The following is a 144,179-nucleotide window of genomic DNA, read 5'->3' on the forward strand; positions in this document are numbered from 1 at the left end:
CCCTCCCCTATGTGTTACCCAGGCCTTACCTTAGGGGTGACATATGTAGAAAAAGGGGAGTTTAAGGCTTGGAAAGTACTTTTAAATGCCAAGTTGAAGTGGCAGTGAAACTGCACACACAGACCTTGCAAGAGAAGGCCTGAGGCATGGTTAAGGGGCTACTTATGTGGGTGGCACAATTAATGCTGCAGGCCCATTGGTAGAATTTAATTTACCGGCACTAGGCACATGTAGTGCACTTTACTAGGGACTCACAAGTAAATTAAATATGCCATTTGAGTATGAGCCAATGTTACTATGTTTTCAGGGAGAGAGCACAAATGCACGTTAGCACTGGTTAGCAGTGGTAAAGTGTCTAGAGTCCTAAAGGCAGAAAAATAAGGTCAGAAAAAGAAGAGGAGGAAGACAAAAACGTTTTTGGGGTGACTCTTCAAAGAGGCCATTTCCAACAGCTTCAAAAACTATGAAGCTAATGACCCTAACTACCGCCATGAAGCGCTGTATTTTAAATACAGCGCTACCATGGTGGTATTAGGGGGCGCTAAGAGGTGCAAGAAAAGTGGCACTGCACTAGGTGCAGCACCACTTTTAATAAATCCGCCCCTTTGTGTCTCCTTTCTTTACAAAAAACATTTTTCAAATATGGGCAACATCATCCACCATAAAATGTTTTACAGATACACTCTTCTTCTTGTCATAAATAACTTTTTGTTTTGCTTGTGCAGTTTCAAAATTGTTCTGCACAGTGACATCCATATCCAGTAAGAATTAATACTGTTTAGCTACTTAGACATCCAATCTAGTTGAAACTCTGTAGAGGGTTTCATACCCCTCATCAATTCAAAAGGAGATACATGTGTTGTGGAGTGGGGTGTTGTCCTATAAAACCAAAGCATAGTCTTCACAGCTACTGGTATACTGGTATTGCACACTTATGATTATGAGGCCAAGTATATACTCCCCTAGTCTTCTTTTGAAGCACTCGACTAGGCCGTTGGTTTGAGGGTAAAAGAGTGAGCTCTTTAAATTATTAATACCCCTTTCTTGAAGAAATTCCTATACCTCCTTTGAAACAAATTGAACTCTATTGTCAGAGATCAATTCTTCACAAAATCCCTCTCATGTGAAAACTTCTCTTAAGTATCCAACACTGCCCTGATTCCCTAATACACTGTACCTCTGGCCATTTAAAATAATAATCAACTAGAACTAGGGCAAACCATGAATAATAGGGTGAAGAATTAAACAGTCCTATGAGATCAATGCCCAATTTCACCCAAGGCCCAGGAATTAAGCCAATGGGAGTCAAGGGAAAGGTAGATGTTTTCAAAACTTTATCACTGCTAGAACAAATTACACATTCATGAACCATAGAATCAATGTCCCTGTCCATCTGTGGCTACCACAAATATTAATGTACTCTGCTTTTGGTAAGTGTAGCTCCAAGTTGCCCTTCATGTGCCTTTTTCAATAGTGTGGGTTTCATATTTTGAAGAGGAACTAATTTGACTGACAAACAATATCAACCCACTTTCTAACAACAATTCATCAGATATTTTAAGATAAGTTTGAATAGAAGTTTCAACATACCTTTCCTTAGGCCAACCTCTAACAATGTATTTAGCTACAGCCTTTATAACATTGTCCTGTTCAGTCCCACTCTTACACTGCCCTACAGAAAAAGAGCTGGTATTACTAATTTCAAAAGCTGCCTTTTGCAGTCATCTAGATCTTCATCCTCATAGGCACTGACACCACTCTCTTTGATATCTGTAATTTGTGTATCAATGGGAAAACCTGACAGACAGTATGCTTATATTTTATTTCCACCTCAAATGTGTTCAGAATTGAATTAAAGTTGGAGTAGTTTATTGGACAGCCTGGCTATACAGAGAGTATTTTTCTTAATAGATGTTCCCCCTAATATATAAACCAGTGGTTTGTGATCTGTTTGAAGTGTAAATGTTGTACTGCACAAATAGCATCTACATTTTTTGATAGCCCACCAGCATGCCAAAAGTTCCTTTTCAATGACTGAATAGTGCAATTCAGCATTTCAAAGAACTCTTGATGCAAACCAAATGTGTTGTTCTTTATTGGCACTTCTTTGGGTCAAAACAGCCCCTAAGGCATGAGTGCTTGCATCAACTGTAAGAACACATGTTAACAATGAATCATAAGATTTTAATGCTTTAACTACAATAAGTTGTCTCTGTATCCATTCAAAAGCAGATTTGCTGCTATCATCCCAGACAAATTCTACATTCATTTTTAATAAGTTGGATATAGGTCTGACTGTTTATGCGTAATCCAGAATAAACCATGAATAGAATTCATTCAAACCAAGAAAAAATTTCACACCATCACAGTCACTGAGTAGAGGTGTTTGCAGAATACCACTCACCAATGCTGGTCTAGGTTGAGTAACTGTCCTGGAAATTGTATCACCAAGGTATTCTACAGATTCTGTTCACATTTTATGTGTTTCAAAATTTCACTTTGATTTTGGAATATACTCAAAGCTTTGTTCAACAAATAGTCATGGGTCTATCTGTCTTGAGTATATATTAAAACATCGTATTGGAAGATTGCAACATTCTCCATTTCTTTGAGAAGAGGTACCATGAGACATTGAAACACTAATGCAGCCGAGGCAAGGCCAAAAGACTTGCAACAGTATTGGAAAGTCCCTATTGGTGCTACAAATGTAGTGAGATGTCTAGATTCTAGATCCTATTCAACCTGATGGTAAGCGGCAGCCAAATCAAGTTTCGTAAAATTATTTGCCCCTACAACTGTAGCTAACATTTCAATGATTTTGGGGAGAGGGTGAGAATCTATCCAAATCTCTTTATTAAGGCTACGAAGATTGATAGACATTCTAGGTCCACCATTCAGTTTTTTAACTACAACCAATGGAGAGAACCAAATTGACGATTCAATAGGCTCAATTATCCCTCTTTTACATAGTACTGTAAGTTCTTTTTCCAAATCTTCTCTAACACTGAAATTTCATTTTGTGTTTCACAGGTCTTGCTTTTCTGTCTAAAACCTTTTGTTTATCCTAACTCTCTTGACACACTTTTGGAAAGTTGTTCAATATTTGTTTGACAAAACTGGAATCTCTTATGGCCAATACCAGGACATAGTACCATGTCAAACAAACCTTGATGGAACCAACCAAGAATGCTCAATCCTTCTATTGCAACATTGACCTTCACCTGGATGCATCTACCTTTGAATTCCAAGGTATCCAGCTAAATCTATTTTCCATCCTTCATAACAAACTGGAGCATGATCTGGCGCCAACAACTCCCTATCCTTCTAATCATGGCTATACATGCTCCAGAGTCCACCAAAAGACATAGGGGGTCATTACAACCTCGGCGGTCTTTTTACAAGACCGCCGAGGGGCCGCCGTGCTGAAGACCGCCAGTGGTGGTGGTTTTCCGCTCGGCGTATTATGAGTGTTGGCAGCTCTACGTCGTTTTTCCGACGGAGAGCCGCTAACAGCCATAGTGATGGGCGGCGGGGAAGTGGAGGTTGCTCCACTGCCACGCCAACAGAACACCGCCCAGCGAATCACGTCCTGTGATTCGCCGTGGCGGTGTTATGTTGGCGGTGTGGTGTCGGCGGAGCTGCCCCCATGGCTCCCGTCCCCTCCCAGGGGATCGACGGAACAGGTAAGTCGATCGTCCGTTAGGGGAGGGGGTGGGGGTGTGTTGTGTGTTGTGTGGGTGCATGGGGGTGTGCGTGGGTGTATGTAGAGGGGGGGTGTGAGTGCGTGTATGCGTGCGGGGGTGTTGCGTGTTTTGGGGATGAGTGCGTGTATGTCTGTATGGATGTGTGCATGTATGTTTGAATGTGGGTGTGCGTGTCTGACTGTGTGTGTGGATGTTGGCTTGTATGTCGGTGTGTGTGCGTGCATGTGTGTTGGTGGTGAATGCGTGCGTGTCGGGTGTGTATGTGTAAGGTAATGTCGGGGTGGGGAGGGGGGTCCTGCTGCCTTTGGTGGGTGGCAGGAGTGGTGGGGGTTTAGGGGAGGGAGTCGGGGTTGAGACCCCTATCAGTGCCAGGGAAGGAATTCCCTGGCACTGATAGTGCTTACCACCATGGATTTCATGGCGGTTCCTAACGCTGGAAATCCACGGCGGTAAGCCGGGTCAAAATACCGGCGGGGGTATTGTCACGACTGCTGGGCTGGAGACCCAGGTCTCCAGCCCAGCGGTTGTTTCCTCCCTGGCGGGCCGAACGGAGAAGCGGCGGATGACCATGGCGTTAAGCGCCATGGTCATAATCCTCAAAAAAAGACCGCCAGCCTGTTGGTGGTCTTACCGCCGCTTTAACACCGTCCGCCAGGGTTGTAATGACCCCCATAGTCCCATGACCCCCATAGTCCCTCATTATAACCCTGGCGGTCGGTGACCACCAGTGTTATAGTGGCAATAGTACCGCCAACAGGCTGGCGGTATACCACCATGGCAGTCCCGGCAGTCGTAATCCACCAGGGCAGCGCTGCCCCGGGGATTTCGATTCCCCTTACCGCCAGCCTGTCCATGGCGGTTGACACTACCATGGAAAAGCTGGCAGTAAGGGTACTCGGGGTGCCCCTGCGGGCCACTACACTTCCCATGCACTCGGCATGGGCAGTGCATGGGCCCCCAGGCATAGCCCCATTGCACATTTCGGGCAATGAAATGTGAGACAGGTGCTACTGCACCCGCTGCACATCAGTATTGCCACCGGCTCTATTACGAGCCAGCAGCAATGTTGATGTGACTTTTCCACTGGGCCAGCGGATGGTAACACTATTACCATCCGCTCACCCAGCGAAATAGGGAGCCAGACATACCACCAGCAATGGCGGTATTCTGGCTCCAGCAGCCTCTGCAGTCTTTAGGAAAGACTGCTAAGGTTGTAATAAGGGCCATAGATTCTTGTCACACACCAATATGTTAACAAAGGGGTCTATACAGTTTGAAGGACCTTCAGTCCTTACGATTCCAAACTTTGTCTCAGTTTTCCTGACTCCCTGACAATCTTTAGCAAAATGCCTGACTTTGCCACATGACCTACATACAACATTTTTTGCCTGCCACAATCATCCCCCTTTAACATGACTCGGATTTCCATACCTGAAACATATGTCTGTATGTTTAAGGATTCAACAGCGTTATCATCCAACTGTTTAATGGATTTTTTGACATTTCAATGCCCTTGGCTACCCTGATACTTTCTTCTAATGTGGGATTCCCTAAAGATAACAATTTGTGATGAATGCACCTGTCTGAACAATGACTAATAAATTGGTCATGCTCTAACTGATCATTGAAATTCTGAAAATCACATTCAGCAACTAGCTTCTCTAATGTAGTAATATATGTATCAACATCTTCTCCAGTCCTCTGAGCTCTTTTAAAGAATATTTGAAGCAACACCACTAAACTTGTTTGGACAACACAACCTCTTTGCCAGTTTTTATATTGTTTCTTGATATTCATCTAATTCATCCTCAACCTCTACCATCAATTCCGGAAGACGTTTGAATGCGGATCTGCTATCTAGTCCTAATGAGCGAAGTAAAAGGAATCTTTTCCCTTTCATGCCTGAACCTACTTGCCCCAATTGCCCCTAAATAGATTTCAAACCCATCTAACCACAGACACCATGGAATAGGGAGTTCCCCTGGAGTGTTAAGAAAAGGTGGTGGTGGATTAACTGCTTGCATTCTCATGATATTGAAAAGTAGGAAAGGAAATTGGTTTATAGAATACTACATTATAGTGTAGGTAATCTTGATATATGTTTGTCCCTACTTACTCATTCCCAGGAACATAGAGTTACTCTCGGGAGAAAAGCTCATTTACAACTGAACAACATTAGAAATGGAGATTCCATGTATTAGACAATTGGAATAAAAACAGTATTATTGTGAGAATGAGAGAAAAGTATGCCCAAAACCCTTAAAAGGTTACTGCTACACATCACACAACAATGTCTTGAAATAGTTCAAAGGTGTGTGCGTCACTGCACAGCTTCATAGTGTGATACAGTGCAACCGATTATAAAATAGTACAATACTGGGTTTTTAGCTGCAGCCCTCTGTGTATAATAGTAAGAAACAATGTGCATAGACGTATTTTGGCATGCACATCACAGCACTGCTGAAAAGTAAACAAATGCACTTCACTATGTAGGTCTGTGTGTCAGCATACTGGAACGAAAGCAAAGGCTTTTCATAAACTCATTTGCTGTAAAGGTGTGAGTGTGTGTGTGTCAATAAGCTGGGATGAAAGAAAATGCTTTTCATAGACTGGTGTGCACATCACTGTGCTGCCAATTGTACTCTCTGCACCTACTGCACTGTAACTCACTAACACCAATAAACTTGAATTATGCCACTGGTGTCCCACTATCTGGTTTGTGCATCACCACTCCAAACTCCTGCACTGTCACTCGCTCACACCATTAAACTTGAATTATGCCACTATTGTCCTACTATTGGAGGTCCGTGCGTCATCACACGGACCCTCAATACTGCATAAGCTGCGTAAAGGTGAACGGCATTAACAATTGCCATAGAATGAATGTCGATCTTAGTTTAATTATAAAGAAGGAAATCTTCTTGCACTGCCACAGGGTGATTTACCTCGTACCAAATGAGGCTAAGATAAGCATAAAGGTTTGTACTGAGCTTCCTTAGATGCAACATTTCATTAAACACAACCACACAAGTAGCGTTATTGCACTGAACTATATTTTCTTCCTGCTGCACAGGCAGAGAAGGTTGTCAAATCTTCTATCTACAGTTGGAATAGTCTTTATGGATTGTATTGTTGATGAATACTTCTGTGACAGACTTTTCCCTTTGCGGCACAATGCTATGCACCAATTGTATCAAAGATTTATCTGCTGAAAATGCAACACATGTGGGTTTTGTGTGAGATGATGAGTCGGTGCCAAACTTCTTATGTGTAATCACAGACAGTTGAGTGTTTGAAGAAGATTTATTTAAGTATCATCCCCTAGACTACCATTGTCACCAGCTCTTGGCTTTTCTCCAACCAGAGCCTTCTAAGAATGACATTGGGCTTGTGCTGGCAAAGCTGTCTATCCATGAGACATGACACTACACAGTGTTGACTGATCAGCTTTGAAATCTGAGGATCCTAAATACCTTTTGATAGACCCAGCATCCTTGGCATGGTTTCCCCAGACTTTTTGCTTTCTGCCCTCCTGTTTTTCCGTCTTCATTTTCTTATGGCTTTAGGATTCTGTGCATTTCACCACTGGTAACCAGCACTAAAATGCGGGTGCTCTATTCTCTAAAACATGTTGACATTGGCTTATTTGCAATTAGCATATTTATTTTACTTGTAAGTCCCTAGTAAAGTGCACTATGTGTGCCTAGGGCCTGTAAATTAAATGCTACTATTGGGCCTGCAGCACTGAATGTGCCACTCACTACTGTAGCCATGTAAGCATGTTTCAGGACTGCCACTGCAGAGTCTGTGTGCAGTTTTAACCTGCCCTTTCAACCTGGCAAGTACATCCACCTGCCAGGCCCAAACCGTCCATTTCCCTTCATATGTCACCTCTTAGGTAGGCCATGGTTAGCTATAAGGGCAGGGTGCAGTGTATTTAAAAAGGTGGTAAAACAATGAGGCAAATACCCTCTAACCATTATGACCAGGGTAATAAATGAAGTTACGTTAAAGGTCAATGCAAGGGGGAAGTAACCTAGACTTCTGCGAAGTATAAACGGTTTAGGAATTTTCTGTGTACCATAAATGTAATACAAAAAGACATTTATTACTTTATATATTACTTTTGATCATATTAATCTAGATGTTTTTCATGTAAATATCGGTTGAACATGTAATTTTGTTCGCGAAAGAGTATTATATTTTTACATTGGTCTCAGTAGCTGCTCCTAAAAAACAGTGAAAGTGCTGAAGTGCAGGTAAGTGAAGGTGATACATACAGTCTGTGCAGAGTGTGGTTTTGAGAAAGTTATGAACTTCGAGTGGCTCCTTCAATCCAGGAAGCCCTGAAGTTTCACAAAATGTCTTTGTATTTGTCTCATCCACTCCTTGGAGATATGTCGATGTTTCGACCCCGTAATAAGGTGAGTCAAGGAGGGATCATCATCAGGACAAAGATAATCTAATTGGTAGCACCTAAATTCCAGTGTAGGGAACCAATCTTGTTAACAGGGACATCTTCAGGATATGGAAGAGTCCCAAGGTCTGAGGATCTACGCTGGTCTGTGGTCGTAGTACCAAAGATCGCCAATGATCGCTAGTATCCGGTGCTCAGGTGACTTAGATGGTTGAATGGACTCAATGCGTGGGTTTGTTCAAACCATCCAAAGGCTGCAAATTACCAAAAAGCGCCAAACAATCAGGGGCTCGAATGATTTGTTAACTAGGGCTGGTATCCTCTGGATACATCGCGGACGCACCCGGGAGTTTCTCCAACCCGGGTTCATTGTTTTACCGGCCTGACTCATGCCCGTATGCTGACTGCTTCGGCACCTTCACTTACCTGCACTTCAGCACATTCACTGTTTTTTTAGAAGCACCTACTGAGACAAATGTAAAAATATAATACTCTTTTGCGAACAAAATTACATGTTCAACCGATATTTACATGAAAAACTTCTGGATTAATATGATCAAAAGTAATATATGAAGTAATACATTTCTTTTTGTATTACATTTATGGTACACAGAAAATTCCTAAACCGTTTATACTCCGCGGAAATCTAGGTTACTTCCCCCTTGCATTGACCTTTTTTTTTTAAGTTTCAAAAGTTTTATTAAGAATATATAAGGCGGTACATACAGCATATAAACAAACTGTTTAGCTTCCAAAACATTGTTTTTGTTAGTTTACCACAATTATTTCCATTGTAAGCATATACACATGTACTGTCAGGTAAATAAAAATTCCCAGTTGCATAGTTGAGTTGTGTACCCTTATTTTGAAGAAGAGTGGAAAACAGGTGGGGGGGCGGTAAGGGGAGGGGGAGCGAGGATAGGGTTGTGTAGGAGGGGTTGGTCTTGCTATAGGGGAGAGACAAAATAGTCATATGAAATGGGGAGGGGGAGAGAAGGGAAAGAAAGAGGGAGAAAGAGGAAGGGTAATCGCGGGGGAATGTAGAATGAAGAGACTCGAGGTAGGCAGGGGGTCTTTGTATCCTGAGACTAGCTTGTTCAGGCCTAAGAGTAGATCGTTCTCTACTTCTCCGTCTGTAGCAAGTTATTATCTAGGGGTAGATAATATGTATGATAGATATGGTAAGGTCGGTTAGAGAGTGTCTACGTCTTATATGAGTTGATTTCTCAGTCCTTGTTTGTGTTAGGAAGCGACTTGTATTACTATGTTGGGTAGTTCAGGGTCTCAGGCATGTGACAAAATTAGAGGCCTGTGGATTGATAGAGAGAGAGAAAAAAGAGAGAGAGAAGAGAGGATAGCGTAGCTAGGGAGAGAGAGAGGGGGCAGTAGGAGATTAAATGTGTTTCCGGAGTCTAGGATTCTCAGAGGGTGATTGGTAATCAATATTCCCTAATCATTGATCATTGAACATTGATCATCTGTTGGTCATCCACCAGCCGCTTCATGGTCTCTTCAAGAATGGGCGCCAGACCTCCTCAAATTTGTTCTGCTTGGTCCTGTAGGTTATAGATCACTCGTTCATGGGTAGCCGTTTGATACATGGCCGTCATCCATTCCATGGGTGTGGGGCAATGCTAGATCTCCAGTGCCGGAGTATGCATATTTTGGCCGTGGCTAGCGCCGTGTGGATTAATCGTTTATGTGCCCGCGATAGGGAGGGATACGGGCGAATGTCATGTAGAATGATAAATGCTGGTGGGGTCGGTTTTGGTATCTGTATGAAGTCCGATAAGGCGAGGCGTACCGCGTCCCATAGTGACTGTACCGTGGGGCAGTGGCATAAAATATGAAGTTGGTCGCAATATGGCTCTGTGCATCTCCAACAGTTCGCGTGAGGTATCAACCCTGCCCTGAAGAGTTTAACGGGGGTCCAGTACCATCCCTGAAGGATTTTAAATAGGCAAAATTTCAGGCGTGCTTCACGTACGCCCCTGTCGAGGGCTTCTAGTATGTCTGGCCATTCTTCGTCTGTGTAGGTTATCTCTAGTATGTCCTGCCACTTTAAGCGTAGTCGTTCAAGTAAAGGCTGAGAGTAAAGGTGGTTAGTTAATTCGGCATAGAGGCCAGCCAAGACGCCTTTTTGTCGGCCCCATTTCTGAAGATAGGTGACGATGGGTGAGGTTTTGAGCAGCCACGGGGGGGTTCCTAATGTTCTCCGCATACAGTGTTTGAGCTGTAGATATCGCCACTCCTGGTTACTTTGGATACCGAATTCTTCCTGGAGGGAGGCGAATGTGCGGAAGCTATCTCCATCTATTATGTGAGATATATTGTGGATACCTGCCTTGGACCATTGGGGCCATCTGAGAATAGTGCCTCCTATTTTAATGCTTTTATTCCCTGCTATGGGAGCCTGAGTATGCAGGGAGGGGTGTACTCCTAGTAGTCGATGGGCTCTGCACCACGCTGTGTTTGTAGCCTTGAGGATGGGGTTAGTTAAGGGAACGTGGTCGGCGTATGTTCCTCCCATCTCCGTATACTGTCCATATAGGAGTTTCTCTGTGATCACCCATTGCGGTGGATCGGCTATATCCGGAAGCGTATATATTAGCTGTGAGAGTTGTAGGGCCAGAGAGTATTGTTCTACCGAGGGTAGTCCTAATCCTCCGTAGAGCCGTCGTGCCAGTATTATTGCAGGTTTCAGTCTTGGGCGTGAGGAGCCCCAGACGAAGGCCCTTATGGATGCGTCTATTAATCGGAGTGAAGAAAGAGGTATCTGTAGGGGAAGCATGCCTAACACGTATGTGAAGCGTGGTAAGGTGACCATTCTGACCGCCTGTGTCCTGCCCCACATGGACAGGCCTAGTAGGGACCATTTGGCAAAGTCTTGTTTCATTTTAGATATAAGGGGGTCTATGTTGTCCCTGACCATATGTTCTAGACCTCTGTTAATAAACGTTCCTAAATATTTAAGGCGGGTCGGGGTCCATTTGAATTGAAGGCCATGTATCGCTGCCCTCGTCGTTATGCGGGATAATGGTAGTGCCTCACTTTTATCCCAGTTTACCCGATATCCGGATAGGGATGCAAAGTCTTCTATAGTAGAAAGTAGTGCTGGGAGCGAGGTTTCTAGATCGGACATTGTTAACAGAATGTCGTCTGCGTAGAGATATATTTTGGATATGCCCCCGGTGATATGGATCCCTTTTATTTGGTGAGAATTTCGTATGGTGGTAGCTAGGGGTTCCATGGCCAATAAAAATAGAAGTGGCGACAAGGGGCATCCCTGGCGTGTGCCCCTTCCGATAGGGAATGGGTCTGACATGATGCCCCCACAGTTAACCTGTGCTGTGGGGTGGTCATATAATAAACGTACTTTAGAGATAAATTGTTCCCCCAGGCCAAAATGCTTCATGGTTGTGAATAGGTAGGGCCACTCAATGCGGTCAAATGCTTTCTCCGCGTCTAGGGACAGGGCTAGGGCTTCGTCAGGTAATTGTATGGATTCTAACAGTGTATGGCAAAGAGTTCGCATATGATTTCTGGAGGTACAGCCTGGTACAAATCCTACTTGGGTATTGTGAATCAATGATGGTATCACCTTGCGGAGCCGCGCTGCTAGAACACTGGCTAGGAGTTTGACATCCCCATTCAAAAGGGAGATAGGACGGTAACTGCCGCAAAGAAGGGGGTCTCTCCCTGGCTTAGGCAAGATGACAATCGTGGCTTTATTGGATAGAGCGCCCAGGGAGCCTTCTTGACATGCTTCCGTCAGTGCTTCATGTACTGCGGTTATTGCCTCCTCCCCAGCCCATTTATAGAATTCCGCAGGGAATCCGTCCTCTCCTGGTGATTTATGGTAGGGGAGGCTTGTTATAACTTGGATTATCTCTTCTTTGCTTATGTTACCGTCCAAGAGGGCCCTGCCTGCCTCAGACAGATGGGGTAGATTGGCCGCGGCAAGGAATGTCTCCATTTGTGTTTGATCTGTCGTTGTTTCAGGAGTGTACAAATGTCGGTAGTACTTGGCGAACTCGTTTACAATGTCTTGTGGGCGAGTTATCACTGCTCCTGAAGAAGATGTTATGGCCGCAATGGCAGAGGCTGCCTCTCTTTGTCGGAGCTGCGCCGCTAGGAGGCGACCTGCTTTTTCCCCTTGTTCGTAATGGCGGCCTCGCAATTTTTGCAGTCCGTATTCCGCCTGAGATGTATAGAGTTCATTGTGTGCCATGCGGGCCTGTTCTAAGGCGTGTCGCAGCCTAGGGGATGGTTGGGCGGTATATTGTTTAGTGAGGTCCTGTATCGTGGTCTCTAAGGTGGTTTGGCGGGCTATTCTGTCTTTGTTGGCCAGTGCTGCATCTCGCATCATATTTCCTCTTAGGGTTGCTTTTGCTGCCGCCCATAGGATCCTTTTTGAGGATACAGTGCCTGAATTCTCGGCCATGTATGTGGTTACATGAGCTTTTAATTGTTCCTTCCCTTGTGGAGAGCGATATCTGTGTACAGCCAATCGCTATTGGTTTACGACCAGAGAAGGAGAGTCCCACCTGGATCCGGATTAGTATTGGGGAGTGATCTGAGAGCCCGCTGTCTAGGATACAGGTGTCTTGTATATGAGGGATTACAGTGTGTGATACTAAGAAATAATCCAGAGGCGATTGGGTGCCATGGACGGTGGATAAGAAAGTATATTCCTTATCTTTCGGGTGTTGTATTCTCCAGCAGTCCACCAGACCGACGTCAGTGGTCAGGTCTGTCAGAAGCGCTCTGTCGTGATTGTTACATACATCGACAGGGCCTGTCCTATCCATTATGGCGTCTTGGACGAGATTCCAGTCTCCCCCGATTATGTATCGAGTAGTTCTGATTTCTGTCAGGAGGCGATTTAGCTGTAGAAGGAATGGGCGTTTTGGGCCGGTTGGTGCGTAAACGGATCCCACGCATAAAACAGTGTCCCTTAGTTTTGATTTAGCAAATATATACCTTCCTTCCGTATCATTCCAGGTTTTAATGATAGTGACCGGGAGGGATTTACGCACTAGTATCGCCACTCCACATTTGCGGGGTCCATTACTTCCAGATTCCTGACTCGTTGGACGGCAGCTGAAGGCAACCCTCCCTACCCAATCCCGTTTAAGTTTACTGGATTCCAGAGTGTCAAGGTGAGTCTCTTGAATCAGAGCTATATCTGTTTTTTTGGATTGAAGATAGGACAGTATCTTTTTCCGCTTAACATAGCTCGTCATGCTGTGTACATTCCAAGAGAGTATGCCTAATGGTCGCGTCACTTGAGGGTGGGGCTTCGACATATTGGATAATTGTGAGTAGGTAAGCACCCTCGATCCGGGGTTGGTGTTGGTGGGGGGGGGAGGGAGGGTGGGAGATATTGACTTAGTAGTTAGAGTGGGAGTTGTGTTTCGATATGATACGGTGTTTTATTTTATTTTATTTTATACGGGGGTTAGTAGCTGGTGGAGGCCAAGGGAATCCTCTGGAGAAGAAAGAGAAGAGAGAGGAGAGGGTGAAGGAAGAGAGGCAATATAAGTAGGACGAGAGCCAGAGGAAGGGGAAATATGAGGGAGAAAGAAGGCAAGGAGAAATGAGAGGGAGAAGAAAAGAGGGAGAAGGGGGGGAAGGGATGGATGCGTATGCTGAAGTTGAGATTGAGAGTATAGCAAGAGAGCGTGCAATTTGGGGGAAGAAGTGGAGAAGGGTAGGGATGAGGGAGGTTAGGAGTCCAACCTCCTTCGTTCGTTAGGTCTGTAAACGGCGGGACCGATTTCTCTCTGAGCTCTCGTGCCGTCGGGCGGTCTCGATCGGGGGGGGCAAAGGGGGGAAACAGCAGACAGCCAGTTATCGATATGTCGGTGATAAGGAGGGGTGGGGGGGGGCACACAGCAGTGCTTATGTTTATGTATCGGGAAGTGGGTCTGTTCATCGGTGGTTAGTGGCTAGTGTATTAGTTATATAACTAAAGTGTATATTGGCAGAAGTAATGATCGGTTAATAACTATAGTACCTGAGCGGCACTGGAGAGGAGGGGGGGGTGTCGGGTGTTGATGGGGTATGGTGTTTAGGATGTTGTGCCTAGTACTTGATGTTGTGTGGTATCGTAGGGTGTTTAGGAGTTCATAAGATAGGGTCGTAAATTAAAGTAGGGACTGGGCAGACAGAAAGACCGAGACCGGCTGGCGAGGGGAGGGGGGGGCAGGGCAGAGGAGGGGGGGGAGAGAGCTCAAACAGAGTATTATAGTTCTCGCGTATGCATGGGTACATAAAGATACCAATATACAGTATAATATAATACTTCCTGAGCATTTCTTTTCAACTATAACACTGCCTCGTCTCGTCTTGCCTTACAACTGTTCAATGACATATTAGGTTGATCAACATAACATATCCTGGCATCTTATCACATTATCATGTTAGGAGCCATTATGCCAAACGTCTCTCTATTAATCGTAGGATAGGTAATGAGTATAGCTGAGCCCCGGGTTACGCGAGGATAGTGCGTATCTCATCCTATTACTAACTCCTTGCCGTGTATTATTACATCATAATACTGACCTACTAAGGTCTTACTTGATATGTGCCACCATCATAGTCTGTTGTTGATGATAGTTTAAGATAGTAATAATGATTAGGATGGGGGTAGGTACGAACATCTGGGGAAAAGAATAGCTAATAGTTTATAATTTACATTGTGATGTTATAATGTGGTGTGGAGTGGCAGTGTAGAATGTCATAATATTTCGCTTTGTTATGCGGTATTATGTTGTATTATGTCCTCGTGTTCTATTTTTTTTTTATTTATTTTTTTTCCCATTTTCTTATTGTAGAATAAGGTAAAGTCAAGTAGTGGGAGCTTTGATATGTTTCAGGTTATATCGTATTGTGTGTCCCTGTATTGGAATTAATTTATCTTTACGTGGTCTAGTACCATCCCTTGGGGTGATAATGGGGGCTAAACGGTTCTAATGTCGGCGCTGGTCGAGTGTGGTGTATATTAGGAAAGTTTCACATACTTTGTTGTTTACTACCATGAGATATTTTGTAGTGTGTGGAATATAAGGTAAGTTCCATGATAGTTAATTAGTGTTTATTTTTTGTTATCTGTTTAATGCCCCTGTTACCTTGTTACCTTGTTATAGGGTTATAGGGTTATAGGGTCGGGACCGGGCCCTTATTCAACATACAGTGAGTTGGTGAGGTTTGATCCCTGTTCTAGTAATCATCATCTGTTGTGTACTGAGGGCAAATAACAATTTACTGGTAGTTTTCCATTATAGGGCCTCGGCTCTAGTCATAAAGAGCAGGGATTTTTCATGTATCTGGTTTTAACATTGATACTAGCAGTCTTAGACAATTACAATAGTAATACACATATGATCTGGAAAGGTACTCATCCTTCCGCGGAGTCTATAGTTGTTATTTTCGACTCTCTGGCGATAGTCCCATAAGTCGTCTTGTCGCGTTACCTTCTCAAGAAGACCCAGTTGTAGGCTTTAAAGGGGAGCGGGATTTGTCTCTTTCCGATAGTTGGGTGTGGGTTACTACTGCGTGTAAAATCTGACCCCTGTCATCATATGATCTAGTTAGTCTCTCCATGTCTCTATCTCTATGACTGGCTCCGGTGTCGTGTAGAGCCGTCTTCACCTTTTCTATTCCCGGGTGGGGGGTTTCGGACCTATCACTGCCTCCTACAATGTCATGCTCACTGTCTGTGTTGTAAGAGTCCATAGGCTGGGATTGGAAAGAGTCAAGGAAGAGTCTCAATTCGTCGGGGTTATAAAAGTCCTTGGATACTCCATTTTTTGTAACCCACATTCTTGCAGGGTCAAAGAGACCGTATTTCATCTCTAGTTTGCGAAGCCGGGGTCGTAGGGCTAGGAAAGCCTTTCTACGTTTGTTGGTTTCCTTGGAGTAATCGGCGGTTTTTTGGATCTCGTGCTGGTCTATTCGGAAAGGGCCGTGGTTGCGTTCTACTTGGAGTATTTGTCGGGTTTGATTATGCCGCAGCAAGCATGCGATGATTGGGCGGGGCCTTGAGGAGTTGTCGGAGCGTTTTGGGCCTATCCTGTGTGCCCTTTGGAATTCTAGCGGCGGGTCAAAGTCCAATGAAATCATTTTTGGAAGAGTGGAGGTCAGAAAAGTCTGCATATCCGAGCCTTCTTCGTTTTCCGGGATCCCAAGTATGCGGATATTGTCTCTCCGGCTCCTGTCCTCCATGTCCGTTAGTTTGCTCCTGAGGTAGATGAAGTCTTGTTCTCGCACCTGAGACGTGTTGATCTGCGTCTCTAGTGATCCCATGCGTTGTTCTAGCCCTGTCACTCTAGATTGAAAGCCGGCAATGTCAGATCGCATGGATTTGGTTTCTAGTGTCAATGAAGTTATGGAGGCGTCCATCCCCTCTATGCGGCGGCTGACGGTGGTGATCTCTTGTAGTATCCTGTCCATAGTCGTGGATTGATCTTTATCGGGCATCGTGGTGGACTCGTTTAAAGGTGGCGATGTTTGAGGGTTTATCTTCGTGGGGGTTAGGCGTTTGTGTTGTAGCGCTTCTGAGAATAATAGTTGTCGTGCAGGCTTGCTGACAGGTTTATGGTTCGGTTTGTTGCCGGGCATCGCCTCAATTGTCTACAGAGTCTGACCACGTGGGGCCCGAGATTCCCTCCGTAGATTCCGATAAGGATATAGATGTTCGGTGGCTTACACTGGTGTCAGTCCACTCCCCTCTCCTGTATCTCTTGGCTCCCTCTGGCTCTCCTCATCTCCGGTGCCCCTTCAGTCGCTCACCCCTCTCGTCCCCTCGCCTCCACGTGCCTCCCGTCGTGCCCCTCTGCCCTCCTCAGTATTAGTTGTCTGGAGGGGGGGAGGAGAAAGTTTATTATCTCAGCGGGAGGGTTTTTGTTGTCCCTCTGTGATGGAAAAGAGGGGAGAAGTCGTGCCTCTGCCTCCGGCGATGCCGTTCTTATTTTGAAGAGATTCGATCCTACCTCTCTTTGGGTTTCTCTCCCGGCTGTCGAAGGGGCCGCACCCCTTTGCTGCGTCTTCCCGTCTCCCTGTGGGGGGGGGGGAAGGTCCACGGGTGTTTGTTGGCGTTGTAGGGAGATGGATGCGGGTCGTCACGGCTCCCGCAGTCCCTGCGGCCTGTTCAGCTTGCTCCTTGCCGCTACGGGCACGCCGTCCCCGGTCTTCCGAAGACGCGACTCCGCCCCTTTTTCCAGGCCTTATCGGCCTGGGGCGAGTCGCGAGTTTCCTGCCTTGCGTCCCGCTCCTACGGGGTCCCCGGACATGGTTCTGTGTCGCCGCTGTTGTAGGGGTGGAGGGGCACCGAACCCGGTGTGTTGTCCGGCTGTCTTCTCGCCCCCGTCGCCCCTCCGGGACCGCCTCGGCGCGGAGCTCTCGCTCTAAGCGGCCATCTTGTTTCGTGGCCCGGCCACGCCCCCTGCATTGACCTTTAATGTAACTATATTTAAAAAGGTGGACATGTATCTGTAAGTTTAACATGTTCTAGTAGTAAAAACTTTTGAAATTTGCTTCTCACTACAGCATGGCCTATCTCTCCCATAGGCTAACATTGGGGTTACTTTAAGCAACCTTTAACTTTAAGTGTAACTACCAAATGAGAAGATCGGTTTCTCTAGACACACAATTTAAAATTACAACTTATGGTGAAGTCAGATGTTAAATTTTACGTCTGAAAATGACACTTTTAGAAAGTTGGCATTTTCTTACTTTAACCATTCTGTGCCTCTGACTGTCTCTGACAAGTCGGGGAGGGGTGACAGCTGGGATTTGTGCATTCCGTCTAGAGAGTCATAGAAAAAGGGAGTTTGGGTGTGGCATTTGCATCCTGGTGGCCCATCACCAGGTTGATGGGCCTTTTTTGGCTAGATGGGAGGGAGGAGATGACACACCTGAATAGGTATGTGCCTCTCACCACGTAATGGGTTGCATAACCCCCGGTAGAATGTCTAGAGCTAGAGAAGAAAGGGCAGGTACCTTGTGCACTTCAAATGCCTCTTGTTGAAGTCTCCCCCCCTTCAAAGGCTCAACTGGGAATATGCACTGGATCCCAAAGCCCACCAAACCAAAACTTTCCTAGAGCCAAGGACATTCTGCCTGGAAGAAGAGCTGTTGTAGGAGGGACTGCTACTTTGCTACCTGCTTTCCTGTGTTGGCCTACAGTCTGCTTCTTTTTGCCTGGAAGTGAGAAGGACTGGGCCTGATCTCTACCTAAGTTTCTCCAAGGGTTTGCTGGCTTGCTCTGTGTTCTTGCATTCTCAGGGACCTCAAAGACTGTCTACAACTCTGCTCTTGCTGCTGTACTCTGCCATCTGTGGGTCATAACCTTACCAGAGATGCCAATCCAGTCCTGGGCTTCAGATGTGGGTTTAGCATCTGTTTTTTTGCAAGACTCAATGCATCTGAGCCAATGCTCTGCCCGGAACCAATGCACTGCCCTCCCACGCATTGCTGATTCGACAATGTTGTGGGATCCAAATGTGAGGTTCAACAATGATGCAGTGCTGATCTAAGGACATTGCTGTGCGGCTCGATGGTGACACACTTACCCAACAGTGTGGATCAGAACCGATTCATCGCCTTCGCATTGCTTTTTGATGTCAATGCGTGTTCCACCCAAGATACCCTTTAAATGTGCTCTGCGTGAGTCCTATAGCAGGCTTGCCCTCTATTGTAGTCGGCTTAAAGTTTGGATGTACTTCAGTTTAGCATGACCTCAAGTAACCTTTTAGTGCTATTGATGTCTAAGCACTATATTGTTGTTTATTCTTTAGAAATTCACATCTTGGGTTTTACTTATTAGATTTTTGATGTTTGTGTCTTGCTTTGCTCAGATAAATATCCTCTATTTTTCCAAACTGGTGTAGTGTCTTTTGTGGTGTTTTTCACTATGTTATTATATTAAGGTGAGGCACAAGTTCTTTACAGATTGCCTCTTAGGTTAAGCCTGACTACTCTGTGCCAAGCTACCTGGGGTTAACACAGGTTAATTTACGGTATGTATCTCACATACCCTGACTAGGATTATGGTCCCTACTTGAACAGGGTGCATACCTTTGCCAACTACAGACCCAATTTCTAACATTTGTGATCAGCGGTGAGGAATGTACTTTTGTTTGTGTAGTACCTTCTAGAAATTTGATGTACACTCCTATCCACATCTAGACCAATTTGAATCATATGTCTCTGATCCCTATTGGCACGTTTTTGTGTCTACTCTATCTGATTGCCATTTTTAATTTTTCCAAATGTCCCTGATTGGTGTCTTTGCTTTTCATTCTAAATCACATCTGTGATTGAAGGTCTCAAGACTGCACCCTCAAGCATAGAGTATTTGTTGTGCAAGTTGGAGAAGCACACATTGCAGCAACTCAAGAATTTTTGCAAGGGGATTTATGTTCTTAGAAGGAGCTTCACTAAGAAGGTGGAGCTGCAAAAGGCGTTGAGGCCCTGGTAGGAATCTATACACACAGCAAATTAGGCCATAGAGGAGGATGATATGGAGACAGAGGATAATGACGAGCTGACCAGGATGCATTGGAGAACCTGGGACTGCCTGTGGGATAGTGGGCAACTTGCCTGAGAGGAAAGACGGACTCCCCAGGGCAGAAAGCAGTGTGTCCTCTAAAGGCCTGACCCCAGAGGAGCTGGGGAACAGGAGAGAAGGGAATACACTTAAGTTATAACTTGACAAACTACAGGTGAAGGCAGAGCAAAACAAACAAGTCTTAGAGGAGAAAAGGCTAGCAATGGAGATGGAGGAATGTCAAAAGGAGTTGGCTATAGAGGAAAATAAATTGATGCGGGCTCAAAGTTGAGCCTGAGAGAGCTGGATATTAAGGCCAGAGAGCTGGAGTCCAGCAGTGATGGTGAGAGCAGTTCTTGTGTGCCCTCTGACAGGTGGGTCAACATGCCCAAGAGTCTGTTGTCTGGCTTTGTGGTAGCAGATGACATAGACAAATGGTTTGAGGCCTATGAATTTGCTTTACAGATGCAAAGGGTCTGTAAGGAGGATTGGGGAGCTAGTCTGTGGAGGCACATTCCCAGTGAGGGAGAGACAGGATGAGGTATCCTCCATGAAGGAGACCCTAATTAGGAAGTTTGGTTTGACTCCAGAGAGGTGCAGAAATGCAGGTACAGTGAAAAGCTATCCCAACAGACCTGGGTGGATTGTCTGGATTCATTTTTCAAGGCACTAGATGGTTGGGTGAACGGAAGAGAGAAAAAGTATTACCAGGGGGTTTACAATTTGCTAGCAACAGGGTACATGTTCAGTCTTCTTTTACAGATCTGCATCAACACCTTGTCAACAGTAAGCTCACTGACCACAGAGAGCTTACTAAGGTGGTAGACTGCAGGGTTAACACCTAGGTCCATAAGAAGGTATCTGGGTTGGATGACAAAAAGATGGGCCGGTCCTCACCAGAAGAAGAAGGTGGAGATAAAAAGAGCAAGGAGTTCTCTAAGGAGTCCTAAACTAGTTCTGTGGGACAGGGTACCCTCCCCCCTCTAAGAAGAAGAAGAAATGCTTTCCTGAGAACAAGTCTGCAGGGAAGGCTCAAGTTAAGTGCTATGACTGTCAGCAGGAAGGGCACTAGAAGGGAGATGCCAAGTGTCCCAAGCAGGTACAGCCCCCCACCAGTTGGCAGTTCCTGGGGTTGGCTAATGTAGCACTTGGAAAGGAGAATGCCGCAGATAGTTTTCGGGGAGTATAGAATTGACTTTAGTGTCCCTGGGAGATGGAGAGATAGTAGTAAGAACCCACATGCCTGACGATACTACAACTTACAGTCAGTGGGTATCCATCAATGGACAGGGGGTGGAGGCTCTGAGGGACACAGGAGCCAGCATGATTTCTGCCAGATGTCATCTGGTGTTTCAGAGCAGGTAGTCCTCAACACGTTCAACCAAGTTGTTGCTGCTAACAACCATGAGAGCCACAACTCAGAGCCTCTGGTTCCCTTTGAATGGGGGGGTCCCAGGTCTGCTGAAGGTTGCTGTGAGTCCATCTGTGCTTGTGGATTGTCTGCTGGGCAGTGACATAGAACACACCATCTGGAAGGATGTGGAGCTCAGGTCACACTTGGAGATGATGGAGTTGACTTAGTAGGTATTCCTGACCACATGGGTTGAGGCAATGTGACAGGGTGGTCAAGAGGACCTGGAGCCTCAAAGAATGGCCCAGGCAGATGCTGAAATAGGAAGGTCAATTGGGGTGGAAAACCTACTCCTGAAATTCCTATAGACTGGGAGGAGGCTAACCCTGAGGGGGCTGCCTCAGCACCTATCGGGAAGGGACTCCCACCAGGGATAAGTTCTGCTGAAAGCAGAGAGAGGCTGAGAACCAGCCACTTGGTGTCACCTCTGGCTCTCACCATATCTACTGGGAGAATTACCTCCTGTGTAGTGAGCCTAAGGCTTCTGAGCCTGATGCAACATCTGTGTTGGTTGTATCCGAGTGCTTCAGAGCCTTCCCACTGGGTCTGACTCAGGATGTGTCACTGGCAGATCATTTGTGGCAAAACAAGACCTTTGATGGGCTTGTCACCTACTTTTATTAGCTTCAAATGAGGAAGGTGTCAGATACATTCTGCAGATTCTGTCCTACCTGCCAGGTGAGTAGCAAGTCAGGGGTGTATTGCACCCCACCCCCCCGAAACCTTTTCCTGTTGTTAGCACTCATTTTAAGCGGGTTGCCACCAATATTGTGGAGCCTCTGGGTCCCAAGACAGCAATGGGCAGCAGATTTGTTTTGGACATGGTGGGCAATGCCACCCGGTAGATGGAAGTTATCCCTCTGAGGGCATTGATGGCGCTCGTCAAGGCACTAATGTTTTTTTTTTACCCAGGTGGATTTCCCGGAGGTGGTATCTGACCGGCATACCAACTTCATGTCCAACTACATTAAGGCCATGGGGAATGAGTGTGTGGTGACCTACAAGTTCACCACCCTTGACCAACCCGAAACCAATGGATTGGTTAAAAGGATCAACTGTACTCTTTTAAGGCATGATTATGGGTCTACATGAACCAATGAGGCTTAGGTGGGATGTCCTCCTGCCATGTCTTTTGTTTACCTACAAGGGGGTACTTAGCTTCAGCCATTTGAACTTCTATATGGTCACCCTGTGAGAGGACCTATCCGTTTGGTTAAGGAAGACTGGGAGCAAGCTCCCAAGAAGCCATCCCAGGATGTAGTTAGCTGCATGCTGACATTCCGCAACCAGACAGCCTGATCCAGAAGCTTGCACAGGAGAACCCAGATGCTAGCCAGGAGGCTAGGAAATGATGATATGACCAGAATATCACTCTAGTTCATTTTCAGCCTGGTCAAAAGGTGTGGGTAATAGAGCCAGTGCAGCCCAAGACCCTAAAAGACCATTGGTCTGGGTCTTATGTGGTGAAGGAGCACAAGAGTGTTATCACCTTCTTGGTGGACTTCAAGTCTCCCTGAAACCCTTTGAGGGACCTGCATGTGATTCGCCTCAAGCCCCACTTTGAGAGTTCTGCATTACCATGCTCTTGATAAGTGATGATGGGGTGGAAGCAGAGAGGAAACCTCTCTCTGACCTCCTATCTTTCATGGAGCAGGAGGGTCAGTTCAGGGTGTCAACCTCTCCCCTATACTGACCCTAGTTCAACAGAAAGACTGCCGCCAGTTGCTGTGGCAGTTTGTCTCTTTGTTCTTTCTCATCCAGGACTCACTACATGATGTACTCATGATATTAACACTGGGGACAGCACACCAGTAAAGAACAACATTTACAGCCTTTCAGATGAGGTGAGGACTAGTCTCAAGGAGAAGGTATCTAAGATGCTAGTATTAGGAGTCATTGACCCCCTAACAGCCCATGGTTCAGCCTAGTGGTGTTCCAAAGGCTGCCCCTCGAGGTGTCACACTTGAACTTAGATTTTGAAGGACTACTGTGGTCTCAATGCAGTCATCCGGACTTACGCACAACCCATCCCCAGAGCTGATGAGCTCATAGATTGGCTCGAAGCTGCCTTGTTCCTCAGCATATTTCACTTAACCTCTGGGTACTGGCAGATTACCTTGATCGAGAGGGCTAAAGAGAGGTCAGCATTCTCAACACCAAAATGGCACTTCCATCTCTGTCTCATACCTTTTGGTTTGAAGAAAGCCCCTGCTACCTTCCAGATGCTGGTAAATCAGGACCTGGGTTGGAGAGCTTCAATGATGCCTACTTAGATGACATTGCAGTCTTCACTCTAGCTGGGAGGACAACTTGAACCATCTTCAGAGAGTGCAGGGCTGACTATCAAGGTCAGTAAGTGCAGTGAAAGCAGGGTTCTGTGGTCTAATTAGGGCACCAAGTAGGGAGTAGCGAGGTGCAGCCTTTACAACCTTAAATTGACACCATTCTGGCTTTGGAACCCTTAAGATCCAGACAAAAGTGAAAGTCTTCTCAGGATACTACAGGAGACTCATCAAGGGATATGGCACTATTATCACCTCCTCTGACTTCCAGAAGCTGCGATGTCAGGTGATCTGGGCTGATGCTTGCCAGAAAGCCTTTGACACCCTGAAGGACGCCATGCACACAGCACACATGCTAAATATCTCCAATTTCTTCAGAGTTTGTTCTGCAGGTGAACACCTCAGGGCATGGCATAGGGGCTGTACTCTGACAGCTAAATGAAGAGTGTCTCAATCAGCCAAGTAGCCTTCATCACTAGAAGGCTACTGCCCAGGGAACAGAGGTGGAGCACAATTGAAAGGGAAACCTTTGCTGTAGTCTGGGAGCTTAAGAAGTTAAGGTCATACTTGTTTGCCACTCACATATGGGTACAGGCATACCACAAGTCCCTCAGATGGTTAATGCAGATGAGGGATTAGAATCCCAAAGTGCTGAAGTGATTCATCTCCCTACAGGGATTGGACATTATGGCAGAACACAACCCTGGAACAGACCACACCAATGCTGATGGTCTCTCCAGCTTCCTCTACCTTAGTGAAGAGAACTACCAAGTGGTTGGGTAGCTCTCTCCACTTTCAGCTGAGGGCACGTCAGACCTGGCATCCTTGGCGTGGTTTCCACTGAATTTTGGCCCTTCCGACCTTGTGTTTTGATGACTTCATTTTGGTGGCTTTAGGATTCTGTGCACTTTACCACTGCTAAAGTGCAGGTGCCCCCTAACCTAAATCATGTGGACATTGGTTTAACTACAATTGGCATATTTAATTTACTTGTAATTCCCTCATAAAGTGCATTATTTGTGCATAGGGTCTGTAAATTAAATGCTTCTACTGGGCCTGCAGCACTGATTGTGCAACCCACTACTTTAGCCCTCAGACTCAGACCTGCAACTGCGTAGCTTGTGTGTGCAGTTGTAAGCTGCCATTTTGACATGACAACAACATCCACTTTCTCTGCTTAGCTTGTGTGTGCAGTTGTAAGCTGCCATTTTGACATGACAAGAACATCCACTTTCTAGGCCCAAGCCTTTCTTTTTATTCCGTTTAAGTCATCTTTAAAGTAGGCCCTGGTTAGCCTTAAGGGCAGGGCACAGTGTATTTAAAAAGTTGGACATGTACTTTTAAATGTAACATGTCTTAGTCAACTACACAGCTTTTCTACACACATTTATGGAGCCTAGATTCTTCAGTCAGCCTTAGAATTATGGTATAACATGAGGAAAATGTGTGGGGTCAACTGCTATGCCCTGTTTGCCCTGATTTGGGATTCACCAGGTACCCTACTTTATTTGTAGGACAAACACAGCTTCCCCCTTAGGGAGGTGGGGTTGGTATGCTGGGGCTAGCTGTTATGACAGTCTCTGAATAGGCTGCAACTATTGGCATATGGGACAATGACAGCGGTCACTAGTGGAGCTTTCTCTAAGTACTAACATCTTGGATCTTGGTGGCTTACAACAATGGCTCTGGCATGTGATAAATGGGATTTTGAGGGACAAATGCAAAATGTAATCCATTAAAAAAGGAGGAGTCAATGTTGAAAGTGGATGACAAAAACACTAATAGCATTCAACAATTATGGAAGGACAACTGCAAGTGCTTGAGCAACCTGGCTTATGACAAGTATCCCTGAAACTTCTTTATTACTTGTTTATGTCTGATACCTTAGAGAAGAGTCATTTTTTTACCATTCATAGAATCTACTTGAAACCTGGCAGCATGCGCATGTTTGTGAGAGGCATAGTTCCAATCTGTAGGAGATGTGGCAACTTGAACCCTGATGATATTGATATATTTATGAACTGGCCAATGCTTACCAACTTTTGAGAAGAATTAAGAAGAACCGTTTCTAAGGTATTGGGTGAAACTCTAAAAGTAAGCTTGTAGCTGTTTTTTCTTTGGTATAGCTATTAAGTCAGTTAGACCTGGATGCCTTAGAGTGACCTTCAACCAAACATTTTGCCTACTTCACTCCGTTTTTGTGCTGAAATTCATTTTTGTTGGCCTTAGGACTCTATGCTCTTTATCACTGCTAACCAGTGCTAAAGTGTTTGTGTTCACTTTCTTAAACATGGTTTGATTGGCTTACATTTGATTGGGATATTTAATTTACTTATAAATCCCTTGCAGAGTGGTCTACAATATACCCAGCACCTGCAAATTAAATGCTAATAGTAGGATTGCAACATTTATTATGACCCCCACTTAATCCGCACGTTATAACATGTCTAAGGCCTACTATTGAATCTTCAATGCTATTTTAAATTAGCAGTTTCACTTGAAAATGTAACCCTCTTGCCAAGTCACAAACTCCTTTTTTATTGCATATATGTCACCCCAACGTTTGGCCCTAAATACCCCTTAGGGCAGGGTGCATTGTAATAAGGAGTTGACCAGTACTTGTAAGTGTTACATGTCCCATTAGAGAAAGACTCCTATATTTGTTTTTCACTACTGTAGGGCGTACCATAGGGTAGCAGTGGGTTGCCTTAATACATAAATATTAACTTTTGAGTAGGGCCAGTTATCGAGTTCATGTCTGGTATCTGTGAAACTGATTTTTATTTACAATTTTGAAAATGCCACTTTTAGAAAGTTAGCATTTTCCTGTCCTTAACCCTTTTTGCTTGCAGCCTGTTTGGGTCACATGACTAGATGTAACTGACAGACTTTGGGAATTCCTTTCCACAGTCACACAATATTGGGATTAGGTGTGCCTGAAAGGGCCCTCTGCTGGCAGGATGGGGGGCATAGCTGAGCAAAGCCCTTCTTGCAACTGAATAGGTTGTGATCTGCTCTTTTGCAAAGTACCTAACACCTCCACATTGTCACTGCAGCCAGTGTGGAGCCAGGCAGGAGAATCAGCAAATTCCAGCCACCTCAAAGACCTTTCTAAAAGCTTCTCACACCTTCCACATGAATGGCTCCAGTGTATAAAAAAATATGACCTTCATACCTACTCTTTAGTTCACTCCTGGACATGTGGAAGGACTCTCAGGAGACTGCCTGCTGCTGTGCACTGTAAAAAACTGCTTTGCTGCCTGAACCCTGCCCTGGACCTTCAGACATCTCAGGCCTGTTATTATGATCTGCATCTTATCCACAACCCAGGGCTACTAGAGTGACTCAAGGGTCTAATTTGCTGGACACATGTTCAAAGCCACTTGAACACAAAAAGCTCTCATCATCTTGAACAGGAACCTTGACTGAGTCTGAGTGACTCCTGAATCCTCAAGTGATGGCCCACCTATCCCGAACCATTGGATGTGGTACCAAAGGTGCCTAGATGGGCAAATTCCAAAATAGAGTTGTTTTGTGTCTGCTTTTCAGTGGTCCTTCACAAACAAGGATATCCAGCCACGTGGAACTGTACACAGCCCCATGCCTCATCCCACTGGAAACGTTCAACTTCTAAAATGGAGATTAAGTCAAAACTAGAAATCTGCTTTGACAAAAGGCTCCCTGATAGCGATACGTCCTCCTTGGAAACCACCTGCAGGCTTGCCCCGCTGAATTTTACGTTCACAGAATATTTGTTTCTCCTTTGTCCAAAGGTAAGCACTGTGTGGGCCCTAGCCCCATCTTGTATCTGAACTGTGCTTCACTGCAGTCCACTATATTTATCAGCTTTTACCCAGTCTTGCACAATTAGATGTAGATGTCCATGGTTGATGCTTTGATCTTTTTAAGCTCTAGTTTTTACTAAAACTTCAAATAATCATAATGTGAGTACTAGTGTTTGGAGTTTTGTCATTTTGGAGTTAAATCATTTACTAAAATGTACTCTGTTCTTTAAAATTGGTGTGGTTTCTTTCCTTTCTTTTGGTAGGCCCTAGGTAACCCATATGACAGGATGCTATGTAGGTAAAGGGCAGGGCATGTATATGTCTGTTTTATATGTCCTGGTAGTGGAAAACTCCAAAATTTGTTTTCCACTACTGTGGGGCCTGCCCCTTTCATAGGATAGCATTAGGACTATCCTCATATACTATTTGAGTGGTAGATTCTGATTAGGAAGGGGTATCCAGGTCATATTTAAGACTGCTGCCCTGCTGGTGCCCTGCTGCCCTCTGACTTTGCTGAGAAGTGCTCTCCAAGGACTTGGATTGAGCTCACCTCCTGTTTTCTGAAGTTTCAGGGCCAAAATGACTTCATCTCCTCAGGAAACTCCTTGTGCTCTGAAAATTGACGCACAGCCTGCTGGAAATGACGCACAGCAGTTTGGTGACCGAGAAATCACTGTGCAGCCGAGCAAGAACAATGTAGCCCAACTTCCCGAGTGAAGATTCAAAGCAGCACCTGTCATGCGACTGGAAGTACGACACACAGCCCTACTGGATCGACGCACAATCAAACCGGAACAACACAGCTCATTCCTCGAGTACTGCAACCACCTTTAATACATGTAAGACTGTTATATACAAGAGATATTTGTGCTGAGTGAAATAAAAAAATATGAATCAGAGAACATTAAACAAGTCATATATAAATAAATACACAAACAGACCCATATATGAGAATCTGAATTGGTATCTGTGAGACAACAGGGCTGATTGCAGAGGCCCCCTAACGTTTTGCCCCCATTTTCCACTTTTTGCTGGTGTTTTCCTGACTCTGATGGTGCCCTGGGTACTGCTAACCAGTGCCAGGGCCTGTGCTCTGTGTAAACTCAGTATGCAAATTAGGCTAATTATAATTGGCTAAGTCAACCTACCTATAGGTCCCTAGTATATGTAAGGGCATGTAGGTTTAGGGACCCCAGCATAGGTAGTGCACCCATAGGTGCACTGCTGAGGTACCCAGTGTCATTTTAAAGGCAGGCCTACCTTGCTCGCTGCTTTTAAATTAAAGTTATATGCAAATTCGACTTTGGAATTAAAAGTAGTTCCAAAGTCTTAAACTACCTTATTTTTACATATAAGTCACCCCTAAGGTGTGCCCTATGTGCCCGCTAGGGCTGGGTGCCATGTAACTATAAGCAGGGACCATATAAAAATAGTTTTATAAGCCCTGATGAGGTAAAACAGCCAAATTTGTTTTCCCTCATTGTAGTGAATGGCCTCCATAGGCTAGAATGGGGAGACTTTATTTTAATTTTTAAAGTCCCCTTAAGTAACAGATGACAAGAGTTTGGTATCAAATTAATTGTTATAATATATCCCACAACTTCCAGTTGTTGGATTTAATATACTTTGTTCAGGTAAAGAGTTTTAAACTTTACCTAAAAAGTTGCCAACTTCAGCCCTGCAGTGTTTTTGCTGATGTGCTCTGATTGGCTAGCCTCTGGCAGCCTGGCCAGGCTGCCTTGATGAGGTGTGAAGTGGCCTGGCTTCACACAAAGAGATGTGCCTGTGGGAGGAGATCTCCCCTCAGCAGATGGTGAGGCAGGAAGGGGAAGGGCTGCCAAACTGGTCTTCAAAGGCAGAGAAGGACATTTGGAGCAACCCAGCAACACCCCCACATCCTGCAAACCCAGACAGTTAGGTGCCCCCTTGATTAGATTAGGAGAGGGCAGGAGAGGGGTGTGTTTAGGATTTTTATCCACACTAGTGGGTGGGCTCAGCCAGATGTAACCTCCAAAAATCACTTTCAGCGATGATGGATTTTTGAGTAATGTTGCCTCCTCAGATAGATTTTTGCCACACTTCCCAGGAAGATGTCATCACAGGGGGAAGGGCCCTGCCCATGATTGGAGAACCAGGACCCCCCTGTTTTTTACCCAGGAGCAGGGATAAAACTGGCAGACCTGCACCCACACCCCAGTTCCCTACCAGATCCCTACCGGGAAGAACTACAGAAGAAGAAGGACTGCCCTGCTGGACCCCTGGCCTGCACCTGGACCCTGCCCTCTGAAGGACTGCACCAGCTGCACACTTGGGCTTCACCACAAGAAGGACTTTGCCTGGCTTCAACTGGTTCAAGGAGGGACTCACTGTTTGCTACAAGTGAAAAACTGCTAACCAGAGTCCACTGCACCAAGTCCTGAAGAAATCAACCAGCTGACCACTGTCCAGTGGCCAAAAAGGAGTTTGCACCAGGTGCATTCTTGGAGTTGTAGTCCACACCCCCAAGGATCATCTCAGAGCTTCTGGGACCTTGGGGTGAGCTGTGGACCGCAAAAGAACCATAAAGGAACATCTGGAAGAAGATCCAGAAGTTTGGAGAACTTTTTGGAAAAAAAAGCTCCATAGAGAGACCGACCCACCGCAGCAACTCTAGCCGGCTTGCCTCAACCGCGACCCAGCCTGATTTGCAGGTTCGTCCCGGTGAAAAAAATAACCAAAAAAGAGACTATGTCCGAACATAGGAAGTTGACCGGGACCTCCCAGCCAGCGTATTCGAGGAGAGCTCCAAGGACGTCGGATCAAGATCCAGGTTTGTCCCGGTAGAAGGATTTTCACCTTGAAAAAAACAACTAAGTCCGAAGGTAAAAATCTCCACCGAGGGCTCCCGCGACGCGTATCCGGAGAAGAGTTCCAGGTGGTTGGATTGGACTAGCAGGCTCGTCCTGCTGAAGAAAATCTTCAGAAAAATGACTAAGTCCGAAGGTAAACTTTTGACCGAGGCCTCCCGCATGCTGTAGCTGAGCTCCATCGCGGTCGGCCTTAAACTTTGACTTTGCCCCGGTCGAGGTGCGACCAGATGACTAGATTAGAGCTTTTTGTTTCTAGGCGCTAGATAATAATAATTCTTTAAAAATTCATATCTCCGGTTCCCCTTATCCGATTTTATTCGTTTTTGTGTCATTTTAAAGATAAAAATATAATCTATTTTTGCAAATTGGTTTTGGATTTTTAAACTGTTTCCTGTGTTTTGTTTAATTACTGTTTTGTGATATTTGAATGCTTTACACTCTGTCTCCTAAGTTAAGCCTTGACGCTCGTTGCCAAGCTCCCAAGGGTTGAGCTGGGTTTGATTTACTGAGACCTAACTGGACCTAAGTTGAGGTTAGTGGCCTATTGCTAAGTGAAGGTACTTACCTGCCCTTACCAATAACCCATTTTCCAACAGTATGTGATTATAAAATATGCATATATATATATATATATGTATATATATATATATATATATATTTATATATATATATATATTTATATATATATATATATATATATATATATATATATATATATATATATATATATATATATATGTTATGTGAATACATCGTTCAGATTTCAACAGGTCACTATATTTCTACATAATAAACCAAAATGTATTTATAGCTGTCTATAAGGATTCATGTAGAATAAGCTAAAGAGCTTTAGCATAAGCAAATTAAACCTACTATGTATCATCATCTTCACTTTTAGTACAAATACAAGTGCATTATATATTAAGCAAACATAAAAGCATATGTGAGGATTTGAGTGTACTATATATTATGGCTGTGGGGCCTTACCATGCAGTACACTCATAAACACCATCGTGGGTACAGTCAGATATGAATACTTAACCTTAAGCTCAAACCTGATTAGCTGTGACTTCAATCAGTAAGGTTTAGCATAGGAGCAATGTGCAAAACATTTAACAGCACCAAACAATGGAATTAGAAAGTCAGAGAACAAGAAAGAGATACAACATAATGTATAACAATAGAACATATTTATATGAATTTTTAGAGTGCTTGGTCTTCAGAATCCACTACTGGGTTCTGGAGATATGAATTTTTGAAGCATTAAATAACTTGTATATCAACTACAAACAGTCCTGCAACTTCAACACAAGTTGGGTGACCAATTCCGGTAGGATGGAGTTCTAGGAGGCCAGTAAGGATACTTTGGATAGTCACTTCACTGCCAGAGCATCTTTGAAGCAAATCCAAACTTTACAGGATACTCATCGTAGACAACAATGGAGTGGTCCTGTTGCTGAGGGATGCAGGCACCTGGTGCTCAAGAATGCTCCTGACGCTTTGCGGTTGACAGGGGTGAATTTGGTGAGCCCTCGGTCCACGGGAGAAGAGGGGTAGCTTTGCCCATGGATCTTGGGGTACTATGAAGTCCTCTTTGTAATGTTAGAAGGACTTGTGTGGCAGGCATTGGGTTTTTGCAACACAGTGGTCGGGCTTAAAATTGTTGTAAGGGGCTAGTATCTCTTGGTTGCCACAAATCTGTGAACAGACATCATCCATGGTCCAATAAACACAGGTGCAACGTTTGGTTATCTCGGATAAGAGTATTGAAGAGCCCCGCATTGGGTAATGGTAAAATTGCTGCAATGGCTAACAACTTGCCGATTTGGCCTCTTCCAGATTTGATGTCCCTGGTGATGTTCCAGGGGGCCAATCAACTGAACCTTGGAGTCACTGCTTCAATCTGGGACTCAACCTTTCCCTGAGCTGAACCTCTGGGCAGGGTCCAAACTTTACTAGCCCAAAGTGCAGAAGGTGCATTCATGTTGACATTGCAGCTTCTCCTTGTGATCTGTAACAGCTGTAAGATGGTCTTCCTTTTGTCCTCTCTCCAGATCCATGGTGTACAGAAATCTAATGTGGCAGGGGTGCCATTATATCCCAGGAAATTGCCACTAATGGACAAATCGTTGATAACTAATAGGCTACTAAGACCCTCTTCATAAGTGATGAAGTTTCTGTCTGGTTTGGCATCTGACTTTCTCTTTCAAAAATGGCACTACCCTTCCTTGGTCATCAGGAGCATAATAGCCCACCCCAGATGTATGGCTATCTAATGGCTAAATGCCCGCGGGAAGCCAGTTCTGACACTGTGTTTCTCTCTCTGTCTCTGTCTCCAATCTGTCTACATGAATGAAAGGAATCCTGCTTGGGAGTGTTAGCACCTTTGCCCTTCATAGTCAGCTTCCCCTTTGAAGCTCTCCTTTTGGGCTAACACCCAGAGAGGCCATCAGGGGGAAGGAGGTCACATCTCATTCTACAGCTACTGCCTTTGTTCTTGAGCCTGGGAGTTGTTTACACATCTCACCAAGCAGTCGCCAAGCCCTTTGTAAGATCTCTGGTCTCATTTAATGCCATGGTTAATTTGATCCCTTACATGACACACTTAGGTAATCCCATTCAGAAGTAAGCCGGGTTGGGGTGCCAAACAGGATCACTTTGTTAGACAATGGGGCTGCCAACTTTATCCAGAGTAAAACATCAATTTTGAAAGTGTTGCTACTTAGACATATGAAAAATGTGTGCCCTGCTTCACAAAATAAAGCTGCATGCCACAGGGCTCTGAAGGCCCTTCTTAGGGGAGACATATATATTGGTAAGGTTTAAGGTGGCTTTGCCATTAATGGTAATGGCAAAGTTGAGCTGCCAGTGTGACACTGCCTGTTCAGTCTGCAGTGGCAGTCTGGGGGCCATGTTTTCACTTTGTCACACACACACAGGGAGGCACAATCAGTGCTGCAGCCTATGGGGACACTCTACCTTACATGCCCTGGTTACCCTGGGTACCACATACTAGGGACTTATGAGTAAGTCAGTACTTGCTACTTGGGGGGCACCCAATTCATATACCTTTGTAAAGGGACTGAACACTGTCACTTAAGTCTGCACAGCAGGTTACAGTGCATCTTAGCAGTTAATAGTCTAAATGGGAGCAACAAGTCAGGTGTGTGTGTGTGGTGGGGGACATCTGCTAAAACACTGTTTCTTTACAACATTGTACATATTTAGCTTGCATTCTGTCAATTTGTATGCCTTACTTATACCTCATAAGGGAATCAAGTGTTACCATTTTCACCTTGTAATGCTCTCCTGTATCGTGTCACTTCCTCCCCCTTCCTCAGTCACCATCTCCAGCACCTACCTCCCCCCAATGCCCACCATGCACCACCTCTCTTCTCTCACTTATTATCATATCACAACAGGTGGTGCATGTGAATTCAATCCCCTCAGAATGGGGAATGTGTGTAATTGTCTACTCAGAACAAATGTGTCTACACTGCTAATCCAAATTTCTGTGATGATGAATTCATTATAAGTGTAGGTAGATGTGGAGCTACCAGCCAGAATCATTAATTCAATCATTTTGTATTCCATCATAACTGAGGACCTAATGGAGAGGACTAACGTTTTCAAAAGGCACTAATTCAAGAATTTCAAGATGTGTCTAAAAAGCCTGAAAGCCATGGGAGAACTTCATCAATCAGTGGTCAGAGTTGAAAGATGGTGTTAAGATGAGGCAAGAGTTCTACAGCTATTGCAGCTTTTGAAATATTTTTTAAACAGAAAGATGCAGTTAGTCCATGTACTCCTGAAAGTAAAAATGTCATCCTATGCTGCTGACCAGATAATTTATTTTGTTAAAAATGATGATTTTAGCTAAGATACCTATCATATACAACATCTGAGGGAGTTTAATGCAATTTCTTTCAAAGTCCTGACAGAATTACCATATTTTACCAATGTAGAGAGGTATTTAGTGCTATGATTTTATAGGAACTATACAAATGTTCAGGCCCTATGGGGTTATTCTAGTAAAGTACAGATCCTCTAGAACCAAAATGGGGTGGAACTTAAATGTTATAATTTGTCCTCCTTTATGGTTTAACTTACATGCGAATTAACAAGTTAAATTTGACTAAGTGTCACAAATATCTGTTGTTTTAAGAACAACAGCAAGTTTCTTGGGGGAGAAAATACTTTTTTTGTGCACCCAAATACAGTTTGAGTTGTTCTTTGCAAATTTTCCCCCTAGAACTACAGTTACTCCAAATGTTTTGGAAGTTACATTGCAGGTTTTTGCAGCATGGCAAAATGGGTATGAATATCCACAAACCTAAATATATATGTTTATTGTATGCATTAGGTATAGTGACTCCACATAACAGACCCCTTTTGCACTTCAAACACTAAGGGCCTTAAACGACCTTGACGGAGGGGTTTCCTCGATCATAAATGTGGAGGATATCCTCCCCGCCGTATTATATTGCATTATATTCAATGGAGATCATAATACGGCGGTCAGGAAATCTGTCACATTGGTGATGGAAGAAACTCCTCCTGTCAAGGTCTTAATAAGGTCCCAAATGTATTTTGGTGGAAAAGGGACATGATATTTTACCCTGTCAAAGAAGTCAGCTACTGTATTATGATTCCAAGGGCTCTATATCAGTGAATCAAAATGTGTGCCCTTGATTCATTATTGGTTTTCTACCATGTGATCCTCAAACTTGTTTCCCTGTGGACACATTTGTTTCACTACCCCGCCTGTGAGAGGACGGTTCTGACCGTCTGGTCCGCCCTGAGATTTGCTTTTTGACCACCTAGTTTTTGACATTTTGCTGTGAGGGAGTCTCCTAGTCATGGACTCCCCCACAGTAAACTCATGGTAAAATGGACTGCGCATGTGACCACCGGGGGTGCTTTGCTAAGGAAAGGCTGCTGTGGTGCAGCAAGAAAGAGTAGGAGGCCCCAGGAATGGTTACACAAGATCATGTGTGCACACATGTGTGCACCCATGTAAGAGCTTCGTCGGGGAGGGTTCCTGGTGTGTGCAGCCTAAGAACTGTACTTAGGGAGCCAGGCACAGAAGGAACAGTGCAGAGTGGGTGGTGATCTGGAGTAGGCCTTATGAGATGGGTGTACACAGAGGAAAGATAGTCAGTTTGCTTACTGTATTTTTACTGTAGGGGCACACCAGTACATGTTAACATCAGTGTGCTAACTGTCTTTTCACTGTAGGGACACTCCATTCAATGTCAATGGGCAAGAGTGGCCTATTGCATAACTCAGGTCTGCTAGGGCCCAAAGAGGCCAAAGTAACACCAGTGTACACTGTAAGCTGTATGAAAAGAATACTGCAGTAGGTTACAAAAGCATAGCTGTACAACTTATGGGTCATCCAGGATTGTGTTCTTTCTCTTGCTCATCTAAGGATTAGGGACACTTACTGCTCTATCTAGCTGCCTGAGCCAATCAGCCAGTTGTCATGCTCTGCCAGTAAATGGGTGGAGAAGCCCTAAAAAGAATGTTAGGAAGGAGGGGTGGAGTTTCACAGCACATGTGGCCCAAGCTCCTGGATGACGCCATTTTGAAGTATCCCAGAAGACGGCAAAGAAGGAGGGGACAGGGGCAAGGAAGTGATGTGGCGCGTCTGGATTGGCCAGAGGTGCAGGCCTGCTGAACACTTCCACCAACAGGCCTGGCGCTGGCATAATGTGGCACAAGGGGTTACAAAGTGGCACAATGCATGCATTGTGCCACTTTGTAAATATGGCGTGTGGAAATGGCCTCCTTAACGCTACATTAGCATAAAACAAATGATGCTAGTGTGGTACATGGAGGTGCAAAGGGCTTGTAAATATACCCCTAACTTGCTAGAAACACAATAAATACGCCCCTTCAAAGTTGTACTTAAATACTCAATAAGGCAGTCTTTATACAGCCACTGTTTTTGCTTAAAACAATAATAAATTGCACTAGAAAGTAATTACCAAACCGCAAAAGTGTTCAGCCATGAAAGGGCAATCCCTTTATATAGGAGGCTGGCTCTCTATATAGTGTACAAAAATGATGTGCACTGGGGGAGAGTCCGAGCAACCCCACTTTGGTGTCCAGACCTATTAAGTAGACCAGTTAATGCTATATGTTTAGCAGTAGCTTGGTCAACCAGTTATCTTAATCTTGGAGATCTGCTGGGTATTTGTTGAACCCCTCTGTATCAATAAATGTGGACACACACACTCAAAAGAATAACTCAAGACCAACTTACAAAAATACATCAGATTTGTATGTAATTGTTAAAAGCACGATTATCAAAATTGGGTACTTTTTAAGTTCAGATTTTTCAAAATTTAGCAAAAATAGCCTTTTGTGCATAATCATGCACCATAGAACCCAAAGGAAAACACTTTAAAAATGCATATAAAATCAGTCAATGCTCTTACAAGTGTCATCTTCTGTTTATTTTGAGGTCATCAAGATGTCCTATAGGCCAGCCAGAGATGTTCGGATGGTTTCCGGTTCGAGCTAGAGCAGCTGCTGAAAGTCTTGGAGCTGGTGCGGAATGGAGAAGGGGACAACTTGGAAACAAACTGCACAGGTGGGCTTAAAGGTAAGTTTGGTGGGTCCCAGTGGAATTTAGAGGTTGCAAGGGGCTTGGGACCCCTAGAGCACAGTTGGTTTTCTGATGCAGGTGCCAGGGAAGTCGGGTGCGGTGCAGATAAGTTAGCTAAGGGTTGTGCCTCCTAGGGTCCTTGGAGCCAGGTTAACGTCAGTTCAGGGTAGATTACATGTCAACAGAGTAACTCTGTGTGGTGGTTCTTAGGTGTCCTGAAGTCCCTTGACTGGAGCTTGCGTCTGGTCCTCAGAGAGTCTGGAAGTGGACATTTCTACTGGGTATCTGACATTGGGGGTCAAGTGTCCCGGGCTATAGCACTTCTCAGCCATTGGAGATGACAGTTCCACCATACTTGACACATTGGCAGGGTTTGTCTTCCAGGTCCATCAGTTGAAATTTGGTCAGGCTGCTTGCCTGGTTCATTTGTCAGCAGCCCGTCAGTGAACTGGACGTCACTGCCTGCAGGGTGCAGGGCGTGATGCCTTCACTCAGAAGGAGGTTCTTTGGTGATTTTCAGAAGGTTGAAGGTCCTCTGGGGATTCTTAAGTCCATCCAATGTCCAGTCGACCCCTCAGCTGTGATTGTTGAGTCCTGGGTGCAACAAGCAGGGTTTGGCACCTTTTTCTTCTTGCAGACGGGCTTCTGTTCTCAAGCCTTGGGTCTTCTTTGTTGCTGGTCGTCTTGTGTTGTTGAATCTAATCTGCAGGGATGCCCACTAAATACTGCATTTAGGGGCATTAAAGTGAGTAACTGGTAATGGGCAGTGGGCCACTTACCTTAGGGTGACTACACCAACTATCTGACCACATCCTGTGGGAAGAGGTCACATCCCTAATCCTAGTTGGCTATTTCTTCTACCACCCAAGATGGAGGAAAATTAAATGGAATGGTGCAGGTGAGGGGTGGTCAGGCTGAGGGTAGTCTCTCTTCCTATTCTTTGTTAGCTTTCCTGCCATTCCTTCTCTCAGAAGTGGAGTCTGGGACAGAGGTGGCCATCTGTTGCTAGCCACATTATTTTCCAGGCAAAATGTGGGGGCTAACCATGCAAAAAGAGGTCCTTCCCCACACTTTACTGGTGAAATGCAAAGAGAATAAGGAAAAGTCTCTACAGATAGGGCTTACCCTGCAGACCACGCCCTGTTTATCCGAAGACTGTGTTGTTTAATAATATCAGCACAACACAGAAATCCCCAAAAGGGAGAGCAAGATATCTAGTAGCTTTATAGTAATCAGGAATATGACGCCTCTCTCCAAACAGTTTAGGAAAGGCGACTGCACATCAACAGGAGTCCGGCAAAGCCGGTACGATCAGTGTGATATCAGAAATGGAAGCTACTCACCAAAAGGAGCACTAAAATGTTGTTTTGCTCACAAACGCAATGCCCAGGAGCTGCTTACTGCTGAGGAACTTGAGTGTTCATCGAGTGTGAAGGAAAAAAAAAACCCGGGCTGCTTAGCTGGTAACAGGTAGGTCAGAGCTCCTGCTCTGATGAGAAGTGGAGAATAGAGCACAATTCCCCAAGGGTGGGGTTGCTTAAGTAGTGGGGCTGCTTAAGTAGCTCCTGGTATCACCGAAGAGCCTGCTCAAAACAGCTAGGAAGTGTAGGATATGCAAAAAGGAAACATTACCATTATCATTAAGGACACGAGTAGGCCTAACAAAATAACAAGCATTGGTACCTGTCTAAAAACAAGCATTGAAACCTGCAGAAATAACATTTCACACATTGCTTATAACAATAAGGAAACATTCATTGGTACTTGCAACATACAAATATTGGAAGCATGCAAATAATACATTGAACATCAATGCAGGGCATCTCAACCACCAACGAGCAGAATAGGTGATGTGCCTTTTATCTCAGCATGTGCCCCCTCTATGATAGCATGAGGCTGTCCAGAATATGGCACACAGCCTGTGTGCCCTAGCGTGTTCCCCACTAGTTTGCTGAAAGTAGGCCTCTTTGAAGTTTGTTAAGTTCCTGGGCACAGATAGTCATTTTGCCAGTAGAACAGAGGTAGAGCTATTCAGCTGCCAGGTGATAATTGGGCTTATGCAAAAGGGTATTGTGATGCTTTAGGTAGGGGAAAGGTAAAATTCTAAAGTACCTTTTCCAAAATGTTATTACAGATCTGACTTCACTAGTGAATTGGGCTCATCATAAATAATTAAAGAAGTCCAAGAATGAAATCGGTAGCTTCTTTTTAGCTGGAGATAACATTGTTACACTTAATATTGTATCCCAATGCTTTCCTATGGAGTAGCAAACACTGCTATGGTAAAAGTTGCTTTTAGGCCTTTTCACTGCAAGGACATGTTTAACATACATGTTCTTTTTTTAACCACCATACACCTGGACCTATGCACAGTGAGGCCCTCTTTTGGTTGACTGATTAATGTAAAAAAGAGATCTAGCCCCATCAAAAGTGGTTATTTTGATAGGGTGCTGCAGTTTGCATGTGACATCTAACTTACAAGTCTTAGGTACACTTTAAACAATATACATGGAACTTATAGGTAAGTTAAACATGCTAATACTGTCATGTTGAAAGGGGACACACAGGCACTGTACCACTGTTTAGCAGGGGTAAAGTGGACAGAGTTCAACAGCCATCAAAAACAATCAAGGACAAATTCCAGGGTAATACCACATAAAAACTGTAATTTCCAAAAATCTCCTTTATAGAATCAGCTTGTAATGGAAAGCAATATACTCTGCCTTCATGTATTGTCTTTTTATGATACCATCCTGCTGAATAGAGCCACTAGATGTCACTTCAGTAGTCTAATGTAAGCTTTGAAAATGGAGGCTTCCTTCAGTAGGATGGACAGCTGAGCTTTCTCTTGCCATGGCTGCCACAATGGATTTATTTTAGCACCGGTTTGAATCAGGTGGCTACTCAGATCATAAAGTGATAACAATGGGAACTTTTAACGTAGTGAATGTCTTTATTCATCAGCATACAACTGACTTCTCAATATCCCATAACTGTTAGAGACCACACCTTAACTTCTCCCTAATTGATTACGGCATTTCCTTCATAAGTCTGCCTCTATTCACAGGGTCTTAATGCTTACTGTTCTAAGACACTACAACAACTACAAATATCACTGCACGTGTTAGAAGGCGGGTCATTAGTTGTGTGACCTGCACATACAATGGGTCCGCACATGACCACCAATTGGAATCAAACACCCCATTGTAGCGCTTGTCTCTCAGAAGGTAGAGTTGCAGAGCAGTCCAAGACTTACTCAATGGAGGTGGTGTGGGCTAGTAATTCCCATTCACACAACCATCACACTCAATAAATGATTGTCCAGTCTGTGATTTTTTCTTTTGATAAAGTAAAGTACATCTACTACACACACTACTCCATACAATGCAACGATTTACAAGTATTAACAAATTGATGGAATTATCCTTGGTTGACATTGTGTAATCACTTATGTCTCCCTGTAGGGGAAATATAATCCACCAACCTACATGGCAAAACAATCCCTTGTATGCCAATGCAACATTTGCCTGTAAGGTAGAGTGAAAGCACCAAAATCTGACAACTAAGCACATCTACTGAGTGGTTGTCAGTCTCATTACACAAATCAGCATTGCAAGAACACACAGAGACATATTTAAATACTTCAAACAGTAAATACTACTTTTGGATTACTGTTAGATTATTGTTAGATTATTTCTTGATGACTCTGGTATAACACTATACACTTGATTAATCTGGTGCAATACTATCCTACAACCCTAGAGAATACAGTCACACAAGCCAAGAACAAAAGTTTCAAGATGCTGGTGCTTAACATTTGGTTGTTATCCTTGGGGCGTTATATTTCCTTCATCCCTAGGGTGGGGACATAAATGTTGCGCTGTTCCTGCCGCTCCCCCTGACATTGTGCACTTGGTTGGTGATGACCCCATCTTCCTTCGGCCACCAGGAGCGGAGCACATTATTTAGACTTGGGCCTTACAAGGCCTATGGCACAGATACATAACAAACGAGCTGCTCTCCTACTGAGCCGGGGAGAGACGCTTCACGTTTTTCTGTAATTTTTCCTTTCTTGTGTCCTTGCGCCAAATTACTGGGTATCCTGGGTGGAGGGCAGCTAAAGAAGCCCACCCCTGGCTGCTCTCATGGTTGGGGGGTGTCCTGTCCCACCCGGACAGCCCCATCAGATGAATGGTGTTGGAGAGCGACTCGGGAAGCCCACCCCCGACCGCTCCAGCCAGCTCCCGGCACGGCCTGCACCTCCAGGTGCAGCTGTAGAATCCAGTCTTTCCTCTGGTGTCTGCCTGCTCCTGCAGGCAGATGTGTACTGATGCATCAGCCGGCGGGCTGCCTGGGGGAGTGAGATGGCACACCTCCACCTCCTCTGCCGCATCGGGCCCTGGGATAGGGTACGGGACTCCCCAAACCACTACTGGGAGCGCAACAGCGCTTCCTGCCTTTGACCTCTTTGTGGGGCCCCAGGATGAGGTCCAGGACCCCTCTGGCTTTGTCTTCTAGTGGGGCCCCAGGATGGGGTCTGGGCCCCAGAGTCACCTTCAGAAATAGCACCACAGTGGCAAACTACCCTGTCCCCTGTCTTTTCTTCTTTGTGGGGCCCCAGGATGGGGTTTGGGGCCCCTTTCTGCCATTTTCACAGGGAGCGTGATGGTGCTCCCTGTCTTCCTCTTCAGTGGGGCCCCAGGATTGGGTCGCAGAGCCCCACATGCTTTCTCGCTCACTCAGAAGCAGGTCAAAGGTCACAGACATTTTCCTTGGGATATCTGGGGCCCCCAAGGGCAGATTTGGATGGTTCTGGTGTAGTTTTACTCCTGGTGACGAGTCCTTGCCACCAGGAGCACTCTCCTTAGGCTTACTGGCCTGGAATGGTCACAGATTTTAGGGAGCCAGTCTTTCCTTTGGTTATCCTCCTTTTCTTCTGAGCAGCTTGCTCTCCTTGCGCCAGTGCTGTCTTTCCTCCAACTAGGCATCAGCGGAAGTAAAGGGGCCAGCTTACCTGGCCCTGTCCTATTCCTCATGGGCCTGAAGTCCTTCATGGGTAGAGTCCCAGCCCCAGGAGGCAGTCAGGGGGTTCTTCTTTCCAGTTGTCCATGAGGCCCATCTGCAGTCTCAGTGTCCAGCAAGGAAGCACAGCCAAGAGAGAGAGCTCTCCCCTGTGCAGGACCCTTTATGTGGGGGCCCATATTTACAAGCTTTCACGGCTCCATTTTCAGCATCATTTTTAATGCCTGTCAGACAGGCATTAAATTGATGCTGCCGTTGCTTTCAGTGGGCCTCCTTTGACATTCGAGGATTAGCACCATCATTTTTGGTGCTAATCCTGCAAAGTGCCACTGTTTCATCCATATTACTGACGCTATTGTCCTAACATGTGTCATGGTAAGTCATATTGTAAATACAGTGCACGCATGGTGTAGTTAAGGGGACGCAGAGCGACTCAAGAAAAGTGGCGCATCCGGATTGATTTGCCACTTTCTTGTAATTATGCCCCTTAGTTTCTTTGCCAGATGTCATTGCAAAGGTTGTGAGAATTAATTATGTGAAACCACTTTCAGTGTGTGAATGAACATGTTTATTGTTGCATGAGAAGAGATCTTGTGTGGTTGATAATCTTACACAAGGCATATTTGGATCCATTTATATATTATATATTTGCATTCATAGTCTGATGAAAGACTAAAGAATGTATTGTTTTATATTGTAAAACTAACTTTTACTTTTCCGATCTCCTTTCCTGCCACCCCCTTCCCAAAACCCTTCCCCTTGCCTGGCCTCTCTAAACCTCAGTGCATCAAGAGGAGGTTGTGTTATTGCTGCCTGGAGGTGGGTTTTAAATCTCATTGTGCAGATCCCAAGGAAGATGGTGACTGTTACACGTACTGTGTCACAGGAAAATGTTATCTGACACCTGGGTAGTGTCCTTCTTTTGGTCCCCACCAGCCAGATAGGTTTCAATCCCAGAAGGAGAAGAACTGCCCTCAGTGCTGGTTTAGAGTGACCAAACAGGAGGGGTTGCATTTTTTCTTGGTCACACAAGGGCTCTGAACAAGAGAGAGGGGTTTCACAATCTTGGACTAGTCAGACATGGGCACTGTGGGGTTATTTGCAGTAGGTCACACAGGAAGTGCTGCAAACATGGATAGGGTTACCACTGTGAGCTTTTAGCCTATTGGTTACAAAAGGGCCAGAAGTCAATCCTCTGACAGTCTGGTGCCAGACATAAGTATGACAACCACAGTACTCTCCTCAGTCTAGTTTCTGGAACAATAGAATATTGGAAGAAGACTAGACCGTCTGCCTGTGACCCAGGTAGAGCCTAGAAGACTGTACCTGCTCTTGGCACAGACCCCTGTGTTGATGTTATTTTCATGGTTAAGATGTGTTGTGTTTCTGTTCCATACAGTATATACTGAGTCTGTTCTCTTACTGTACTTATACTTTCTGCTGTTCATGATGTGTATTTTATATTTCATGCATCTGCTGCATGTGATTCTAACATGTAAAGCTTATAAACAAAAACTGCAAAAAAAAAGACTTTCTCTTTCTTGTACCAAGGACTAAGAAGTAAACTCCAAGTGTCATAATGCTGACCTCCTGTTCAGGCTGAAATTATATCGCAAGCTACAAGAGGCCTTTTCTGCAACTGCCCAGTTAATCACTTCCAATTTGTCCTGCCTTGGACATTGTTGCTGGCCTCATTTGAAGTAAGTCTTGACACCCAGGTGCTGTCCCCGATGTCCTAGAGCCTTGGCTGGTGTCAAATTGTAGTCCTCCTAACATTTTTTTAAAGCTGGGACTTTCAAACATTTTAGCTTCCAAGACCTTTTGCTGACCTGCACCGACCTGCCCAGTTGATACAACAAAGGTTCATTGTCACTGGGTCAAAGATTCAGGTTGCTCCCATTCAGAGCTTTTTCCCCACCAGCAAATCTGATTCAGCAGACCTCAATTAGAAGGTATCTGGCCTTGAGAAGCTCTTTCCAGCAACTTATCAGCAATAGTTGATGAATCCACAGGTTTAAACTTCGATTCAACACGGAATGCAAAGGTACCCAACAGTAAAATATCTAAATAAGCTGATCCTGGTGTCCAATTGGCACTTAAATCTTTTTGACACCCTTTTCACATTTAAAATTTAAAAATTCATAACTCTGGCCTACCTTGTTGGATTTCTGTTGTAGTGGTGTCATTTTATTTACTACAATTTACTGTTACTGAAATGGTTTGGGATTTTTGGTGTTACATTTCGATTTTACTACTATTTTGGAAGAGCACACATATATTGCCTTTACTTTAAGTCTGTCTGCTCTGTGCCATAGCTACCAGTTGGTTGAGTGCAGGTTAATTCAGTGACTTTAAAGATTCACCCTGACATGGGATATGGTTATTACTTGAGGTGGGTACTCACCCCCTTTGAGTAATATCCCAGTTTCTTACAAGATTTAGAAGTCACACATAAGCATGAGGTATCGAAAGACCTGTAAACAGATGGTAAACAGAGGTTTTTTGAGAGGATGAAAATGACTGATTGAATGTAGGAAAAACCAACCAATCCTTGTCTACAGATTTCAATGAATAGAAAGGATTATTTTCTTGGATCTCCATATACTTTAGCTACTATTATAAATAATTTTAAAAGTTAAGGCAATTATCTGGAAATTAACACAGTCCATGGCTGAAAGCCAGCGGAGACTACTAAAGGACAGATTGACATGTTCCCATTGATACAGACCTGTCAGTACCCATAGAGCAAAATGTTGCATATTTGGATGAGGGACAGAATATATGTTTTGACTACCAAAATACAGGATACCACATTAGTTGACAAGTGATACCACTGTGGCTCTTGCAATGGCTACCCCACTTCAGACATGTAAAGTCTCATATTTGCCAGCAGTTGTATTTTAAAAATACCAGTCTAAATCAAGCCAATGGCAGAGTCCCCCATTGTCCTCCAAATACAATTCACTCTAGGATGAATTTTGCTTGGTCTGGAAAGAACACTGCTAGTTTGAGATGTGAGAATGTCAGCCACCATTAATGGCATAGAAGAGGAACAACCAGTATTGTCCTCATTAGATTTGAGCAGTAACATGACAAAAACATTTCTCATTCGAGATGTACAATTCTAATCATAAATGTCTACTCATAGACAACAAGAAGATGGAGAACCTCATGACCTCCATTTTATTATACAACTCTTCCCTCTGATGACTAGGTAAAGAAGTCTCACCTTTGGTTTCTCATTAAAGGTGCACCTGATTGAACTGAAGGTAATTGTTTTTGATATTGAAGTCCAAAACTTATCATCTTGCCAGACAATAGTATAGGATCCTCTAGGAATTGCTCACTCTTTTCATTTGGTAGCTCAGCATTGGACTGTTGTAACTCTGAGCAGAATGCTGCACACTCTGAAATGCATTTTATTGTTACATGAGTGCAAATATATAGTTCGGAAACTAGCAGGCTCATCTTGTCACAGTTAGGATACACAAATGGGAACTAAAATCTGCATCACTTATGGGGAGTATAAATTACTGACTTCTGGAGTCTTCTCTGGATGAATTACAGGAATTACATCTCACATGCATTGACAGAATTTCCTTACAAAAAAGCCAAACGTGAAATTTAAAATGCATTTATGTGCACAAAACTTATAGTTTTATTACTAATCAATTAATTCAGCCGGTCCACACTTTGATCATTTTTGCTACTGCTTTTGTAAAAAAGTACTATATTTAGTAGGTGTCTCATAACTATACGTCTTACCGATTGTGCTATGAATTCTTGAAAAGGGCCACACCAGTCTGTGTGGTCAATAGAATGCAGGGGCAACTTAGCACCTATTGTAAGAAGTATTCTCTGCTACCCTTGTAACCACATGAACCAGATCCTATGGTGAGACTAATTAACTGCCAAGTACCTATATTTTGGAGTATAAATTCAGGGGTCAGTGAGACTGAACAAGCAAGGATTCATCTTGCTTTGTTTTTCAAGTAAAAGGTCATAGAAAGATCTTTAAATAGTAAACATTAATGTATATTGTATATTCATTTCTTTTTGTTTAGTAAGGGCTAAGAAATATGATGGGAGGAAGGCTTATCACTCATAGCTTACTGGGTCCTCAAAACCCTCCCATTTACACCTAATGCAACTCAAATAAGGAAAGTCTGTCAGCCTCTATGGAGTGCCAGTGCTGTGCAACCTGGTATCAGACTTCAAGAAGAACACACTATCTAATGACAACACAATGATGAACTACATTTCATAGAAGTCCCTGAACTCTGACATTATTTTGACTTAGTGATGGTCATCTTGAGTTATAAGGCATGTCTGCCTTTGTTTCTTATGGTGTATCTTTACTACGTAATCATGATACAATGTTCCTGCAGCCAGGAGATTGCTACTTGATTAACAAATTCTGCTCAAAAACAACGGTTTCCATTGGAGGTTCCTGGCAAACATTAGAAGTAGTCTGAGCAAAGAGGTATTCTGAAAATTAAGTTAAGCTGAAAAGACAAAACGTAAACTATATTTTTGAGCATTTGATTTTAGGTTGTGCTAAGGACTTAAAGAATTGTTTTATTTGGAGCTTGAAGTCTATTTCTGTGATGGAGCAGGAAGGATTCTAATATCAGGGTATGATACACACTCTGGGCTCCATTTGCAAAGCTAAAATTAGCCTTTTGGTCTAAACTTAGAACAAAAGTCTAAGTTTATGACTTTGGGAATTCACAAAGGGCATTAATGAGTTCTATCGTTAGGTCTTCACACATAGCATAGATCCCTTGATGTGTGGGTTCTTTTTTATTGTTCATTACTACTCGGATATACCTGGCAGTGACAGTCACTAAAAAGTGACATCTAACCTTCCACTGTAAATAAGGCTGACAGTCAGTTGGCTTACTTCCGATGTCAACTACTCTGCCGGCACCTGAAAGAAGTTTTACATTGGTGTAAAATTTGTGGATTTCCTGACTCAAAATCAGGTGGACAGACCTTGGGTTTGGGGAACAGGGTACTCTGTCACATTGCAATGGAATAGCTGTCTCTCAAACTCTGAATCAGCCCCGTAAACACACCTAATGCAAATCAGAACTGTCCCTGCTCCTCATGGCAACAGTTCATCTGAGATCTTGGTCACCTCACAATTTCACCATGTGACCCATTGCCTTTTTAGCTTGGGAAATTTGAGATTGGCATCCTCCAAATCTCACTGACTAAGCTACCACCTTGTGTTTTTAGGAACTAAGTTTTTATTCCTGGAAGATGTTCATTAACATGTTCACTAAGCTATTTCATTTACACAGGTATATTCTTTAGCAATTTTGAGCAATTTACATTGCAAATGTGCAACATAATGTCAATTTTTATGCCATTATTCCATGTCACATAAATTAGGTTTTGTTCAGGTAGAAACCTGAATGTGGAAGCTTGTGAACAATGAGAAGGAGCCGAACAAGAGAGGACATTGTTTTAACACTGGGCACTGATAAATCAAAGATTTATTTCCAGTTAACTTTTTACCTGAATGGACTGTTCAGGAAAGTTTTTTTTTTAAATGCATCCCTTTATGTAATCATTTAGGGCCAGATGTAGGAAATCCATGAATTGCGACTCGCAAATTGCGAGTCAGAGAGACTCGCAATTTGCAAGTCACAATTTAGGATGCAGAACGGTGTCTCAGACACCTTCTGCGACTCGCTATGGGGTAGCAAAGACCCACCTCATCAATATTCATGAGGTGGGTCGCATTTTGCGATCCCATAGCGAGTCCCTGCACTAACATGGATGGTGGCTTGCTGTAGTCAGCAGACCTCCATGTCTGTGAATGCTTTTTCAATAAAGCAGTTTTTTTTTCATTTTGCAGCCCATTTTCCTTAAAGGATAACGAGTTGCAAAATGAAAAAAAAAAAAAAAAACATTTGTTTTTGTTTTTTTCAGAGTAGGCCCACTGCCTGCTCTGAAAAAATATTTATATCGACATTCAAAAAGGGGGAGGGGTCCCATGGAGACCCCTTCCCTTTTGCGAATGTGTTACCACCAGTGTGACACTGGTGGTAACTGCGAGTTGGTTTGCGACCGCATTCGCGGTCACAAAGCAACTCTGAATTGCGATGCGAGTCGCAAATAGGAAGGGAACACCCCTTCCTATTTGCGAGTCGCATTCCCAAATTGTGAGTCGGTACCGACTCGCAATTTGGGAATGTGCATCGCGTGAGGCCGTTTGCATGGCTCAAACTGCATTTTTCGCAGTTTGCGCCATGCAAACGTCGTGCTACATCTGGCCCTTAGTTTTTACAGGGAAAGGGACCTGGATAGTGAAGCTACTCCACACACAGTATCAGATTCCACATCCTGTCTTTATGACCCCTATTTGTTAAACCCTTGATCATATTGGATTTGAGTTCTGGAGGGTAACCATCACTCATCCTTTGTCTCAAGAAAGAATGATTGGCAGTGAGGAAGTTGAGCCAGTGATTGTTCACACTGAGTGAGGCAAGAGCCAAGTGCAGACAACTTCATTTCAGCCTGGTATGTACCTTCAACCCCTACGACAGTTACACCTCACGTTAAGCAAAAACAAACACAGGCAAGCTCCTCAACAACCTCTGTTTTTTTCTGTATAAGGATGTTCTTCTCCCAGGTTTGGGACTACTTTATACTTGGGAACCAGGTGTCAGGGCAGAAGTAACCATAGAGGGGAAGATAGGGATGTACAACATGTCACAGGAATGAAGCATTAAAAGTGCAATTGTGTGAACAGTCACATTGAGTGCAAATGATCTGAACACTGTTATAGCTAACAAATAGAAACCTGGAACAGTCTGTAGTGAATAAATCAGGACAATGTTGTCATATCACCAATATCTGGAAAATGAGAAGCCATAGGTGACAGTAAGTTGAGATGCAAAGGAAGTGAATGCCATCATGCCACAGGCACACAGATAAATCAGTAGTAAGAGTAATGGTCAGTTGCATTGTCTCGCCTGTTTGTCATTGGAAGTATTGTTGTGTTACTGATGTTCTGTTGTCCACATCCTCATCCTCTGCCTCCTCATCCTCACTGTCCTCAGGGTCCGAGCTGCCACAGTCTCATCTCCAGTTCCTCCTCCTGCAGAAAAGGAACATGTAGTCTGAGGGCCAGGTTGTGCACCATGCAGCATGCCACTACTATCTGGCAGACCTTTCCAGGTGAGTAGCACAGGGATCCACCTGTCAGATTGAAGCACATGAACCTGGTCACCAGGAGGCCGAAGGTCTGCTTGATTATTCTTCTGGTTCGCCCATGTGCCTCATTATAACGGTCCTCCAACGTTGTTTGGGTAGCCAGAGTCTCCTGTAAGTATTGAGGGACAACATTTAGCCTTACACAATACTATGGGGAGAACACCTGAAGGTACACACGGACAGACAGTGGGGGGGGGATCTGGCTCACCTATTAGCCACACCCTGTGCCTCTAGTTGGGCCATCACATTTGGGATGCTGCTATTCCTCGGGACAAAGGTGTCATGCACCGACCCAGGATACTTGGCAGTGATGTAGGAGATGTACTGGTCCGCAAGGCAAACCATTTGTACCTTCAGTGAGTGGAAACTCTTACGATTCCTGAATACCTTTTCATTCTGGCACTAACACAATATGTGTACCGTCAATTGCACCAATTATATTGGGGATATGGGCCATTGCATAGAATCCTGCCTTTACAGTGGCCAAATCTTCCACCTGGGGGAAAGCGACGTAGCTGCACATGTGTTTCCCCAGGGTAGAAAAGGCCCTTGCCAGCACAATAGAAAACATTGGCTGTAGCATGCCAGCTTCCAAGCCCACTGTCACTTGGAAAGAACCAGCTTCCAGAAAATGGAGCACCGATAGCACTTGCACAAGTGGGGGGATCCCAGGGGGATGACAGATAGCTAATATCACGTCAGGCTCCAATTGGGCACGCAGCTCTGTGATTGTGGCCCTGTCCAGTCTATAGGTGAGTCTAATGTTCCTGTCTTTCAGTGTAGCCAAGTCCACAAGGGGTCTGTACACAGGGGTTTGTCTTCTCCCATTCATCCATAGCGGTAGGTATCTAAGGGTCACAAAAGTGAGTAGGCTGTCACAATTTGAACAATGGAACCACAACCTGAGGGTACATGTTGCATCTATGTGATGGGACAGTGGTAATGACAGGTATGTGCAAATCTAGGCATTAAAGCAGTAAAGGTTAATCTGATGGTTGTCCATCTCCATGACATGGCGACCGCCTGCCCTGTATGTAGGGACAGGTGGAAGTGAGGTAACTCCGCCAACGCTGGGCATCATGTCAGAAGGCCGTCTTGCACTGCCGTGCAATTCCGCATTGGATAATATTGGGCTCTTTGGAGTACAGTGTCCAATGGGGATCAGTGCCGGCGGTGACGGTGTACACCGCCAAGGACGTGATCACCATTTTCTATCTGATTTTTCACTAGTTACCTGACCTTCAACAGAACACCTACACTGTGTGTGCTGCTATGACATGTGTCTGGAACCTACTGTGGCCCGTGTAACCAGTGAAAGGGCCATTGCCTTCACTGCGGAGGAGTTGGAGCGATTGGTGGATGGGGTCCTACCCCAGCACGGACTGCTGTATGGGCCTCCAGACCAACAGCTGAGTATACCTTGGTCATGATGCATGTGGGAAGGATGGATGGAGATGTGTGTGCAAACATTGTTTCATGGGGGATGTAATGTGGTGGTGCACATGGTGTGCGCCAGGCATGGCGTGTGCCAATGGTGACGGAAATGGGATTGGTGGGCCATATGTTTGACAGGCTGGATGGTATGTGCAAAGGTATCCTCCCGTTTTATCAACTCTGCAGGTCAGCACCCATCAAAAGAAGGGATTATGGCGTGCCATCGCCAAGGATATGTGAATCCTGGGGGTTTATGGCAGGTGGAGCACCCACTGTCGGAAACGATGGGAGGACCTGAGATGCTGGACACAGAAGACCATGGAGGCCCAGTTGGAGATGGCCTCCCAACGAGGAAGAGGTGCCCGTTGGAACCTGACCCCCCTGATGGCCCTCATACTGGGGGTGGCCTACCCAGAGCTGGATTGGCGCTTGAAGGCATCACAGCAGCCACAAGGGGGTGAGTACAGGGGGCATTACTACAATAATTGGTAGGTGGCCTGGGATCCAGGTGGTGGGTGTAAGTTATGGGTGCCCCTTAATGCCAGGCCATACATTGCAGCGTGATCCAGCTCAAGGGTAATGGTTGAAAGGGGTAAGAAGGTAACCTAGCTAGGTCACATTCCATGTCAGACAGGGCTTAGTGGGTCCCAGGAGGCATGCAGTTTGCAGTTTTTGGCCCGTATCTTGTGTGGGGTCTAGCCAAATCAATGGCAGTGCAATGTATAGTGCTCAGTCTTGATCCCTGTGTGTGACGGTGCAGTGTATGCCAACAGTGGTGTTGGTGCAGTAATTGACCCTGTGTTCTCTTTCTCTCTCCCTCCCTTTATATTCTGTCATCCTGTCCATGTGTGCATTAGCATCATCTGGTGGGGGAGCAGGCACACTGCCGACAGAGGGAGCTGCATCCCACAGGACCCAGGAGACCAAGTTCACTGATGCCAAGGGAACCAGTGGGATGGAGGGAGAGGGGAACACCACTGCAGAGCCAGGAGCTGACAACACAGACTCACATACCTCCTTCGATGGAAGCTCCCAGGTGGTGGCAGACATCACTTTGACCACCCCAGCTGCAGGTACAGCCGCCATCCCCGAATCAGCACCCCCCTCCCAGAAGCCCCTCAGCGAGTTGCCTGTGCCCGCTTACCCAGGAGGGTGGGCATCTCCTTCACCCCAGGCACCTCAAGCCCTGCTCCAGTGAGCCCTGCTTCCTTGAGTGAGGAGGCTATTGACCTCCTGAGAGCCATCTCTGTAGGGCAGTCAACCATTGTGAATGCCATCCAGGGGCTGGCATCCCATATGCAGCAATGCAATGCATTCCAGGAGGGTATCCACGGTGGATTGCCGGCCCAAGAGAGATCGTTTCAGGTTCTGGCCTCCTCTCTGATGGCAACCATTGTCCCTGTCCCTACCGTCCCCCCTCCAACTACCACTTCCCAGTCCCAGTTTCCTCAATTCCAACCCATTACATGCACACGTACAGACAAACATACACACAAGTCAACACACAAGAGTAGCACAGTCAAACATAGGCACCACACTTCCACACACAAGCACACACACAAATACCAGACATTTGCAGACAGAACCCACATCCACTGCCTCCATTTTCCCCTCCTCCTCATCCTCCACCTCCCTCTCAGGCACATCCATACTCACACCTGCATGCACTGCTTTAACAACCACTACCAGCATCACCACACCAAGCAGCACACACACCTCACTAGCAGACACCTCCACAACATCCATGCATGTGACCTCTTCAACTCTGTCTGTCCCCCCTCCTAAAGCACACAATCTCAAGCACTCAGACACCCAACAGCCATCCACCTCACATCAGCACACTCCAGATGCACCTGCACCCAAGTCCAGCAGACATACTCCTCCAACAACCACTCCCTCAACCGCCACTCCCATCCCTCCTCCCTCTTCCCACCCCACTGTCCCTAAAAAGCTTTTCCTTGCCCAACTTTACCTCTTCCCTTCCCCATCCTGCCCGTTAGAGCAACGACCCAGCCCAGCACCTCAGCCAAACAGTCCATGCGGACATTGGAGGCACCTCCTAGTTGTGGAGGCAAGACAGTGATGGTTCCCACTCCACCAGCCACAAAGTGTAAGGATCCCACAGCCATTGCCATGCTGTGAAGGGGAAGGAAGCCGCACCTCCTGCCATGAAGGGGAAGAAACCCTCGACTCCAGCAGAGGCTGGCAGGATGACACCACCACCAGTGGTCACTGAGCCCTCACCTCCAGCTGAGGGAGTGCCGCCCACTCCTCCTGCAGAGGCTGCACCTTCACCTGCTGAGACAGTGCAGCTCTCACCTCCAGCAGAGGCTGCCCAGGAGGCACCTACACCTGCTGACACAGTGCAGACCTCACTCCCAGATGAGGCAGTGCAGCCCTCACCACTAGCAGAGGGCTACCCTCCTGTGACTGCTGTACAAGGAGCTGTGGCCTTGTACTACCCAGCACAGAGAAATGGGCATGGAGCCCTCTCCAGAACCAGTGTGAAAGTCACCCACTTCAGAGACTGTGGCCTTGCACTCCCTAGCACAGAGAAATGGGCATGGGGCCCCTCCAGAACCAGTGGGAAAGTCACCCACTCCAGAGACTGTGGCCTTGCACTCCCTAACACAGAGAAATGGGCATGGAGCCCGTCCAGAACCAGTGGGCAAGTGCCCCAACTTAGCTGAGGTGCCCTCCAACCCCCTTCCCACTAAGGTGCCTGCCCACTTCCAAAATGATACCCCTGCAGAGTTCTGTGCAGTTGATGTCAGGAGACAAGTTGGGTCTTGGACTGTGTCCTGTGGCTATGTGGGCCCTTTGTACTTTGGACTGGGCATTGGCCCTTTGTGGACAATTGTGCATATAATGTTCATGTGGTGGCTTTTCACTTGCTAATACATTTTCAGTACTTCTGAAATCTGGCCCATGTTTTATTGTGCCATGTGTTGTGTGCGATTGGTTTACATGTGCAGATGGTTTTGTGTGTTGTGCATGAGTGTGTCACTCTCATTTTCCTCCCTCCCTCCCTTGTATGCTAGGTGGCTGTATTCACCGTTGCCGTCTTCGTCGGCGTTGGTGTTCCAGGTAGAGCATGGCATAGAAAAGCATCAGGAAGACTTGCAGTTCATGTTCCATGGCGGCAGCGGAGTCCTCTGTGTACTTGCTCTATGTTCAGTTTTTGCCAGGCTTTTGATGGCGTTGGTACCACTCCGAAAATTGTGGTGGTGTGCTGTGTCATAATATGGTGGGCGGAACTTTGTCCTCCACCTGGCTGTTAATGGCTACCGCTGTGGTCAGTGGTGTTAATGCCCTGGTGGATGGTGTGGTACATTGGCTGTTTATGGGAGTGCTCACCGCCATGGTCATAATTTGGCGGTAATTACTGCTGGCCTGTTGGTGATATTTCTGACACTTTTTCACTTTTCACCACTGTCAAAATGAGGAACTAAGGGCCTCAGTCCCATCAGCCCCAAGACAGCCAGGAATGGCAGTCTTCAGATCGCCATATTATGACTGCTTGCTGCTCAGCCAGAATTTGGGCGGAGAGCCACCAGCAGCCATACTGGCGGTCGGCAATGCAGTGGAGGTTGCTCCGCTTGCACCGCCCGCCATCACAACACCACCACGCCTATTATGAGTTGGTGATAGGCATGGCGGTTTTGTGGTGACGGGGCACTGGTGGCCGAGCAGGCCCCAAGGATCCAGTCCCCTCCTGGATGTCCACTGAGAAAAGGTAAGTACCCGTCCCATAGGGGAGAGGGGATGATGAGTGGTGTGTGCGTGCATGGGGGTGTGCATTTGTGTGATTGGAGGGGGTGGTGTTTGTGTGCGTGTATATGTGTGAGTGTAAGTGTCTGTGTAAGTGCGTGAATGGATGCAGTTGATGGGGGGGTGCCAGTGTATGTGTGTGTCTGTATGAGGGCGTGAATGCGTGATTGCATGTGTGTGCGTGTGGTGCGTGGGGCTCTATGGGGGTTGGGGGGGTCCCTACAGGCTTAGGGGAGAACGTGGCTGTGTGGGGGGCTAAGGGGTGTCGCATACTGGTGACAGGAATATAAATTCCTGTTGCCAGTTTCCTTCTACGCCAGGGATTTCCTGGCAGGGTTGCCGTCAGAATATTCCTGGTGGAAAGGACACTCCCAATACCATCAGCAGTCTATAGCCTGGTGGCACAGGCGGTAAACTGGCTGCTTTGCAGCCTGTTCACCGATGTGGTCATAATCAGGCGGGCCAGCACCGCCACGCCGTCAGCGGTGGTACTGCCACTGTCAGCGTGGTGGAGCTGGACTGCTGATGTCATAATGAGGGCCTAAGTGCCTGATTTAGATCTCGGTTAAGGGAATACTCCACCGCAAACATGACAGATATACCATCCACAACAGTACGATCCCTGTAGAATATAATGGGATCATAATATGGCGGATGGGATGTCCGTCATGTTTGTGACAGAGTATTCCGCTCCACTGAGATCTAAATTAGGCCCTATGTCTCTAAATAGGGAGATGAACTCTACTTTCTGGACAAATTAGTAAACCTAATAAATTAGCAACACAACGGATAAGCTTGCTGTAAAAAACAAATAAGACACAGAGAAAAGAAAAAAAATGCTTTTATTTTTCTTTTGTTTTGTTTACAAATATAAATAAACAAATGGACCAGTGTGCAAGATAAAGGGAGATAGTGTATAAGATAAAGAGAGATAAAAAGTTAGGACAAATCATTTTAACCTTGTGGCTATGTGGTGGTAAAGACAACTAATTCAGCTGTAGAATGAACCATATTCTTTGCAATGAACAGTGATGTCTAAGTCAGCAATGGATGCTTCCATTTTCATAAAGAACAAGATCACTGCCATGCCTAACCATTCATTTCCATGCTCAGCTGTTAGTGAAGATTCCAAAAAACACTCTCCTCAAGTGTGTGGCTTTTCTGTATGCATGTATGCATGTATGTATATGTAAATCTATAGTACAAACCTACCCAAAAGTCAGCAAAGCACTGCATATGGTGAATGAGGCACATAGATATGTCACTGGTTAGAACATACGGCTTGCATTTATTAATACATAAAAAAAGGATTAATGGGCATACGGTAGGGACATAAGTAAGAAAATTAAACAACAACAACATTGATAAGCATAGTCCATCTTTCTTTAGTTCTTTAGAAAATGAAGCCTCAAAGAGACCTACCACTGTGGACTAGAAGAGGTGATTTATTTAGAATAATGTTGACAAGTTGCTCAAGTGAATACTCCTAAGCTATTAATGCTGTGGTCAGGATCGGCATAGCTAAGAATGCCTTTTTTATTGTTTGAGTGACCACTTATTTAGATTGTTTGCTGTAGTTTGGGATATTAGCTTTAGGTAATGATTGGCAACTAATGCTCCGTACTCCGAGCACTTGTGCTCAACATTTACCTTCACTTTCAAATATTTGCATGTGCTTTTTTCCATTTAACAGGTCTTCTCTTCTGCACGTAACTTCCATAAGACTCCTGCTCTGTGGTCGGTCCTGGTCACAAGATGCTAGAATACAGTTGCCCCACTTTTATACTGTATCAATTTCAACAAATGTAAAATATTGTGAACAGTTTATGTCCTCCCTATTTTGTACTCCTTCCTAGGTGTTGGACTTTTGCTTATGCAGGGTCATCCTGAATCTTTTTGCCTCCTGCCTCCTATTTTTTCAGACCTGTCGCTGTTGGCTTTTGAACTCTGAGCACTTTCCCACTGCTAACCAGTGCTAAAGTGCATATGCTCTCTGTGTAAATTGCATGTAATTGGTTTATCCATGATTGGCCTATTTGATTTACTAGTAAGTCCCTAGTAAGGTGCACTAGAGGTGCCAGGGCCTGTAAATCAAATGCTACTAGTGGGCCTGCAGCACTGGTTGTGCCACCCACATAAGTAGCTCTGTAATCATGTCTCAGACCTGCCACTGCAGTGTCTGTGTGTGTATTTTTACACTGTAAATTCGACTTGGCAAGTGTACCCACTTGCCAGGCCTAAACCTTCCCTTTTCTTACATGTAAGGCACCCCTATGGTAGGCCCTAGGTAGCCCTAAGGGCAGGGTGCAGTGTATGGATAAGGTAGGACATATAGTAATGTGGTTTATATGTCCTGACAGTGAAATACTGCCAATTACGTTTTTCACTGTTGCAAGGATAATATGGGGGCTACCTTTAAATATGATTAAAGTGTAGATTCCCTTAGAGTGTAGATGGACATGTGGAGTTTGGGGTCCCTGAACTCACAATTTAAAAATACATCTTTTCGTAAAGTTGATTTTAAGATTGTGCGTTTGAAAATGCCACTTTTAGAAAGTGAGCATTTTCTTGCTTAAACCATTCTGTGACTCTGCCGTGTTTGTGGATTCCCTGTCTGGGTCAGTTTGACAGTTGGGTTCTTTTTCACCTCACACTAGACAGTGACACAAAGGGGGCTGGGGTGTAACCTTGTTTTCCTGATTAGCCATCTCTGCTAGGAGGGAGGGGTGGAGTCGTCACTCTCATCTGAAAGGACTGTGCCTGCCTCTGACAATGCCGGCTCCAACCCCCTGCTGTGTGTCTGATGCCTTGCCTGGGCAAGGCAGGATTTCACAAGTAGGTGTGAATCCCCTTTGAAGAAAGGTGACTTCAAAGACTAAAATGGGTATAAGAAGGGCACCCAAATCTACAGACTTTAGAAACACTTCTGGAACCAAGAGGAACCTCTGCCTGGAGAAGAGCTGATAGCTGAGGAAGAAGTGCTGCCCTGCCTGTGACTGTGCTTTGTGGAGCTTTCCTGCAGTGCTGCTTCGGCCAGAGTAAGAGGGCAAAGACTGGACTTTGTGTGCCTTCATCTTGTGAAGAAATCTCCAAGGGCTTGATTTAGAGCTTGCCTCCTGTTGTTTGAAGTCTCAGGGACAGCAAAGACTTCTCTCTGCCAGCACCTGGAGTCTCTGGAGAGACTCCTGCTCTGACAAGTAGTGCCCTATCCAGTCCCTGGGCCCTTGAAAGGAAAGCTGGTGGAATCCAAGGAAATCGACTTCGGACGACTTCGGACCGACGGCGCTGCTGAATCCAGTAACGCCGGCTGCACCTGACGCAGTGACCTTCGCTGGAACGCGACGCTCTTCGCAGGCCCGACGCCGCAACAGCCCCACTGAAGTCCGCGACTCCGTGGAAGTCGCCTCACCACGTCGTGACCGACGCCGCTCGAAGTGCACGGATTCAACGGTTTGCACAGACGCCGCGATTCTCGACTTCGCGCATCGGCTTGTTTTCACCCTTCACCAAAGGTACTGTACTTGGGGGTCTACACGACTCCGTGTCCGGCGCCGCTGGTGTAGGCTTGTTGGGAACGACTCCGTCACGACGCCGTGTTAACATCTCATCAAGGCATTTTTGTTTCTAAGTGCTATTTTTGAGTTTAAATCTCTAAAAATTCATAACTTGACTTGTGTATGTCGGATTTTTGTCGTTTTGGTCTTGTTTTGTTTAGATAAATATTTCCTATTTTTCTAAACCAGTGTTGTGTCATTTTGTAGTGTTTTCATTAAGTTACTGTGTGTGTTCGTACAAATACTTTACACCTAGCGCTCTGGGGTTAAGCCTACTGCTCTGCCAAGCTACCAAGGGGGTAGGCAGGGGTTAGCTGAGGGTGATTCTCTTTTACCCTGACTAGAGTGAGGGTCCTTGCTTGAAAAGGGGGTAACCTGACTGTCAACCAAAGACCCCATTTCTAACACCAGGTAACTAACTTGTGAATCTGTGGGTTTCTAAAAACTGCTTAAGTAGGTTAGCTTTACTGTGTTCCTCCTTCCTGCCGGATGCATGTGCCTATGTGGTTAGTTGATTTCTATTTCAATACTTCCATAATTCCGCCTTTCCATTTCCATCCATTAATTGACTGTAACCCTTTTCATTTGTAGTATGTTTTATGGTGAAATCTCACACTTGGCAAGGCAGATGTGGAGTGAGCTACTCTAATGCTATAGAGATGAAGTGTTAAAAATTGTCTGCACCACCCCTACCCTGCTCATGGAACATTATAGTTCTGATAATGATACTCAATGGTGGGATAAGGTTATGAGGTGTGTAATCTCTTTTATAAACTAACCCCACAGAGAATATCATTGCTGAATACACCCCCTGCTAGAATTACTTGAGTTTAGAATTGAATACTTCTGAATATAATAAATAGACTACTTTTGTATTTGAAATCTGTAGGATTTTTGATTTAGTAAAAATCTCTGTCTTTAGTGTGGAATTGCTTTTGAGTTTAACACTTACTTTTTGTTCATTCATTTTGCAGATTTTTTTTTTACAATTCACCTGCTTCACTTGAAATATGAAACCTTGGGTTTTTTTGTGCCCAGTTTATCACTTGGCTCTGTTTAATAGGTCAGCAGTTAGTCCTCAGGCAAAACCCCTGCATCGCCAGTTGCTCACAGGGGAAATTATTTGACCGCCATTCACACTCTAGTGAAAAGAGGGAGAGGTTTGGTTTAAGGTTTGGTTTTAAATCTATATTGCAAAATCTGTTATCTGTTTACTACTGTTTAGTGGTTACCTCTGAGGGGAGGCAAGAGTGATTACCGCCGGAAAGGTGCTCAGGCTAAAATAGTTCACAAAGGAGGGAAATGGGAATGGTCAGAATTCCAATACTGATGAAGAAGGTGGAGGCCTACTTTGGAATTGGACAGGCAAGGGAAGGTAAAGGAGAAACACATACCTAAACGACAATACAACTTCTTTTTTCTTTATGATGATCCATGGTAAGCCCTCTATCAGTAGGTAGGTGTACATTCCTTGGTTAACACTGCATGCTACTAATAATCAGTAAGATAATAAACAGTTACATACATAATTAAAGGGCCATTTATTTATATTTAAATAATGTGCATTTATCAAAGAAATCCAACCATAAACTCCACCAGCAAAGAGCCAACACCTCCAAAACACCTAAAAAAAACATGCTTATTATTTCTTACCTCTTCCACAACTTCACTCTCTACACCCTTAATAGATGTGCTCACTTTTTAATGATGAGACCTTGCTACATCGTCAGCACATTTTTAATGTCCTCCTTAGCCTTTTTAAAGTCCTCCTGTCCTCTTCTAAGACTACCTAGAAGCTTAAGGAGCTTATGGAGGGGACTCTACATGGGTGTGGGGAAAGTGGTGATTTGCTGCTTAGGGTTGTGGTTTTGTGATGGTGGGGTGCTGAGTGTTGACTACCAGTAGAGACTGTGTTTTGATAGCCAGTTTTAAGGAGATTGATGGACACACTGCCTATTGCACTCTGCCTCATGATACTCCATCTGGTGGTAGGCTACTGCGATGATCTCAACATATGAGTGAGAACTGAGCAGCATATCTATTTGATCTAGAAAATGAAAGACATACTAATGTGGTTAATTTAAAAAGGGTTGGAGAATGAACCTGGAGTACCATAACATCTACAGCAGTTGAGATTAAAAATGGAACTTGACTTACCACTCACACCAGCGTGCTCCTTCTGCGCCTTGAACACTTTCTTTCTGATCATTCCCCTCTGAGTCCTCATTAGCTGGCTGTAGAAAAAAGGAACCTTATAACAAAATTTGTATAAGAAAAACAATACCCAAATGTTCATCTTAAGAGGTTTGTTTCTTTTGTCAAAGTAGTCAAATGTTCAAGACAGTAAAACATTTTAACAAAAGGGGGAAATGGCTAAGAAATATTTAAGAAAACAATGTTTGAGTAAAGGAGAAGAAATGAAGGGAGGCTGGGGTAGAAGAAAAGTAAAAGACAAGGATTTGAGAGTTTGAAGCAACAATAAGCAAAATAAACAAATGAAACAGCAGGAAATAGGGTGAAGATTCAGAGAGGAATAAAAAGTAATCACTAGCAGTGTGGGATTAATGCAATGTTCATTAAAAAAGATAAAAGAGAAAGGGAAAGTTAGAGGATGTAAGAAAAAGTTAGTAAATAAAATTAGAAAAGTAAATAAACATGACATTCAAGCACCCAATGCCCGTTCAGACATGGATGTGTGATGACTTATACTTCACTCCCTTTTTTCCATTTGGTATTTTTGGCTTGGTCTGCTAAAGAGGAAAGAAAAGAAAAAAAGAATGATTAGTAGTATCTGCTCAAGTAAACAAGTGTAAAAAATAACTGGAAAACAAATTTACTTCGTCAGTGACCAATCCTGTCCCATCCTTTCGCCTCCACCCTAATAAGAGTTTGCTGTCCCACAAAAATAAATACAAGTGATATTCCTCCTCCTATGCATTCCTATATTTCCTCCTTCATGATATTACAGCTATCCACAAAGTTACAAAGTTTGCTTCTCATAGAAGTAGAGGCTATGAATCAGCAAAGGAGTTTAGGAGGAACCCATAACCATTTTGATCTGCCTTTCTTCTTTCTCTTTTCATGCCCCTCAACATTAGCCTAAGGATACTTAGCTCCCATGCTTCCTACTGCCACACTACATGAATCACAACTGACTGTGGAAAACATTTTTTTAAAATACCAATACCATCCATGGCTTGAGGTTCACTCCTGACAGCTTCTTTGACATGACTCACTAGTCTCCCTGGACCGAAAGCAACAACAGTCAGACATAGGCCCTCACTACGACCCTAGTGCTGAGTGATAAAGTGGCAATAATACAGCTAACAGGCTGGCAGTAATTACTGAAAAATTATGACGATGGCGGTGACAACTCCCATAGACAGATAATGTACCACACCAACTGCCAGGACAGAAAAAACACTTACCATGGCAGTATCCAACAACAGTCAGGCAGAAGACAAAGTACTGCCCAACATATCAAGACACTGCAAACCACCACCTTTTCAGGGGCTGTAACAATGCCAACAAAAGCCTGCAGAAACAGAGCTGAGAATTGAAAGGACTCACCATTGGAGACACAGGGAAGAACCATGCCGCCATGGAACCCGATCTGCAAGTTTTCCCGATGATCTTCTACATAATGCTCCACCTGGAACACCAACGCTGACGGAGATGATGGTGAGTACAGCCACCTAGCATACAAGGGAGGGAGGGAGGAAAACAACAGTGACACACACATCAAACACACACACACCATACACAGAAACATCTGCAGACATAAACCAATGTCACAGGACACACAGCATAATAAAACACGGACCAGATTGCTGAAGTACTGACAATGTATTAGCATAGCAAAACCCACCACACAAACCAAATGTATACAGATGTTCATAAAGGGCCAATGCCCAGTACAAAGACATAAGGGCACACAAGGCCACAGGGCAAAGTCCAAGGCGCAGTCTGTATCCTGACACATATGGAGAGAACTCTGCAGGGGCATCATTTTGTAAGTGGGAAGGCACCTCAGGGGATAGTGTGGGAAGGGCACCTCAGCCGAATACGGGAACTTCCCCACTGGTTCTGGAGGGGGCTCCATGCCCATTGCTCTGTCCTGGGATGTGCAAGGCCAGAGCCTTTGGTTCGGGTGACTACCCCACTGGTTCTGGATGGGGCAACATGCCCATTGCTCTGTCCTGGGGAGTGCAAGGCCACAGTCTCTGGAGTGTGTGACTACCCCACTGGTTCTTGAGGGGGCTCCATTCCCATTGCTCTGCCCTGGGGAGTGCAAGGCCATAGTCTGTCAGGTGGGTGACTTTTCCACTGGTTCTGGAGGGGGCAACATGTGCATTTCTCTATCCAGGGGGTTTGTAAAGCCACAGTCTCTGGAGTGGGTGATTACCTTACTGGTTCTGGAGGGGGCAACTCGCATATCAGCCCCTGGAGTGTGGCCAACATAACATCAGCTGGTGGTGACGGCTGCAGTGTGTTGGTAGATGGAGGAGCCTCCTGGGCATCTTCAGCACTATCTGATGGCTGCAGTGTGGTGGTGGATGGAGGAGCCTCCTGGGCAGCCTCTGCACTGTCTGATGGCTGCAGTGTCGTGGTGGATGGAGGAGCCTCCTGGGCATGCTCTGCACTGTCAGATGGCTGCAGTGTGGTGGTGGATGGAGGAGCCTCCTCGGTAGGCTCTGCAATTTTTGATGGCTGCACTTTCTCAGCTGGCGGTTGGGGCCAGGTGACAGCTGGTGGTGGTGGAGGTGTCAGCCTCACAGCCTCCGCTAGCATAGACTGCTTCATCTCCTCCAGTACATGGGATGTGGATCCCTTACCCTTCCTGGCAAGGGTGGATGGGCTCTTCCCCTCTCTGCTTGGTGGTGCAGGCTCATTCCCCTTCTTTCCTGGTGCTACTGGCTCCTTCCCCTTCTTTCCAGGTGGTGCAGGCTCCTTCCCCCTTCATTCCAGGTGGTGCAGGCTCCTTCCCCTTCTTTTCTGGTGGTGCTGGCTCCTTCCCCTTCTTCGATGGAGGTGTGGTACCACTGTCCCCATGGACTGGTTGGCTGAGGTGCTGGGCATGACAGAGGGGAGGGGGAGGGAAGAAGTAAAATTGGGAAAGGAAAAGCTTTTTAGGGACAGCGGGGTGGAAGGAAGGAGGAGTAATGGGAGTGGAGGATGAGGGAGTGGTTGTTGGAGATGTATGTCTGCTGGACTTGGGTGCAGGTGCATGGGCAGTGTGCTGATGTGATGTGGATGGCTGTTGGGTGTGTGAGTGCTTGCGTTTGTGTCCTTTAGGAGGGGGACAGACAGGGTGGAAGAGGACAGAGGGGACGCCTGCTTGGCTGCTGTGGAGGTGTCTGCCAGTGAGGTGTGTGTTCTGCTTGGTGTGGTGATGCTGGTAGTGGATGTTCATGTAGTGCATGCAGGTGTAATTGTGAACATGTCTGGGAGGGAGGTGGTGGAGGAGGAGGAGACAGTGGAGAAAGTGGATGTTGTAGTGTCTTCAACTGTATGGTATTTGCGTGAGTGCTTGTGGGATGAAGTGTGGAGTCTGGGTTTGCCTGTGCCACTTTTGGGTGTTGTCTTGTGTGAATTTTCATCTGTATGTGTGCCTGGGATGGGTTGAGGTTGAGGAGAATGGGGATGGGAAGTGGTAGTTGGAAGGGAGACAGTAGAAACAGGGACAATGGCTGCCTTCAGAGAGGAGGACAGAGCCTGAATCGCTCTCTGTTGGGCCACCAATCCACTGTAAATGCCCTCCAGGAATGTATTGCATTGCTGCATCTGGGATGTCAGCCCTGGATGGCATTCACAATGGTTGACTGCCCTACATAGATGGATCTCAGGAGGTCAATAGCCTCCTCACTCATGGCAGCAGGGATCCCTGGGGTGAGGTGCCTGGTGCAAAGGAGATGCCCACCCTCCTGGGTGAGTGGGCATGGGCAACTTGCTGAGGGGCTACTGGGAGGGTGGTGCTGGTACAGTGGGTGGCGGCTGTACCTGTAGCTGGGGTGGTCACAAAGGTGTCCACCACCACCAAGGAGCTCTCATCAGAGGAGGTATCAGAGCTTATGCTGTCTCCTCCTGTTTCCGCAGTGGTGCTCCCCTCACCCTCCGTCCCACTGGTTCCCTCTACATTGGAGGACTCTGCTTCCAGGGTCCTGTGGGATGCAGCTCCTGCTGTCACCGGTGCCCCTGCTCCTCTGCCAGATTATGCTAATGCACACAATGACAGGATGACAAAACAAGAAAGGAGGGGAAAGACAAAGGATACACTTGTTCAATGACTGCAAAAACACCACCATTGGCATGCACAACACTATCACACACAGGGAACAGGCTTAAACACTATGCATTGCACTACCTATGATATGGCTAGTCACTAAGGCAAGATGAGGACCACACACTGCCAACCGCAGCCAACCTGGGACCCAGGATGCCCTGCCTGAAATGAACTGCTAACAAGCTAGGTTACCTGTATTTGCCATGCAACCATTACCCTTCAGTTGACCCACGTTGCAATTTCTGGCCTGACCTTAGGGGCACCCACTAACACACATCCACCACCTGGATACCACCCCAACAGCCAAAATATGTAATGAAACCCACTGTGCTCACTCCCTTGTGGCTGCTGTGATTCCCTCAAGCGCCCATCCTGCTCAGGGTAGGCCACTGCCAGTAAGCGGGCCATCTGGGGTTCAGGGTATGATGGGCACCCCTTCCTCATTAAGAGGCCATCCCAAGCTGGGCTTCCGTGGTCATCCGTGCCCAGCATCTTAGGTTCTCCCACCGTTTCTAACAGTGGATGCTCCGCCTTCCATAGACCTCTAGGGTCCGCACATCCTTGGCGATGGCACGCCATAATCCCTTCTTTTGATGGGCGCTGACCTGCAGAGGTAATACAGACAGGAGAAGTCCATTAAACAAACAGTCCAGCCTGTCATACACATGGCCCACCATACCCGTTTCCATCAACATTGGCACACACACATAGGCCAGCTCACAACATGTACTCCGCCAACAGACAATCTCCCACTCCCACCCTCCCTCACATGATGCCTTCACACACATCTCCATGCATCCATGCCACAAGCATTGTCGCCAAAGTGTACTCAACTGTTGGTCTGGAGACCCATACAGCAGTCCGTATTGGGGTACGACCCCATCCTCCAGTTGCTCCAACTCCTCCGAAGTGAAGGCTGGGGCCCTTTTAACAGTCACACGAGCCAGGGTAGGTTCCAGACACAGGTCACAGCAGCACACGCAGTGTAGGTCTTCTCCTGTTGAAGGTCAGGAAACAAGTGAGGATATAAAATGGCGCTCACGTCCGAGGCGGTGTACACCGTCACCGCCAGCGTGCATAGCCATTGGCAGCTGTACTCAATAGGGCCCAATATTATCCAATGAGAAATTGCACAGCCGTGCAAGACCACCTACTGCCACGACGCTCCATGTTGGCGGTATTAACTCACTTCCACCTGTCCCTTTATACAAGACAGGCTGTCGCCATTTCAGGAGGGGAACAGACCTATCGACAATTACTGCATCACAGGTGAAATAGCCACATAATTCGACATTTACACGGTCCCAATACATAAGTGCACCATGTGTACTGATGATGTGGTTTAGTTGTTCAAATTGTGACAGCCTACTCACTCTTGTGTCCCTTAGATACCTACCGCTGCAGATGAATAGGAGGTGGAGACATACCCCTGTGTACAGACCCCTCGTGGACTTAGCTACACTGAGAACAGGCACATTATACTCACCTATAGACTCGACAGGGCCACAATCACAGAGCTGTGTGCCCAGCTGGAGCCTAACCTGATCTCATCTATCCGTCATCCGAATGGGATCCCCCCTCTTGTGCAAGTGCCATCAGTGCTTCATTTCCTGGATACACGTTCTTTCCAAGTGACAGTGGGCTTGGCAGCAGGAATGTCACAGCCAATGTTCTCAATCGTGCTGGCAAGAGTGTTGTCTGCTCTGGATAAACACATGTGCAGCTACATAGCTTTCCCCCTGGTAAAAGATTTGCCCACTATGAAGGCCGGATTCTATGCAATGGGACCTATCCCCAATATAATTGGGGTGATTGATGGGACAGATATTGCATTTGTCCTCCACTGCCAGAATTAACAGGTGTACAGGAATCATAAGAGTTTCCACTCCATGAGTGTGGAGATGGTGTGCCTGGCAGACTAGTACATCTCTCACATCAATGCTAAGTATCCTGGGTCGGTGCATGATGCCTTTGTCCTGATCAATAGCAGCATCCCAAATGTGAAGGCCCAACTACAGAGGCACAGGGTGTGTCTAACAGGTGTATGTTAGTCTCTCGGGTTAATCTCATAGGATAGTGTGTGGCTAAGTGTTGTCCCTCATTACCTGCAGGTGACTCTGGCTACCCAAACCTATCGTGGCTGCTGACCCCTGTGAGGAATGCCAGGAGAAGGGCTGAAGAACGTTATAATGAGGCACATGGGGGTGCTAGAAGGATCATCGAGAAAACCTTTGGCCTCCTGAAGGCCAGGTTCAGGTGCCTCCATCTGACAACTGGATCACTGTGCTACTCACCCGAGAAGGTCTGCTAGATAGTAGTATCACACTGCATGTTGCCCAACCTGGCCCTCAGATGCCATATTCCTTTTCTGCTGGAGGAGGAGACTAGAGATGACCCTGTGGCTGCAGTAGACCCTGATGACAAAATGAAGAGGCTGAAGATGAGGATGCGGACAACAGAACCACAGTTATCTGTCAGTTCTTCCAATGACACACAGGTGAGACAGTGCAACTTCACATTTCTATGACTATTGGTGTATTCTGTATGGCTGTGGCATGATGGCATTACCCACTTTTTACCCGTACTTACTGTTACCTATGGATTATCATTTTACAGATGTTGGTGCAATGACAACTGTGTACTGATGTGCTGACTACAGCCAGCTACAGGTCATTACTTCTATGCTCTCACATTATACAGTTAATTTGCAACAGATGTAAATGTTTCCATTAATACACTGTTCCAACAAATGACATTCAAGTATTTGAGTTGTGTTCAAGGGTGTTTAATGTAGTGCTAAATAATTGAGGGGAAAGTGAAATGGAATGGGGTGACTATGGAGGAAAGTCCAGGGTATTGTTCCTGTCTGTAGCACAGGTGGCCATAGGAAGGGGAGCAAAGGCAGTTCAAGGTGGACAAGGTGACAGGGTGGGACAGAAGGGGGACAATCAGGAGAGTCTCATTTCCTGGAGGTGGTCTTGGCAATTGTCTCTCTGGCTTCTGTCTGGTTCACAGGGAACATTTGCAGGGTGGTTCACCTTCTGCAGGGGGAGGGGACCTGGTGGCTTGTGGGTCCTGTGGGTGCTGTGGAGGGGCCTCCTGGCCACTAGCGGCAGCGGAAGTGGAGGGCTGTTCAGTTGACTGGCTAGTGGTATGGGCTTGCTGGTGTGCTTTTGCCTCCCTCATGATGTTGGCAATGTCTGCCAGCACCCCTGCTATGGAGATCAGGGTGGTGTTGATGGCCTGCAAGTCCTCCCTGAACCCCTGATACTATCCCTCCTGCAACCGCCTGTTCTCCTGCACGTTTTCAAGGATCTGGCCTATCATGTCTTGGGACTGTTGGTAGGCTCCAAGGATCTCGGAGAGTGCCTCCTGCAGAGTCGGTTCCCTGGTCCTGTCCTCCCCCTGGCACACAGCAGTCTTCCCAGTGTCCCTGTTGGCCTGTGCCTCTGTCCCCTGAACGGTGTACCCACTGCCACTGACAAAATACCACAAACAAGCCTTGCTACATGCAAGAGTCATGGTTAGAGAAAAAGTGTGCTGACCGGGCCCAGGAAGGACCCAGATGTCGCCACTTGGGAGAGGAGACAGAGGGGGCCCTCAGCAACGTAGAGAGCCTACGCACAAGCAGGAAGCACATGTAAAAGTCCTTGAACACGGGTTCAAGAAGTCTGAGCATGGCGGTCATCTCAACACTGCAAAAGGAGGTCCCACAACACCGGAGATCATCTCAGGGAGCTGAGCATCACAGGACAGAGTGCTGGGGACCTAGGCTCGGCTCTGCATGCAGGATTTCTTGGAAATGTGCACAGAGGACCTTGTAGCTTCAGTTCACGAGGTGCACAGGATTACTGTTTGGCAAGGGGAGGCAAGGACTTACCTCCTCCAAATTGGGACAGTTGAACCACTGGACAGTCTGTGTCACTTGGGTCCACCACCTGTCTCCAGGGGCCATGCTTGTCAGGATAAGAGGGGTCCCAGAGTACTGGTGAAGCTGAAGTTTGGTGCCTGCTCAAGCAGGGGGAAGATTCCGTCAACCCACAGGAGATTTCTTCATGTCTTCCAGTGCAAAATGAAGGCAGGCATTCCTCAAAGCATGCACCACTAGGAAAGAGTCAAGAAAGATTGCAGGATTAGGCGCTAAAATGTCGCTGGTAGTCTTCTGGCTACTTTGTTGCAGTTTTGCAGGCATCCTGGAGCAGTCAGTGGTCTATCCTTGGCAGAAGTCAAAGAGAGAGGTGCAGAGGAACTCTGGTGAATTCTTGCAAGTCGTTATCTGAGGACAAGCCCACTGGAGAGACCCTAAATAACCCTCAGAGAAGGATTGGCTACCTAGTCAGGTAAGCACCTATCAGGAGGGGTCTCTAACATCACCTGTGGGCACTTGCCACTCAGAGGCCGCCAGAGTGCACTCACACCTCTGGAAACAATATGACAGAGGTCTGGGACACACTGGAGGAACTCTGGGCACCACCCCTGTGGTGGTGATAGACAGGGGAGTGGTCACTCCCCTTTCCTTTGTCCAGTTGCTCGCAAGAGCAGGAGCAGGGACTGGGCGTTGCCTAAACCGGTGTAGACTGGCTTATGCAAGGAGGGCACTATGTGTGCCCTTCAAAGCATTTCCAGAGCCTGGGTGAGGCTACCCCTCCCCAGCCTTTAACACCTTTTTCCAAAGAGATAGGGTGTAACACCCTGCTCTCAGAGGAAATGCTTTGTTCTGCCTTACTGGGACTGAGCTGCCCAGACCCCAGGAGGGCATAATACTGTCTGTGGGGGGGCAGCAGCGGTAGCTGCAGAGAAAACCCCAGAGAACTGGTTTAGCAGTACCCTGGGACCATGCTGGAGCCCCGGGGATGCATGGAATTGGCTCCCCAATACCACATTTGGCATGGGGGGACAATTCCATGATCTTAGACACCTTACATGGCCATATCCGGAGTTACCATTGTGAAGCTACATATAGGTATTGACTTATATGTAGTGCACGTGTGACATCAGATGACATCAGAGACTCCTCCTGATAGGTACATACCATGTCGGGTAGCCAATCCCCCTCTCAGGGTTATTTAGGGCCTCCTGTGGGTTCCTCTTCAGATTCTGCTTGCAAGTTTCCTTCAGGAATTTTCTGCAACTAGTGCTTCATCCTCTGACCAACCGCAGACTGTTCCTGGAACCGCTGTAACTGTACCAAAGTATGCAGAGGTCTTCTTCGACTCTGCAACTTCAGCTTCAGCCAGCAACTGCAACAATTTCCACGGTGTGCACACTCTGGGGACTACCTGTCTTCACCCTGCATCAGAAGGACCGAAGAAATCTACTGTGGAGTGACAGAGTCACCTTCTAAGATGACGACCAGTTCTCTTGGACTCCTCTCCTGGCAACGAGCGTGCTCCTTGGAACACAGGTGGTGGACCCCCTTCGACGCAGACTGTCCTAAGGTCCTGTTGTCCAAATTTGGAAGATGTAAGAGCTTGCCTTCCCCGTTTGCGACAGTACCCCTGTGCACCATGTCATCTTCACCGCCTGAGACCTCTATGCACTATTTCCAAGAATCCTTTGAGCACAGCCTGGCCCAGGTCCCCAGAACTCTATCCTGCAATGCTCAACTCGCTGAGTTGTTCTCCAGCGGCATGGGGCCTTCTTTTGTTGTGCTGCAGCAACCAAAATTTGCACCTTTTTTGTCCCGGTGTCCTGGGACCTCTGTGGGTGTTACTGGGTCATCTGTGGGGTCCCTCAAGTGTTGGGAGCCCCCTCTGCTTCCTTTGTCCAAGTTGAGGCCCCCAGGTCCCTCCTGGGTGCAGGCAGCACTATTTTGATGCAATCTGCAACAATGCATGAACCAAGGCTTGTTGGACGAATCTAGCACTGCAACTCACCTGCATCTAACATCTCAAAGTGGGACATCCAACATACAGGAGCCGTCAGCAATCTTCTTTGGTGCTCTTTTGCAGACTTCTTCAAGCCGGAGAATCCTCTTTTGCACCATCTTCTAGGTTGGCATGGGCTCCTGTCCATTCTGGAATCTTCTGCAACCTCTAGACTTGGCCTCCTCTATTTACAGGGCTTCGGGTCTAGGAATCCACCATTTGTTGCTTTGTTCTTGCAATACCTCTACTCACAACTTGTAGTGTGTCCTAAGCAAACTTGCAGTACTTCACTCCTGCTTTCCTGGGCTCTGGGGTGGGGTATTTTAATCACCTTTGTGGTTTTCTTACTCTCCCAGTGATTCTCTACACACTACACTTGTCTAGGGGGGAATTCGTGATTCGCATTCCACTTCCTTAGTATATGGTTTGTGTTGCCCCTAGATCTATTTCTTCCTATTGCATTCTATGGTATTTTCTATTGTTTGCACTATCCTAAGTCTATTTAATTACCTGATTTTGGTGTCTAGTGTATGTATTGTGTATAATAATTACCTCCAGACGGAGTATTGCCTCTAAGATGTTTTTGGTCTTGTGTCACTAAAAAAAATACCTTTACTTTTGGTAACACTGAGTATTGTATTTTATTGTGCATAAGTATATTGTAGCTATAGTGGTATTGCAGGGGCTTGGCATGTCTCCTAGCTCAGCCTAAGTTGCTCTGCTACAGCTACCTCTATCAGCCTAAGCTGCTAAACACTGCTACATTTCACTAATAAAAGATAACTGGATCTGGTATAAGGTGTAAGTACCCAAGGTACCCACTACAAACCAGGCCAGCCTCCTACAGTGGCCAAATGCATGCATTGTGCCACTTTGTAAATCTGGCGTGGAGATTTTGGCCGTGTGGGCAACATTAGCGTCATTTTGTGCAAGGAGGCACTAAGGGCTCTTAAATCAGCCCCAACGTTTCTCATTTATTTGAGTGTGTTATCAAACCTCTGGGCTGAAACTTTACAACAATGGCCCTAATAGTGTGAACAAAACTTTTTTTTAGTACATTATAGTTAGATGACAAAGTGGGACAACAACTAACATTCAAAAACTGAGAAACCACAGAATTTTGCCAGTTATAATTTAGTGAACTAGCTTTAACTGGAGTCCCCCTGAAGCACTGTTTATGACCTCACATATTGTAGTACCCAAGGCATGTTAGATTACATTATTGATGACATCACGGATGTCATCTCAAATGACATCTCTGATGACATCACAATTAACTTTATTTATGATATCATGGATAATATCATCCAACGATTGTGACAATGTGCTATAGGCATTCTAAACTGAAAGTGATTCAACAAACTAAACCACTGTCTTATATCTCTCACCACTTTAGAGATGAAGGACATACTTTTGCAAATTACGGACAACACACAACATATCTCTGAATTCACCTACATTTAATGGATGTCATAAGCTTTTTACTAGAATTTGGTTAACTAGCAAACAAAATGTCTCCATACTATTTAATGAGCTCACCCATTTTGTAAACATTGAACATGTCTCAAATAGTGTTTGTTATTTATTGACATTAATGGTATCATCCTCTTAAACCTTAGACAATCTGCAGTGATGAGTCAACAGGGGAATAGATATACATTTCCCAATGCACCTAAGACACCTTTGGAAAGGCCGTAGAGACAACCCTCAATAGCTTGGCAACATACATCACAAACATTACTGAAATGAGTAGAACTGTGTATATTAATGCCGTTATTGCATGCACACTGTGAGTTATATCATCTCGAGATGACTCAGCCCTTCATTGTACATTATGTAAAAATATGCACTGTCTGCAATTCATCACAGAAGATCTGCAAATGAAAATTCACAAAATATAACCCTCCAGTTTATATAGAATCTGTGTATGGCAGTGCATGGCCTATATAAACATGGGGATGCCTCCAGACATCTATAGGTGCATAATCGATTGCGAACAGAAGCTTTCACTTTTCTCATTGACTTTTAACAAAATCATTTACCTTTAATCAACAACATACTTCAAATGTGCTTCTGCGACACAGATCAGGTGTGCTCATGCTAATCTTGTACCTTATCTAACATGGAGTACTGATTGCAGATGTAACTTTAGTGCTAAATTAACTGCTCACTATTTGGCTTTTGCCACGCAGAACCAAAGTTAGATGCAGGCTGCACGCTGTTTCCATTCTTTAAACAGTAATTTTATGTTGCATATGACTATATGTCCAGTACTACCATTCAAATGTTTTAAATAATTCATACATGTTTTTTAATAATAAATAAGTAAGCAGTGATAAGGATGATGTTATCCGTGACATCATCAATTCTTTTATTGGAGATGTCAACAGTGGCGTCATTAATAATGTAACTTGAGATGTCATATGAGATGTAATATGTAGGGTCATTAACAATACATGAGAAGGACACTAGTTATATTTAGTTGACTAACTGTAACTGTCAAATATCTATAGTTTTGTGATTTCTAAATGTTTGTTGTCTCACTTCATCACATAACTAAAGCAATACTAAAAATGTCAACAATTGAGTTAAAATATTTGCTGTTTTTTGGAAGAAAAGCTCTTCTCTGCACTGAACAAACATGAAATTCAGTCTGGTGCTAGACAAACATGAAATTCAGTCTGATGCCATGTAACTACTGGCCCCACACTGTCTGAGGTCGGTCCCCTTTAATGTCTAGATCTCTGGAGCAAAGATTTTGGTAAAGTTCCCTAACATTGTTTGGTGCTAAACAGCAAAAGGAGTACATGACTTAGCACCTCAGGAACTCAGGGGGAGCATTTGGAGACTCTAAGGGTGTCAGGCAGAGGACAACAGCAAAGTTCAGTCCAGGTTCAGTTTCCACTGGTCAGCTGGGATATTTCACAGGAACTTCTTTTTCAGCTTATTTATGTTCCTGGAGCCACCCAGGGATCAGCCTTATAATCCTTGGAGATCTTTCTGTCAAGTTAAAGTGTGTTATTTCAGTTTTTTGAAGAACAAGTTAATTATTTGAGATATGTTTTTCTAACTTTAGGAAGCTGAAAAACACTAAAACAAACTGTTTAAAATGTGCTTTTAGAACCACGTTTATTTTCTAAAAATAAACATTACATGCAATGCACAATATATTTTGGTCGAATACTTGTTTTTATAGCTATTAGGGATTTTGTATGAAACACGTTTTGAGCTTATTAAGGTCAGAGTTTGGCTTATAATTGTACACTGACTGGATTATCTCACTTAGTGCAATGCACAGGAGACATTTGAGTCCGCACCAAGTAGACGGGTACAGGATGGCATATCCTGCAATCAGTGCCCAATGTATGCTGCGAAAGGCTGTACAGAAAGCGGATAGGATGCAGGGATTGACCTAAAGGTATCCACAGCTGGTTCTCGCTTTTTTCACAATAAAGTCTGATTCCTAGTTGCAAGCCTTCTCCCCCTGCATACACAGAAAATGTGGGTGTGATTGTTTTCCTGATGTCCCCATGTAGATAGCTTTACACCGAAAGGTTATCGTGATAATGTAGGAGATTGCAGAATGGAGAGCTACATGTAAAGATTCTGTGAATCCTGCAGCGTTGTGACATTGCAGACATTGCCAAATCAATTGCACTGCCAACCCTGGCTTTACCCTTGCACCTCAGTAAAAAACTTTCAAATGAAATCTATCAATCTGGCAGATGTTATGCTATTTTAAGTACAACATTAGATGAGACATTTAGATGAGAATATACAGACGTGAAACAAGCCCTTCGTTGTTTTGAAGAATAGTTGACTGTTTTAGCTTGTTATTCAATGGCCCTGTTTTTGAATTTCGATTAAACACAGTAGAGTGCACAGCCTACCCATTCAAATTCAATGTATATGTATAGTTCCAGTGAAATGCACCTCTACATTACTTTGTATCTCAGTATGGACAGTGATACAATCAGGGGCAGCCATTTCCTCTGATGACCTCGTAATCTGGGTCCTACTAAAATGTATTTCATTTACATTGCCTTGTTTTAGCTGCAGTGTGCAGAAAAAAGAACACAAAAATGGTTCTAAGGGGAGCAGGGCAGGGCTGAAAGGTTGGTGTGAGAGGCTCCTAAGTGGGTGAAATTCAGTTAAGTAGACAGTAAGAAATTATAAAAACAGCTAAATTGGCAGCCTACAGCAAACTAAGCGTATCAGAAAAAAGATGGTAAAAAATAAAGTGATAAATGAAAGGATGATTGTAGGTAGAAACTGGAAGGTGAGAAGGAAGTAAATGTGATAATGTGGAAAAGTAAAAGGAAGGAAGGAAAGGTAAAGGAACGACGAAAGTTGTAAAGAGCACACAGAGGGTTCAAGGCTAGATCGCTGGAAGGATTAAAGGATGGGTGGATTGAATTGTGAAAGGTATAGATCGTGAAAGAGTTACAGCAATTAAGATGGCTTCATGGACAGGTGGGAAGGGTTGATGGGTGAAGGAAAAGATGGATGGAATGATATGTGAACAAAAACATAATTGGATGGTTGGACAGACAGACAGATGGAAGGATGGATGGATGGACTTCAAGAAGGAAAGCTGAAAGGGTGAGTAGATGGATGGATGGATGAATGGAAGAATGAACGGAGATATGGGTGGGCGTAAGGGTGAAGGGAACTATTTAAGAATTGCCAGGCGTATTGATTTTCGGTGTTGTTAGAAGGTTGATTCAATTTGTGAGGTATATTACCTACAAGTATTTCATTTAAGCATACAACAGGCCAGTTGTATTTGCATGTACATTGACATTTTCACGTCTGAATAATAAATCCTTAAAAACACCTATCAAATCAACACCTATCAACTAGGGTTGAGGTTTGATTGCACTTTCACGGCATAGTTACATGAAGCTTGCTTCGCTTAAGCATTTTTGAATGATATCTGTGGCAGGAAAACACAGGGTCAAAATGGCGAACTTCATGAAGCAGATCGTTCCCCTAATAATAGACTGTGAACTTTAAACACGTTAATAAAAACATAGTGCCAAATGCTGCAAAACACCTACTTTATATGTCTAATTTAATAAATACATCACAAATCCCAACGTGAAAATCAAAAAATATTCATGCGTTTTTAAAGATGTGTATTTTATTTTTTAAATACAACTTTAGTTGGTGTGCAGCGTAAATATTAATACGATTGCATTAAGATCACCCTTTTAAATCTATATTATGCTCTTATTTTGTCCCCAGAGAATATGTAATTCCCTCAAAACTGGGGGTGAAATGGCCTGTCCCTGGCCCATTTGTCAACATCTTCTGGTTATTAATTGTTCATAAATGCGACTGAAATCATGTGTCACTCTAATGAACTCGTTAACAGAGAGAGGACACGCCATTAATTATTCATTGTCGCTAATTATGTTTGAGATTTCCAATCCCATATTGCTGCACATAATGCAGACCGTACGTGTCCCCATCCTTTCAGTGCGCCTACTATGAGATTGCAACACACAAGACAAGTGGTTCTTAATTACAACTCTCAGCACTGCTGTGGGCAACCCGAAACTGAAAATTAACGACAATTTCATCAGCAGTAATTAAGAACAGACGTTGTTTGGCGCAATAAGACTTTACTCCCAGTAAGTATTATATCGACCTAAACAAAGATGGAACTCGCTTGCTGAATCTTTGGGATGAATAACCACGATGCAACTGAAATACGAGACATTTAAATGCTCGTCTTCTAATGCACCTGGCAAAGCGGAGGATGACTGATCAAGAAAGAAAGAATGATTATTGGTAGTTCGGCCTGAACAGTACTCCATAGAAGTATCAAGCAGCTTCTGAGTGCTGCTTGTAGTTGCCAGATGAGGCCAAGCAGCCACTTGTCAGTCAAAACTACTTTCACAGTTAAACTCAGTGGCAAGAGTGAGCACAGAAGATGAGAAGCATTTTACCCATCCTCTGAAATATAATTTAAACTTCTTGTACAAACAAAGAACACTTTCAACTAAATAACTCTATTTGGGTAAATTTGTTCTAAGGATAATAAAAGAAGCAAGCAGGCCAGCTTTTTGAGAATCTACAAAAGAGTTTATTTCAGTAAAAAAGTATTTTTTTAACCTCTCTACCTACCAGTATGAGAGAATATAGTGAGTAGATCGAGGCTGTGATGAGGAAGGCAGACAGGAAGTCAGGTTTCCATATTGTAAGATTATTCAAAGAGAAAATATCTACAGACTGGAGGGGATCGTGATGGTGGTAACAGTTAGGAGTGTCCCTTCTGTCAATGTTTGAGCAAGCAAACTCAGAATGCACGCATAAATGGTGCGATAATAATCACAGAACTAACGGCCATATTTATACTTTTTGACGCAAAACTGCGCTAACGCAGTTTTGCGCCAAAAAAATTAGCGCCGGCTAACGCCATTCTGAAGCGCCATGTGGGCGCCGTATTTATTGAATGGCGTTAGCCGACCGGCGCTGCCTGGTGTGCGTGAAAAAAAAACACGTACACCAGGCAGCGCCGGCGTAGGGAAAAATGGCGTTTGGGCGTCCAAAAATGGGGCAAGTCAGGCTGAGGCAAAAAAATCGTCTTAACCCGATTTGTGCCATTTTTTTTTGGCGCCCAGACGCCATTAACATGACTCCTGTCTTAGCAAAGACAGGAGTCATGCCCCCTTGCCCAATGGCCATGCCCATGGGACTTCTGTCCCCTGGTCATGGTCATTGGGCATAGTGGCATGTAGGGGGGCACAAATCAGGCCCCCCTATGCCACAAAAAAAACAAACAAAAAAAACTTACCACAACTTACCTTTTCTTCCCTGGGATGGGTCCCTCCAGCCTTGGGTGTCCTCCTGGGGTGGGCAAGGGTGGCAGGGGGTGTCCCTGGGGGAAGGGGAGGGCACCTCTGGGCTCATTCTGAGCCCACAGGTCCCTTAACGCCTGCCCTGACCCAGGCGCTAAAATCCGGCGCAAATGCGGGTTTTTTAGTCCCGCCCACTCCCGGGCGTCATTTTTGCCCGGGAGTATAAATCCGACGCAATAGCATCGGAGTCATTTTTTAAGACGGGAACGCCTACCTTGCATATCATTAACGCAAGGAAGGTGTTCACGCAAAAAAATGACGCTAACTCCATGAACTTTGGCGCTAGACGCGTCTAACGCCAAAGTATAAATATGGAGATAGTTTTGCGTCGAATTTGCGTCGAAAAAAACGACGCAAATTCGGCGCAAACGGAGTATAAATATGCCCCTAAGTAACATTTCTGTTCTCTACAAAGTTGAAAAAAAAGAAATGTAAAAAAAGTAGTAGCAGGAAACCCACCCAGAAATGATGAGTTATGGACATCGTCCTATTGAATGAGATGACACCATAGATAATAATGTGAGAAAAAAAGTGGTGTTCTGGTTCTGATGTTCCTATGATTTCCTGTTAGTTTCAGACACGCAAATCATCATTTGACATTCCTGAGCGCATGATCGTTTGCTGATTGCAGTCAGATCGGTTAGTCATTAACAATCGTCGTTCAGTTGACCTATACCTTAGAGATACGTTTTCACATGCATCATGACAGCTTCTCTTTTGATATTCCTTGTGAAAATACGACTCTTTAGAAATAACCTACGTTTTCCATTACCGAAATCTGAGCAAATCATAACACCCTTTGGCTTTCTTTAATGTATCAAACTTATATAAGGTTTAGAGGAATTTTTAAAATACTCTCATTTCAGTGCCTTTTATTTTCCATTATCTCGTCAGTTCAAGTCAACAACGGTGTAGATCACGTTATTAAAATCAAATCCCACACAGCTGCCTGCACACTCCTTCAGTGCTATCACAGATAAATGAATAATTTTGCTGATGCTTAAAATGTGTGTTTTTTAGTTTTTTCATGTTTTTTTTAGGTTTTTCTTGGTGTTTTCTATTGTCTGTTCAAACGTCCTCGGTCTTAGTACTTCTTTTATCTTCCTACTTCTCTAAGAAACAACCTGACCCTCTCTTCATAGGCGAGTCATTGATAATGTATTTTTACAGGGGGCACCAAAGAGCCGGCGTGTAGGATGGCTGCACCCATGTGATTATTGTGTGGCAGGAGGCAGCTATTCTACATATATACTTCCTCACTAGCATGCCCTCGACTGCCTTCACAGATCAGAGCAAGGAGGCACCCCTGGGGAGTTCGGCCAGGCCCTTTAGGTCTCACCGTGTAGAGCTCCTCTAGGAGAATTTGTCACTGGGGCTAGGAGTCCAAGACCTAGTACCTGCCGCTGGACCAGTGGTGCGGGATTGAGTCCCCTATGTAGTCTCTGGGGGCTATACTGCCTTAAGGCAATGGAAAGTAGCTCTTGAGTCATCAGTCATGGCGTGAAGACTGCTTGTCATAGCAGCAAAGATCTGAGGTGGCTCTGGGCCTATCTGAGTACTGCTACAAAACACTATTTTGGGATCCACCCCTCTGGCCGTGGCGCTGCTGGAGCTGTCGGTCAGAGAGGCTGGAGGGCTGCTGTGGTGGCAAACAACCGAGGGACGCATTGTGCAGGAAAGGGGGCTGGAAAGGTGATTGGTGGCCATCCTATGGGCCCACAAATGGAGCTGGATCACCCCAGGCACTGATGAGTGTAACAGGCCCAACCTTTGGCCCCTATATCAAATACCAGCAAAGCACCTATGAAGGGAGTGACTGTTAGTTGTCTCACAAGAGGATTGGGCCCCCTGAGGGCTGGGCAGCAGGCCCTTGGTGGTCCCCTGTGGTTGATGCTGACCTTTACCCTAGCATGATGCGTGCTGTACCCTCAGCACAAGAAAGAAACAGGTCTGCTCATACCCCTACACAGGACTATTTGGTGAAGGTGAAGCAGGACACCTGTGGCACATAGGAAGCCTGCTGCTCATCATTCCTGAATGCTGGGTTATTTAACCCCCTTCCTTAAATGCTCTCCTGTGCCTTCGTTGATTTTGAGCAGCCATTGGCAAATCAGATGGCAGGCAATCTAAACTCCAACTTGATCCCCAAAAAACCCACACAAGCAACTGCTGTGGAGTGCATTTGTGGTAGATAGGCATGACTCAGGTGCAGTGGGCCAGCAGAACCTGATGATATGAAGGCCATACTACTCACCATGTAAAACAGTCTAATCTCCATAGAAACCAAGATGGACTCCCTTGGCACTAGAAGGGACATCATCACTCTTAAGTTGGAGAAACATGACAGCAGACTGTAGGAGGCTGAGCAGCATATCTCAAAGGTGAAAGATGCTAAAACATCCCACAGTGAAACCTGTTTAAATATGGAAAAAGTGTTGGAAGTGATTGCGGTGAAGAATGAAGGCTTGGAGGCATGCTTCTGGCATAATAACATTTGTATTTTGGGGGTTCCGGAGTCCACAAACAAGGGAAGACTGGAATGTTATGTGGAGTAAATGCAGACATCCATCTTTGGAGGGAACATTCTGTGCAGGGAAACATGGTGGGTAGTCGAGGCTGGATTATTGACCGGTGTCTATGGGGCAAGAGCCTGGGGGAGCCGGGGCACTCATTTGGTGTGAATTGTTTCAGACCATTCACCGTTCCTGATGGAGCCAAGACCTTCAACTGGACCTCCCCAGGTATCAGCTGGTGGTTATCCCTGAATGCTCTTCTGGATCACCTCTTTGCAGACTAAATCAAACAGGAAATCCTTTACTTTTTCACTCCTAAGGAAGTCTCTGTAGACTCCCTGTGTGACTGGCTTTCCCAACTGGAGAGAGAGTTGAAAACTCTGGAGGCGCAACAAGAGTTGGAAACAGACTTGTCCATTGCCATCCAGATCAGGGTGAAGCTGACAACATTTTATGCTTTGGCTATCAGAGAATGTTGACCTTGTGGGAAATATGCAGAGACAAGGCCCTATGGGAAAGGGGAGAGGCTGGGGAAATCTTTAGCAGCTGTGGTTATGCGCTCCTGGGAAGCCAGTTACATTCTCGGCATTTAAGACGTGCAAGCTCATTTGCATATTAGCACCACACATATACTAAAGATTTTCACAACATACTATAGTTCCCTCTATACTTTCCAGCGTATGGTGCTGGTAGAAGTGGACTAATATATTGGGGACGTCACCTTGGGTACGTTGAGTGCTATCTTTTTGGATGTCATAAAAGCATTTAACTAACTGGAACGGCACTACCTATATAGCATTCTCCATCAAATGCGGTTTTCAATAAAGGAGAGAGTGGTAAAGTGATACCCATCGTGCCCTTCTTGATTCAGGAATTTACGACAGAGTAGTTATTCAACCCCATCAATTCATTACCATCGGGGAAGTTGTCAGGGTTTGAGAAACTCTTGGTGGAATTTTATAAACAGTATGCCAGTATGCTAGCTCCTAAATAAGTTGCAGTGTTTAATGAAGCACACTAGATAGGCCTGCCTCCTCAAGCCATGCATGAGGGCTTGCTTATAATACGCCATGCACCCAGGAAATCGTCTTAAGTCTGAACAGTGTTACTCATGGTGGCCACTTTTCCTGCTTAATTGTGATATAAACATATTGGCAAAACTTGTAGCAATTCTATTGTCCCTCTTGATGGTGCACTTTGTGCGGCCACATTATTCCTGTTTCATCCCCAGGCATTCTACCAACACATAATTTAAGGACACTCTTTGCTGTATTGCAGGATATTGATCATGTTTTAAATGCTGTGACTATCTTTTTGCATGTCATAAATGCATTAAACTCACTGGATTTGCACTACCTATACAGCATTCTCCCTCAAATGCGTTTTCCAATAAAGGATCTGGCCTAGATCAAGTTACTATACACACACCCTGTGCCAAGTCTTCGCTTTAATAGACAGTATCAGAGTCCTTCGAAATTGTGCCTGGCACCAGGCAGGGCTGCCCATTCTCACCACTTTTGTTTGCCTTGGCCATGGAGCCCCTGGAATCCAGGCTTAGACAACACTACAGACCCTACACCCGCAGGTACTCTAGTAGACATCTTGTCATCTCACTTTGTGCAGATGATGATAGTCTTTAGTTTTAAGACCCACATCTTTTTCACAAGATCTGTATTATGAGATACTGAGGGAATTTATCTGATTTGGCCATCTCTCTGGAGTAACCATTAACTGAGCAAAATCCCAGCTTTTTCCACCTACATCAAACAAACCTCAGTTTACCCCAGGTTTTTCCTCTACAGTGGTATACTGGGGACTTCAAGAAGTAAGGCTTACAGATCCATTTGATAGGGAAGAGTTCATCCACACCAACTATGGTGTTACTCTAACCAACATTCCAGACCAAATCACATGCTGGATATTGCTTCCTTTGTCATTTGCAGCTGCACAGCAATGATGAAGATGGTTCTGCTGCCGAACCTGCTGTATTTGTTTCCAAACATCCTGAGCCCACTAACTAAGACGTTCTTCACTGTGCTACAATCACAATTGGCCAGGCTAGCATGGGCGGGCAAAGAACACCACATAAAATGGGACACTCCCATTGCTGTTCCAACAGGGAGGGTTGGTGTGAGGTGCTGGATATGCAACTTTATTACCACTGTGCTCAAGCTCATTATACAATTTACTGATATCACCCAATCCCTTTTCTTGCACACTTAGCCAGAGAGCCTTAGAAGAAAAATGTATGACCCCCTATGTCCCAATCTTTTTTTTATGGCATCTTCCATCAAAAGACACAAAGGAGCCATATACTGTGGCCTGCACAAATGAGGTATGGAAACATATCTGTGAAAAGTTGGAAAAATGTTTATGTATCTGGTGCAGCTTCTACTTCACTATCACCCCTTATTGCCAGTCATACATGTAGCTTTAGTGTGAAACGAGTTTAAAGCAAGGGGTCTAACATACTAGGGGATTCTCCACAGAGATCGCAGATTTCTTAAGCTAGTTGAGTATATGGAGGAGCCCCTGGGAAGCCTCTTAAGACATCTACATATTACTGAGAGAAAAGCAATTGTAAGGCCTTCCACCCTGATTTTCAGATGAAGCTCCCCACAATTAACAAGCTACATGACTTTGTACAGCCCACATCTTCTCAACATCTGGTTTTGTCGCTGTATCACATTGCACAGGCGGAGGGCCCAAGCTCCTAAGTGTGAGCCCTCCTGCAATAGGTGGCAAAGCTGGGGAAAGAGATTGCTAATGAACATTGAACATTTTGGTGTACACAGACAGATCAGCTGTCCCTCAGCAGCCATCTCTGTATAACTCACTCCAAGTATTTACAAAGTGCATACTACACCCCTGATAGCATGTACAGGTTTGGCCTGTACCAAGATGATAGATGTGGTAAATGTGAGGAAGCTGGTGTGGATTTCCCTCACTTGGCATGGCCATGCGGTGCAATACATTTGTATTGGCTGGATATATAAACTGCTCTAAGCAGTATGAATGAGAGAATCACTAGCTCTCCCCTTTGGTGGCCCTACTGAGTTATGTGAGGGATGTACCAGCCTCGTGGAGCAGATATGTACCACTAGCACTGTTATATTATAAGAGAGAGGTGGCTTACCAGTGAGAAAAGGCTGAGCACCAAAGCTGAAGATATGGTTAAATGACTTAATATATTGCAAAGAACAATTGACACTTTATGATGAATTCCTGCCACCCATGTCCAGGCCCCAAGATATTTAGCAACCATTTCATACTTACTTACCTTTTCACTCTTTCATCTGTCAGCTCTCACCATTACCCCAGCGAATTGAGTAGATCTTTTGGTCGATGACCAGGTGCAAAGGGATGGTGGGCGAGCCCAGCGATTGCCGATGCTGACACTGGTCAATCTGGCTATCACATGAATCTGCTGCCAAGTGCAATGTAAAATATGCTCATGAGGGCATCCTACTAAACCTTGCCAGAGCAGAGGGGGAAACAAGATCACTTTATCAATGACTGGTTTACTGTGCTCACAAGCCGTATATATTATTGTTACAAAGTTATAAATGAGCTTCACGTCTTAACCTAAATTCTAACTTATGTAATGATTCAAGGTAATTAAAAATAAGGGTTCTACTCTTTTCATGGAATAGGTAAAACACCATATAGTTTGAGGAATGATGATAGTGAAGTCTCAACTTCCATAGTTTCGAATCAGTGAGCACAAGCAGTGGTGTAAAAAAGGTCCTTTGCAGGGGGGCCCCCTCAGAGCAGAACACTGTGCACAGGCCACAGGCCCATGACTGGGTCTGGGGACTAGCGGCCCCCTCCTAATACTTTGCCGGGTGGGCTCAAGTTTTGTTACGCCACTGTGCAGAAGATGTGTACATTTAAAACACTAAGCCATGTAAGTAAATAGAATGTAAACAATACAATCTCTTCTTGATTTAACCCCTTGGGTGCCCTGAATGAACTGGTCTTGCCCTCGGCCATGGTCGCCGTGTGCCGAGGATGAGACTAGCTTGTCCTGCTATGGTCCCTATGGGGGAGCACTAGCGCTCCCCTCGAGTGCCTGGCACCCCCCCTCCCCTGGACAGGGATGGAAGGGGAATCACTTCCCCTTCCACCCCCACCCCTCTGACCCCGTGGTGTCTGATGGCATCAGCACGTGATCGAGCGCTGACCTCATCAGAGGCTGCCCCTCTGATTTAGCATTCAATCATGTGGAGTGGGCGAGAGAGGCATCAAAGGAAAGGAAACCCCTTTCCTTTGATATCTCTCTCTGCATTTATGCTCCCCGATCGCAATGCGATTGGGCAGCAGAAATGCCCACTAGACACCAGGGAGTTTTTTTAATGATATACATAAGGGGAGCGACCCCTTGGGCAAGGACCGCTCCCCAAGGGGTCAAATTATATTATGGCCATTTCTGCCCCTCTTCGAGGCAGATCGGCCTATTGTAACTAGGCCAATCTGCCCACGGGGGTCAGAAACCTCTAGACACCAGGATCTTTTTTTTTGTTTGTTTTACTTTTTTAGACGTGGGGAGCGACCACTTAGGCAAGGGTCATTTCCCGGGGGGCAAAAATAGTTTTAGGCCATTTCTGCCCCCCTTGGCGGCAGATCGGCCTATTTTTATTAGGCCAATCTGCTTCCAAGGGGGACAGAAAACATTAGATACCAGGGATTATATTTTTGTCAATTTCATGCAAGGGGAGATACCCCTTAGGCAAGGGTTGGACCCCTGGGGGAGGCACCTTTGTTTTAGGACATTTCTGGCCTATTGTAATTAGGCTGGTCTGCCCCCAGGGGGGCAGAAACCTCTAGGCACCAGGGATCATTTTTTGTTTGTTTTATTTATTTGTATGTGGGGAGCGACCCCTTAGGCAAGGGTCACTCCCCTGGATTCAAAATTAACTTTAGGCCATTTCTGCTTTCCTTGGGGGCATATCGGCCTATTTTTATTAGGCCAATCTGCCTCCAAGGGGGTGCAGAAACCACTAGACACCAGGGATTTTTATTTTTTTGTGTCAATTTCATGCAAGGCGAGCAAATTTATTTTAGGCCCTTTCTTACCCCCTTTGGGGCAGATCGGCCCATTTCTACTAAGCTGATCTGCCCCCGGGGGGGCAAAAACCACTTAGGCACCATGGATTGGTGTGTGTGTATGTTTTGTTTGGGGGGCAGTCCCTTAGGGGCACATCACTGTTGGCCATATCTGCCTCCCTTGTGGGCAGATCGGCCTATTTGTGGAAGGCCCATCTGCCCCCAATTGGGGCAGACAGCCCACCAGAGACCAGTGAAGATTTTTTGTTTTTAAAAAGAGGATGGGGGTATGGCCGTTCCCCTACCCCAAATAAATGGGGCCAAAGTTGTTCTGCCCACTGGTTAATTACACCCAATCTACTCCCCGGGGGCGGCAGAAAGCCTACTAGATGCCAGGGAATAAAAAAATAAAAAAAATAGTAGGGTGATGGCTACCAACCAGTATGGGCTGGTTGTGCCCCCACCACAACTGAAGGGGATAACAGTCTTTCAGCTCTCCCCTGCACACTAAAACATGTTATCCCACATCAAGCACGAGGACATTTGATTATTTTGGGTCTTGGTTTTACATTTGGGCCATGAGATCTTGTCTAACTCTCAAAATTGTTCTACTTGGAATGGAGATGGCTGTATTTTTTGGGCTTTGGTACACAGCCCTGTAGAAAAACCCACATTACCTAGACACATCTTAAAACTAAACATCAGGGTAGGCCCAGGGTGGTGTGCTTCACATGCACCCTGCACCATTTACTTACCCACAATGCCCTGCAAACATCCAACTTTGCTGGAAATCACAAATTGTTTGTGATGAAACCCTCCAGAATCTCCAGGAATCCACAATATTCCTACCACCCAGCATTGTCGCATCTAAACCGATAAAAATTCTGCCCCACTTGTCAGCCTAAAAATGTTTTTATCTAACTGCCATTTTGAACCCACTTTGGTTCTCCCTCAATTTCAATGTTTTTGGCTCTTCCCTGTCACAGACACTTGGCCCACCTACAAAAGTGAGGTATCATTCTTACCGGGAGACTGAGGGGAACGTTGGGTGCTAGGAAATGTGTCCCAGTGTGGTTATCCCACACAAAAATGTGGGAAAATTTGATTTATTTAAGCTAAATTTGAGGTTTGCTGAGGATTCTGGGTAAGAAAACCCTGGGGGATCCACACAAGTCACACCTCCCTGGAGTCCCTTGGCTGTCTAGCTTTCAGAAATGTTTGGGTTTAGTAGGTTTCCCTATGTGGCTGCTGAGCCCAGGACCAAAAACACAAGTGGCCCCACAAAAACAGGAAGTTTTGTCTTTGATAATTTTGATGTGTCTATATAGTGTTTTGGGGCATTTCCTTTTGCAGACACCAGGCCTACCCACCAAGTGAGGTACCATTTTTATCAGGAGACTTAGGGGAACACTGGGTGGAAGGACATTTTTACCTTCTGTCATTGAAAAGTGAGGAAAAAGTGTTTTTTTTTGCTAACTTTGAGGTTTGCAAAGGATTCCGGGTAACAGAACCTAGTGAGAGCCCCACATGTTATCCAATCGTGGATTTCCCTAGGTGTCTGGTTTTAAAAAATGCACAGGTTTGGTAGATTTCCATAGGTGCAGGCTGAGCTACAGGCCAAAATCCACAGCTAGGCACTTTGCAAAAAACAGCTCTGTTTTCTTTGGGAAAATGTGATGTGTCCACGTTGTTCTTTGGGGCATTTTCGGTTGCGAGCACTAGGCCTACCCAAGTGAGATACTATTTTTATTTGGAGACCTGGGGTAATGCTGGGTGAAAGGAAATATGTGGCTCCTCTCAGATTCCAGAACTTTCTGTCTCCGAAATGTGAGGAAAAAGTGTTTTTGGGCTAAATTTTGGGGTTTCGCCCATCCTGGATTCCCATAGGTGTCTAGTTTTAAAAAAATGCACAGGTTTGGTAGGTTTCCCTTGGTTCCAGCTGAACTAGAGGCCAAAATCCACAGCTAGTTACTTTGCAGAAAACACATCAGATTTCAATGTAAAAATGTGATGTGTCCATGTTGCATTTCCTGTCGCAGGCACTAGGACTACCCACACAAGTGGGGTACCATTTTTATCGGGAGACTTGGTGGAACACAGAATAGAAGAACTAGTATTATTGCCCTGTGTCTTTCTCTACATTTTTTCCTTCCAAATGTAAGACACTGTGTAAAAAAGATGTCTTACTGAGAAATGCACTGTAATTCACATGCTAAAATGGGGACACCAGAATTCCAAGATGTGCAAATAACCACTGCTTTTCAACACCTTATCTTCTGCCCATTTCGAAAATACAAAGGTTACCTTGATACCTATTTTTCACTCTTTATATTTCAGCAAAAAATATGCTGTATACCTGGTATACAATGAAACCCCATTGCCAGGTGCAGCTCATTTATTGGCTCTGAGTACCTAGGGTTCCTGATGAACCTACAAGCCCTATATCCCCACAACCAGAAGAGTCCAGCAGATGTAATGGTATATTGCTTTCCAAAATCTGATGTTGCAGGAAAAAGTAACAGAGTAAAATGTAGAGAACAGTGGCTCTTTTTTTCCACCTCAATTTCATTTTTTTAATTTTTATTTCAGCTGGTATTTTCTGTAGAAAAACCTTGTAGGATCTTCACAAATGACCCCTTGCTGAATTAAAACTTTTGTCTACTTTTCAGAAATGTTTAGCTTTCCGGGATCCAGCATTGGTTTCATTACCATTTCTGTCACTAACTGAAAGGAGGCTAAAATCACAAAAAATTGTAAAATGGAGTATGTACCTAGTAAAATGCCAAAACTGTTGAAAAATGTGGTTTTCTTATTCAAGTCTGCCTGTTCCTGAAAGCTGGGAAGATGGTGATTTTAGCACCACAAACGCTTTGTGGATGCCACGATTTCACAGAAAAAAACACAAGCCGCCTTCTGCAGCCCTTTTTCCCATTTTGTTTAAAAAACACAATTTTGGCTAATTACTTGGTCTCCTTCAGGGGAACGCACAAACTCTGGGTACCTCTAGAATCCCTACAATTTTAGAAAAAAAGGACACAAATTTGGCGTGGGTAGCCTATGTGAACAAAAAGCTATGAGGGCATAAGCATGAACTGCCCCAAATAGCCAAAAAAAGGCCTGGCACCTGAGGGGGAAAAGGGCTGGCAGCGAAGGGGTTACATTTACTTACAGTAATAGTATCCTGCATTTATGTGATTGCAGTGTTTCAATAGATGCTAGTCTTCACCTGTACCCCTTGATGTGCAGTATTCCATGTACACGCTTCACCATACCTTGTTCTGCATTTTTCATGTTTGATGGTTGTTTACTGGCAGTTAGAAGTACTTGAAAACTCAATAAGATTGCATGTGTTATTTATAGGACACACAAAGCGGCTGTTTATTCTTCATGAAAGAAATCTAGGCTTTTGATCACCACAGCTGGATTAAAGGTTAATTGTCTCTCTAAAATGCACTTCAAGCTGGGTTTTAACTCCTTAGAGTTCAGACCAACTTGAGCGTTGAATTCAAACAAATTGTTTATCGGACTAGTAACAGTGTAAGCATGTAGAAAAATATGCTTCCAGTCTAATGTTCTCTTCCGTACATCGGACATTCACACAGTTGTTGTCATTCTCCTTGATAATTTGTTTTGCCAACCCTTAGGGCAGAGAGAGTATTTTGTGATCACTCAGGTGCTTTCTCAAACAAACCCAATGTTCCCTCCTTTGTTTTCATTCACCGTCCTCATTTTTTTCTTGCACCACAGCCCGTCAAACTTGTTCTCTGTCTCTGTTGTTATGGTGCTTGTTTCTCAATGCGCTTGAAGTCTAATAGGGAAGTTGAAATAGTCTTTCACTTCTCTAAGATTTCATTGCAGCTTACCCTCACTTTCGTTCAGACCCTCATCCTTACTTTAATAGTGTCTCATTTCATTATTTTCTGTGTCCTATCACAAAGCGCTGTATCACTCTTAGGGCCTCATTATGAGGTTGGTGATCTAAGGACCGCAATCCTTATGGTGATAGTTGGCGGTCTGACAACCACATTATGACCCTGGCAGTCAGACATCCAGTGGATGGCTGCCCCCTCCGGGAACATGGTTCCTGACAGTTCAACGTTGATCTGAGTTGCACTCAGCCTGGGCAGCACTGAGGTTCAGTGCCACCTGGCTGATTACAACTCTACTTACTGCCAGCCTTTCCATGGCAGTCTTAATGCCATGGAAAGTCTGGTGTTACGCCAGTGCTGAGGGCCACAGGTGCCCCCCTGCCCAGCCCCATGAGAATGCACACCTTGCAGACAGTGCACATTCCAAGGGTGCTGGGGGCCCCCATGCGATGCAATTGGCCTCGGATCCACATGGAGCCAAGACCAATGTTACTGCGCACTTTCCACTGGGCTGACCAGTGGAAACCTTGGTTTCTGCCAGTTAGCCCAGCAGAAACCTTGTAATGGGGCTGGTGAGGGACCGCCAGCTCTGCAACATTCTCCTCACCGCAAGTTGACTGCCAGACTCGTAATGAGACCCTTTTTGTTTTCCTGGCACCTAATTTCCAGTATTGTTGAAGACTGTTTCCAGTGGATCATGAGTGTACATTTTTTAATAAAGAGTTTTCAGTGGTTTCCACGTATTATCCCTTCCATGTACATGTTCTCTACTTTCTAGAGAGACCCATAAGCAACAATATATATTTTTAATTTCATATTTGTGAGTTAATGAGCTTACAACATTATTATTTTTGTATTAGTTCTAGGTAAATATTAGTATAGATAATTTATTTTATACTTGAAAATATGTTTTATATTTGTACATGAATAAGAAACGTTAATCATTTTCCCTATATTTTCCATAGGGAGAGCTCCTCTTATGTGGTGTGGATCTCCACCAATAGGGGAAAAGTTACGAGTAGTAACTTTACACTCCTAAATTCTTATACAAGTGGCTTCACCTCTTTATTTGATGGAGACATATGAATCTACACCTGGGTGCACTTCCTACTCAGACATGGTGAATAGCACAAAAGTGGAGAACCAATTAGAGTCAAACATGGGTGGTTATGCATATGTGTATTTAACTTTGTGTATCCACAATGTCCTTGTTATATTGGCTTCCAGGAATGGAACACATTATCCATAGATCTATATAAAGCACAATAAAAGCTAGGCACACTTTTGCTCCAGTCTTGATTTGAGTGCTCGCTGGTTGATATATCTCTTCATTCAGCACGTATTCAGTGTATAACCAAATTTCAAGGAAAACATATATAAGTGGAGTGGTGGCCTCTTAAAAAGCCACCCTACTTTTGAATTCACTACCACATGGTATGCAAGACTTTATGTTAGGAGGTATTTGCTGTGCTTAAGACTATGCAAAGTTGCATACCATAACATACCATAACATAACGTAGCATAGCATAACACAACACAACACAACACAACATAACATAACATAATATAACATCCCACGCGTACCCAACAAACTGTGGGATAGGCCTGGGTTATAACATTTTGTCAGGCTATTTCGACAGTTGCCTTATTTCTTCGAATTATGGTTGTAAAAATCAGAAGTATTAGTTGGAGAGGATGTGAGTCTTTCCCAAGCAATAAGTCTAAAATATTGTCAGGGGAAGGCACAAGCCTAGTTAAGAACCCTGGGATCACCCCCTGGCACGCATGGCAAAGAGAAGACATTGTGTCAAATATAAGCTCACCAGAGCAATTAAAACGTCAATACAAATCACCTAATTAAAAATAAAGGAAAAAAACCAGTAAGAAAAATTACTCCAAACTTAATAAATTCCAAAAAGTGGAGCCAAATATATGAATTTTTAAAAGTTAGGGTACATTTTGTATTTCTGACCAGGATCTAAGGGTGATATCAGGCCAACCGGGATACAATGGAACTTTATACTCCAATATGTTAATATTTTACCTTCTCACTTAGTTTCTGAAATGGAAGTCAAATCTTCCACTGGCTGTAGGCTGTTTCAAACAAAGTTCTTAAGAACCGAGGTAGCTGTTGGACAAGGTCCCACTGAAGCCACTGGTTCTGGTGGAAAAAGCCCTGAGGGTCAAAATTCTGATTTTGCACCGACTATGTTTTCTAGTCAGACAGATAATTTTTGCAGTTACATCCCTTCAAGATTTCTACCTTCAGAATTAATATTTTGTATTGGGCTCAAAATCCTTCAGGCATAAGCCTGAAACTGTATCTTCCAAAGTCCTCTTGGAGAACTTCTTCTTGGTCTCTTCCATAGCTCCCAGGACCTCAGGGTCAGCACTTAGAGACCAGGGCTTATCCAAGTGGAGGCCACAACCAGGGTGCAGTTCAGAACAAGTTTCTACTGGCCAGATGGTCACTTCAGAACAAGGGGTTCTTGCAGCTTGTTGAGTCTCCAGAGCCATACAAGAGGTGAGCCAACTGAAACTTGGGATGCCCTTCTTCTTTAGTTTACAAGTGGGAGCAGATCATAGACACGTCATAGACAGCAGGTCCAGTCCTCTTGTGTTCTTCAACAGGTTCAGATTGGTTCTAATGAGCTGTGTGAGTGCCAGCTTTTGTAAGATTTACTAGCCAATGGGGTGTGGTGAATCCTGGGCACTCCTGAACTAAAAGGAAAGAAAACATTTTTTTCAGCATACCCTGTGTGCCCTCCTGCAAACTGTCCCAGAATGCACTATTCTGATTTAGGTACAGTTCAGCAGCAGCATCCTGCCCTTGAAGGTTTCAAGTGCTCCAGCTAGGAGTATGTTTAGGGAAATTAGCAGCACTCTCCTTCTCAAACCCACCTCACGGGTTTTAGGACTGGATCCCTCCCTGACTGGTTACAGATAGTCCAGGGAATAAATGATTCTCTTCTTCAGGTCTTTTTTACAGTTAACTTTGAATGGACAGGTGATGTTACTATACCCACCCAGCTGCCTTTCCTTAGCTGAGAGGAGTCACATATTTCACACAAAATCAAGTAACCCTCAATATTGATCCCATTTTACATTTTCGTAAAAGGCTTCTTTCAAATAGTTTCAAATAGTTTAAATGACAGAGAGAAGAGTGTCCTAACTTAGTGGTCAGCATCTTAGTGCACAGTGATTTGGTTTCAGAACTAGTTCTGCTGATGCCAACAGATTCTCAAATTTTAAGAGGATGTGTTAGGGTTCTGAAGAGTTTGTTGATTGTTTTCTATCCTATGGTGTTTGTCCATGTCAATCACCATGTGCTCTGCATCCCTGCTAATTGGCACATGTTCAACACATATTTAATGATGCTGGATCTGTTGCTTGTCCTGAATGTACATTTGACAGGGCATCAGATATGGTATGGAATCCTCCTGACTGGGGTGTATGTTTTGGGTCTTCACCCCAAGTATTGAAAGCTACATAAGAGCAAAGTTACAGGATGGGTTTCTTCAAATGATTTGGTTTCAATGGCGGGAAGAAGAGTGTCCTAATTTGCTGATCAGCTTCTTAGCGCACAGTGATTTGGTTTCAGACCTAGTTCTGCCGGTGCCACCAGATTCTCACATTTCAAGGTAATTTGTTCTATCCGTGCACAATAGGGTTGTGAGGAGTTAGTTGCAAACCTGGATGAGCCCCAGTGAAGAACTCTAAAGCTGATTATTTGCATTTGCAGGGACCAATGTTTGTTATAACCTCATAAGAATGTTTTATAGATACAAATGCTTGCTTACAAAGACCGGTGCTTGTGGGAAACAATGCTTGTTTAAGATAAATGCTTGTTTAGGACACATGTTGTTCAAGCCTCCTGCATCCCTATTACTCACACTGGGTGTGGCTCCCTGTGACTCAGACAGGCTATGGCTGGATGCAGCAGGTTTTAAACCACACCCGGCATGAGTAAGTTACTTGCTGTAAAGGTCACTGGCTGAAGATAAGTAGTCTCTGCTTCTCCACGTTTGATCTTCATGTTCAGTCCTGTATACTGGATGCCGATGCTGGAGTGTTGAAGACATCGAGCGAATTGAATACTAAAAAGGTGGTACTGCAAGGCATTTATTTGTGAAAACCTGCCACTTGCTGACTTGATATTCGAAAGTCAGACGATTTGGAGTGCAATGAGCCGAAGACGGTACTTCATTGGCATTTAAGGTCACTGGGATGCTCGCAGCTAGTCTCATAGTAACGCTTATCATTGTTGTTTGCTATATATTGCAGAAAGGAAATTATTTCATGCAATTATCATAAAAACAATGTATTGGTAATACGTTTGTTATTGCTAAATTTAATATAACATTTGCAAATTGGTGCAGGTGATACAGAACATTATGTGAATGGCCTGAAATTTTAATTGCCATGCTCAACTTACGCTGTGATGTAACAGTGATAAAACCGATTGTTTGTGCTATTAACCCTATGCTTCCTTGGTGTTACAAACATCGCACTGTGATCTTTTGATATTAACCCTTTGTTCACAGAGTGTTACAAACATTACACTGTGGTCTTTTGATATTCACCCTACATTCTCATAGTGGTGCAAAGATTGCACTGCGATCTTTAGGTATTAACCCTATGTTCCTAGAACAATGCAAACTTTGTACCGTAACCTTTTGATGTTAACACTATGTTTTCAGTGTGATCAAAAGACACCGAATGTGTGTGCATTGCAATTCTAAGTAAAGTGCGTTAATTAACCCATTAATGTCTGCAAACCTAATTACCTGAGAATTTGTTGTCATTATATGTTACCTATTTAAATGTCTATGGAGTTGAGTTAGTGAGCATCTTAGGAAATCTCAGCAAGGTCATCAAACAAGATATCCAAGGTACTTCAAGTACATTTAGGTAGGCATTTATTAAGGTAACCTGGGACCAATCTGGTGTCACATTGGGAGTAGTCATAGATATTATAGGAGGTTCAAGGTACTTGTTTAATTACAGGTAATCAACATCGATTCCCGAAAATTCATTGAGAGAGGGAGAGCCATCTAAAGCTTGAAAGGGGTACCTAACAGATACACCTAGCCTGCATATAGTAGTCAGACACTAGTTTATACATGGTTACAAGTTATGAGATGTTTGACTGATATGTAATTTATAATAAGAAATCGCGGCTCTTCAAGGACCATCACCAGTCATTCGGATCCGGACCTGTGGCTCCAATGTCTCTCTCTTTCTTTCATCCATCCCCATTCCTCTGTGCATACTGATGTTGATCATGTGCACTTAAGTGGGAGGCTCCTAATGTCTAGGAGGAATTGGGAATAAGGAACTTAGTCAACATTGTGCCTCCGTGGGACAAACTGGTTAGTGCTTGACAATTGGTACTTTTTCAACTTTTTTGTTTATAAAAAGAAATGGTCCATGATAGAGTTTAAAACATAGGCAACCCACTAACCCTGCAATATTGGTCTAACTGGAAAAGATGTATGGACAACTTTATAAATTTTTTTGGGATGGAAAATGAGTGATATGTAAAGCTACTTTACTAATACTGAAGTAACCATACTAAACTGAATATTTAGCTCTCAAATATTTTTATGGGACTTTGCCCAAATATATTTATGAAATCAATTGTGTAATTCAAACTATATTAGACCAGGATCATTTGCCAAACTAAATTCAATAGAGACACATTTGCAGGGTTTTATAGGTGACCAACAAAAAAAGTGTGGTTGTTAACTATATAACAATAACTGTGCTTTAAAGACTAATAAAAAAAACAAGGACTTACACATGCCATAGAGGCCATACATATAAACGTTCTACTCATAGGCAGTCAGTGGTTCGGGGGCTTGTGAATGATGAGGCTCTCATATATGCCGTAAGGCGTATAAACATTTTTGCTCAATGCTTGCCTTTTTCTATATACAAATTTTAGTGAAATGATATATAATAATATGCGTATTTACATTTAAAATGAAAACATACTTTTAAACTGTTTTATAAAAATTTGAAACATTAAATATATTCTGTACATTCATTTTTGTCAAGTTTAATACAGTAGGTAAAAACAAAACCTTTACTCTACCTGAAATTTTATATTATTTTGTGATTCTTTTTAAATTAATTACCTATATTTTAATTAAGTTTTAATACACATTTAAGGTAGGTGGCTATTTTTTTGTTCTACATTTAAAATAACAAAATTTTTTACATTAACATATTGTATTAAAATATATTTTTAAGTTCAATTAACGTTGTACATTTTCTCCATACTTTCACACAGGAAAGTCTTTGCCTACTTGTGAATAGTGATGAGTACTAACCTGACACTCATAAATCCCAGTCCAGGAGGACCCACCAGGAGTCAGAAGTAAGTAAATTTTCATCTCAGAATAACTTTACACTTGGAATGGTAAATAGGAAAAAGTGTGAGGGCCAGATTTATGGAAAGTTAGCACCGCCTTTGCGTCATTTTTTGACGCAAAACTGGCATATGCATACAAAATATAATTATTATTTTGTAAGTTTATGCCACTTTTGGTTCAAAAAATGATGCTAAAGCGGCACTAACTTTCCATAAATCAGGCCCTAAATGTGCTATGTGTTGCAGTAGTAAATTTGCTTGTGACTAAATTTAATTATGTAAATTTTCCTTTGTGAATAGGCCATTTAATTTAGTTGACCTCTCTCCCACATATTATGAAAACATCTATGATCACTCGGTGATGAACATGACATCTGATGATTTTACTGATGCAACTTTGACTGCAATTTTAAATCAGATGTAGCCACCATTCTTCAAAGCAATTGCAGACCCACTTCCCTCAAACTATCACTCTGAACAATGTGGTCCTATATTTGAAAACGTCCACAAAACTTTTTTTTTTCTACAGCTGGGTTGAACTGAGAATACGGTCATCAATTTTGCTCATTAATAGGAATGCCCTGATCCACTGTCATTTAGGAAATGCTGATCATAATCATTCTCAGTGGAATTACCTGTGTATGGCCATTTCATAAAGATATGTAGTTGTGTCTCCATGAATGTGTTAATGTATTCATTTCATTACTAAAATATTGCAATACTTTGATTTTATTTTACATTTCAGACTATTTATTTTAACAAATGTAGAAAATAGTAGAGTACCAATTTTGAGAAACCACTTCCATACATCATTTAATCAAAATGTTCATGGATAGTGGCTTTCACTATTTGGCAGAAAACAATTCCCTGAATGGCTTCTACTTATAAAAACTTACCCTTTGCATGCTTTTTGAAGGACTACCTGGCTTTTCTAACATTGTCAACCAAAAAACTGCCTAAAGTTATAGTTTTGATAGAAAATACTGCTAACCGTACTACAGAGTGGTATTGTGGATGTATTTTGTTAATACAAATAAGGAGGGGAGGCATATTTGGGATCTAAAATGTGTAATGTTTTTCTAGCCATACAGAACACCAGTGCCAGTGTGAGCAGGGATAGTTTGAGGGGGTCCCAGAAGTGGCAGGGATGGTTGATGTAGGTCGCTTTGCATGCTTATTGACAAATTAAGTATTTACACCTTATTTGTTAAACAAGGCAGATACCCCACACTCATCATTCATCACCTCCCTGTCCATGGCAATTCACCACTTGTGTCCTAACTGCAGCATGGTTTAATTTAGCACTGCAGTGTTGGCGGTGCAATGTGAGTCTGCTTCAGTGAATGCAGCATTCATGAAATCTTTCAATGCATTACAAACTGAAGTTCTGTCCCAGTCCACCAAAAAAATAGCAAAATCCATTCTTGGCATCTGCCACATTTTTCTGGCCAAGTGAATAATGAATATATATATTTCATGGCGTCCATGATGGATTTACGCCTGTTCAAGTTTGCCCTCAACAACAGTGACTGAGCAAAAGATTAGCACATGATCAGTGACACCCCACTATTCTCTAGCACAACCTCTACCTAGCTTAATCTCTCTAACTTAACTTGCATTAGAGTACATTTCCTTGTTGCCAAGCAAAGTTAAAAAAATAATAATTTATGATGGATGGCGATGCCAGGGATTGAAGCGGGCCTAAATGCCTTATTTAGAGTTTGTCGGATGGGATCCACTTTGATGAACATCTAAAATAAAACCTATATCCCATTCCTTTCTTTTTACTGTAGTACATTGTTTTCCCACTGTCTACTTAAGGTAGACAGGATATCTGTGATTTATACATGATTTGTGTGATGTAGTATTGTTATTATTCATCTGCCTCTTTGGAGGCAGGGTAGAACTAAAAGGTAGTCGTAGAAGAGCAGGGCAATTGGAATTAAAGTGAGATAAGAAATGTTCCATTACAGCTGCCCCAGCTGCAGACTGTAGAGAGTAGCAAAGTACCCAACACACTAGAATACCTCCATTAATTTAGCACAAGAATACATGTGCTGCATAGTGCATAATACATTACTCATTAATGAGAGGTAACTCATTTTTCTTTTTACACACAGTGCAGTTTTTTTTTAATTAGAAAATCATTGAAAGAAATCATGTAATTTTAATTTGGAAGTAAGATAGCTTAATTCCTTGTGGCCAATCCGTTCTTTTATGTGAGGCATGTATGGGAAAACTTGGCCCTGTAACTAATCACATTAAAAATTCTAGTGGCCCTAGGAGACAATGTATTGCTATTATGCCACTAGATAATCAAGTGTGTCTACAGAGCAATATTTACAATTTGTCTTTTTTTCTATCTTGATATGGGTATTCTTGCTCGTCCTCCGCCATCATCTCAGCAGGAGATATCAGCCTGTCTGCAATGGCAAAGGATTAAAGCCATCTGGGCTGAATATCGGTGGCTGGTGGCTATGGAGGAGGAGGCTGAGTATGTGACACTGCCCCAGGTCCCAGTGCCTCCATCCCGGCCACAACTTCACAAGCTCTAACTGCAGCGGGGATCTTCCTCCCCAGACTGCTTCCAATGCCACATGCTATGTGAGCTGGTGCTGCTTTGCAAGAAGGTATCAAGTCTTGGAGCCCACCTAAATGAAGCCCTCTGATGCCATTTTTTATTTCTTGTTCTGGTGGGAGGGACATTTGTGGGTGGAGAGGGTAGGGATTGGAAATGGAATGATCACTGGACTTATGGACATTTTGGACATTGGTTGGGGACAGGGTGATTTGTTCGGAGAAAGGGATGCACCTGTTGTGGATTGAAAGGGTGGGTTTTATTAATATTTTATGATATGTACATTGGTTGGAGACCGGGTTTATTTGGAATGTGGGTGGAGAGGGTAAATTTATATCTTTAGGAAAAATTAAAGAGAAATTATTCTTTTAGCACATTCGTTTTTTTAATCTGCTTATCAAAGTGTATACCAGTTAGTTATACCCCTGCCCTACTATCCTCTGTAACTATATTGACTGTGGGTTATCCCATTGCTAGCTATTACAAAAGTTGGGTCCGATACTTCTGTTGCTGTTGTTGGCTTTCCTGTTGGCTGGTGTGAGAAAACACCACTGCCCTCTCTGTAGGTTGAAAGGTGCATGCCATCCCTCTAACTTCCAGACATTCCTTCTCCGGGTATCTTGTTTCCTCTACAATCGACGTCTTGTATAATGAAACATCCCCTTTCTAAAAAGGAATGAAAGTGGCCAGTGTTTATTTATATTGTGGATCAAGTATTGTCGCACAGATGTACTCCTTGGAGGACACAATGGTGGTCATTACGACCCTGGCGGACGGTGTTAAAGCTGCGGTAATACCGCAAACAGGACGGCGGACAAAAAAAGGGAATTACGACCCTGGCGGTAACCGCCAACAAAGACAGCCACTTTAACACACCGCCCACCGCGGCGGTACAGACAAGAAGCGTGGCGGTCACCGCCAACAGACAGACGGGAGACAATGTACCCCCCACACTATTACAACACACCAATCCGCCACCTTTTCCGGGGTGGATTCACCGTGGATAAAAACACGGCGGAAACAGCTTTTGCAATGGGAAAACGCTCACCTCAACACACTCCACGTGGAACGACGACTCCATGGAGCCAGAACTCCAAATCCTACCTGCCCTTGTCTTTCTGCTCCTCTACGAACAACAGCGACGTAGGCGCAGAACATACTGGTGAGTAGTGCATCTACGACACGGGGGAGGGGGGAGGCAAAAGTTAGAGGGACACACACGCAACACCCCCACCCCACCCCCACCCTCGCATATTACAACATACACACCAATGCAGTCAAAATATATCACATTAACAACCCACAATTCCCCCGGAAGAATGCAAAGACAAAGCGAGATCCGTTCAAATAGTGTAATGTGCCAATAAACATGTCATATAAAAATATACTGAATCATATCTCAAAATATGTCATAATTATATATACAATACAAGAAGTAGTGCAGATATGTACACAACAATGTCCGTGCACCAACAGTCCAAAAATGCATGGGCGAGGCCCACAATAGATACCTGACCAAAATCCGAGAGAACACTGCCGGGGCATCAGATAGAAACAATACAGGCACCTCGGGGGAAGGGAAAGGAGGGCACCTCAGCCGGATGAATGCAAAGCCAGATCCACGATGGGGCTCCATGCCCACTGTACCATCCTGGGGAGTGCAAAGCCACATTCTCTCAAGTCTCTACAGTGGGTGGCTTGCCCACTGTGCCATCCTGGGGAGTGCAAAGCCACAGTCTCTCAAGTCTATACAGTGGGTGGGTTGCCCACTGTGCCATCCTGGGGAGTGCAAAGCCACATTGACGCAAGTAGATGCAGTTCTCAACTGGTACTGGGTGGGACTGGTGGCCAGACTGGATGAGTCTCCCTGTGAAAGTACATGTCCTGTCACTGTCCCAGCTGCACATGGGAGAAGGATGCCTGATGTGGCAGCCTATTCATACCCACACGGTGTTTGCCCTGTTCAGCGGTCTTCACCATGGCGGTCTTGGCCTTGTTCAGCGGTGCTTTGCCATGGCTGGCTATGGACTGTTCAGCGGTGCTTTTCAATGGCTGGCTATGGACTGTTCAGCGGTCTTTACCATGGCGGTCTTGGCCTTGTTCAGCGGTGCTTTTCCATGGCTGGCTATGGACTGTTCAGGGGTGCTTTGCCATGGCTGGCTATGGACTGTTCAGCGGTCTTTACCATGGCGGTCTTGGCCTTGTTCAGGGGTGCTTTGCCATGGCTGGCTATGGACTGTTCAGCGGTGCTTTGCTATGGCTGGCTATGGACTGTTCAGCGGTGCTTTGCCATGGCTGGCTATGTACTGTTCAGCGGTGCTTTGCCATGGCTGGCTATGGACAGTTCAGCAGTGCTTTGCCATGGCTGGCTATTGACTGTTCAGCGGTCTTTAACATGGCTGGCTATGGACTGTTCAGCGGTGCTTTGCCATGGCTGGCTATAGACTGTTCAGCGGTCTTTACCATGGCAGTCTTGGCCTTGTTCAGCGGTGCTTTGCCATGGCTGGCTATGGACTGTTCAGCTGTGCTTTGCCATGGCTGGCTATGGACTGTTCAGCGGTCTTTACCATGGCGGTCTTGGCCTTGTTCAGCGGTGCTTTGCCATGGCTGGCTATGGACTGTTCAGCGGTGGCCTGACATGGCGGTTCAGTTACTGACATTGGGGTGTGGCATGACGAACTCCACACTGGACATTGGTGTGTGGCATGACGAACTCCACACTGGACATTGGTGTGTGGCTTAACGTTCCATCATCGCCCAGCGGGGCTGTGGGATCCTGGTTCCTCCTGGGCACTGACTTCGGCGGTGGTCTCCTGACCAATGACGATATTTGGGCCCTCCTGGGCACTGACTCTAGCGGTGGTCTCCTGACTAGTGACGATACTTGGGCCCTCCTGGGCACTGACTCTGGCGGTGGTCTCCTGACCAGTGACGATACTTGGGCCCTCCTGGGCACTGACTCTGGCGGTGGTCTCCTGACCAGTAACAATACTTGGGCCCTCCTGGGCACTGACTCTGGCGGTGGTCTCCTGACCAGTAACGATACTTGGGCCCTCCTGGGCACTGACTCTGGCGGTGGTCTCCGTGGTCTCTGGACCAGTGACGACGGTGCTGGCCGTTGTGTCTGGACCGCCGGAAATGATGGCGCACTTCTCCGCCATGACACTCACAACAGGCTGGGCAGACTTCCTCAGAACCTTCTCCACCTTCTTTGGAGTTACAGCTGACTCACCAATCGCCTTCGATCCCATTTCACTTGTTGTCCCACCAGGAGTCTTGACACGGTCCCGTCGTCCACTCTCCAATTTCGGTGCCTTTACAGGGGGTGGGCTGACAGTGCCTTGGCTCCGGGTCCTACTGCCTGCCCTGGTGGACGGTGCACTCCAAAAACCGGGAACACGCACCACTGGTACTGGAGGCTTTTTGGCTGAGGATCTACGACGGGACTGATGAACTGGAGGGGGAGGTGGGGGCAAACAGGTCAATTTGACAGAGGGACAGTTTCTGACGGACACTGGGATGGGTAGCTGGAGGGGGTCTGGGAGTGGAGGTAGATGAGGTGGTTGTAGGAGGTGTCACTTTAGGTGTTTTGGGTGCAGGTACTGGAGGCTGTCGTGAGGTGGATGGATGTTGGGTGAGTGATTGCCGGCGTTTGTGTACTTTGGGAGGGGGCGTCACAGACACACTGGGAGAGGACACAGGGGACGTGTAAATGGCAGTGGAGGTGGTGAGTGCAGGTGAGCGGCTTGGGGTGCTGGGTGTTCTGGTGCGAGTCCTAGTGCCTGTAGATGTGGTACATGCAGGTGTGTATGTAGACAACACTGGGAGGGAGGAGGGAGAAGAGGAGGAGGGGGACACAGTGGAGACAGTGGATGTTGCTGTGTCTGTATGGGTGTGATGCTTGTGTGAGTGCCTGTGGTGTGTGTGGTGCCTATGTTAGCTTGAGCTACTTTTGGGTGTTGACTTGTGTGCATGCTGGTCTGTAGGTGTGCTTGGGATGGGCTGGGGTACAGGGGATTGGGTCTGGGTGGAGGAGGTTGGAGGGGGGAGGCTGGACACAGGGACAATGGCTGCCATCAGTGCTAAAGCCAGAGATTGCAGGGTTTGCTGAAGGACAGCCTGACCAGAATGAATGCCTTCCAGGAATGCATTACCGTGTTTCAACTCTCGTTCTACACCCTGGATGACATTCACAATGGTAGACTGCCCAACAGTGAGTGACCTGAGGAGGTCAATGGCCTCCTCACTGAGGGCAGCAGGGGTGACTGGGGCAGGGCCTGAGGTGCCTGGGGCGAAGGTGATGCCCACCCTCCTGGGTGAGCGGGTACGGGATACACGCTGAGGGGCTGCTGGGAGGGCGGTGCTGGTAGGGGAGGTGGCGGCTGTACCTGTAGAAGTGGGGCACACAGATGGTGCCACCACCACAGGGGAGCTCCCATCGGCAGACGAGTCCGTGTCGCTGGTTGCTGATCCGGTGGCCGACGTGAAGCTCCCCTCGCCCTCCGTCCCACTGGTAAATTCAGAGTCTGTGGTGTGGCCCTCCATGGCCATGTGGGATGCAGCTCCCTCGTGCTCCGGTGCCACTGTACCTCTGCCTGTTGATGCTGATATACAAAAGGACAGGGAGAGCAGGAAAAGGGGGGAGACAGAAGAAAGAGAGTTTTAGTGCATGGCATACCGCTACCGTTGGCGGACAAGACAGACGCAGCAGCCCCATGCATTACGCCGTGCTCCTGCCCTCTGCACATGCTATTTCTGGGATATGGCCTACATGGCAATGGTAGTAATCTGCCCACATGGATGGCAAAGGGGCAACTATACATCAACTTGCCTCTGTTTTGAGCTAGGGTAGAGTGCCACATGGCCAACATAACGGAGGGGCCTTGCCTACCTGACTCGCCCTGGCCTAGGGACACCCACAGCCCACCACCCCCACACAGACACCTCCACTGCACGCAAAGTCCATAGGATGAGGTTGTACTCACTCCCTTGTGTCTGCTGTGATGTCCTTAAGCGCCCATCCAACACCGGGTAGGCCACAGCCAGGATCCGGAACATCAGGGGGGTCATGGTGCGACGGGCACCCCTCCCACGTTGGGATGCCATCCCCAGCTGAGCCTCCGCCGTCTTCTTGCTGCAGCGGCGAATGTCCTCCCATCTCTTACGGCAGTGGGTGCCCCGTCTCTGGTGGACCCCAGGGTCCGGACTTCCTTGGCGATGGCACGCCAAATGTTTCTCTTCTGGTGGGCGCTGACCTACATGACATGCACAAGGAAAGAGGGACAGTCATTACTTACTGCACCGTCGTTGTGATTGGCCCACTCCCAACTCTATCCCTGTGGCCCATTCATCCCCATGCATAACTGTTCTATGTACTCTGCCCCCTTCCCTCCTCCCCCCAGCCCTCTCCACCCAAGCCTAGCCCATACAACGTGCTCCATGTGTACTAACCTGTTGGTCTGGAGGACCGTAGAGTAGCGTGTACTGGGGTAGGACCCCATCCACAAGTTTCTCCAACTCCTGTGCAGTGAAGGCAGGGGCCCTTTCCCCAGACGCAGCAGCCATCGTCGCTTCCAGACCGAGGTCACAGCAGCACTAGCAGTGTAGGTCCTCTCCTGTCGAAGGTCAGGTATCAGTGATTGAAGTGATAGAAAATGGTGGTGACGTCCGCGGCGGTGACTTCCGAGGTGGGGCGCATCATCACCGCCAGCGCACCTGTTCATTGGCTCCTGGGACCCATAGGGTCCAATGTTAACCAATGCAGCATTGCGCCACGCTTTACGACCGCCTACCGCGACGGTGTCCAACGCCAGCGCAGTTACCCCACAATCCCATTGTCCCAGTTTAGAGGTCAGGCAGCCGCCATTTCAGGGGCCCACATGGCTTCAATTACTACTGCGTCACACATACCGAGGCCTACACTCAAAACCTTTCCCGGATGGGTTAATTGTCTGTTGTAGTCTTGTGTGTGACTGTGGGTACATACCTGGAGGAATGGTGACAGTTTCTTCGCTGTTATCCTTCTTAGGCACCGTCAGTTGGGACATATTGGAAGATGGCGGAATCCGCCGGTGTACCGAACGCTGGTGGACCTGTTGACAATGGAAGAGCGACATGTCATCGTAACCTACCGGTTTGACCGTGCCACAATCCAGGAACTATGTACACAGTTGGAGCCAGACCTGATGTCACCAATCTGCCATCTGACTAGAATCCCCACTGACGTGCAGGTGCTGTCAGTGCTCCATTTCCTTGCAAGTGGGTCTTTTCAGACAACAGTGGCCATGGCATCAGGGATGTCCCAGCCTATGTTTTCCAACGTCTTGTCCAGAGTGTTGTCTGCCCTGCTGAAACACGTAAGGAGATACATCATTTTCCCTGGGGTGGAGGATTTGCCTACAGTGAAAGGTGACTTCTAGGTCCTTGGACATATCCCCAACGTCATAGGTGCCATTGATGGGACCCATGTAGCTCTGGTCCCCCCCGCAGGAATGAACAGGTGTACAGGAACAGGAAGAGTTACCATTCTATGAATGTCCAGATGGTCAGTTTGGCAGACCAGTACATCTCCCTGGTAAATGCTATGTTCCCTGGCTCAGTGCATGACGCCTACATCCTGCGCAATAGCAGCATCCCTGATATGATGGGTGAACTCCAGAGGCACTGTGTATGGCTATTGGGGGACTCTGGTTACCCCAACCTTTCCTGGCTATTGACCCCAGTGAGGAATCCCAGGACCAGGGCAGAGGAACGGTACAATGATGCCCATGGGCGGACTAGGAGTGTGATCGAACGCACCTTGGGCCTCCTGAAGGCCAGGTTCAGGTGCCTCCATATGACAGGTGGATCCCTATTCTACTCACCGAAGAAGGTGTGCGACATCATCATCGCCTGCTCCATGCTCCATAATTTGGCATTGCGACGCCAGGTGCATTTTCTGCAGGAGGATGATCCAGATGACGGTGTTGTTGCAGCGGGGGAGCCTGTGGACAGTGATGAGGATGAAGCTGATGAAGATGAAAACGACAACAGGGAGTCAGTCATACAGCAATATTTCCAGTGAGACACAGGTGAGTACATTTTCATGTTTCACATAATATTAACTTTCACACATCTACCTCTATCCTGTACCTACATTTCACTCACTATTTGTTAACTGAGTTATCCCCTTCCATTTCAGTTTCACTAATGTGGTAACCTACGTGTCAACAGCTAGCACCCTTGAAAGGCTTGTGATGTGTGACATTGGTATGTTGGCCTTCCAATGGGTAACCTTTTTTAACACTGTAATTGACAATACAAAGTTCACAATCATTGACTGACTCCAGTTTTATTAGTGTTTCAAGGGTGTTTATTTAAGTGCATAACAATGAAGGGGGGTTGTGAAATGGTGATGGGTTATGGTGGAAGAATGTCCATGGCAGAGTCCAGTCTATTAGTCTCACAGGTAAATTGCACATTTGGCCATTGGAAGTGGAGCTGGGGCAGTTCCGATTTGGACAGGGTAACAAAGTGGGACAGTGGGAGGACAATCAGAGTGGTCTTATTTCCTGGCAGGGTCTTGCCATCTTGCTCTGTCCTGTTCCTGGATCTCAGGGACCGCTTGCGTGGTGGTTGTCCGTCTGCAGGGGGTGGGGTGCTGGTGTGGTGGTCCTGTGGTGGGGCTTCCTGTCCACTAGCGCCGGCGGAGGTGGTGGGCATTTCATCGTCCTGGCTAGTGTCAGGGGCCCCTTGGAGTGCCACGGTGTCCCTCAAGGTCTTTCGAATGTCCGTCAGCACCCCTACAATGGTGCCCAGGGCGGAGCCGATGGTCCTGAGCTCCTCCCTGAACCCCAAATACTGTTCCTCCTGCAGACGCAGGGTCTCCTGCAACTTGCCCAGTACTGTAGCCATCGTCTCCTGGGAGTGGAGGTATGCTCCCATGATGGAGGAGAGGGCCTCGTTGAGAGTAGGTTCCCTTGGCCTGTCCTCCCTCTGTCGCACAGCAGCCCTCCCAGTTCCCCTGTGTTCCTGTTCCTCCGTCCCCTGGACCGTGTGCCCACTACCACTGCCCCCAGGTCTCTGTTGTTGTTGGGGTGGTGGGTTAGCCTGGGTGCCCTGTAGTGGTGGACACACCGCTGATTGACCTGTCCTGGGTAGGGAGGTTTGGGCCCACTGGGTGGGTGCTGTGCTGGTGTTCCCAGAGGGTGGCAGTTCGGTGTTAGGCTGTGGCTGGGCAAGGGGAACCGACTGTCCTGAGGCCCACGATGATCCGGGCTGGTCATCAAGATCCAGTGGGGCAGAGCTGCTGTCGTCACTGTGGGCCTCTTCTGGGGGTGGAGTGGTGTTGTCTGGACCCTCTGGTGTGGTGACGTTCCTTCGGGTTCCTGCGGGGGTATGAGTACATGATTATTACTTATGTGTGTTTCATGATGTGCAATGTTTGGGTGTGTGTGTACCCCAGTGCAGGCATTCCTGTGTGGGGGCTTGTGTGGTGATGGTTGGGGGGTGTTGTGCGTCTGTGCAGTGGGCATGCTTTCGTGATGGGTATCCATGCTTAGTTATGTCATGCAGGTCTTGGGGTTGGGATGGGTGGTTGGAGTCATGGGTAGATTAGTGAGGCTTTGGGGTGATAGGGGAGGGTGTGAGGGTGGGGGTGTGTGATAGCATGCAGGTAGGGTGGGGGATATGATAGTTGAAAATTTACTTACCAGTGTCCGTTCCTCCAACGACTCCTGCGAGGCCCTCAGGATGCAAGATGGACAAGACTTGCTCCTCCCATGTTGTTAGTTGTGGGGGAGGAGGTGGGGGTCCGCCTCCAGTCCGCTGTACTGCGATGTTGTGCCTGGATACCGTGGAACGCACCTTCCCCTGTAGGTCGTTCCACCTCTTCCTGATGTCCTCCCTATTTCTTGGGTGCTGTCCCACAGCGTTGACCCTGTCCACTATTCTTTGCCATAGCTCCATCTTCCTGGCTATGGATGTGTGCTGTACCTGTGAGCCAAATAGCTGTGGCTCTACCCGTAGGATTTCCTCGACCATGACCCTGAGCTCCTCCTCGGAGAAGCGGGGGTGTCTTTGGCGTGCCATGGGGTGGTGTGTGTGATGTGTGGGGTGGTGTATGTGTTGATGAGTGTGGTGAGTGTTGTGGTATGTGGTGTTTTGTGCGTGGGTGTTGTGTGGGTGATGGTGTAGTGTGCCTCTGTGTGATGGGGTTCTCTATTCTGTGCTGTCTCTCTCTCTGGCCTTCTCTCAGAATTTCTGGTTGTAGGGGTTTGTGGGTGATGTGGGTGTGTGTTTTATATTGTATTGGGTGTGTGGGAGTGGTGTGTGTATGTGTATCAGGTGTGTGTATTTGGATTTGTCTAATGTGGCGGTGTTTTGGAGCTGTGTGTGTATTTTGAGCGCGGCGGTGTGTACCGCCAATGGAATACCGCAGTTGAAAGACCGCCGCGTGGATTCGTGGGTCGTAATAGCATGGGCGTGTTTCTGTTGGCGTGGAGGTGGAGGATTTGTTTCCGCAGGTTTATCGCTGACCTTTGGTGTGGCGGTCTTGTGTGGGTGTCTGAATTTCGGCAGATTCCGAGATGTGGGTCATAATAGCTGTGGCGGAATTCCGTGGCCGCGGCGGTGTATTGGCGGTCTTCTGCATGGCGGTAAGCGCCTTATACCGCCAAGGTCGTAATGACACCCAATGTCTCTTTATAGCCTTGGATTAACAGCCAAATATAGGATTAAACTCTCAATCAACTTATGCACTTCTTTGTTGCCATTCACACTTGAGAACCCTTGCAACAACTTTTTGAATGGTCCTATAGCAGATGCAATAGCTTGGTTCATCGTACTGCCTCCTGTCTGACTTCTCATGTGAAAACATCAAATTAAAGTGTAAGGCATTTGACTAGGGCTCATTAGTCCGCATCAATAGACACACTTTTCCCAATCGCATCTCTCCCACTTTGAATGTCACAGTCACTGATCAGTCTGTATTGCTCAAACAGGTATTGAAACATGTAATAGGTGGAGTTCCAAGATGTTGGCACCTCTAATATGAGGGTTGTAACTGATACTCTGTTAGCACACAGACTGATCCTCAACTGCTTTCGGGTTTTAAAAGAATGGCTGAAATGAGAGCAGATTTTTCTCGAGATGATCAGTATGTTTGCCTTTTTGGGGGGGAATGTCCTGAACAACCAGGTTGATGCAAGGCACCAAATACAGCACCCAGAAATAGCCACCATCTGCCATGGTCTTGACTATATTACTGCCATTGTCGGTGGCAACAAATCCAACTGTAAGACCTATGGGTCGCAGCCATTCAAATACCTTGCTGTTAAAATCTTCCAAGGTGTCTGCAGCTATATGGGTTTTCTCCACCACAAACATAGTTACTATTGCATGCCTCTTAAATCACTTAGAAGTTTCTTCAGTGCTGAGACCTGTAAATGGCTGTTCTATAACCCCTGCAAAAAGAGATACAATATGCAACGATGCACATGAAGTCATTTCATTGCTAACTGGTCCACTTGTCTGTCATCAGGTGGATAGTGTGAACAACACTCTGCTGCAAAGCTTGTCCAACCAATTGCAGTACACTGTGATGGAGTACTCCAACAGCAAACCTGGCAAATAGGTCCGATTGGAACCTTCCATTTTGGGCAGATGGCTGCCACAAATTCTAAAACTCCCACTGCTTCCACTAAAGAAAAAGGGAGGGGGTGCAGAGCTAACATTTTAGCCAGCTTCCCATTGTGCAAATGTGCCATTGGGTGGTTGCTTTCGTAGGACCGGTCTTGCCTAAATACACCCCTAATATTAGCCTGTATTTTTTTTCCTTTCTGGTGCTACTGATGCAGGCTAATTCTAAGAAATAGTTGGTAGTAGATTCAATGTGCACCTTGGGGCAGTTAAACTACGCTGTGGTGTCTACAGCTGACTCTTGTGCCATTTTGAGGTTGCTGAAGTGGGTGATATATGCACACTGCTGGGGACAGGGTGTGTTTTGCATAAAGCTGTCACTCTCTTCTTGCTTATCACCTTCACCTCCCACCATGATCGGAGCTGATTTCCCTCTCCCATCATCGCCACCACCTGCAACCTGCAGCAATTTTTTTTAAGTACTCCTCCCAATGGATTATGTGATGGTTTTTCATAAGACACTTTTGGGCTAAAGAACAATAGTGTGAACCAGGCTTACCTCAATGAACATTCACATGGCAAATGGTGCATATTGTAAAGTTATCCTCCTACTTGCTAATTGCAAAGAAGTCCCAAACTGGGTAGGAGAACTTTTTAGTGGGCAATTGGTGCCACTACCAAAGCCTGAAGAACTGGAGTTAGGTGGATGGGTTGATTATTGCCTCTTTACATTGCGTACTTTGACTGAGATAGTGGTGGAAGCAGACCTCAGTGGGGGCCTTACAAATATGGAGGGTGATGGTCCATTAGAGCAGGTTCATGGGGGCGTAATGTTGGTGTCATATGAGCCAGCTTACATGACAATGACTGGCTCGTCCTCCTTATCCCCTTCCATAATTGTAAGGCATTCAGGAATTTTCCTTTCCCTTGTCTCTTGTGACGGCTACAGACGTATTCAGGGTCTAATTCAAGTCCAGATCATCAGAAGTGGGCTTGTATAAGATGGTTGATTACTTTTCCTTTTTCCTGCTGGGGATTGAGCGGTCAATTATTCAAGAAGAGTTTCATCTTGCTCAGCAGGAAGGCCAGCCTCCTGTTTTGCTCCTCCTTCAGGAAGATCTACTATTGCTGGCTACAGCTCCTGTTGTCCACTTTGCTCAGTTTCCTGTGACGACTGGTACTAGTTTGCAGCAGAGAGAACTCAATTTCAGACTCATTGCTTACTGCCATTATTGCAGTGGCTGCCTTGCTCAGAAATATGGGTTTGGGCTTTGGTTGGAGTGGAGCAGTTGATGCAGACGTGCTGCTTACAGCTTGCTGGCTGGAGGACAGTGCAGCAGGAACACGTTTTCGGAAAAAGGTTTTGTGCAGCACACCAGTGGTTTAAATCTGCTTCTTTTTCTCCTCTTCACTGGACACTTTCCTAGCAGCACCTTTCTTTGGGGCCATCTTCAAACTCTTTCAGTTGGCTCCAGTAGAGACTGGACGGCTCACTTGTTGTGGTCATGTCACTTTGTGCCAGCTTTCTGTCTGGCAATACTATGCGAGTGATGTGTCCTGTGCACCTAAATGCACACAAGCATAAAAACATTTAGTGAAATTTGCCATTTTTGCAGTTTTATTTATCCGCAGGATAGACAATATAATTTAGTTTGGTTAGTGTATCCGTTCCAAAATCAAACCACATAATCATAACATAATATTTCATTTTCAATCAGGATAACAGCATACAAATGTAATGGTTTGCTTTATATGCATTTAAGGGGATACAGCACTGGCAAGAAGGCAATTTAAGGACAAATTTAATAATCCTTCAAAAATTAATGTTTGTGTGCACTCATAGCAGGCAGGGGTTCCAGGGGCAAATTGAATAATCCTGCCTATGACAAGCATTGGGTCCAAAGGAAAATTGAATAATCCTTAAAAAATTAAATGCTGGTGTGTGCTTATAGCAGGCAGGATGGTCCACAGAAAATGGAATATTCTTTCAAAAATGAATGCTGGTGTGTGTGCCTGTGTGTCTATGACAGAAAGGTAGTCCGGAGGAAAATGCATTAATGGCAATGCTTTAAAATAGTTACTTCTGGTGTGTGACAGGCTCCTCTGACAGGTTGTAGAGTTGATGAAGGGAAACTTTTTGTTTTTTTAATTAAAAGAATAAAACATATATAATAAATTTAACAATTGAAAAAGAAATGCATGAATAAATAAATAAATACATAATTTAATTTATTAATTGATAAATGAATACATAAAATAATTGCTGATGTACTAGGGGACTATGAAGAACCCACTGGGATGTGGGCGACAAGGAAGGCATATAATAATAAACATAGTTCACATATACACTACAATGATTCTCAAGCATATTAATTAAACTGAAAAAATAACACCTGCAGGCCTATCCATGGCCTATCGCAAAAGCATAATGGAGATTAAAACCAGAATCCATTAAGGATCTGATGGGGTTGAAGGATGAAACTTGCTGAACGGTTTTGAAGTCATGGCTATGTATGCATACCTTTGTTACATTGTCCAGATCTTGGTTGATGACACAATCAATTAAGTGTTAACTACTGGAATTCGAAAAAATGATATTTCTCTAAGAAAATATACGCTTCATCTCTACATTGGCACTTTGCTCTTAGAGGCGGTGGTTTCATTTCAGAACATCGGAACATCGGAAAGGTAGAATAATTCGCAATTTTAAGACAGTACACAGCCACCCATAGCCGTCAATTCCATGGTTATTAAAAGGTTGGTGACTCCCGTTTCTACATTTATCGGAATTACCAGTTTCATGACAACACATCAGTAACGGTTTTATCGCATGTGATAATTCTCACAAACAGTATTGGCCAACTCGTAATGAGGGCCAAAGAACCATGTTTATTTTCTGTATAGAATGCCTCTATCATTAAAGAACAAATTATGTGATGATTCAGTTTACTTTTGAGCCATAAAATAGCCCCTTCTGTATTAAAATCACACGTTTCACAGGAGCTGGAATGACAACACCAAACGGCCAATAGCAGGAAGTGAGTTATAAGTACTGGTAGCAGTAGGTGTTGCTCTGTAAAGCGAGATCTACAATGGATTGTAAGGGAATGCAAGAGTAACAGAAAGAATCGATGGGTTTGTACATCGGTATGATTTATCCATAAATGAGATTAAATTAGAGACATTCTATGGCAACACGTGACCTCATAGTTAGGAGGACATATAATGCAATAGGTTTGGGACTACGTAGATACAATTAGATGGAAGAAATTTCGTAAATAACCACTCTTGGAGGTTTGGGCTGCTTAGACCTGGGATAAACAGAAGACAATAAAAATAGTCTAATCCAGGGGAATACGCAGACCCTTTAAGCCCCTGTGATGCAGGGGAACCTCCAAACATTCCAAGGACGTATGGGAAACTCCGGGGCTTCTCATCACATTCTGCACGAGGGTCCCATAATTTTGTGTTATGCCACTGTTCTAATAGTAGCTTTTCCGAAGTCCCAGTATATGCAGTGTATCCCTTCACAGAGTCACTGTGGCGGAATGTGCGGACTGGCAAACTAGCAGAAGTTTGAGTCCTATATGAAGCATTGTCTCTCTGAAAACGAATCCAAAAAATGGTGGATTCTTGAGGGGTTCGGTCCTGCTTCACTCAGAAAGAAACAAAGTAATTTGCCTATCCTTGGTTTTTGTATTTCTTGTTTCATCGAGCACAGAAATGCGCTGTTTTTGGCACAGGGAGATTGCTGCTGTCGCTTTGTGTGTTAGCCTTGGCCAACATGCTGAAACGCCTTAAAAGGAGCATACAGAGCTGTACAACAAGAGGTGAAAACATTTGTTTGGTAGATATATCTACCTAATAGCGAATACATCATTTTATATTCCATTTTGAAACGCTACTCAAATGTTGTTTCTATTGCTTCCTTGGAAATCCTGCTATTCTAAATAAGAAAATATATTTTGAAGAGAAGAGGGATTACACCTTTATGTGTATTCTTCCAAGCTCCAAATGTATTCCATCTAGAAGTATTACTTAATGGTCATATCGTAGACTTTTATATGTTTCAAAGCCTTTTTCAAGGGAAGTGATTTTTTTTTGTATTATAGTCAGCAAAAATATAAAAATGTTAGATATTTTTGGACGGCTTTTCGATTCTCTCCCTGTAGAGTGCATAAAGGAGTTGCTTATGACAATTGACATTTTGTATCTTCGAATTCATTCAGTGTGATTTGGAGTATATTTTGATAAGATGACTTTCCTTTAGCTGAAACCAGATGTGACCTTTAGAAAACAATAAATCTACAGTAAATAAGAAGGCACCATTCTGTCTGAGACAGGAGTTTCTGTATCTTGCTGACCAGGCTGCTGCTTTCTGCTGAGCGTCATCTGTAGGTTGCAAAACCTTTTGAATTACATTTTCAGTCTCATTACTGAGAAGAACATGATATAATATGCTGTGGATTTTGAAGAGTTGTTGTGAACATTCTGGGAGTTTCAGCTTCTGTGCAGTTCTTAATGTTTTGTGCAGCATTTTCAAAGTATTGACACTATTAAATAAAAACTGTGAATTGAAAGACAAGGGGAGAGATAGTGACACCCATACACGTCTTATTTTAATAGGTAGTGTTTTTAAATAACATTTGAATGATATTTTGTTAATATTTCTACTCATTTGTTAAACATTTAAAGATATTAATCATGCGATAGTGTTAGTTATTCTTTACGCAAAAAAGATAAATTGTTTCTTCATGCTTAAAGCCGTTTTTATAGGTGAAAGTATGAGCGGATTTTTAACCGTCCAAACATGGTCACTGGATTACTGCCGTGGTGCAGAACCATCTAAATAAAACATGCAAGTGCTTAAGGATGCCACCAAGAGAGGAATGAGACATATGACCATAGGTTTTCTGTGCTGGTTGAAGGACTAGTCAAACCATCGTTTCACTCACATCTAGTTCATTCTACATCAGGGATTTCAACTGACTGTTGACCAAATGTGCATTGTGAATGCTCATGGAGATTATTGCTGAATCTCCTACAATTGAAATTTGACCAGGATGCACTGTCGTAAAAGATGTAAAGTAATCTGTCTGCAACAATTTCCATGTTTTACATAGAGTCAGGGGGACAGCCATGTTTCTGATGTAGTGCCTCCTCAGATTCTGCCAGCATAAACATTTGACTGATGGTTTGATCTACATTAAGGTGTCTGTCAATGAATGTCAAACTGTCTGAAATATTAAAGTCAGGCAACCCCAAGCCATTTTTTTTGTTTAGACCACATGGGAATGTTTGGGGGTCACAAACAGGAAATGTGAGTATAGCCTCCATAACTTGGCAAAAAGAAATCCAGCATGCCAGGGTCATTATTTGTTTGTTTTGTCGATAATCAAACATTTCTACTGAGTGGGTGCATTGTACACACTGCTTACTCAATAGAGTTTGTGGGGAAGTCATCCTTTTTGCCCTGTCCCCCCATTGTTTGACTGATGCTGGTGGCTACTGACTCTGACTGTGCCTTGGGGTCTGCTAACCAGAACCAGGGCCAGTGCTCTATGTAAAAGGAATGGGCAAATTAGGCATAATTATAATTGGCTATGATAGTCTACCTATAAGTCCCTAGTGTATAGAGGATAAGAGGCTCAGTGGATTTAATGCACTCTAGTGAATACTACTGTAGTGCCTGCTGTCATGTTCAAGGCAGCCCTGCAAATTCCACTTTGCAATTAAAATGACTTCCAAAGTACTTTCATGTCTCAAACTACCTTATTGTGACATATAAGTCACGCTTAAGGTCTCCCCTAAGTGCCACAGAGGTAGGATGCCTTGTAACTATAAGAAGGGACATGATAAAATATGTTTTATATAACCTGGTAAGAGAAGAACTGCAAATTTCATTTTCCCCATTGAAGGACAGTAGATCCAGAGGCTAACATTAGGAAACTTTATTAAAGTATAACTTTTGCTAGAAATGGGCTACAATTCCCATTCTTGAACTAAAAAAAATGATAGTTGGAATCAATCCAACAATTTGCCACTTCTCTTCTCTGATTGACCAGCCTCTGCCAGGCTGAGCCAACCGGCCTTAATGAGGTGGGAAGTGCCCTGCATTGAGACAATGGAACAACTGGTGGGTGGAGATCTTCAAGCAGCAGAGCAACAGGCAGGAAGGGAACTGGGTAGCCAAACTAATCGTCAAAGGGAAAATGATATTTAGAATAGGACACATGGTCACCCGCTCTTCCTGTCAACCCAGCCAGATGAGAACCCCAGTAATGAAATTAGCAGAAGGACTAGAGAGGGAGTGGATATGGAAATAAGCCTTCCAGTGGAATGACACAGGCAGATCCTGATCTCAAGGAGAGATATGCTCCATTGTGCATTTTGGAAGAATAGTGATGCCTGGATTTTTGCCACATTTTGCAGGAAGTGTTCACTCCAGAGGGTGGCACCTTCCACTCCATTGGTCAGGGGTGCCCCCTGCTTAATGGCCAGAAACACTGGATAAATATGGGAGAGTTGCCCAGCAACTCAGAACAATGCCTGAACTATAAGGAGAAGAAGGACTGCTCTGCTGGAACCCTGGCCTGCACCCCAAAGGACTGAACTCTACATGACTGAACTTGCTGCACACTGAGGAACTACAGTTCTAAGGACTTTGCCTGGCTTCAAAAGGGGGAACAGCAACAGGTTAAAAGAGCTTCACCTGCAACATCCCCACCAAGGATGACCCAGATAACCACTTTCAGCTGGACTTTTGAGGATTTACCAGGTGCATTTTGAGAAGCATGTCCCAACATCTTAAGGACATTCTCAGAGCTTCTAGATTCTTGGGTTGGTACTGTGGACCACTGGAGATTCAAAGGATGACTTCTAAAAGGAGATCCAGAAGTTTGGAGAAGATTGGAGAACTTTTGAAAAAAAGCTCCATAATGCAACTAACCCATTGAAGAAAATCAAACTGCTGACTTGGAACCGTGACCTGGCCTGAATTTCCGATTCATCCCACTGAAACTGCTGATGTTTTCCTCATCCACAAGACTTCCTGGAGTTGACGCGGAGCCTACAATGAGCCAAGCCAACAACATTGTATCAAATCTCAGCCTGATGAGGAGCTTCGCATGGCGACAAGAGAAAAAGCTCCAGAAAACAACTCAGTTTGAAGGTAGAACTAAGGCTCCTTGCTCAGTGTATCTGAGCAGGGATCCTTTATGGTTGGCCTCAAATTGTGACTTGGTCCTGGTCAAGCGTGACCAGATGCCCTCAGTTGGTGCTATTGTTTTTTAGGCACTAGAAAGCACATTTTTTAATTTATTTTTTAAAAATTCTCATCTCTAGTTTCCTACAATGGATGATATTTGTTTTGTTGTTGGTTTGAAGATAAAAATATGTTGTATGTTTTTAAATTGGTGTTGCATTTTTATTGTGTGTTGTGTCCTACTTATTTAATGCATTGGTTTTTAAATGTTTTATATACCTGTCTCCTAAGTTAAGCCTGTCTGCTCATTGCCAGCTACCAGGGGTTGAGCAAGGGATTCATTTATTGAGACCCTAACTGAACCTTACATTGTGTTTGTGGCCTTAATACTAGTGGTAGGTCACTCTGTATCACTACTAATAACCCACTCTCCATAAAGTTTCAGTGCCTTCAGAGTAGCTTTCGCAGCAGATCATCTGGATGCTCTGTGTGCCCAGCCGCGAACTCTAAATATTGTGGTCCATAATCACAGTCAGTATAGTATATCCCTTTGCTGACCTACAGGAATGAAGAACATTCTGACAAAGGTTTAATAAGCCCCTTAATATTCGTTTTCCACTGCAATTACCCAAACAGCATACTCAACCCAGTCTTTTCATCCAACTGGCTGGAAACAATAAAAGCTCATACATTTGGGGGATCCTTTAAAACCTGCATGCTCAGGGGTTTACTTCCTTCACAGAATTCTCCTCTTTACCATCCTAATTTCCATTTGGAATGCTGAAGGAAACGTTTTAATGTATATTTTCCAGCAAAGCTTCCTTAAATTTAATTGAAACTGGACGATGCATTTGTGGAGGAATGATTACTACAGTCTTTTGGGTGATTAGTTATTACTTACTATCACTAAGCAGGCACTTAGTCATTGCTTTATATATTGCTACCTTTTTTTTATAAAAGTGCGACCACCTATATATAAAAATGTTTTTAAATCGTACTCTCACCCCATTCAGGACCCTAGTTATGGCAGAACACAACACTCCATGGCATTAGCCTATTTTTTAGCATCAAATATGTCTTACACATTGAAACCTGGTCCACATTAGTTCCCATTAGGTTGAATATTCGAGGTAGCACAGAAGAGGCCCTGCATTGATTAGTTAGTAGATTTATTGTATCTATACTAGTGCCTCCAGTTAAATACTCAGGACCTGATTCACAAAGGTAAACACATTTTTGTGTAAGTTCACAATTGTTTGGTATTCACAAAGTTATTTACTAGTAAAACCTTTATGAATGCAGAGTCTCTGCACATAAATGATAGGACAGTCTTTTTATGTGTTGATACTCTGCACTGGTAGATATAGTACTAGTAAATCCCTTTGTGAATACCAAACAATCCTAAGCTTACACAAAAGTGTAAGTTTACCTTTGTGAATCAGGCCCTTGGTCATTCAATACTAGTTTTAGTTATTTTGGCATGCAGCATTCCAATAGACAATATAAAATATATATATTTGACACAAATTCCTATTTACGAACATGATCACTCATTATGTTATCTCAATATTTACTAGCCCTACTAAAACTAGATTTGCTCTTCTATGAGGTCTACGAGGTGCAGGAATAATCAAACAGGATAATCTCACTTGTCTGTTCAGTATGGACATTCTACTCCTTCATGACTATAATATAAAACTTAATGAACTGTTGTCCATGCTCTGTTTAAAGGAAGATAAAACCAAGCTGGACAACACTGTGAGATGCATCCCTCACCCACACATCACAGTTATAAAAAAGTGTGCCTTTATGCATGCAAAATTAGTTGACAAACATGCCTGACCTTTCTTCTAACTCATTTCCAAACCCATCTGAGCAATGGAGAAACTCGGTTGCATCTATTAGTATTATGCTGTATGAAGGCTTGCAAGCCTTATATTTTATATTACTAAGTTGATACAATAGCTTTTAAACTTTCCTGCACACCTATAATTTCATGCTTAAGATCTTGTAACTACCATAAAAGTTCAAAAGTATATGCAGCTTAACAAATTACTAAATTTACTACAATTAGGTGTTTAATCTTGTCTAAAACTGGATCTGTAATTTGGAAATGTAGGACCCTTACAAACTTGATAAGCACACACTGTTTAAGTGCCAACAGAAGTCTGAGGGAAATCCTGCCCAATCTGTGGCAGCTTTTACAGAAACAGCAAGTAATTTCTCAAAGTAATGTTTGTTAACTTGAGACAGTTTCAACTATTTTAAAGTCAATAAACAAATGCTTTATGATTCCCAAATCAGTTTATAAAATTAGTGAATAAAATTCAGTAAGCAAAAAGATATCAAAAAGAACAAAATCAAACAAAGGGAGCTGGAGAAAATAATTAATTATTAAAGTTTTAAGGTGAAAATACCTTGAAAATGTAATGTGCCATTGGAGGATATCAGTTTGTAGTTGACTGAGTCATAGGCACAATTTCAGATGGACTAGGATAAAGCAGAGGCCTGATACACCAAGCAGGTCATCCTGGTAAAAACCTCCTTATAGCACTTCCTCTTCATTGTAAACATTCCCAGAAACTCTAAATCTAATATAACTAATCCTTTCAATCCTCGGGTAAGGCTCTGCCTCTCACTTAGCCACATATCTATTCAGGTCGGGTATCATCCCATCTGTCACAGTCAAAAGTGGGTTCTTCCTCCAGGCAGGATTGGAGCCAGAAGATCTAGTAGGGTCCTTGAATGAATGGGGGCTGATCCTGCCAGTTACATTTGACATCTCTATATCTAAAGAGGAAGTGTTATGAGAACTGTTCTTGTCCCCTTCTTCAGTGGCTAACTTCTTTAAAGTGGCCAGTTGTTGACAACACCCCTTGCCTTTCTATTTATTTGAGGTGATTGCTCTCAGCAAGAAATATGTATTGCCCAATTGAAGTAGCACTGAGGCCCTCATTACAACTTTAGCAGTCTCCAGACAAGACTGCCGTGCAGAATACCACAACCATACTGTCAGTGCTGGCGGTACAATGACTGCTGTATTATGAGTCACAAAGTGAAAACCGCCCAAACACAGCCATAAATGCAACACCGTCAGGCCAGACGATGGCAAATGAATGACTGTACAACCACCAGCTGCGCCATGCCGACACCATTCGGTCCCCCCTATCGCATGTCAGTTCCCTGCCCAGCGGTCCATGCATGGCAGAACACAACTGGCGGTGCACACCACTGCGGTTCCAAAATGTACTGCCAATAGTAGGCAACGCCACATTGGACAGTTTGAATACTCAAAACATGAGACACATAAACAAACCACACACACCTGATCACAGCACTATAAAAGAGCCCCCCACACACACCCACAATCCATTGCGAATCTTACAAACAGCACACATAGCTACGACCGACTTAGACAGATCCCATACACCACAGGCATATTCACACTGTAGACTCAGCAAATACCATACAACTGCACGTTTTCCACTAGGCACACACCACTCTCACATACCAACACCACAACACACCTGCACCCACAACCAAACAACCCCACCCCACCAAAATGGCATGTTCAAAGCACCCACGTGTCACAGACAATGAGTTGAGGGTCACAGTAGATGAAATTGTCAGGGTAGAGCTACACCTTTTCGAAGCCCAGGTCCAGCAAACATCGATGGCAAGGAAAATGGAGTTATGGCAGAGGATTGTTGACAGGGTCAACTCAGTAGGCACACATCCACACACAAGGGAGGACACCAGGAAGAGGTGAAATGACCTACGGGAGAAGGTGCGTTCCATGGCGTCCAGACACCAGATCGCCCTAAACAAGACTGGCATTGGGCCCCCACCTCCACCCCTGAGCTAACATCCTGGGAGGAGAAGGTCTTGGACATCATGCATCCTGAGGGCCTGACTGGAATCATCGGAGCAATTGACTCTGGTTAGTCAACAATACCCCCCAAGAATTAGCCGCTCCTGACCAGCATGCTTCTCCACCACCCATCACTCCACAATCCACCCCATTCCACATTTTTGCACCCCCCAGGTACCCCACGCTCCTCCACTGCATGCCACACCACCCAACTGCCACCATCCCCACACAGTCACCCCCCCAATGCACAGATACCAAGCACAATGCCAAGCATGACAGCTCCCACAATGAAACACTCCCAACACATCAGCGGATCACAGTCCCACTTCACTGTGGAACACCTGCATGGAAAACCAAACCACATGCCACACCAACTGACAGCCTTGACTGCGTTCCAACATATGGCAATGACAGCAATGTTATCCACTATCCTCAACCCTCAATGGCACATGAAAACAATGACACAATCCGCATCCCCAAACAATGTCTGCATCACTGCAGCTGTCATTGCCATCACTAGGAAGCAAGTCAGGCTACACCATGCATCACACAATGTGGCCACCAAAGACATCTACAAAATTGAACTCCCTTTCCATCCAGAGGTCCCCCTGCCACAACCACCTACCAACGGCTGCCAGGGTCAGACAGGTCTCCCTATAATGAGGGTCCCAAAGGATCTCCAGAGAGTGACGTCTTGTCTGGCCCGTCAGGAATGACTGGTCAGTCCATACCCAGCAGCCCCAACCTGAACACAATAGACTCCCCCTCCCATGTGGCAGCCACACCTCAGACAGCCTTTCCTTCCCAAACCAGAGCCCCAGAGCCCCAGGGACGAGTCAAGGGCACACAGTCAAGACAATGAAGATCCTGGTGTTACTGTGAGTGGACACACTGTGCCAAGGGCACAGACACGGGGGCAGGGTTAGTGGGAGGGGACCTGTGGTCTAGGGGACCAGGCAGTCACAAAAACAGACTGTCTAGACAGTCCTCTCCCAAGTCCTGTGTGCATACCACCAAACTCAGGACACGATGGGCCAGAGCTGGAGAACCAGAGGCTGCAGGTGGAACACCAACAGGAGGCCATGCAGCAGTGGCAGGTCCTCAATGCCACCATGGAGGGGGGGTGCTCAAGGAACTGACCAGCATCCTGTGTGAGTCCTCTATCCACCAGCAATTCCCTTCCACTAGCCACATCCCAACAGAGACCTCCACTACAGCGGCAGCTAGTGGAATGGATCCCCTGCCTGAGGTCCCGTAGACCAGCAGCACCCCTCCCCCTGTAGCAGAGGGACCCCCACACAAGTGAGGACATCCAACCTGACATTCTGCAGGTAATGAAGCAAAGACCACACCACCGCCAGGAAGTGACCATCCCCTGAACATTCTTTCTTGTTTGCCACAGAAACATCCTGTTGACTGTCCACTGTCATCTCTCTGTTCTCCCATGGCCCCGTATACTGAATCAGGACTACACACAGCTGGCCGGACTACTCTGATGAGGTCAAACACCATGACCCCACCAATCACCCTTGTACGTGTCAGTCACAAATAAACACTGTTGAGCAAAGCTATTGTCTACATGCTTTATTGCAAGAAATATCATTAACCGTAGCTTTACATGTTGAACTGTCAACCCATCGCCCTGCCAAAGTTTGTGTAAGTGACAGAAGGGAGAGCAATTTGCAGCATGGATGATAGTGGAGCAGGCAGAGGCTGGACACATGTGTCAAGGTAGGCAACAGGTGATACAGGAACCTGAGTTTACCACACAAATGCCATGCAAGTAGAACAAGACAGGAACAACATTTTTATAGGAGTTAAATATGCCCACACAACACACATGCACCACAATTGCAAAGTCCCAAGGGTGAGTTGGCAAGTGTCAGCTCCTACTGTGTACTCTTAGGAGAGGTAGCAATACTATTGACACCACAATGTGTAGCACACATATTGCAGTTGAAGTGGCGGTCCAGGGTACATTGGAAAAACACAACCATCTCACAAGTGAAGCAACACAACAGCAGGGAGATGATTGAACTGAAATGTGCACAGTAACAACCCCACTGATGGTGAAACATGACGCCCCAAATACACACAGAGGCAGATCTGAGCCCCATTCCACCAGTACTAACAGACACCATGAGGATTAATATCACAAGGCAGCCTGGAGTACAGGCCACATAACATACATCTGACACATACCTGTAGCTCAGTGGAAGTATTGTCATATCAACTCTGTTCTGGGGTGAGCTGCATCCTCATCATCTTCATCCTCTTCACTCCCCATGTCCCATTCATCAGCCACTGGCCCAGCTACCACCTCTTCTGCATCCAGCAATGGAATGTGACGTATCAGGAAATTTGAACTAGCCCAAACAAGCTACATGTAAGAGACTTTGGGGGTCATTCTGACCCTGGCGGTCAGTGTTAAAGCGGCGGCCAACCCGCCAACAGGCTGGCGGTCCAAAAAATTGAATTCTGACCCTGGCGGGAACCGCCAACCCAGGCCGCCGCTTTAACACTCCGACCGCCACGGTGGCACAAACAAACAGCGCGGCGGTCACCGCCAACAGACAGGTGGCAGACAATGTACCGCCCATCCTATCACAACTCACCAATCCGCAACCTTTTCCGGGGCGGGAGCCCCGCCGATAAAAACACGGCGGAAACAGACATTTCCAATGGAAAACGCTCACCTCGACACTCCACGCGGAATCGGGACAGCATGGAACCGGAACTCCACATCCTCCCAGCCATTGCCTTCCTGCTCTTCTTCCAGGATCACGAACGTCGCCGCAGACGACAACGGTGAGTACTGCACCTACGACACAGGGGAGGGGGGAGGAGGAAAGGTTACGGGCACACACATACGCCACACACCCACCCCCACCCTCACCCACACCGAAATACCTACACACCAATGCAGATTGAAAAGTCAGAGTGACACCCCCAAACCCCCAAAACAAAAATGCAAAGACAAAAGGCAATGATTGTAAAAATAGAACTATATTACATCAATAATTAAGTATAGCGAACTTACCAATATATAAAGAATTAATACACATCTAGAACTATATATATACAAGTAGCAAAAGTCCGGCACAGTTTTGCAAAGTCCAAATGTCCGTGGGCCAATGTGCACCAACACATGGGCAAAGCCCACACACGAGATCGAGTCCATTGGAGAGAACACTGCTGGGGCATCACAAAAAAAAAAAACTGGCACCTCAGGGGGGAAGGGAAGGGGGGGCACCTCAGCCACATGAGTCCACGACGCCAGATCCACGAAGGGCCTCCATGCCCACTGTGCCATCCTGGGGAGTGCAAAGCCACAGTCTCTCAAGTCTCTATAGTGGGTGGATTGCCCACTGTGCCATCCTGGGGGGTGCAAAGCCACAGTCCATCAGGTGGATTACAGCGGAGCGGTGCTTGACAGGAGGGCCCAGCTGAGCGGTGCTTGACAGGAGGGCCCAGCGGAGCGGTGCTTGACAGGAGGGCCCAGCGGAGCAGTGCTTGAGATGAGGGCCCAGCGGAGCGGTGCTTGAGATGAGGGCCCAGCGGAGCGGTGCTTGACAGGAGGGCCCAGCGGAGCGGTGCTTGACAGGAGGGCCCAGCGGAGCGGTGCTTGACAGGAGGGCCCAGCGGAGCGGTGCTTGAGATGAAGGCCCATCGGAGCGGTGCTTGACAGGAGGGCCCAGCGGAGTGGTGCTTGACAGGAGGGCCCAGCGGAGCGGTGCTTGAGATGAGGGCACAGCGGAGCGGTACTTGACAGGAGGGCCCAGCGGAGCGGTGCTTGACAGGAGGGCCCTGTTCAGCGGTGCCTGTCTTGGCGGGGCCCTGTTCAGCGGTGCTTCTCACGGCGGGGCCCTGTTCAGCGGTGCTCTTCACGGCGGGGCCCTGTTCAGCGGTGCCTGTCTTGGCGGGGCCCTGTTCAGCGGTGCTTCTCACGGCGGGGCCCTGTTCAGCGGTGCCCTTCACGGCGGGGCCCTGTTCAGCGGTGCTTCTCACGGCGGGGCCCTGTTCAGTGGTGCTCCTCACGGCGGGGCCCTGTTCAGTGGTGCTCCTCACGGCGGGGCCCTGTTCAGCGGTGCCCTTCACGGCGGGGCCCTGTTCAGCGGTGCTTCTCACGGCGGGGCCCTTTTCAGCGGTGCCCTTCACGGCGGGGCTCTGTTCAGCGGTGCTCCTCACAACGGGCCCTGTTCAGCGGTGCTTCTCACGGCGGGGCCCTGTTCAGCGGTGCTCCTCACGGCGGGGCCCTGTTCAGCGGTCCTTCTCACGGCGGGGCCCTGTTCAGCGGTGCCTGTCTTGGCGGGGCCCTGTTCAGCGGTGCTTCTCACGGCGGGGCCCTGTTCAGCGGTGCTCCTCGCGGCGGGGCCCTGTTCAGCGGTGCTCCTCACGGCGGGGCCCTGTTCAGCGGTGCTCCTCACGGCGGGGCCCTGTTCAGCGGTGCCCTTCACGACGGGGCCCTGTTCAGCGGTGCTTCTCACGGCGGGGCCCTGTTCAGCGGTGCCCTTCACGGCGGGCCCTGTTCAGCGGTGCTCCTCACGGCGGGGCCCTGTTCAGCGGTGCTTCTCACGGTGGGTCCCTGTTCAGCGGTGCCTGTCTTGGCGGGGCCCTGTTCAGCGGTGCTTCTCACGGCGGGGCCCTGTTCAGCGGTGCTCCTCACGGCGGGCCCTGTTCAGCGGTGCCTGTCTTGGCGGGGCCCTGTTCAGCGGTGCCTGTCTTGTGTTTCGAGTGAACCACACCTGGCCAATACTTCCTGCTCAGTCAGCATCGGACCTTTCCGTTGCGGGGCCCTCCTATGATGGAGTCCTGGGGCCCTGGGTCTCCTCCGATACCCCCGGAATGGGGCTGGTGGGGCCCTCATGGCCAGGTCGGCTGCTCCCTGCCTTTTGCGCTTTGCTGCCCTTGCCCTCCTTGGCAGACTCTCCGTGGCCCTTGGCTCCCTTACCCGATGTGGCAGGTGACGGTGCAAGGCTACCCTCCTTGGGGGCAGGCGTATCAGGCCTGTCGTGCCTGCCCTTCAGTTTTTTGCTCCTCTTCCCGGGGGGGGGGGCTGGCTGTGCCTTTGCTGCTGGCCGATGTCCCTGCACAAGGAAAGTGCGGACTCCAAAAACCAGCCACGACGTTCTTGGGAGTTGCTGGGCTGGTGGTGGCTGAGGTGTTTTTGGAACTCTTACGAGATGGAGGGGGTGGGTCAGGTGAGGAAAAGAGGTCCAGTTTATAGAGGATTAGTTTTTTAGGAGCCATGGGAAGGGTAGCTGGAGTGGGTATGGGAGTGGAGGAAGAGGATGTGGTTGTAGGAGAGTCAAGTCTGGTGTCTTTGGGTGCAGGTGCTTGGGCTGCAGGCTGACGTGAGGTGGATGGCTGTTGGTTGGGTGCCTGCCTGCGTTTGTGTGGTTTGGAAGCGGGGGTGACAGACACACTGGGAGAGGACACAGGGGACGTGTACATGGCAGTGGGGGTGGTGACTGCACGTGTGCGGACTGGTGTGGAGGGTGTGCTGGTGATGGGTGTACTGGCTGATGGTGGTGTGCATGCAGGTGTGAGTGTAGACGTCACAGGGAGGGAGGAGGGAGACGAGGAGGTGGGGGACACAGAGGAGGTAGTGGCTGTTACCATGTCTGCATCTGTATGTTGCTTGTGTGAATGCTTGTGTGTTCTGTGGTGCTTATGTCTGGATGAGCTTCCCTTGGGTGTTGAGGTGTGTGCAGACTGGTCTGTAGGTGTGGATGGGATAGGCAGAGGAACAGGGGAGTGGGACTGGGTGGAGGGAGTTAGAAGAGGGAGGCTGGAGACAGGGACAATCGCTGCCGTCAGTGCTGAGGCCAGAGCGTTGAACGATCGCTGATGGGCAGCCTGACCCGAATGAAGGCCCTCCAGGTATGCATTGCTTTGATGCACCTCCCTCTCCACACCCTGGATGGCATTCAAAAGGGTAGACTGCCCAACAATGATGGTCCTCAGGAGGTCAATGACCTCCTCACTGAGGGCAGCAGGGGTGACTGGGGCAGGGCCTGAGGTGCCTGGGGCGAAGGAGATGGCCGCCTTCCTGGCCGTGCGGGCACGGGCCGAGGGGCTGCTGGGAGGGCGGAGCTGGTGCGCTGGGTGGCGGCTGTACCTGTAGTATCGGTGGGCACGGATGTTGCCGCCACCGCAAGGGAGCTCCCATCCGAGGACGTGTCGGTGTCACTGACGTCTGCACGGGTCCCCGTGGTGGAGCCCCCCTCGCCCTCCGTCTCACTGGTCATGTCGGAGTCCGTTGCATGGCCCTCCGGGGCCATGTGAGATGCAGCTCCCTCTTGCGCCGATGCCACTTCTCCTCCGCCTGATGATGCTAATGCACACATTCACCGAAAAACAAAGAAAAAGGGGGGGGGGGATGGAGAAATAAAGACAAGTTGAGTGCATGCATTGGGGACACTGTTGGCGGAGAGGACAGACACAGAAGCCCCCTGCACTACGCTGTGCACTTGGGGTACACTACTCATTCCCTGGGACATGCCCTACAAGCCTATGGGCGACAACTGCCCACACAGAATACACAGGTCCATGAATAGCGTTACTAGGCACCCTACAGAGGTGGGGGGCGGGGGCACATGACCATACCTCACGGAGGGGCCTAGCCTGCAGAAATCGCCCTGGCCTAGAGATACCCACAGCCCTCCTCCCCCACCCAGGCACCTCCACTGCGCGCAAATTTAGCTGAATGTGCTGGTACTCACCCCCTTGTGTCTGCTGTGATGTCCTCAAGCGCCCATCTAAATCGGGGTAGGCCACCACCAGGATCCGGGACATCAGGGGGGTCAAGGTACGACTGACACCCCTCCTAGGTTGGGAGGCCATCCCCAGCAGAGCCTCGGCGGTCTTCCTGCTCCCGTGGCGGATGTCCTCCCACCTCTTGCGGCAGTGGGTGCCCCGTCTGTTGTGGACCCCCAGGGCCCGGACGTCCTTGGCGATGGCACGCCAAATATCGATCTTTTGATGGCCGCTGACCTATGTGACATGTACAGGGGGGGAAAAGAAACATCATAACTTTTCTGCATGCTCGATGTGAGTGGCCCCCCCTCCCCAAACTTGCCAGGTGGCACATGCTCTCATCTGTCGTGCCATGCATTCGTAATTCGCTCCCCTCCCCTCCATCGTACATCCACCCCACTCATCACAGGCATTGCCCACTATGCATTGGCCCCCGTGTACTCACCTGTTGGTCTGGAGGACCGTAGAGTAGTGCATACTGGGGGAGGACCCCGTCCACGAGCTTCTCCAACTCTTCGGAATTGAAGGCGGGGGCCCTTTCCCCAGTCGCAGCAGCCATTGTCACTTCCAGACCGAGGTCACAGCAGCACTTGCAGTATAGGTCCTCTCCTGTCGATGGTCAGGTCTCGTGTGATTAAGCAGAGAGAAAATGGCGGTCACGCCTGCGGCGGTGCGTACCGTGACTGCCGGCGCACATCGTCATTGGCTCCTGAAAACCATAGGGTTCAATGTTAACCAATGCTGCTTTGCGCCGCGGTCTTCGACCAGCGCAATGACCTCACTTCACATTGTCACACTTCACAGGTCAGGCAGCCGCCATTTCAAGGGCCCACATGGCTTAATTCCTACTGCGTCACACATGGCTAGGCCTTGCATCGACACTCATACAAGCTATTCAATCCAGAGAGATTCGTGTACTATGCAGGCTGTGGGAACTTACCTGTGGGTTGATTGACTCTGTGCTCCATGTTGTCCTTCCTAGGCACCGTCCGCTGGGACTTGCGAGGAGACGGAGGAATGTTCCCGTGTACAGACCGCTGGTGGACCTGTCGACAATGGAAGAACGACATGTCATACTCACCTACAGACTCAACAGTGCCACTATATAGGAACTGTGTGCCCAGCTGGAGCCAGACCTGATGTCACCCATCCGCCAACCCACAGGGATTCCGCCTCTAGTGCAGGTGCTGTCAGTACTCCATTTTTTGGCTAGTGGATCATTTCAAACTACAGTGGCCATTTCATCTGGGATGTCTCAGCCTATGTTTTCAAAGGTATTGTCCAGAGTGTTGTCTGCCCTGATGAAATACATGCGGAGCTACATCATATTCCCTGAGGTGGGTGACTTGCCTACAGTGAAGGGTGATTTCTATGCCCTTGGACACATTCCCAATATCATTGGTGCCATTGATGGTACCCATGTGGCTTTGGTCCCCCCCAAAGACAATGAGCAGGTGTACAGGAACCGAAAAAGTTATCATTCGATGAATGTCCAGGTGGTCTGTTTGGCTGACCAGTACATCTCCCATTTAAATGCCAAGTTCCCAGGGTCAGTGCATGACGCGTACGTCATGCGAAATAGCAGCATCCCTTATGTGATGGAACAGCTACAGAGACAGCGTGTGTGGCTAATTGGTGACTCTGGTTACCCCAACCTGCCTTGGCTATTGACCCCAGTGAGGAATCCCAGGACAAGGGCAGAGGAACGGTACAATGAGGCCCATGGGCATACTAGGAGGGTGATTGAGCGGACCTTCGGCCTCCTGAAGGCCAGGTTTAGGTGCCTGCATATGACAGATGGATCCCTAATGTACTCACCAAAGAAGGTGTGTCATATCATCGTGGCCTGCTGCATGCTTCACAACCTGGCTTTGCGACGCCAGGTGCCTTTCCTGCAGAGGATGGTCCAGATGGTGGTGTTGTGGCCGCTGTGGAGCCTGCGGAGACTGAAGAGGAGGAAGACGAAGAGGACGACACAGACAACAGGGACAGAGTGATACTGCAGTATTTCCAGGAACACACAGGTAAGAATCTACACCTGCATTTTATTATATCTGTAACAGTACTGGCTCTCTACTGTCTGACCTTTCACCCCAATGTATGGTAACTTAGTTGTGAATTTGCCTTCCTATTTCAGTGATGTGGTCCCCACGGAGTGCCCTCTGGTTTATTTCCCCATGGACTACCGCTATGTGACACTGGTATGTTGTCATCACAATGTATTTGGACATTTTTGGTTGGTTATATCGAATACATTTGGTTTAGAAAAATAAATAGCAGACTCCTGATGGTTTTTGTGCAATAATTGTGTTTATTGAAGTGCAAAAATTGATGTATAGTTCAAAAAGGGGGATGGGTGATGGTGGAGGCATGTCCATGGCAGAGTCCAGACTCACGTTCGCACAGGTGCATTGTCCATATGCCTGTGGAAGGTGGAGCAGGGGCAGTTCAAGGTTGGACAGGGTGAACAAGTGGGACAGTGGGATGACATCCGGGGGGATCCGTGCATGGCGGGGGTATGCGCTACCACTAGCGCCGGCAGAGGCGGTGGGCTGTTCTTCCTCCATGCTAGTGGCAGGGGCCCTTTGGGGGGCCACATGGTCCCACAATGTGGTGACAATCTGGTTGAGTGCCACCACGATTGTACCCATTGCGGAACTGATGCTGCGCAGTTCTTCCCGGAACCCCATGTACTGGCCCTCCTGCATGGCCTGGATCTCCTGGAACCTGGCCAGGACCGTCGCCATCGTCTCTTGGGAGTGGTGGTACGCTCCCATGATGGTGGTGAGGGCCTCTTGGACAGTGGGTTCCCTAGGCCTGTCCTCCCTCTGTCGCACAGCGGCCCTCCCAGTTCCCCTTTGTTCCTGGGCCTCTGTCCCCTGGACGGTGTGCCCACTACCACTGCCCCCAGGTCCCTGTTGTTGTTGGGGTGGTGGGTTGCCCTGGGTGCCCTGTAGTGGTAGACACACCGCTGCTTGACCTGTCCTGGAGACAGAGGCATGGGCCCGCTGGGTGGGCGCTGTGCTGGCGTTTCCAGAGGGGGGTAGGTCTGCTGTGGCCTGTGGCTGCCTGAGGGGAACCGACTGTCTAGAGGTCCCTGATGGTCCGGGCTGGTCATCAGGTTCTAGGTCGACAGAGCTGCTGTCATCACTGGGGGCCTGTTCTGGGGGTGGGATGGACATTTCTGGACCCTCCGGGCCGGTGTCTTGGCATTCGGACCCTGCAGGGGTAAAAGAGTATGGTTATTGCTTCTGTGTGTGCCATGGTGTGCGAATTGTGGGTGCCCTTGTCCCCCAGTGCTGGCATTCCCTTGTGGGAGGAGTTGTGAGGGTGGTTTGGGGGGGGGATGGGTATGTGCAGTGGCCATGCTTAGGTGATGGGTGTCCATGGTTTGTGTTGGCATTCAGGGGTTGGTGTTGGTTTGGGTGGGTTGTGCTGGTGAGACATTAGCAGGGAGGATATGTGCTGGGGGGTTGGGGGTGAGGGTGGGGGTGGGGGTTGGCATGCTGGTGGTTGGAGGGGGGGAAGTAGTTGAGATTAGACTTACCAGAGTCCATTCCTCCGCCTACTCCAGCGAGGCCCTCAGGATGCAGGATGTTCAAGACCTCTTGCTCCCATGCTGTGAATTCGGGTGGAGTGGGTGGGGGTCCGCCACCAGTCTTCTGCACAGCGATGTTGTGTCTTGACACCATCGCCCGCACCTTCCCCCATAGGTCGTTCCAGCGCTTTCGGATGTCTTCCCGATTTCTGGGATGCTGTCCCACAGCGTTGACCCTGTCGACGATCCTTTGCCATAGCTCCGCCTTCCTGGCTATTGTGGTGTGCTGCACCTGTGTGCCGAAGAGCTGGGGCTCTACCCTAATTATTTCCTCCACCATGACCCTGAGTTCTTGGTCCGAGAACCTGGGGTGTCTTTGGGGTGCCATGGGGTGGTGTGGATGAGGTGTGGTGTGGTGTTTGTGGTGATGAGTGTAGTGGTTTGTGGTGTTTTGTGCGTAGATGTAGTGTGGGGGATGATGTTGGGTTCCTGTGTGTGTTGTGGTTTGCGTTCCCTGTGCTCTCTCTCTGTGTATTGCGCCTTGTCTCTGAATTTCGATTTGTTGGGGTTTGTGGGTGATGTGGGTGTGTGTTTTATATCGTATTGATTGTGTGGGAGTGGTGTTTGTATGTGTATCAGATGTGTGTATTTTGAATTATCCAATGTGGCTGTGTTTTGTAAAGGTGTGTGCATTTTGAGCGCGGCGGTGTGTACCGCCAATGGGATACCGCGGTTGAAAGACCGCCGCGTGGATTGGTGGGTCGTAATGGCATGGGCATATTTCTGTTGGCGTGACGGTGGAGGTTTGGTCATCTCCAGTTTACCGCTGACCGCTGATGTGGCGGCCTTCAGTGGAGGTCGGGTTTTTGGCGGTTTGGCGGTTTGGCAGTTGTGGGTCAGAATGACCCTGGCGGGTTACCGCAGCCGCGGCGGTGTTATGACGGTCTTCTGACCGGCGGTAACTGCCTTTTACCGCCAGGGTCAGAATGACCCCCTTTATCTTACGAAAGACTGGCGGACCAGTAGGGCTTGTTAGGAACTCTTTTTTAGAAAAGATGATCTCACGTGATAAGAATACGATAAGACTATTATATGGGAAATTGACAGATAATCTTCCTGATGATCTGGTGAAGCATAGTCAAAAATGGAGTTTCATGCTAAATGTGGAAGAGGTAACCTTTTACGAGTCTTTAGAATTGGGATGTACCTCCCTGCTGTCAGCATCTCTCCAGGCACAACATTATAAAACAATATTTGATTTGTACATTACCCCTGGAAAATTAGCACAATGGGGTCGGGAAAAAGGGGTACACTGTCCAAGATGGCAGCAATACGGGGTGGATATAATCCATATGTTTGCGACTTGTATAAAATTAGCGAATCTTCAAGAGAAATTGGAACAATTTGTTAAAGATGTTGTAGGATTAGAAATTGAGCTATCACCGGGGGTGGTTATATTAGGAGTTACCGAACAAAGGAAGCCCACTGTCAGAACATTTCTCTTTATGATTATGGCAGTATATCGACTCTGTATTTCTTCGGTATGGCTGGATCAAACATCTCCTGCATATCAGAACTGGTTAGATCGTCTCCTCGCAGTATACCAGTTGGAAAAAGCCCTGTATGAGCGAAAAGGGAGAAGAGAGAGGCAAAAAGGGCGAGCAATATGTTTTTTTTTGGGTGAATGGCTTGCCAATAAGTGATGATTATATAAGATCTGCTATATGTGGTTAGATGATTTTCTGATTTATTGTTGTGATTTTGTTTTTCTTTTGTTAACTATACATAAGTGTATGTATGGTCGTTTTGGGAACTAATAAAAATAATTTTAAAAAAAAAAGGAATGTGAAGTATCAGGACCAGATTGTGTAGCATGCAGCAGGCAACCATGATCTGGCACACTTTCTATGGTTTGTATAGTGTGCCCCCCCCCCCGGACATGTGAGAACACCGGAATCTGACCTTCAGTAGCCCAAAGGTTCTTTTAATCACTCGCCTTGTCCTACCATGAGCCTCATTGAAACGGTTTTCAGCATCTGTCGTCGGATGGATGTCTCACAGGTGTCAGTAGCCAGGGAAGGTTGGGATAACCAGAGTCACCTGTGTGCACAGAGGTGTGAACAATGTCAAGACCAAGCGGGATATATAGGGCAGGTTGTAAAGAGATTTGATTGTACGTGTGCACACATACTATTGGATACATACCGATGAGCCAGGCCTGGTCACTCTGTAGTGGTGTCATCATGTGTGGGACATTGCTGATCTGCAGAATGTAGGAGCCATGCACAGAAACAGGGATTTTGGCAGTCACTTGTGAGATACTTTGGTCAGCGAGACAAACCACCTGTACATTGATAGACTAGATTTTTTTACAGGTCCTGAACACTTGTTCAGTTCTCCTGAATGGCACCAAGGCAATGTGTGTGCCATCTATGGTCCCTATCACATGAGGGCATGAGCAGAATTGTAGAAGGCACCTTTGACATTGGTTAAATCAGCAGGTTGGGGGAACATGATATAGCAGGGCAGATGTCTTATCAAGGCAAACAGTACATCCCTCAAAACGTTACTGAATATCAGCTCTGACATCCCTGCTGCCAAGCCCACTGACATCTGGAGCAACACTGGGGCAAGAAAGTGGAGGACTGACAGCACCTGTACTGTGGGCGCGATGGCATTGGGATGATGGATGGCAGACAACAGATCAGGCTCCAACTGGGTCAGCAACTCCATGATGGTCTGACAGTTCAGGCAATACGTCTGAATGATGTGTAGCTCTTCCAGGGTGGCAAGATCGACTAGGGGCCAGTACACTGGAGCATGTCTCATCCTCAACATTGCACAGTATCTGGGAATAGGAGGGGAAGAAGTCAGAAAAAGCTGCATTGACAGTGTGGACACAGTAAAGCTATGCAAAAGTTACAGTGTTCACCCATGTTGCAGCTAACATTCAGCCCCTATTCACAACATACATGTAAAATGGCAGCCGCCTGTCCTGCATGCTCAGGACAAATGGAGGTGACCTCATACTACCGACGTTAGATGTCATGGTGGTAAGCAGTATCAACTGCCATGCAACTCCACATTGGATAACATGCTTGTCTGTGGGAGACTGGAGCCAGTCGGCCGGCAGTGACGGTGATGACCACGGCAGACGTGACTAGCTATTCATGTGGTAATGCTCACTTGACTCCTGACATTCCTGCGCACAAGACCTCCACTGTATGTGCTGCTGTGTTCTGCAGGTGATAGGGCCCCAGCTTTCTCCCAGGAGAAACTTGAGAAGCTTGTGGATGGGGTCCTGCCACTGTAAGGACAGTTGTATGGGACACCAGAGCAACAGGTGAGTCTAAGGTCACCATCCTGTCTGATAGCGATGTGTATGTGGATGTAAGGCAGATAGAGTGGATGCATGAAGATGGGTGAGGAGTCTGTCCCTGTGATGCCAGTCCACATAACTTTCTCCTTTTGTCTATGTCACCAATGCAGGTCAGCGCCCATCACAAGAAGGGGATTCGGTGGGCCATCGCCAAGCAAGTGCGGACCCTGGGGATCCATGCCCGGCAGAGCACCCACTGCAGAAAGAGGTAGGAAGACCTGTGATGCTGGCCCTGGATGACTGCAGAGGCCCAGCTGGGGACGTTCTCCCAACAAGGTAGGGGTGCCCATCAGACCCTGACCCCCCTAATGGAGGTGGCCTACCTTGAGGTGGATGGGTGCTTAGGGTCAACACAGCAGCCACAAGGGGGTAAGTACACACTCTCACCTAGTTAATGTGTTGCTTAGGTGCTTTTCGGTTGTGGACTAGTGGGAACCTGTAGCATAGGTGCTAGGTAGATGCCTGTCCACTATGGGTCTCAGTCACTCTGCCATGATTGGTTTCACAGATGTGTGCCCATTCCATGCAGTCAGTGACGTATAAGGGCAAGTACTTCCAATGTGTAATTTGTATGGTCACCCTCAAACAAGTTTTGCCAGTTGCCCATCCCGCTCACCTAGGAGGGTGGGCATCTCCTTCACCAGAGGCACCTCTGCCTCTGCCCCAGTCAGCCCTGCTGCCCTCAATGAGGAGGCTATTGACCTCCAGAGGTACATCCCTGTGGGACAGTCAAACATCGTGAATGCCATCAAGGGACTGGCATCACAGATGCAGCAGTCCAGTTCATTCCTGGAAGGCATTCACGGTGCTCTGGAAGAGATCATTTCAGGCTTTGGCCTCCTCAATGACGGCAGCCAGTGTCCCTACTTTTTCCATCCCCTCTCCAGCTACCTGTTCCCAATCCCTCATCTCTCTCCCCTCACCCATCCAAGGCACATTTTCTGACTCACATGCATCCACATCAACAGACACGGTACGCAAGGACAGACATTAGCATCACAAACGCTAACACCCCCATGCACACCTGCAACATTCAGATGCAGACATGACAACATCCACACATCCATTCACTACACCATCTCCCCCCACTAATCCCACTCCCTCTCAGGCGCTACACCACTCAGGCCTGTAGTCGCCACCTCATCAGTCCCAGATTCTGCCACTTTTTAATCACTGCCAACATCACCACAACATCAGATCCGCATACATGCACCCCATACACCACATGTGTACTCAGCGTGACTGTCAACACCCCCATGTGCAGCACACCTGCCCTAACTGCAGACACCACCACAGCATTCACTCACACATCCCCCCTGCATCTCCTCTCCTCCTCCTCGCACTACATCTAAACGCCCACAGTTACCCACCTAAGAGTCACAGAGCACACACATGGAATCCAAGTATGCACCTGCACCCAATTCACCTGCACGTACTTACAGCTCACCCACTGTCTCTACCTCCACTCCCATACCTTTCTGTCATGACCATCTTCGTGCCCCTAATAAATGTTTCCTTTGTAAATTTTCCCTGTTCCCCAACAGTGAACTTGTCCCTGCCCCCTCGTGCCCTGTTACCCTCCCCACACCCATGTCTTCCACCTCCCAGTCCTCCCCGGGTCTATTAATGGAAAATGTAGGGTAATCTCTACAGTGAAAACACCCTTAGGTTTTAATTCACTGTGAGAGCACACTATTTCCAACGTATATGGCGTGCTACTCTTTTATGTGTTAAAACCTAAAAACAAAGGCCTCATTACAACATTGGTGGTAAATCTCGCTTACCGCCATGCAGAAGACTGCCAACACACTGCCGCTGCAGCGGAATTCCGCCACAGTCATTATGACCCACTGCTCGGAATCTGCCAAAATTCAGACACCCACAGAAGTCCGCCACACCAAAGGTCAGTGATAAACTGGCGAAAACAAAACCTCTACCATCACGCCAACAGAAATACGCCCACACTATCACGACACACGAATCCACGTGGCGGTCTTTCAACCGCGGTATTCCATTGGTGGTACACACCGTCGCGCTCAAAGTACACACACATTTACAAAACACTACCACATTGGACAATTCCAAATACACACACCTAATACACACACCACTTCCACACACCCAATACAATATAAAACACACACCCACATCACCCACAAACCCCTACGACACAATTACCGAGAGAAGGCCAGAGAGAGACACTACAAACAACTACCAAGCATCCACAGGCACACAATACCATCACCCACATAACTTCCATGCACCTCACACAACACACCACTAAATATCACCCCACTTATCACTACCCCACACCTCACCCACACCACCCCATGGCATGGCAAAGACACCCCAGGTTCTCTGAGGAGGAGCTCAGGGTCATGGTGGAGAAAATCGCCCGGGTAGAGCCACAGCTATTCGGATCACAGGTGCAGCACACCTCCATAGCTAGGAAAATGAGCTATGGTGAAGAATAGTGGACAGGGTCAACACAGTGCTACAGCACCCAAGAAATAGGGATGACATCAGGAAGAGGTGGAACGACCTACGGGGGAAGGTGTGTTCCGTGGTCTCAAGACACCACCTTGTGGTTCAGCAGACTGGCGGCGGACCCCCACCTCCTCCCCCACAACTAACAACATGGGAGGAGGAGGTCTTGGCGATTCTGCATCCTGAAGGCCTCGCATGAGTAAATGGGGAATGGACTCTGGTAAGTCAAATCTGAACTATTACATCCCCCACCCTACTTGCATGCTATCACATACCCCCACCCTCACACCCATCACTCCAACTCCTCACAAATGTCCCAACATCACAAACCACACATCCTAACACCAAGCCCTGCATGCAACAACAACGCATGGACACCCATCACCAATGCATGGCCACTTCACATACCCATACATCCCCCTAAACCACCATCACACAAGGACCCACACAGGAATTCAAGCACTGGGGTACACGGTCACCCACCTATTGCACACCATGCCACACACAGATGTAATAAACATCCTTTTATACCCCTGCAGGACCCCTACCCAACGTCACCGGACAGGGGGGTCCACACATGTCCACACCACCAACAGAAGAGGCCCACAGTGATGACAGCAGCTCTGTCCAACTGGATCTAGATGACCAGCCTGGCCCATCGGGGACCTCTGGACAATCGGTTCCCCTGACACAGTCACAGGCCACCACAGAGCTTCCCCCCTCTGGAAACACCAGCACAGCACCCACCCAGAGGGCCAATACCTCTGTCCCCAGGACACATCAATCAGCAGTGTGTCCACCACTACAGGGAACCCAGGCTAACCCACCATTCCAACAACAACAGGGGCCTGGGGTCAGTGGCAGTGGGCACACGGTCCAGGGGACGGAGGCCCAGGAACACAGGGAAACTGGGAGGGCTGCTGTGCGACAGGGGGAGGACAGGCCCAGGGAACCCACTCTCCACGAGGCCCTCTCCAACATCATGGGAGCCTACCACCATTCCCAAGAGACGATGGCAAAGGTACTGGCTAAGTTTCAGGAGACCCAGCGCCTGCAGGAGGAACAGTATTTGGGCTTCAGGGAGGAACTCAGATCCATCAATTCCACCCTGGGCACCATCGTAGGGGTGCTGAAGGAAGTCCTCAACACCAGGAGGGACATTGTGGCACAACAAGGGGCCCCTGACACTTTTCCTGGACGATGAACTGCCCACCACCTCCGCCGGCGCTAGTGGACAGTAGGCACTGCCACAGGACCACCACACCAGCACTCTACCCCCTGCAGAGGGTGAACCACCCCGCAAACGGTCCCTGAGATCCAGGACAAAGACAGAGAACGATGCCAAGACCCCCGCCAAGAAATGAGACCACCCTGAATGTCATCCTTCTGTCCCACTTAATCACCCTGTCCATCCTCAAACTGCCCAAGCTCCACTTCCTATGCCCATTTGGGCATTGCACCTGTGAGACTAATGGACTGGGCTCTGCCATGGACATTCCTCCACCATCACCCCTCACCATTTTACAACCCCCTCCACTATTGAGCACTTAAATAAACACCCTTGAAGCACAAAACAATCTGAAGTCAGTCTGTGATTTCGAAATAGTGCATTAGCAATTACAGTGTCAAAATGCTCTTTCAAATGTAATGTCAACATACCTATGTCACACAGCACTAGTCCATGAGGAAACAAAGCAGATGTCACACAGTTGGACCCACATCTGTTAAATCGCAAGGGAAAGTGACAACTCAGTGACCATATATGGGTGAAAACGACAGACAGTTGAGAGGTAGTAGTGTTAAAGTACATGTAGAAGGCAGGTTTGTATTCATACCTGTGTCTCCCTGAAAATATTGCAGGATCACCGAGTTCCTGTTGTCGATGTCCTCTTCTTCTGCTTCCTCATCTTCACTGTCCACAGGCTCCACAGCTGCAACAACACCGCCATCTGGACCATCCTCCTGCAGAAAAGGCACCTGTCGTTGCAAAGCTAAGTTGTGAAGCATACAGCAGGCCACGATGATCTGGCTCACCTTCTTTGGTGAGTAGAATAGGGATCCACCTGTCATATGGAGGCACCTGAACCTGGCCTTCAGGAGCCCGAAGGTCACCTCTGTAATCCGCTGAGTTCACCCATGGGCCTCATTGTAGCGTTCCTCTGCCCTTGTCCTGGTATTCCTCACTGGGGTCAGTAGCCATGACAGGTTGGGGTAACCAGAGTCACCTGCAAATGGCGAGGGAAAACTGTTAGACACACACTAACCTGTAGGTTTATCCCCAGACCCAGACAACCATTCCCACTGACTTGCTTCCAGGTGCTCAACTAATAGCCACACACGGTGCCTCTGGAGCTGCCCAATCACATAAGGGATGCTGCTATTCCGCAGGAAGCGTCATGCACTGAGCCTGGGAATTTGGCATTAACATGGGAGATGTACTGGTCGGCCAAACACACCATCTGCACATTCATGGAATGATAACTCTTCCGGTTTCTGTACACCTGTTCACTCCTGCAGGGGGGTACCAAAGCCACATGTGTCCCATCAATGGCATCTCTGATGTTGGGGATATGTCCCAGGGCATAGAAGTCACCTTTCACTGTAGGCAAATCCTCCACCTGAGGGAAAACGATGTAGCTCCGCATGTGTTTCAGCAGGGCAGACAACACTCTGGACAACACATTGGAAAACATAGGCTGGGACATCCCTGATGCTATGGCCACTGTTGTTTGAAATGACCCACTTGCAAGGAAATGGAGTACTGACAGCACCTGCACTTGATGGGGGATTCCTGTGGGATGGCGGATAGCTGACCTCAGGTCCTGCTCAAGCTGGGCACACTGTTCGAGGATTGTGGCACGATCAAGCCTGTAGGTGATGATCACATCTTTCCTCCATTGTCGACAGGTCCACCAGCGGTCTGTACACCGGAGGATGCCGCCATCTCCTCACATGTCCCAGCGACGGTGCCTATGAAGGACAACAGGGAACACAGAGTCAACCAACTCAGAGGTACGTACCCACAGCTTACACAGAACACGAATCATAATCCGAAATTTGGCCTGTATGAGTGTTGAGGCAAGGCCTAGGTATGTGTGACGCAGTTAAAAATTAAGCCATGTGGGCCCCTGAAAACGGCGGCTGTCTGACCTGTAAAGTGGGACAATGGGATGTGAGGTAACTGCGCTGGCATTGTACTCTGTTGCGGTAGGCGGTCGAAGACCGCAGTGCAATTCTGCATTGGTTAACATTGGACCCTAGGGGTCCCAGGAGCCAATGACGATGTAAGCCGGCGGTGACGGTACGCACCGCTGCGGACGTGACCGCCATTTTCCATCTGTTCAATCACTTGATACCTGATCCTCGACAGGAGAGGACCTACACTGCAAGTGCTGTTGTGACCTCGGTCTGGAAGAGACAATGGCTCGTGCATCTGGGGAAAGGGCCCCTGCCTTCGCATCGGAGGAGTTGGAGAAACTCATGGATGGGGTCCTCCCCCAGTATACGCTACTCTACGGTCCTCCAGACAAACAGGTAAGTACACTGGGAGCATGCTGTATGGGCTATGCCTTTGTGGAGTGGGGTGGAAGAAAGATGGGGGGGGGGGATTGAGACGGTGAGTGCATGTGCCACATGGCAAGGGTAGGGATGGGGGCCAATGACTGTGATGGTGCAGTTGGTAATAACTTTTCTTTTCCCCCTGTATAATTCATGTAGGTCAGCGCCCACCAGAAAAAGGATATTTGGTGTGCCATCGCCAAGGACATCCGGACCCTGGGGGACTACCACAGACGGAGCACCCACTGCCATGAGAGATGGGAGGACATTCGCCGATGGAGCAAGAAGACGGCGGAGGCCCAGCTGAGGATGGCCTCCCAATGTGGGAGGGGTGCCTGTCGCACCATGACCCCCCTGATGTTCAGGATCCTGGCCGTGGCATACCCGGAGCTGGATGGGTGCTTGAGGCCATCACAGCAGCCATAAGGGGGTGAGTACACTCTCATTCTGCTGATTTTGCGCGCAGTGGAGGTGTCTGGGTGGGGGAGGTGGGCTGTGGGTTTCCCTAGGCTAGGGCGAGTGTGATAGTTAGGTCCACTTGTTCTGGCAGACCCTGTGGCACCCAACCCCACCTGTGTACAGTGCAAAGTACACCTAGTCAGGCTCCTGTGTCATCCATGTGTGCAGATGTTGGCCATGGCCTTGTAGGTCATGTCCCAGGGATTGAACAGGGGAGCCCAAGTGCGCGGCGTAGTGCAGAGGGCTTCTGTGTTTGTTGTGTCCGCCAACTGTAGCGGTAATGCATGCACTCAACATGTCTTTCTTCTGTCGTCCCTCCCCTTTTTGTGGTCTCCCTGTTATTGTGTGCATTATCATCATCAGGCGGTGGAGCAGTGGCACCAGAGCAGGAGGGAGCTGCATCCCACATGGCCCTGGAGGGCGAGACAATGGACTTGGAGTTCACCAGTGGGACGGAGGGCGAGGGGAGCTCCACGGCGGGGACAGGGGCTGAGTCCAGTGATACGGACTCGTCCTCTGATGGTAGCTCCCTTGTGGTGGCGGCGGCCACATCTGTGCCCCCGCATCTACAGGTACAGCCGCCACCCCCCCACCAGCACTGCCCTCCCAGCAGCCCCTCAGCCTTTGCCCCGTGCCCGCTCACTCAGGAGGGTGGGCATCACCTTCGCCCCAGGCACCTCAACCCCTGCCCCAGTCACCCCTGCTGCCCTCAGTGAGGAGGCCATTGACCTCCTCAGGTCCCTCACTTTTGGGCAGTCTACCATTTTGAATGCCATCCAGGGTGTAGAAAGGCAGTTGCAACAAACAAATGCATTCCTAGAGGACATTCATTCTGGTCAGGCGGCCCTTCAGCGAGCTTTTCAGACTCTGGCCTCAGCACTGATGGCAGCAATTGTCCCTGTCTCTAGCCTCCCCCCTCCAACTTCCTCCACCCAGACCCAATCCCCTCTACCTCAGCCTATCCCAAGCACACCTTCAGACCAGCATGCACACACGTTAACACACAAGGGAAGCTCTGGCAAACATAAGCACCACACATCCCACAGGCACTCACGTAAGCATCACACACATGCAGACATACCAACATCCACTGCCTCCACTGTGTCCCCCTCCTCCTTGTCTCCCTCCTCCCTCCCAGTCTCATCTACACTCACACCTGCATGCTCTACAGCTAAAGCCACTACTTCCATCACCAGCACACACACCACCACACCCCGCTCACATGCAGTCACCACCCCCACCACCATTCACACGTCCCCTGTGTCCTCTCCCAGTGTGTTTGTGACGCCCCCTCCCAAGATACACAAACACAGGCAACACCCTCCCAACAGCCATCCACCTCACAACAGCCTCCTTCGCATGCACCTTCACCCAAAGTCACCAAACGAACACCTTCTACAACCACAACCACTTCCTCCACTCCCAAAACCCCTCCAGCTACCTGTCACAGTGTTCCCAATAAACTTTTCCTGTCCAACCTTGACCTCTTTCCCTCACCTCCCCCACCCCGTCAGTCTCCTAAGGCCCGACTCTCCAGGTCCCAACCCAGCACCTCAGCCACAATATCTCCGGGACCAGTGGTGTCTGTAGTCACCAGAATCTGGAGTGCACGGGACAGCAGGGGAAGCCAGTGTGGCACGGAGCCACACCACGGACAGTCCACCACCTGTGAAGCATCAAAAGTTGGCCAGTGCCCGGTGGGAGAGGGGAACGACTCCAGCCACCAACGCCACTCCCAGGGGTACAGGTGGGAGTGTGGAGTCAGCTGTGACACCTTCCAAGGTGGGGAAGGGCCACAAGAAAGTCAGCAAGTCTGGGAAGAGCAGCACGGTGGAGAAGACCGCCATCATCCCCGCTTCCCAGGAGGCCACCGCCATCATCCCTGCTGCCCAGGAGGCCACTGCCATCATCTCCGCTGCCCAGGAGGCCACTGCCACCAGCCCTGTTGCCCAGGAGGCCACCGTCAGCTCCAGCCCAGCTGCTCAGGAGGCCACCGCCAGCACCAGCCCAGCTGCCCAGGAGACCACCGCCAGCACCAGCCCAGCTGCCAGGACAGGTCCGCCAGCACCAGCCCAGCTGCCCAGGACAGGACCGCCAGCACCAGCCCAGCTGCCCAGGACAGCACCGCCAGCACCAGCCCAGCTGCCCAGGACAGGACCGCCAGCACCAGCCCCGCTGGCCCAGACAGGACCGCCAGCAGCTGAGTCACTGCCAAGGATCCGGCCGCCACAAGCACCGCTGAACAGGACTCCGCCGCCACAAGCACCGCTGCCAAGGACACAGCCACCACAAGCACTGCTGAACAGGACACTGCCGCCACAAGCACCGCTGGCCCATGAGCACCAAGGGCACTGACGCTACTGAGTCCGTCACAAGCACGATGAAGCACTCTGGGCACAAGGCCCCCTCCAGAACCAGTGGAGAGATACATCCGCTACCTCTGTCCTTGACAGGATGAAGCACTCTGGGCACCATGCCCCCACCAGAACCAGTGGAGAAAGGCATCCACTACCTCTGTCCTTGGCAGGAAGAAGCACTCTGGGCACAAGGCCCCCTCCAGAACAAGTGGAGAGATACATCCACTTCCTCTGTCCTTGTCAGGATGAAGCACTCTGGGCACCATGCCCCCTCCAGAACCAGTGGAGAAAGGCATCCACTACCTCTGTCCTTGGCAGGAAGAAGCACTCTGGGCACAAGGCCCCCTCCAGAACCAGTGGAGAGATACATCCACTACCTCTGTCCTTGGCAGGATGAAGCACTCTGGGCACCATGCCCCCTCCAGAACCAGTGGAGAAAGGCATCCACTACCTCTGTCCTTGGCAGGAAGAAGCACTCTGGGCACAAGGCCCCCTCCAGAACCAGTGGAGAGATACATCCACTACCTCTGTCGGGCAGGATGAAGCACTCTGGGCACCATGCCCCCTCCAGAACCAGTGGAGAAAGGCATCCACTACCTCTGTCCTTGGCAGGAAGAAGCACTCTGGGCACAAGGCCCCCTCCAGAACCAGTGGAGAGATACATCCACTCCCTCTGTCTTTGGCAGGATGAAGCACTCTGGGCACTATGCCCCCTCCAGAACCAGTGGAGAAAGGCATCCACTACCTCTGTCCTTGGCAGGAAGAAGCACCCTGGGCACAAGGCCCCCTCCGGAACCAGTGGAGAGATACAACCACTACCTCTGTCCTTGGCAGGATGAAGCACTCTGGGCACAAGGCCCCCTCTAGAACCAGTGGAGAAAGGCATCCACCTGAGAGACTGTGTCTTTGCACTCCCCAGGATAATGCAGTCGGCCACCCACCCACTGGAGAGACTTGAGAGACTGTGGATTTGCACTCCCTAGGATAAAGCAGTGGGCAACCCACCCACTGGAGAGACTGTGGCTTTGCACTCCCCAGGATAAATCAGTGGGCAACCCACCCACTGGAGAGACTTGAGAGACTGTGGCTTTACACTCCCCAGGATTGAACAGTGGGCATGTGGCCCCCTCGTGGATTTGGCGTTGTGCACTCAACCGGCTGAGGTGCCCCTCGTTTCCCTTCCCCCTAAGGTGCCTGTTTTATTGCTATCTGATGCCCCTGCAGTGTTCTCTCTGTCATGTTCGGGGATTGAGTGTGGGCCTCGCCCATGCCGTGTGGGCCCAGTGTTCCACAGAATTCAATGGAGCACTACCTGGACTACTATTCTTGGTGTATATATTTGTTTATACTGTATATATATTTTTGTGTCCTGGATTTTAATATATTACAATGGTTACACTCATTTCCTTTTGCCTTTGCATTCTTCCGGGGGGTTTGGGGGTGTAACTGTAATGTATCATGCTGTATTAGTGTGTGTGTTGTAGTGGGTGAGGGTGGGGGTGTCGCGTGTGTGTGTCCCTGTTTTTTCCCTCTCCCCTCCCCTGTGTCGTAGGTGCAGTACTCACCGTTGTCTTCGCCACCGGCGTTCGTGCTCCTGGTAGAGGAGCAAGAAGATGAGGTCTGGCAGGGTCTGGAGCTCGGGTTCCATGGCGGCCGGATTCTTCGTGGGGTGTGTAGAGGTGAGCGTTTTCCCTTCAAAGTCCTGTTTCCGCCGTGTTTTTGTTTGCGGTGAATCCGCCCCGGAAAAGGTGGCGGGTTGGTAGGTTGTGATACTGTGGGCGGTACATTGTCCTCCGCCCTTCTGTTAGCGGTGACCACCAAGCCGTTTGTTTGTACCGCTGTAGCGGTCTGACTGTTAAAGTGGCTGTCTTTGTTGGCGGTTTCTGCCACAGTCGTAATTGCAATTTGTTTTCCGCCGGCCTGTTGGCGGTCTTACCGCCGCTTTAACACCGACCGCCAGGGTTGTAATGACCACCAAAGTGTTGTTTCTGGCATCCTTATGTTTGTCATGCCTGTGGAAGCATAAACCCAGACTGCAGGACACATGTGGCATGTAACTTAAATACAATTAATGCAATTTCCATGCCAACTTATAACAGCTTTACTCTGGAGACAAATACTCTAGTTGGAGGGAGTCAAATTCACAGTACCATTTTAGGGACAAAGGATAAGTAGAGTGGCACTGATTGGCAGTGTTATAATGCAAAGTGTCGAAATACAGAATTAGGTGAAGAAATAGGTGAAAATCCAGGGTGACCACGCGGGAAAAGCAAAAGTTTACAGTCCTTCCCCATGCTATAGATGGATCACTATCAGATATCTATGAATAAGCACTATAAACTTGAGATGACAACTCACCATCTGTTCTTATGCTTCCTGACCTGAGTCCATTATTTGTTCATACAGATCACTCTCTACTCCACTGAAGTCCCCATTAGAATATACACATCTGCAATATAGCTAAAACACAGATAACATTATCTGTTTACATAAACCGCTTCATGTTATAACTGTAAAGCACTGATTTGCTGTATGTGGAATCACAACAAGAGCATTTCAAAGAATTTCCGTATTTGGGGCATTCTTCAACATATCCATTGACTTGAATCATACATTTTTTACCTTATGTTCTATCATTTACAAAGATTACACTCAATTTCATTTCATGTATCATAGCTGTAATTACTGCCTATTAAGAATTTGCTCTGTGTTATGATCAACCTTAATTATGGTTGTGGTCCCAGTTTTAATTGATTTCCAATGTCTTATATTTTACTTGTTTTTATATACAGGTGTTCAACTCCACTTCTTTTCCTACTCATACCTCACAAACTGATTACAATTATAGGGTAACCCATAGGAGTTGATGTGAGACAGTCACTAACTGCTGCTCCGCAACTAGTCCTGCTGGCTGCTACTATCCTTGTTA

This window comes from Pleurodeles waltl, chromosome 1_2 (genome assembly GCF_031143425.1).
Source record: "Pleurodeles waltl isolate 20211129_DDA chromosome 1_2, aPleWal1.hap1.20221129, whole genome shotgun sequence".
Taxonomy (NCBI): Eukaryota; Metazoa; Chordata; class Amphibia; order Caudata; family Salamandridae; genus Pleurodeles; species Pleurodeles waltl.